Consider the following 143654-nt stretch of genomic DNA (forward strand, 5'->3'; position numbering starts at 1 on the left):
TCCAGTGAACTGGAAGGTGAGTTTTTGTCACCAGGCTTTTTTGGTTCACGTGCAAAAAAGGTGATTACCACATTGGCTGGGGCAGCTGACCCTAATTATCAATGGGAAACAATGGGACAGGGAGGGGTATGGAGCATATCCGAGTACTTCTAGGTCAAGTCGTAAAAGTTAATGGAAGACCATAGCAACCCAAATAAGCAACACTGCCAAAGGTCCAGCCTTCTCCAGACAGAAGGTTAAGTTTGCCCCACCAGGTAAAGAGAACTCTGACCAGCTGAGGTACTTAAGAAGGGCAAACAGGTCATGGGAAGAAATGACAAATACCAGCTATGGTCTTGTGATTAGACACAGAAAAACAACTATCATATCCACCTGTATTGTATTCCTTACTATGATAGATATATTGATCTATATTAACAAAATCTCCTTTTTTCTCCTATCTTCCTGTTATTTTTATATAGGGATATTTTTGACGGTTATATTTGTAGTTTGTTGCATGCATTATGAGATATCAAGCTGGGAAGCATGATGGAATTAGGAGAATGGACATCCTAGTTATCCTGATGTAGTTACTGATAAGAATTCAGGTTGTCCTTCTTTGAGGGAAAAAGGTAAGTTTTATTTGTGGGGATAGTTCCATTATGTTAGGTAGAATCAGGGTTGGTGGGGGTAGCTGTGGTGGGCAAGTTTAACAATGGAAAAAGTGTGTATATTGATGTTGAGCAGCCAAGAGGTGGACCACAGTGAAAGTGTGTCATTTTTCTTGGCTGCCTAGGGCCATAAACCCTCTTCCTTTCTTTGGGACCTCCATACCTTATATGTCTGCCTTTCCCCTATGTAGACCAGAGCTCACTTTCCCAGGATGCCTTGCACCAGGTATGTAACTTAATGTCTAACATTTACTGAGCACTTGTATTTGGCCAAACACTGCTAAGCATTTTTCCTACCATATCTCAATTCTCACAACTACTTTATGTGGCAGGTACTATCATTAGCTGTATATTGAAGACAGGGAAACTGAGACTCAGAGAGGTTAAGTAACTTGTCCAAGATCACACAGCTAAGAAATGATGGAGCTGAAATCAATGAGTAAACGGTGGACCTGGGACCATCTGACTGCAGTGACTGTATTTAACCATCTTCCTCCAAGTCACATCTGTGTTTGGTGGGAGGACACACAGGTAATAGCATTATGATCTCACCATGTTAAGGGCATTACTACTAGTCTTAGTGGAGATCCAGGGAGATTTCTGGGAAGAGATGTTGCCTGAGCTGAGTCAGGAGGTGTAAGGAACTGGGTAGACAAAGGGGGATGGTCAGGGCATTCCAGACTATGGGAACTGCATGTGTAAAGGCCAGAAGAATGAACTGGCGTGACTGGAGGTGCCATATTGCAGTGTGTGGTGGGGAGCAGGGGGAGGATGGCAAGGCCCAAATCACACAGAGAGCTCTAGCTAAGCTGAAGAGTCTGAACTTGATCCTGGAGGCTGCGGAGAGCCACGGAGGGATTTTCAGTGGATTCATGATTCAGATATCTCTGGCAGAGCAAAAAGATGGTTTGCAGGGTGTGTGGGCTGGGAGCAGGGAGCAATTGAAGACTTTTGCATAATCCAGGTGAGAAATGAGCAGGGTCACAGGAAGAAACAACAGGGATGGGAAGAGGAGATGGATAGAGGGAATGGAGATAAGAGACGGAGAAGGTAGAATCAGCAGGACTTGAATGTGGATTTTAAGAGGAAAGGAATTGCTCAGGGTTCGTTCTGCCTGGGTGATGTGGGACATGATGAGCCATTCACTGAGATAAGAAATGCAGGAGAAAGAATGAGGTTGTAAGTTTTAAGCTGAGAGGGAGTTTTAACCAGCCTCAGAGAGCCCAGGGCTGAAGATGCAGCTAATAACAACTACCAATTACTAAGCACATGCAGCCCACTAAGAGCCAACCTCACAGGGCCCAGGGAAGACTGAATGAGTTAGTAGATGGAAGGGACTTAGAATAGTGCCTCTGCCAAAGTAGGCACTCTGGAAGAATTTACTATTACTAGTGTTATTTTACAAAGAAACTGGGCAAAGAGACGTGAGGTAGCTTACCCAAGGTCACTTGGGCAGGAAGTGGCAGTCTGACTGCAGGGCAGTGCCCCTGACCTCCCACCACACTGTCTGTGGGTCACAGAGAGCCATGGGGTGGGTGAGCTCACACAGGGGGAGCATGAAAGGGAGAGAAGAGGGGGCCGAGAGTCGGGGCCCAGGGAGCACCGACAAGGTGTCCCCAAAGGCACCGGGCCGACTGTGTATTCTCGGGGCCCTTCTGGTGCCCACACTCCAAGGCACGCGGTGCTCATCCCTGGAGTACTTTTAAACAATACATCCCCAATATACTCCTGTGTCCCACCCAAAAACCTCTGCTTCAGTTGTTCTGGAAGAGTCAAGGTCCTGGGCTGACCTTGAGAGACTGGAGCTCACAGCGAACTCCTGCAGCACAAAATGCTGTTGAGTGTCTTCCGCTGAAAGGTGGGGATGAACACAGTACCTCCTAACGGGTTGTGGCAAAGTGGAGGACATGTACCTTTCAGCATAATGTCCTCCGTAAAACTTCATCATCATTATTATTATTATTGATTACTATTGTTATTGTTATTGGTGCTCTCCTGTTTAACTCTCCAGGGTTTAGCACACATACAGGACTTGACAAATACCTGTAATATGACCACAGGAACACCCTGGTTCTGGTTCTAGCCTCCCCTTGGGTGAGTCACTCAGGATTTTGAGGACTGCAGCGTGTTGTAAGTGCAGCGCACAGTCATGCCTGACTGCCCTCGCTGGGGGTGGCTGGTGACAGACTGGGGAAGGTCAGTTGCAGGCTGTCTTGAACTGGTGGGAAGCTCAGCTCCTTGAGAGACAAGTGGGGTGAGGCTGGCACAGTGGCTGGGAGGACGTGGGCCCGATGTGGGCTGCTGCTGGCTCAGCAGGTCCAGGAGGGACAGCTGAGGCTCATGGACTGCGGCCTCCCCCATTCCCATCCCAGCTCGCGTCTAATGGTTTGGCATTCAGTGGTGCTGCACCCTGGCTGTGTACTCGCCCCTGTGCATGAATGTATGCATCTGTGGGAGAGCACACTTGGCGAGGCGAGACTAGCTCCATGAGTAAGGAGGTGGCAAATACGGAATCTCCTTTGAGAAGCCTCCTCTCAGTGTTAGAGTTCATTGGAGTACTTGGAGCACTTGGGTTTGTTTGGGCATCTGTCCTGACACCTATAATGTACTAAGCACGTGCACATGTGTCTGTATGAGCTGATTAACAGTGTCGATGAGCCACACGCGGGAAAATGATGGGTCCAATGGTGATGGTGAGGCCAGCCTGCTGGTTATGTACAGTGGTGTACCCTGGGGGTAACAATGGTGGTGTGGAGGTTGGGGATGGTGGTCTCTTGGCTGCCCTTTTCATACATCATAGACAATTTTCCTGTAGGTCAGACCCTTCCTTGAGAAGGAATGGTGATGAAAAGGAAGTTGGGAGAAGGAGGGAGGGGAGGCGTCCTATCTCTCAGCACCCAGTGTTTGCCAGCAGCCCCTCCCTGACATCCAGTTTTTGCGATATCAATTGTCCCCTCCAGAGAGCAGTTCACTTTCACTGCGTGACTGGGGAGGTAACAGGTGGAGCAACTCCCTGCTCCCGCGTCTGTATCTGGGAGGAGTGAACACTCTACCTGGCCTTTCCTCTAGATCTTTGCTCAAACCGTTCCGGCCACCCAGAATACCACTCAGGTTGACATCTCACCAATCTGTAACTTCTTTATTATGCCTTCCTAGGTCTTGCATGATAGAATTAAATTCTCTGCTCTTGGTACTCCTATGTTGCAAAGACTGCTGTGCAGTAGGTCTGTGTGGCTCTGAAGGCAACAAATCCGGCTGGGCCAAAGTTACAGTGTGAATTGGGTCAGTGTCCTTTTCTGGCTTAGACCATAAGTTCTTGTGTGGCCTGGACACCAAGGCCTGGTACAGTGATATGTTAGCAACCAGCTCTCCTGGGGAAAGGCTCTGATTTGTAGCACTTGCCGATATCCACGGCATAAACATGCTGGCCATGGCCAACTTAAAACTACCAGCGTGTCGCCACTGACAGTGCAGTTGAGAAGGGATGTGTCCAATCAGCCCTGTGAGGTATGGTTCCAGCATGCAGCTGCTTCTTCCTGTCTATGCTGCATAAATGTTGACATCAACTTGTGCAGGGCACATAGTAGGCCCTCCTTATATGTTTTAATGAGTGAATGAATGAATAAATACAGAAATAAATGAACAGATGAAGAGCTAGATGAGTGGGTGGCATTAAATCAAGTGGCTAGAGAACTGGTGACTCACCACTGGTGGGCAGGAGCAGGTGGGCTGAAAGCAGAGGATTTTTCTGTGTTGGGCGGGGGCTCTGCTGGCCAGCCCCAGGCCATCCACGTATCCCAGTCTTCCACTCCGAGGGCCTTTCTGCCTACCCCTAGCTTTTCCAGGGCTGAGCCACTTTGCATTCTCTCATAAATAAACTGTGATGCTGCTGAATGGAGTTTTCTTGTTGCGGCTTTTGTTTCTTCAATCATGACAAAAGCTGCACTAATGAGTTATTGGTAAAACCAAGCCCTGCTCCAGGCCAGAGAGGCGGGCAAGCACAAAAGGGGAGGTGTGAGGCCCTGAAAGAGAGCTTGCAAGCTGGGTAGAGGGAATTTAAAAGTTCCTGTGTGTCCAGGGCTTCCTGGTTCACAAGGACTAGCTCAAGGAGTCATTCTCCACAAGCTGGTTGGACAGGTGTCATTAACATCCCACCGCTCGCAGGCGTTTGTGCTCCCACCTCAGGGCCTTTGGGCTCACTACTGCCTCTGCCTGGAGTACCCTTGCTGCCCTATGTCCACGGCCTCCCTCACTCCCTTCACCCACATTCTTGATTGAACTGAACGTCTCCTTCTCAGAGGCCTTCTCTGACTACCTTGTCTAAAGTGACGCTGCTCCTCATTCTCCACCCTCTTGTCCTACTTTAATTTTTTAAAGCACTTACCATAATCTGATGTCTTGGGTTCTGTTTCCCCAGAAGTAGAGCCAGGACAAGTCTTGGAGGGCAAGTAGTATTTGGGGACTCCAGGAAACACCCCTGGGAGAATGGGGAAGTGATATAGGGAAGGGAAGGCAGCCCATAGAGGGTGCATTATTTGTTTTGTTACCACGGTGGGAAACTAGAGCCCAGAGCTGCTGGGGAACTCTGGGAGCTAGTGTGCAACACGCCCTTCAGAAACATCTGCCTGAGGGGTGAGGGCCCCGTGGTGTTTATGCACCAGCTCTGTGAGTCCTTGGCCCAGGACTGCTCTAGGCAGCTAGGGTTCTTGGCCTACTCTGTGGACAAAGGAGGCTTTGGATATTGACAATTAGAAGTCAGCCTGAGGGCACTGAAGTCAGTATAAGGATATGGGTGGAGCATGCACAGCATCTACTAGACTCGATATGACATACAATTTTATCATCTGTCTTATCCACTAAAATGGAAGGGCAGGACTTTGCCATGTTCACCGCTATATCCTGTGTGCCTGTAACAGTTTCTGATAATCATGACACAGTGGTTGAATGAAAGGAAGCCCATTTGACAGATAAAAACGATGAAGCTCAGAGATGGGAAGGACTGTGCCCAAGGTTAGATTCAATCACAACAGACGTTTTTATGGAGCACCTGCTTTGGGTGCAGCCAATGAAGATGGTGGAAAAACCCTTGGAAAAATGCTGAAAAACAGTTAAAAATGAGGTTTCTGGAATTATGTGATAGCTCTTCCTGCTGCCTTGGTTCTAGAGAGGAGGAGGTGGGACTTCCATGACTCCATTCCATAACCCCCCACCCCACACACACATAAGTGTTCCCTGCCTTCAGTCTGACTTGGCAAGGAGAGGTCTGAGAAGCCATTAACTGAGGTTCAGGCATGAGCTGTGCAGCCAGGGTCTATGCTGAGATGTTATTTTGTGTTTTCCCATTTCACCTGGAATAATGACAGACATTTCTGCCTCCTCCATTCCAAGAAAGGGACAAAGGTCAGTGTCTAAGTCTGGGCTTTCCTGCCTCAGGGACCTTGGGTTTTGTTGTCAAAGCAGCAGGTTTGGGAGGTGGGGGTCCTTGAGGGGAGTGAAGAGAGTGTAGACTGGAGAAGGACTGAGGCAGAGTGATCCGACAGAAGGGAGAAGGATGACAGGGACCAGCCCTGGAAGGGACAGAGATTTGGGGCCTTTGTCTAGGGCCTTATGTCCCTCTGACCTGCAGTGCCAGATGTGGATATCTGTGGGGGCTGGACATCAGTGCTGAGGCCCTGTGGGTCTCCAGGGCCCACCTGTGGTCATTGAGAGGGCTGCTGTGACCTCTCAGAGCCTGTCCAGGGCAGCTGAGCCCGACTGAGGCCTGGCCCCAGGTTCAGGAGCCAAAGCTATGGGAGTCCATTCCCATGGCAACCACAAGGCCCGAGGCCTCTTTTCCTAGACCCCAGATCCTTCTATGACCCTGGAGATTCCCCCCAAACATAACTAAGGCTGATTTCTCAGCACTATGGAAATTGGAGACTTGGGATCAGAATTTATTTGACTTGAAAAAATAAAACAGTATGATATTTATTGCTGTGGATGTTACTGAGTAAATTCAAACCCACTCCAGTGCAGAGGGATCTGAGGGCCTCTGGATGAAGGGCACTGAGCTGAGAGGCACACACAGGACTCCAGTCTGCGAGCAGGCCTGCCCAGGCAAAGCCAACCCCCCGGGTCAAGCTCCTGACTACTTAGAGGGCTGAGGAGGCACATGGGAAACAATGGAGGAACTTAATTTAAAAACAAATGTATTCAAAAATCACATTTGTTTATTTCTGATTGTAAAAATAATGCATACTGCTTGGGGAAAATAGAAACTAAGGGAAAATAGAAACATATAGACAGAAATGCAAATCACCCATAACCCCATCACCCAGGATAGTCATTAAAATGTTATTATCTGTCCTTCTCATCTTTATTCTACATACAGCTTTTTACATAATGGGGACCATGCATAATTACTTATATAATTTATATTCTACCTATAGTGGACAACGGGTCCCTGAGCTCTGTATGGTAAACAAATGAAGAACACACACACACTCCCACACAAACACACTCCCACACAAACACACACTGCTCATGCGTTAATTTGCACAGACAGTGGAGAATGGAGCAGGGAAAGAACAATGAAAGGTAATAATTCCCTACCCTGCTACTACACACCTCATGACCCTGAAGTATTCTCCAACCTCTTTGTGGCTCAGTTTCTTAATCTGTAAAATGGGATTGATGAAACCTCATTTAACTGCCTCCTAGCATTTTTGGGTGGGTCAATTGTGAAAGTCCTTAATCAGCTGTAGTGGTATCACTAGGTCATGTGGTGCAGTAAAAAGAATTAGGAGCCCCAGTTTTTGGCATTCAATTTGCTGTGTGGCTTTGAGCCAAGTCCTTAGTGTCTCTGGTCCTAAGCTATCTACTTAGATAAATGAAGGACTGGACTATGATTCCTAATAATAAAACTAATCATTTCTAAAACACTTACTATGTGCCAGGCACCATTTTAAGCACTTCATATGCACCTTCTCATTTACTCTCTCTTACAGCCCTATGGCGCTGGCACTATCCTTATCACTTTTTTACTGATGAGGAAACTGAGACAATAAGTAACTTGCCTACAGTTGCTCAGCTAGTGAGCAGTAGAGCTGGGATTGAAATTAAGGACTTCTGAGCACTGCTGTCAATAAAACTCTTGTGATGATGGAAACGTTCTATATCTGCAATTGTCCACTGGCCATGTGTGACTGCTGAACACTTGAAACGTGGTGTGGTGTGTCTCAGAAACTGAATTTAAAAGTTTACTCTATTAAACTAACATAGCTACTATAGCTGCTGGGTAGGTGTCTGCCAGCACAGTTCTAGGATGTCAGCTTTTGGCCCCTGTTCTATTAAGACAAAGCGCCAGGCAGTGGTGAAGAGTATCTACTCTATAGACATGGAGCCAAGTTATATGAACACCAGCTTTGCCTTTTGCTAGCTGTGTGATCTTGGTGGAGGGACTGAACCTCTCTGTTCCTCAGTTCCCTCCTCTCTAAAAGGAGGATGACAAACCTCTTTATCTCCTTGGGAGTTTGCAGGGCAAGTGGCCTTTAGGCAGGGCATTTTATGCTTAGGATTGTACACAGCCTTCAGATAAGCCCTGGTTAGGGGAGATGGAAAGGGTGAGAGGAGGGGCTAGACGGTCCTCATGGGGCTGAGCGGGAGAGTTCCCCCTTCCACTTGGGTTCCCCCTTCCACTTCCCGGGCCAGATGTGGCTCTCAAGGCACCCGCAGTGGTGGACGTGGAGGATCCCTGAGCAGAGCCGGGAGTACCGGATAATGCGATGAGTTCATCAAAAAAGCAGCGACTTCCCTGGACTTCAGGTGTGTCGGAAATAAGGAGAGTGCCCAGCGGGCCCTGCAACTCCTCGCTCTCCCCAGAGCAAACTACGGGATGGGAGGTCGGAGCCGCAGGACCTGGAGGCCAAGGGGCCAGAGAGGAGCGGCGGCCGGAGGAGCTGGGGGTGGGCTGGGGCGAGAAGGAGCAGGGGAAATGAGGTTCAGGGTAGGATAGCAGCAGCTTGTCCAGGGATCGGGTCAGAGCTGGGGGGAGCTGCAGCAAGGCCACCACGTTGCACACTGAGAGGGAGGAGCGCTCCATTCCTGTTCTAACCTATGTGAATGGCGCCCCCTGGAGTTTATGCCACGCAGCCGTCCTGTCCTGTACGTGTTCGTGTGTGCGCGCGCGCGCGCATGGTGATAACACTACAGATTTCTGGTCCCCCTCCGCCTTTTACATGGATCAAAAAGAAGTGGTGGCTAAATAAAAATGAATTTGCTGGGGAGGGTAAACAGAAAAGGAGCAAGAAGAATCAAGGGCGCTGTCCCTGGGCCCAGCCCTGTCCTCGTCCCCTTTACCCCCTCCCTTACATCCCAGCCTGTCTGTTCAAGCTTGCGGTTATATGATCCTGCTTCTGAATTGCTGTCCTAAAGGAGAAAAAGACCAGTTCATCAGAACTTGATTCCTTCCACTGGGGATTCTGGGGCTCTGGAGGAAGATGCCAGAGGACAGAGCCACACTCAACCTGGCAGAGCCGCCCTACCTTCAGGAAATACACCTCTTCTCCTAGAAAGCATCCCAGAAGGAGGCATCAGCCCTGGTCACTCCCCCTGCCTCTTCCTTACACAGGCATTTCCCAGAACCTTCTGCCCCTCTCGCCTATTTCCTTCCCTAAGAATTTGCTTCCACTTAGCCTGTACATAACTTACACATTTCTTCTTATATATTCATTATTTGTATTTGTCCCCAATCTACAGATTGTCTGGATAATTTAGGGCCCCTTTACCCTGATAATCCAGGTCTTGCCCAGAGCCTCCTTTTGTCTGAGTTAGTGTAATCTGACTCAGTGCATGTTAATGAGCAGACATCAGTGGCTACACTGAATGGAAAGAGAGCACACCTTACAGATGCCATGCTGAGCCTGGGATGAGGTGGAGTGACCTTCACGAGACCAGACGGAGTAACAGACCAGGCCTTGGAAAGGAGCTGACCTCCGGGTGCTTCTGCTGTCCCCTTAGTCAGCTGTGTCTCCCTACCTAGGCTACTGTAGTGAGGTGGAAATGGGGCTTCTTCTTGGAGTGGGTCTGGTCCTTAGAGTGGGTTTCTTCTCCCTGTGGGTGCTGACCACTGCATGCCAGTTTCACAGCCTCACCTTCAAACAGTCCCTGTCCCCAGTAGCCCAGAAGGACATTTGCATTAAGACATTTGCAAAATAGTTAAATAAGACACCAGGCTTCTTCCCCTTGGGCGAGGTTAAAACTTGGAAGCCTGTAAGCAACCGGGCTTAAGGTGTGGGAAACAATCTTGCGGTTAGAGGCAAGAAGTCAGAGTAGCCAGCCAGATGCCTGCCTTGTTCCCCCATCTCCTTAGCCCTTACATACTAAGTGAGTATAATGAATGAAGTCTGTAATAGTGTTACAATGTATCTGTTCCTGGATCTATATCCCTGCTCCATTTTTATACCAAGATGTATATCCCTATAGCAGCAGTTTTCACCCTCAGACTGGTGCTCCCTGAGGGCAGGGCTATGTCCCCCTCAGATGGGGGCTCCCCGAGGGCAGGGCTGTGTCTCCAGCAGACTGCCCTGTGTGATGTAGGCACAGTGCCTACCTCAATAAATATTTGTTGAATTAATGAATAGTCAAGAGAACCTGACTTTTCCTGCCCATTCACCCCCTTCCCAGACCCACCTAGCAGGGGAGCAGAGCTGGGTAAATCAGTGTTCCTTGTACCTACCTGATCAGGGTGGGAAGACTATGTGTTTTCCAAGCTGGTGTTAAAACCCAATTACTTTGGATCCACTGAACCATCAGCTCAAAAAAGTTAAACAAAAAACCTCCCCATCCCAAATGTTCGTGTGGGCAAAGGGAGCTTGGGACAGGCTAGGTGACCTTCACTTGGGAGATGGTGGCCATCCAGATGTCAGGCTGCAGACATAGCTCAGAAGGCTTTGGAGTGTGGGCTGGGAGCAGTCTCAGAGCTGGTCTAGGCACAATTGCTCATTGTGGAATTGAGTTTCTGGAGTCCAGAGAGGGAAGATCGCACAGCAGGGCAAGGCACAACCCTGACACAGGCCCAGACAGCAGGGAGGGACTCATGTCTCTTTTGCATCTGCTCCCCTTTCATTCTAAGACTGGTATTTTCAGTAACTCACTATTAAGCCAGTTGATGAATGACTGTGTCTCAGTTTTCACATCTGTAAAATGGAGGGAGCCACATGTCTTAACTCACCTCACAGGGACATTTTAGGGACCAAGTAAGATAGTGGGTATGTAATTCCTTGGAAAGTTCAAATGTGAAGGCAGCCTTGGTGATGGTTGTAAAATAATTTACAAGAGAACCCAAATGAATTGGTCTTTCCAAAGTGATCGTGGTCCCCAGTCTCACTATCCAGCCCCATCAATTCACATTTGTCAGTTCATATGATAAGCATTTATTAAGTCTGGCACTGTGCCAGGAGCTAGGGACACAGTGGCACCACTCTGGAGTAAGCCCAGTAAATTAAAGTCAGATCCTGTCTTCCTTCCTCTGTTCAGAGTGCTGCCAGAGTGCCCAGCCTTCCACAGTGACCTGAAGACCCACATGACTTACCCTTTTACCGGCTCTGATTGCTGCTCACTCCTTCAGTTGCAGCCAAATCATGCTTACAACTGCAGGGCCTTTACATGTGCTGCCCCCTCTCCCTGTAAAGTGGTTTGCTCCCTGTCTAAGGTCTGACTCAAATGCAGTGAGATCTTCTCTGGACACCCTTTCTAACATTTCAGACCTCCCATTTCCTATTCCTCTGTCTAGTTTTAGTATGCTCCGTACTAATTAATACTATTTATTTTCCTTATTTATAGTGTATTGTCTGTTTCTACACTAGAATGTAACCTCCACAAGGGCAGGGGTTTTTGTCTGTTTTGTTCACATTGAATCTGCAGTGTTTAGACTAGTTCTCACACATAATAGGAGCCCACTAAATATTGATAGATGAACAATGGTGACAATACAGATGGGGTCCCTGCTCTCATGAAGCCTGCATTCCATTATCCAAAGGGCCTGCAGGGGTCATGGGGTGAGGAGGGAGTAGAGGGGACTACACTCCTGCAAAGACTCTGGGACCCTTCCTCTCCAAGGGTGTCGTTTCAGGATTGCATTATCATAGTCTTGAACAGCACGATTTATAACAGGAGTTAACTGCTTACTAATTAGCAGCTGGAACCATTAATTGGCTATTTGTTAGAGCCCGAATTAATAAACTGGTCTTTCAGCGGGGTCATAACTCTCCCCATTCTCACCCCTCCCAGCCAGCCTTGCCCACCAGCCTTGCCTGACCAGAAAGTGTCTTGCCCTGAGATTGAATTGATACCTTCCACCATATGATTTTCAGAGACAATTTCCCTTGCAAGGCAATGGCACCATCCCCGCAAAGACTCTTCTTCTCCCCCTCTTCCTTCTTCTCTCTCCCCCTCTCCCAGGCTCTGATTTGCCAGAGGCAGGAGGAGGTGGGGGAGCATTCTAGTAATGTGCTCTCACAACAGAAAGCTGAAGCTGCCCTGCTTAGCCCAGGTCTGAGGCTCCTGGTGCCCTGGCCTCTTAAAGACCCCCTCAGGCAGCAGCTAGTCCCTGAGACCTCCCTGAGCCCAAGGGACAAGTTTTCTCTGGGGCAAAAGAATGGGGTTTTTCTTAGAGAATCTTAGATGAAATCAAAGAGTTGGGTGCGGACCACGGAGCCTGCAGGCAGCCCAGCTTCAGTTGTAGCCAGCTTCAGGTCTAGGGGTCTAGCTCTCACCTACCCCCAGCAGCCCAATTGTGGGTCCAGGGCTCTGTGCATGAAGACAATAGGTAACATGTCTTGTAAAAACATTTACTAGGCGCCTAGGTCCTACGTCTCTTCAGTATAGAACAGTGGGAAAGAGCAAGATTGTCAAAGCCACTCAGCCAAAGCCCAGTTTGGCCATTTAGCAGCTATGTGAGCCACTAAATCTCTGTTATTTTATGAAAATAACAGTCCTATCTCACATAGTTGTTATGAGCATTAAATAGGTAATACCTAGGAAGGGCTTAGAACAGTGCCTGGCAGTGGCATCAATGATTATTATTATTATTATTATTAGTCACTTCTCTCAACCACTCTGTAAGTTGGGATTCTGCTCACTTTACAACTGGGGAAACTGAGGCCTAGTGAGGTTAGGATTGGAAGCAGGACTGACGGCTCCCGCGTCTAGTGCTCTTTTCCTTCCCCCTGGGTGCCTCCCACTACCAGAACACAGGGCTCTGTCAGAAGCAGCAGGCGGGGTACACTTGGGGGAGGAGATGATGGAATTTACAGGCACACACAAACAGGCTGTCAAGGTATTTACACTGCATACAATTAGCTGCAGAGTATTCACAAGCGGATTAGCTGCAGCAAATGTTCAATCCCAGCCTGGCTCAAATCTGGTCCTCTCAGCCCCTCCCCACCACGAGTCTTCTCCCTCCTCCAGGCCAGTGTATGTGTCTGGAGAGGGCAAGCTCGAGAGAATGTCAGCTGAGTCACTGGGGTCCCCTGCTCCTCCATAATGCACCCCAAAGCCAAAGAGGAGCAATTACTGCTATTTGTGTTTGGACTAGCTAATTGGAAAATAGGAAAGCACTGTCCCACGACATGGATAAATGCTCATTCAACTCAGAATGAGCAAAGCCAAGGAGAGGGAGAATCACTGTAATGATTCCCTGAGAGCTTCCTGGAGGAGGTGAGGATTTCTAGGAATTTTCAAATAATGGGAAGAAGATGATAGTTAAAAAAGCTTCTCATCATTACCCCTTCAATCGGTGCCACTTCCTTTAGACTGGGTGGGGAAGGTGGGTAGGAAGAGACCTGATAGATCTTTCTCTCTGTGGGGCAGAAATTGCGTTTTTCTCCTTGGGATAATGTTTATGGGGTGGGGAGTAGAAAGGATGGCTGCGTTGAGGGCATCCTAAGTCTGTGGTATCAGCCTATGATTGGCATCATTTACCCATTCATTTAACAAATCTACAGCTGGCATCTGCTGGGCACCCAGAGCCAAGATGGGTGTGATCCCTATTCAGCCTTGGACCCACAGGAAAGAAAGGAGAGAGAAAAGTCGGGAGGAGGGGGATGAAGGAGGAGCCATCAAATGGAGGTGGGCTGGAGAACTGAAATTCTGCAGATGTTCTCGGACTTCCCAGGACAAACAGAAAGGGAGCTACAGAGGTGTCAACTGATGGCACACCTCCCATGCCGCTGGCATTTCTCCTCACACTTCCCGCTGCTGTCCCCACAGTTGGGGGCACGTTCTCCTGTGTGTTGAGGGGGGAGGGGTCAGTCCCTGAAGGGTCAGGGCAGGAGGGACCTAGCACCAAACGGACCTAGGAAAGGGGTGGTTTTCATTGTTTTTTTAAAATTATGTTTTATATTACTTACTGAAAAATTAACTCTTTTTGGGTGTACAGTTCTTTGAGTTTTGACAAATGAATCCATAGAGTTGTGGAACCACCATGAGAGCCAACATAGTGAATAGTTCCGGGTGGGGAGAAGAGGGTTTATAATCTCGCCGCTTGTTACATGCCACGGCTGTCGCGCTCCCACGGGCCGCCCTGATGAAATCCCTGCTCACACGCCGAGATAAATAACGGTGACAGGTGGAGCAGGTGAGATTAGCAGGACCGGGTAGGGGGGCCATCGCAGGCGCGGCGGAGGCCGCCGGCCTCCCCTCCTAGCCTACGCCCCTCCCGGCTGGCATTTGGGAGGAGAGCTCTCCCATCCCGGGCTCCGAGAGGGCCGAGTGGCGGCAGAGGAGTTCCGGAGTGCTGGACCCTCGCAGGTGGAGCGGGCCCTGGGCTTGGCTGCAGGAAGAGTGCGCCCCTGAGGCGCTTGGGGGCGTCTGAGTTCCTGAGGGGAGGCGGGATGGGGAGAGGGGCGAGCGGGGGACACTGTGGAATGGCCTAAGGGAGCCCCGGCGGAGGGGTCCTGCGGACAAACCTGTTGGGAATCTGTGGGCCAAGGCAAGGGCAGAAGCTCTAAGCGCGCCCCCTCCGCCCTGGCTCAGCCCGCTGCTCTGGCGGTGGCCCCCAGGCCCAGGCTCCCCGGAAAGGGGCGGGGGCTCAGCCGCGGGCGGAGGGACTCCAAGGGCCGCGCACTCAGCGCTGCAGCCCCACAGCAGGCGGCCTGCTCACGCGCCTGCAGGCCCCTAAGAGCCATTCCCTCCAACCCCCGCTTCAGTCCCTGCCCCCGCCAAAAGTGCAAAACATTTACAAAGTGTGCAGTGCCCCGCAGGCTTGGGTCCCCGAGGCGAACGGCCGTGCTTTCCCCGCGAGCGTACTGGGATCTGTGCGCCCGGCTCGGCAGCCAGTCTGGGTGTGCAAGGGCGGGCGAAGAGCGAGTGTGCGAGCGCGCCTGCAGAGCCCGCGCCGAAACCCACGTCCCTCCGCCACTGTCCTCGGGATAGATGGATCCATTTCTGCTTTCTGACATTTTCCTGCCGGGGGGCGGGGAGCGGAGAGCGGGAGAGAAGAGGAGGGGCAGAGAGGGGGAGAGAGAGAGAAGAAAGCAGGCAGTCTGCTTACCCCAGCCTTGTTTTGTTTTCTCTAATTGGTCCTGGGGGAGGCGAGGAAATTGGACAGAGGCTGGGGCCGGGCAAACTGGGCTGCCTTTAATTGGCTCCTTTTTTTAACTGGAGAGGAATCAAACAGGAGAGCTAGTGACAAAGGGTGGGAGAGCAAGAGACCGAACGAGGAGACGCGAGGAGGAGGGAGGAGGGAAGGAGAGGCGAAGGAGGGAGGGACGCGGGGGGAACGCGGAATGAAAAGCTCCGAGGAGGGAAAAAGCAGCACAGTGAAGCCCAAGTTGCCGAGAAAGCGGAGCGCTCCCGCGGCCCGGAGTCCAGCGGCCGCCGCGCCCGGGAGCCCGGCCCGGCCCCGCCCGCTCAGGGCCCCCGCCGGCCAAGGCCGCCGGGCGGGGGCGGGGACGACCAACTTGGGGCGCGGCGCAGCCCGGCTCTCCGGAGAGTGTCGAGGTCGGGAACCGCACAGCCGCGGCCAGACGGCAGGAGCGAAGCGCGGCGAGCGGAGGCGGCGAGCGACCCCCGCGCTGCAGCCACGGCCTCGCCGAGAGCGCGAATATTTTTCAAACGACTCAAACTTTCCTCCTTGCCCTGCTTTCTGGGGTCTCTCCTGGCTGGAATTGCTCTCCTGATTCCCCTGGGGCTCCCGGTGCGATACCTCCCCTGGGTTCCCGCGTGGCTCGGCTAACTTCGCGGGCCCGGGGACCCGTGGCTCTAGCCCCTCGGTCGAGCCCAGCCCTCGTTGCCCCTCCTTTCGGGGGTGGGGTGGGGAGGATTGGGGCTCTTTTGCCTCTGGGAGGGCACCCAGCCCGGCCCCCTTGGGTAGCGCCATTGAGCTCGCGCGCTCGCCGCAGGACTGGAGACAGGATTAACCCGAGCGGAGTCCCCGGCTTCCTCGCCCCCGCTCCTCCGAGGGGCGTCCCCCGGGCGGGGAAACAAGTTTGTCAGTCGTCGGTGGCCTGTTGGATCGAAGCGCCGCCGCCGCAGAAAGGTGCCTGGCGTCCAGCACCCTGAGCGGACAGCCCTGGGGACCAGCGGCGTATCAGCGGCCGGGCTCCTCAGGCCGGGGCGCTGGCTGCTGCACTGGGCGCGCCAAGGCACCCGGGGCCGGGCCAGCGCCCCCTGCGTCCCCACGCGGACAGCGGCCCCGCTGGAGAAGAAACCCGGGTCGCCACTGCCACCGCCACCACCGCCTCCTCAGTCTCCCGGTCTCCGTCGCCGCCGCCGCCGCCTCCGTCGCCCCTCAGGGAAGAGGGAGACGCTGGGGGCATCGCGGGGCCCCTGTGGATGCGCCCCCCGCCGCCTCTCGGGTTGCGCCGCCTCGCGGGGATGAAGCACCGGCCGTGAAGATGGAGGTGACCTGCCTTCTACTTCTGGCGCTGATCCCCTTCCACTGCCGGGGACAAGGAGTCTACGGTAAGAGCCCGCGTCCCGCTCCACGCCGGCTTAACACCGCGCGGAAACTTTGCAAGAGAGGCGCAGAGCGCGCTCTATCTGGGTTTGGTGGGGACCCCGGCTCGGACTCTGGAGCGGATGCCCGGGTCCCCGCCCTTTTCACGGCGCGAGCAGATGGAGCTAGCTGCTTCGGAGCACGGAGACGGGTAGTAGGGTCTGGCGTGAAGCCGGGGATTCCAGGGGGAGGTACCCACTTGCCCAAACCCTGCCAGCGGCGGGGATGGATCGGAACCCTTCAGAGCACCCAGTCGGCTCGGGAGACCCCGACAGACCTGAAACCGTGGGCTGGGGCAGCGGCTTTGGGGTACCGAAACCTTGTCCTACCCTGGCTGGGCCTCAGGAGTGAAAGCGGAGCGATGCACGATCCGGAGTTGCGCACGGCTTGCCGGCGAGCTGGCTGCCAGCACCGCGACCGGGCGGCGGGCTCGCCTTCCCCGCTCTTGCTGCGGCTTCGCTTCTTTTACTTCCTTCTTGACAGCCAGGGCGGATGCCAGCATCCCCCGGATTGGGCGCTTAAGACCCCGGCCTCCCTTTTCGGACCTCTCCTGAATCAGTTCTTCCTGTCCCCGGTTCCCAGCTACAAGAACCCAGCCCCACCTTCCTTCTCTCTGCGCGCACACACAGACACATTCAGCCACCGTCCCCAGGAAACGCAAACACGGCACGCACTCCTCGGGCTACGTGGCCAAACTCTGCCTTCTGCCACGCAGCCTTGCTCCAGCGTTCCCACTCCTGGTTCTCCCGCGCCAGGGGTACTCTGGTTCCTTCTCCCTTCTCTCCCGTGTTTTTCCGGGGAAAGGTCCTGAGAGTGGACATCATCCGTTCAGGATCACCAGGGCTCGCCTCTCTCAGAGGCCCTCCCTCCGAGTTCTAGCAGTCTGCAATGCCCTGACTCCACAGCACAAGAAGTCAGTCTCGGGGCCCAGTGCCCTTACTTTACCGCCTCTGGCTGCAGTCCTGTGTCTGTGTAGGTCGCTTTTTAATGATCTGTGGCTGGGGTGGGTAGGGTTCCCTTAACCTCTTTATTTGGGGCAAAGGGCCTAATAATTCGTTTTTAGATCAGGGGAGAGTTTGACCAGCTCTGTTGGTTGGGTGACGACAGAGGCATTTCCAGCCCGGCTGCCAGCCTCAGGTACAGATTCTAAGTACTTCTGGAGGTCCCTGTGCCTCAAAAGAGGGAGGGGTGTCTGGCAGGTGACATGCTCCTGGCCCTACAGAGCTAGCTGGCTTGGGCTTAATTCCCTAGGGAGACTGGCCGGGGCATCTGGCCAAACTCTGCTGCTTAATTAGTTTGTGTGTCTCTTACTGCCTGGCCTTTACATAGGCTAGACAAGGAACGAAGGAGGGAGAATGCAGTAGGACTGAGAGGCTGGGGTGCCGGGAGGAGGCCACTGAGCAGGCCCCAGAGGCCTCCCCAGGTCAGGGAAGACGCCAGGAGTCTGCGGGTCCTTTTTCTTCCTCCTCCCCAAGGTTTCCTTACAGCTTTACTGCCTCCTTAGGAAGAGGCCTAAGGAGGGACTCACTGAGATTTTTATCTCCTTTTCACCACACCCCAGAGCTTTGGAGAGTGACAAAACCCTCCCTTTTTGCTGCCATCCTTCCCCGTGCCCCTCCTGCCGAGTGCCCTTGGGCAGATCTGGCAAGCCTATCTTCTGGCCATCCTTGTCCTCCATCCCTTCCAGCTTCTCCAGCCTTACCCAGGGCTGCATGGGATCCATCTTGAGGAAGCTCCTCTGAGCCTACTGTGGAACCCCCAGCAGTGAGGGCAGGGGTGGGGGAGAGGAACAGAGGTCTCTGAACATCTTGATTTCAGAGTCCTTTGGAGCTGAGATTTAGCCATTGGCTTATCTGCTCTCTTTTCTTTGTATTTTCTCTCCTCTCTCACGTGCCTGGGTTCCATCTACTCTTAGAGCAAATCAGGGGGGTTGGTGCCCTGGGACCAACTCTGGCCTCTTGGACATTCTCTCACCTTCCCTTTAGAGCATGGCTCCAGGTAAGCTGGGGCCTCAGGGTAACTGCAGGTAGAAAGACTGTATCAGAGTGGACAGAGAGAAGGGAAGACCTGGGAGGAGGGGGCCGGCAAGAGCTGTTGAGTTCCTTGTGATGCTAGAAGCTTCAGCCAGGTACACCAGAAGGGGGAACAATTGCAGACCTGGGTTGGGTTAAGGAGTAGTATGGAGAGCTACATCTTCTGCCCCTTAGTTTCCCTCTACACCCAAAGCAGATGAAGCAGCTTGAGAATGAGTAGACTGTAGAGGTGAGGTTGGTCACATTTGTCTGTCATTGCATCCTGGCACCCAACCTTGGCAAATTTTTGCCATGGGAATGGAGGACCATAGTTACGGGAGGTTGAAATTCTTCTTGAAATTTCAATTGCTTCTTGAAATTCTTTCTCTCCAGGAAGTCTGTCTAGGATGGTTTCCAGCAGGGGTAGGGGGAGAAAGGAGAAGCTGACAGCCAGAGCGCTGCCCTGGCAGTGAGAAGGGAGTTAGGTTTTACTCAAGGCACAAAAGAAAAGTGCCCCACGGGAGGTAAACCCAACCCCTCCCCCTGCACCCCATGCCTGTGTGGCTGAAGGAGGGGCAGATTAACATAGAAGCTGAACTGAGGAGATGATGGAAGAACAGGATGTGGAGGGCAAACCGGTCAGGATCGCGCTTGGGTTGTGGGTCTCTGCTGGGCTGGTAGGAGGCAAGTGCCCCGAGCCCTATATGCCCTGCTTCCCTCTGAGGGTCCTCTTGCCGGCCCTGAGGTTCACTGTCTGCAGTAGGGCTGGGGAGGTGCTCTCAGTCTGGTCAGGTGGCTTCCCTCTTCTTTGGGGCACAGATGCCACAGCAGCCGAGTACTGGACCAGATGGTCCACTTGGAGCCGGTCCCCTTTTCCCTCCTGGCCTCCCAGTCTTCTGGCCCAGTTTGTTGTGCTCTGGGGTGGATCCTGTGGTCTGCCTTCTGGCAGGCCAAGGGGTGGGCTGGCCCCAAAGGCTAGTTCTGAGGCAAAGGCCGTAGCCAGGCGACTGACGAGTGCCCTGCATGTGGATAGCATCAGAGAACACCCTCGCCCCCACCTTGGCTTCCTCTCCTCCTCCCGTGGCTTTTGGACTTCCAGCCAGGGCAGATCGGTGGGATGCCTCTTCTTTACAAAAACACAACTAACCCCTGGATTATTTAATATGCTGGAGTGGGAATTGACATTATCCTTAAGACAGGTTGTTTGCAACTTACTGGTGGAAGTCAAAATATTTCACCAAAGGTGTCATCAGAAACTACTATCCTATGCTAATTTTTGTGGGAACATGAAGACAGATGTTGAATAATTTGACAAGAGCAACATAGCTTACAGAATTATCACCAAGTCAGGTTTTTTTCCCTTCTCTGAGGGGTACAGAGAAGGAATTGCAGGAAGTGTGTCTCCCAGTGGCATCTTATGGGTGTTGACTTGGGTGTGGGCACTCTTGGGATTTTTCACTAGAGTTCCTACCCCATGCCTTGAAATTGGCTGTCCACCTCTGACTCTCCCCCTGGAGAAGGCATTGCATCTGAAAACTGGTCCTGTAGTACTAGCAGAAGGCTCTGGGTTTTCTAAATGTTCTCGAGATGGTCCATGCCTCTGTCCCTTCTTCCTTCTCAGTTACAGAAACTGCATGAGTGAGGAAGAGAAAGGGCCTGTGCCTGCAAATCCTGGTTGTTTTGTTTGCTTTGCCGGCATTGTCTTCTCCTTCTCCCCAACCCCCAAGTTCATGTTGGCCCCTGCACCAGCCTGAGAGCTCCCCAGGCCAGGTGTGAGGCTGAAGAGCCCCCTTAGGGTCTAGATCTGCATGCTAACCTAGCCTACACTGCAGGTGGGGCATCTGTGTTTGTGGCTAGATGGGGGCTCCGGGAGGGGCTAGAGAGGATTTTATTAGCTAGGAAAGCACCCTTGAGGGTGCAAGCTGGGGACATGCCAAAGGTCCACTTGTTATTGGCCAGGCCTGGCTGTGAGATGCTGGGGCCAGGGTGGCAAAGCCTCATTTAGAGCCTGGTATTAGCTCTGCTTTGCTGGAACATGGAGAGATGGGCGGGGGGGGGGTCGCAGGGGGGTGCTCCATAGGGAGCATGGAGGGAGCTAATCACAGCCGCCAAAGCTGGGCAAATGAATGATGCAGGAAATCAATACCTGAGGGCACGAGTGGAAATCTGGCTGTGGTAGCCGCCCTGGCTTCTTTCATAGCCCAGGAGGCATGGGCGGGTCTAGGAGGAATGAGACAGAGTCAGGAATGTGGGGGGGCCCTTCCCCACCACCCCTTCCTTCATCCTCCCCATGACCAACTACCCTGCTTACCCCCCCCCCCCCCCCCGCACCACCTTCAACCCCTTGTAGTGCAGCTTGGGGAGCTGGGCCAGGGGATACCCCACCCATCAAAGACAGGGGGCCTGGGATATGGGACCTTGGGACTCTCAGTCCTGGAAGAGCCCTGCCAGGTCCCTGCCACTGGACTCCTGAGCCTGACTAATTCCGGGTGCCTGGGCTGCCTGGGGGACTCTGCCCTCGGCTACTGGGCACTGCCACTCCAGATATGGCCAGCAGGGGGAGGGCTTGGCCACCACATTGCTCCTTGCCTAGCCTGGGCTCCCTAGGCCGCCTAACCTCCTGGTGGGATGAGTTACACCAATCTTCCGCCTGGAGCCCATGGGGCTCCTTAGGGCCTTCTGAAGCTCCAGGCCCTTTCCAGCTCCCATGTCCCCACCCTGTGTTCCAGGGCACTCGCCTGTGGCCGGAGCCATACTCCTCCTGCACCCTAGGCCATAGGAGAGCTCTGCGGTGGGGCTCCTGCCCTTGCACAGCTGCCCCTTTGTGAACTTAGGATGCAGCAGCTACCTCTCTATTGCCAGGAGACTGCCTTCTAGGCACGCACCTGCTGATGGCAGGTACCTGGTGCTAAGGGGCCCCTACTATATTTAAATGTTGATATGGGAAGTGAGATCAATGCTGAACAGGAAGGAGTGATTTTTGTAAAACAGTGACATCTCCCTTTCCCCAAGCCTATAAGTAACCCGTGCTCTTTGTAAAACAATCAGAGAATGCATAAAAATATAAAGAAAAAAGTAAAATTAATTCACTTGACATTCCTCCATGCATTTGGTGTTGGTTCTTTCAGGCAGTGAAAATGAATGAATCTTTTAGGCAGAACCATTGTTATAACAATCCCTTATAGGTGTCTAAGTGCCATGTGCCTCCCCAAGCATCTCCATGCCTCTACCTCCTCTGATTCCCCTGGCATTCTGAGAGGTCACCTTAGTGCGTTCTATTGTCCCCATTGAACGGAGGAGGAAACAGATTCCAGGAGTTTCAGTGACCTGCCCCAGGTCTTATCCCTTATAAGAAGTGGCTCTGAAATTCGGCCCCAGGGGATCTTCTGATTTGGGGGTAGGAAAGCAGTGTGGCGTCCCCCCTCACTCTTCATGAAATATTTACCAAGTACCCCCTTTGAGCAAGCCCTGTTCTGAGCACTGGCAGGGATACTGAGCCAAATGAGACAGAGGTTCTGCCCTAGAGGAGACGGGGAGGAGAGTCATACCCAAGATGGTGGTTTCTGGGTGGTCCTGATAAATGCCATGTGGTAAGGGCAGATAAAGGCTGTGGGAATTCAAAGGGGGAGGAAATCACTTGCAAGGCCTTGTGGAGGAGGGGGCATTGGGAGTGGCCTTGACAAAGAGAAGGATGGACTGAGAAGGGCATCCCAGGGGGAGAGCTCTCCGTGGCAGAGGCATGCTGGCCAAAGGACCTGGGTGGGCCAGGGCACCAGCTGTGCTGGAGCATAGGCTGAAAGGAAACCAGCGCAGGCAGAGTTGGAAAAGGAAAGGAATAATAATAAAAATCACGTGTTTACTGCCCAGGCTGAGACCACAAATTTGCACTGTCTTCTTTAATCATTACCACTGCTCCTTGAAAAAGTTGTTCATCAGCCCATTTTACTGATAAGTAAACTAAGAGCTCAAAAAGATGAAACCACTTGTCTAAGTGTCAAAGCCAGGCTTAAACCCAGATCTGCTGATTACAAAGCCTGTGCTTGGTGGGAGTAGGCTGGAACCCTGGGTTTGGGAGGAGCGGTCAGGAGGGTTTTGAGCAAGGAAATGAGTTGATGTGAGCCATCTTCCAGGCTGGGTAGTCATGTAGCTGTGTTTGAGGAGGCTCTGGTCTGCGGGGGGAGTTCTGGTCAGGAGGTCCTGCAGTTTCCCAGAAAGTCGTAGTGAAAACAAGATGCAGGGTGGCTGTGAGAACAGAAAGGAGGAGTGGCAGCCATCCGACACACATGCATGACATCTCTGTTTGGAGCACTTGAGCTGTTTGGTGAGAGAAACAAACTCTTGTTCCCTGGAGTTTACATTCAAATTGATGGGAGACAGGCAGAAAAGGAGTTAATGAATAAGCATGTAATGCAAGCTATGGTGATGAGTTCAATGAGAAGAAGTAAAGCAACTAAGGGCTTAGGATTGGTGGATTGTAGTTCAAGTTCATTAACAGTGGTTGGGGGCCTCCTTGAGTAGGTCTCTCTGGGGTACAGACCTGAAGATGCTGAGGGAAGAGGGAGGAAGCCGACGTATTTTAGGTAGGAAAATAACCAGTGCAAAGGCCCTGGGGCACGAGCATGCCTGACTTGTTTAGCAATAAGGCGTCCGGTATGGCTGGAGCAGAGTGAACGATGGAGAGGAGAGAAGGAGGTGGGATTAGGGAGTTAGTGGGGCCTGGTTTTTGCAGCCTTGAAGGCTATGTAAGGCCTTTGCTTTTATTCTGAGGGAGGTGGAGAGCCACAAAAGGGTTTGAACAGGAGGGATATGAACTAACACCTTTTTAATACAATCCCTCTGGCTACTATGTAAAGAGTAGACTATAGGGCATTGGGTATGGGGGAAGGGACCCAGATAGAGATTGTTGCAAAAAGCCAGAAATGATACTGTCTGATCATTAGATCCTAAAAGTGCTTTAGGAAGAGTGTAGGCAGGGGATAGGAGCTGAAAACAGCTTTGAGGTTTGGCTTTGGGAGACCTGGCACACACTGGTAAAGAGGTAGAGCAAAGGCCATGGGAAATCAGAGAGAAGTAGTTAAGAACTTGAGCTTCTGGGTAAGAAACCAGGTCTGAACCCCAGCTCAGCCCTGCACCAGCTGTGAGAGCTAGAGATGTTACATCTGCTTTCCAAGGCGTGGCTTCTTCACATTGTCAGGTGGAGTGATCACCCCTACCACATGGGTTTGTAGCAGGCAATGAGACGGTGCCTGGGAAGCCCTGAGCACCATGCTCAGCACTTAGCAAGGCCTCAATGAATAGTTTTACTTTAATGACAGTGCCAGCACAGTCTTGAGCCTCATGGGATTCTGGTGTGGGGGATGTCTGGGAGAGATGTTGACGAGGTAGGTGGACATGAGTATTGGCACTCAGGAGAGATCCGGTCTGGAAGAGGCAGGTTTACACATCTGAATTTATGTGGGCAGAGCGATGTGGGTTGAAATGAGGTAGAATAAAACTGCCAGGGAAGAGAGAGAAGACTGGGCTGAAGCCAGTGTCCTGGGAGTGGGAGAAGGACATGAGCAGTTGGCATTAGGGGGTAGGAGAACCGAGAGGGGACAGGGACAGGAAAGACAGGGCAAGGAATGTGGAGTCTGTGGGACGAAAGGCCATCTGAGGTGGGGGAGGAGATGCAGTAGGGGCCGTCTGGGGACTGGGAGGTTGGCTGGGAGGCAGCTGCTACACAGAATGGGCTCCTCAAGGTCCAGCAGGCATCCTCTGGGGGTGTGTGAAAAGGCAGATTTTTTTTCAATGGGTCTGGGACTGGGCTGATATTGCACATTTCTAATGAACTCCTGGGTGCTGTCATGTGCCTTGTCAGTGGGTTTCAGCCCCTGGCAAGTTCACTATGGATTCAATGTGACCAAAGAAATGACAGTAGAATGTTCTTGGGGTGAAAGGGTTATACCCAACTTTATTTCCACGGTGGCAGGTCAATCACTAAAATCTCATCCACTCAGAGCCAGTCTGCATGCAGCAAGCCCGTCTCCGCCTCTGGGCCTCTGTCCTCGGCTTTGCTCTCCTGTAGCCTTGCAGCCATGCCACCGGGCACCCAGAGCACTGAGCAGGGCTCTTTATACAGAGTTACTAACATATTGCCCACAGGTGTGCAGTGAGTTAGCCAACCAGGGCCAGGTAAGAATCCTGGCCACAGGAACCTTCATTTTTTTCCACTGATGCTGCTGGTCCAGGATGGCTTTTTGAACAGCAGGGGCCATACAGGAATGACGCTGAACTCAAACGGGCATCCTGTCTCTGAGGGACCTTGGCCCAATAGCCTCACCTCTCTGTGCCTCAGTTTCCCTATCTGGAAGGCTGGTTCAGGCACACCCACCTCTTGGGTTTACAGAGAAGCCCGACAGTGATAGCACTTTGTAAAGTCTCAGGCAAACTATGAGGACTCTGTCTCTGGAGAGCAGAAGGGGTGGCAGGCAGATGGTAGGAAGCCCTGGGTGTGGGTGGTGTGTGGAAGCAGGAGGTGCAGGCTGCGCTTTTGAGAAGTGTGGCAGTTCCCCATACCCATGCCTGGCCCGCCTGCCTGTGGCAAGCTGGGGCTGCAGGGGTGGGTGACCTCATGGGACTGGGCAGGCAGCGAGGGCGCTGCTTGTCTGACTTTGAAGATTACCCCCCAGGCTCTTGGTTCCTTTCCAGTCCTAGAAACTCAGCTGAGCTACTCTGATTATCTGGAGGGTTAGAAGCTGTGCAGAGAAGTGGTTCTCAACTCCGGGGGCAAGCCAGAACCACCTGGAGAGCTTTTCCCAACAACAGATGCCTGGCTCCCTGATCCAACAACAGGTCAGAAACTCTGCAGGTGGCATCGAGGCAGCTATGGTTGTAAGAGCTCTCCAGTTGATTCCTGGGCATGGCTGGTGTAGACGGTGCACCCGAATGAGTCAGGCCCAAACAGATGTCTTCTTTCCTTGAGCTTTCTGGGGGCATTTCTGGGTTTTCTAGGTCAACCAAGCTCATCTGGACCCTGGCATCTTAAAAAAAGAAAACACACACACACACTTATTTTTTAAATTATGAGCAGGGACTTTCTAGCTTAATAGTTCTAACTGGAAAGTCCAGGCCAGGAGTTTGGGAGACTGGCTCCTCTCCTTGCTTCTAACCAGGGAATTTTCAGTCCAGAACGTAGAGAAACTGAAAAAAAAAAAAAAAAAAGCCCCAAAATGTTGTTTTCATTGATTTTTCAATAGGTAAATTCTGTTACCTTTTTGAAATGTGGCCCTTTTATTTATTCTCTTTTTGGTTTAGAGAAAATGGAAATTTCAGAGCTGGACCACATCACAGTAGTTCAATGAAAACCAAGCAAATATTTAATGAGTGTCTGCTAAATGTCTGGTGGGGTGTAGGTGCTTGGGAAATAGAAGTTCCCATGGCCAGGATCCTCACCTGACCCTAAACTACTTGATGATGTAATTGGCCTACTGCTAGGCTACTGCTTCCACACCCTTTAGCAATGAGCTATTATGGACTGAGTCACTATATAAAGAGCTCCTCCCAGTGCTCCAGTGGAGGTGGATTGCCGATCTGTTATTGTGATTCTAGTGCTCAACCTACCTCCGAGAGAATAAAGCCAGGTATAAATAAACCCTTTTACCCCGTGTCTTGCCAATGGGTTTCAGCCCTGGGCAAGTGCACTGTGGATTCAATGTGACTAAAGGAATGACAGTAGAACATTCTTGGGGTGAAAGGGTTTATACCCAATTTTATTCCTATGGTGGCAGGCCAATCACTAAAATCCTGTTTACTCAGAGTGAGTCTGCATGCAGCAAGCTGGTCTCTGCCTCTGGGCCTCTGTCCTCGGCACTGCCACCACTCCAGCCTCTGCTCTGCTCTCCTGCAGCCTTGTAGTCGTGCCAACGAGTTCCCCAGAGCACTGGGCAGAGCTCTTTATATTGCCCACACGTGTGTAGTGAGCTAGCCATCCAGGGCCAGGTGAGAATCCTGGCCACAGGAACTTTCATTTTATCCACACTCCAAGAACACTCCATTGTCATTTCTTGGACTCACTGAGTCCGTAGTGGACTTTTCCAGGGCTGAAGCCCTCAGGCAAAACAGTGCTGTAGCTACAGACGGGAGGGGCACCTGCCCCCAAGGTGCTTGCAGTGGAGAAAAATGCTGTCTTTTCCACTGCCCTTATTTTCTAAATGGAGAAGCTGAGGCTCAGCTTGAGTGACTTGCCCAAGGTTCTATAGTTAGCAGGTAGTGGAATCAGAATTTGAACTCAAAGCTGCCCAATGTCAAATCTGGGCCTACTGCCCCAAGTATGAGGTCCCACTCTCTGGCCATGGTTTGCTCCCCAGCTGTTCTGTGGAGGCTGATGGGAGCAGCACGAGGAATCCCCAGTCCCACATGAGTTAGGAATCACGCTCTTTTGCTAGGAACCAAGACCTGACTTGCAGAGGCTCTGGCAAATTAAAGTTGACTTGCTCAAGTCTAGGGCAGGCTGGTGGCAGCTGCAGTCACAGATCCTGGGGCACTAAAGATCCAGGCACTTTTCATCTTGTTGCTCTGCTCTCCTTAGAGTGGTGCTTCTCAAACTTTGCTGCATGTTAGAATCACCTGGGGAGTGTTTAAAAATACTGATGCCTAGGTCATACCTCATACCAATTAAATCAGAATGTTTGGCTGTGAGAGACAAGCATCAGCATTTTTTTCTTAAAGATCTCCAGGTGATTCCAGTGGGCAGCAAAGTTTGGCAACTCCTGCCTTAGAGAATTGTGCCTCTCTGTCACCAAGGGGCCTTTGACATATTCCAGACAGCAAGAAGGGAGGAACGTTTAAAAGGGCAGGCTTACCAGCTGAGTCAGTTTCCTTTAAGATCTTTTCCAGAAGCCTCCTCCCAAAGACTTCTACTTACATCTCATTGGCCATTCCTAGCTGCAGGGGAGGCTGAGAAATACAGTCTTTTAGATGGGCATATTCTCACCTATGAATATAGAAAATATCAGGGTTTCATTAGAAAGAAGGGAGAATGGATATTGGGTAGATAACGAGCAGCCTTTACCACAAATCACCACCTCAGGGTCAGCTGGCATTTCTTGAAATGAGGGAAGACTCAGATGGATGTGAACACCCTCACCCCACCCTCGCCCCACCCAACCAGCCTAGCTTAGGTGCGAAGGGGGCTCTGGCTGCTCTGAGGAAGGCTAGAAAAAGGCTTAGAGAAGACTGAGACTCAGAACAGGGAAGAAACTTGCTTGGAGTCACCTAGACATTCATGTGAGGCTGACTTCCCATCTGCCAGCACTCTTGTTCCCACCTCTCCACTTCCATGAGGTTGTTGATGTCTGCTGGTTGGTACCCCTTTTCCACTAGCAAGCGGTTCCTTTCAGCCCCAGTCATTAGGGGAGCTCTGTGAACACTCCTGATTTTTAGAAATAGACCCTGAGGGGCTATGCCAGAGTACTAAGGGGTGATCTGGGTCATCTCTCTGCTTGCCAGGCGAGCCCACACTCACCTGAGCCCAGGTAGCTCCACTCTGTTTGCTCAGTGTCTCTGGACTTTCATTCTTGGGAAGTTCTTCTCCTTGTCTGACCTTATTTCAACTTTGCTAAAACATATTCTCTTACCAGACAGCTTGTAGCTGAGGCCTGTGAGCTGCACTTGAACATCTCCTTGGCCTTGAGACTTTCCCTGTGTGAGTCTTAAGAAACCCTTAATGAAGGCACGTTTTTCTATCTCTAAAAGGGACATCAGGATAGAGGTTGGGAACTGGGTTCTGGTGGCCTCATCTACCTGGTTTTGGTTCTGGTGTTCCAGTAAAATACAGGGGCATCTTGGAGAGGTCAGTTTATCTTCTAGCAAAATACCTAAGCCCCCAGGGCAAGCAGAAGGTGACAAGGCCTGGCTTTACTCTTCTTTCTGGAATAAGGGCACAGGGTAGACACAGAGAAGGCCATGAGATGGGATCCCAAGGTATGGCAAGGAGTGAGCTCAGCTGCCAGCCAGTTGCCTTAAGCAACCCAGAAGCAGATCTTTGAGATTCAGTGCAGAAAGAGACTGAGACCAGAGATGTCAAGTGGCTTGTCGAGGTCACATAGCAGTTAGGTGTCAAGGCTGAAATTAAAGGCCACGTCAAGGGACTCTGTAGCTGGATCTTTCTCATTCTCCTATATCACTTTGTAGGTCAGGAGAAGCCAGAACATGTCTGCATGGTATTTATAAGCTCATTTTATGCCCACATCTCTATATTCCCCCTGCCCCTCTGAACCCTATTTCTTATTTCCAGGCCTCCGTGCTCCTGGACTACAGGATCTGGCGCTCGTCTGGGTCTAGGACTCCTGGTTAGACGTTAGAGGTCCTTAATGGAAATGTCACGGGGGCCCTGGGAGGCCCCCCTTGTGGCTGTAAGAGGCAGCCAGCTTGGTGATGTGGACTGGAGGTTGCTGCCCACCTCCACCAGATCCGACATCTCTGTCATACTGCCCACATTCCTCTCTAGAGTTATTAAGAAGTTACCAGCAGAAGCATGGCTGCTGTTTCCAGAAAGTTGCTCTGGGAACACCCAGCAGTCCTCAGGCCTTTTCCCGGGCCCAGGTTGGTTGATCGGATGAGTTGGATCTTGAAGTGTCAGCATTCAGACAAGGAGGCTTCCAGGGAAGTAATGGTGGAGGCAGGGGAGCAGCATAGAGTATTTGGTGTTTGTATATGTGGTTGTTAAGCAATATGAGGGCCCTGAGTTGGGGCCATATGAGAGATTTAAAAGTGCACACAATGATGAGGGGAAGTGGTTTGGACTCATGGCCTTAGTTTGGGTTCCCCAGAAGCTGACCCTGAGATAAGGAGCCAAGAGCAGGGAGCTGATTTGGGAGGTGAGGCTGGGCAGCTCTGGTGGGGAAATGGGAATGTGGGACAGCGAAGCAAAGGGAACCAAGAAAAGGAGCATTAAGCCAGTCACCACCATGTCCCAGGGAACCCCCTGACACCATGCAAACCACACACTTCAGAGTCCCCACCCCCCACGGTGAGGAAGCTGGGGCATGTATACATCCACTCCCACCTGTTGTTGGTTGACAGCTGCTCCTGGGAGTCTTCATTTCCTGGTACTCGTGGCCCACTGCTTGCACAGGCAGTGTGAGCTCAAGCCGTGAAGATAGCCTCAGGCAGAGAGAAGCAGGTGCTGGTGGGTGTGCGTTGAAGTGGCTAGGGGAGGGGTCGTATGTGTGTGTAGTGGGGGGCTCACTGACTGCCTGTACTAGGTGCTGCCTAACCCATCAGTCTTGCTTTTTCAGATCCAACCTGTTTTGCTGAGCTCTTTGTTCTTAGGTCTTGTCTTCTAGGCTGCATGTATAAGCCCTGATTCCAGACTGAAAACTCTCCCCTGTGGCCACAGACCTATGAGCTGCTCATTTACTTCCTTGGGTTCGGTGATCAGGACCCCAGGATATCAATTTCCCTAAGGCCTTCCTGGTAGAACGTGGGCTCTCCCTGAAGGGCTGAGGGGCCCTCGCACCTGGGGAGGATGGGGGTGGGTGACGACTGAGGGCAGACTCAGTCCACAAGTCCTTTGGGCACCAGAGGCATGGCAGTAGCTCCCCACCTGCTGAATTCAAAACTAAGAAAGAAGTAAGGGCAAGCTCTGAGACCAGAAGATTTCCTTTTCTCTCTGCAGGCAGGATTCTGTGTGAGCAATAAGGTCAGTTGTGTTCTGTCCACTTCCCTCTCCAGGAACCAAACCTTCTCCCGTGGCCCATAACTGGGCTAGCCTGCCACCCCTGAATATCCTTGGGCCTATGGGTCCAGATCAGGGTGGCACCAGCATCCTGCTGTGAATTTCTGTCTCTTCACTACCAACTGGGACCTGAGTTAGTTAATCAAATATTTATTAAGCACCAGATAGATTGAGATGCTAAAGATCAGCAGAGAGTAAGACAAAGAGATGATATAGAATCACAGGCTTGTAGAGTCAGAGGCAGGAGGGATCTTAGGGCAAATCTAATCATTTGTCAGAAGGGAAACTGAGACCAAGAGGGCAAGAGAAACCCTCAGGCCACCCAGCAAACAGGGATCCCGGCTTAGAGTCATGGAAGGTCAGAGGTAATGGAGCTCAGAGTCACCTGGCCTTAACTGCTCAGTTTTTAGAGGCAGAAACCAGAGGCCAGAGGTGTAGGATCACACCAGCTAGTGGCATTGCTCTGCTTGCCAGTAAACACACCCTTCTCTCCTACATCTGTCTCCCAAGTCGGATATGAGCTCTGATTTACTGAGGGAGTGTGTGTGTGCACACATGCATGTGTAGTTTCGTCGAGGGCAGCAGGCAGGAAGTATGAGTGGCTTTCCCTTGATCAAGCCATGCCACCTCCTTCAAGTCACTCAGAGGCTGCAGTGAGCTCTCCCCTTCCCTTCTGCATCCCCCTCCTCCCCCATGTAGCCATGGCCCCTGGCATTGCCCACTGGCACAGTGGCCTCAGGCAGTGCTGAGAGGGTTTGATACTGAGGGATGCCCTGATAAGCCTGAAGCATCCGCCTCCCTGTCTGGCTCACTCCCTCACTTTCTCAGGAGATGAGGGAGAAGGGCTGGGAGGCTGTACAGGGCCAGGGTGGGCTGCATCCTCCTCCAAGAATTCTCCCCTGCCTTCTGGGGGAGCTGGGGCAGGTGTAGGGAGTGGCTCCTTCAGGCTCTACTGCAGAATTATTGAGCCAGGCTGAGAGGTGAAAGGTGATTGGGTGGGGAGCCTTGGCTGCCAGTGGAGATTGGCCTGTGTGTGTGTGAAGCTGAAATACATTCCCCCAGGTCCCTACCATGTACATGTGCACTGTACCTGTATTTTTTGTGCACAATAAATATACATGGGCATGCATGTGCTGAAGGTCTGTATATGTGTGACAACACATGTAAAATATGTATATATGTGCAGGAGGTCATGCATGTATGTGTGGATGGCCTGTCCTCTTAGGGGGTTTCTCCTAGTCCACCTTTATCCAAGTGCCCTGCCAGGCAGCCTCTGGTCACCTTTGCCTTGGTACCCAGGCATGGGGGCAGGAACGAGCATCTAGTACTCTGGACCATCAGCCCAGTTCTTGTGTCCAGCTTGGGTTATGCTGTCCCCCATCCCTTCTAGGAGACCTGAAGTGGGGGCAGGGGCAGGCCTAGGCTGGCCTGGAGCTCCTGGCTAATTTTCTCCAGCCTCCATCGATCCAGTAGCTTCTCCTGAGTCTATTAGCAGTCGGCGAGTGAAAATATCCCCCATCGCGAGCCCTGACCTGAGACAGGGAAGAATCCATAGCAATTTGTTCAAACAGAGGAAAGCGGTTCCCTCTGATTTGAATTCCAATTTATTCCAGGCAGGAAGGGGGTTAGGGTAGGGGGGCAAACCCTGGCATGGCCGAGCTGGGCCCAGGCCCACTCCCCTCAACTCCCCCCGACCCCATGCTGGCTGGGCTGGTAGCTGGCGTTCTCCATGGTTCCTGGGAGGCACTGAGGAGGGGAGGATGGACCCCAACAGGGGGCAGAAAGAGAGACCCCAGCAGCCTTTCCAGCAGGCCCTGCTTGGCTGGAGAGCTCAGTTGTGGATTTGGTTTTTACAAAATACAAAGCCGCCTGCTCAGAGCCTCTCTCCCAGGCACTGGGGCCTGTGCCAGGCGTGCGCTCACCCACTGTGTCCGTGCCAGGGAGGGGGCTGGGCTGGGTGCATGGGCACAGTGGCCCCAGCTGGGCCGAGCAGCAGGGGGCCTATTTTTCTCCTGAAGCCCTCCCCAGCCAGCCTCTCACAGACAGAGCTGCTCAGGCTCAGAGGGGAGCCAAAGACTTTGCAAAGCTCCTGTGTAGGGCAGAGAGCCCCTCGGCCCAGGGTCCCCCATGCACTTCCCTGGTGCACTGCTCAAGCTCCATGCCTCATCTGGGCAAACTGGGGCTCACTGGTGTCTTCCCAAGAGAGTCTCTTTGAGCACCTACAATAATGAAGGCTCTGGCTGACATTTATTAGGTATGCACTGTTTGCCAAGCCCTGGGCTAGTGCTGTCAAGTACCCAGTCCTCACAGGGTCCAAGTGTCCTGTGTGCCTCCATTTCCCCACACTTTCACATACTAGGGTCACTTCTCTCACCCATCTCTGCTCCGTCTCTCTCACTTCCTCCTGGAAATCACTTCTCCCTTCCACCTGAGGATGGCCCATCTCAGGACGGGTGCCTCTGCAGATCTCCTTTTTCAGAGGGACCGCACAACAGGCTAGCTTCCTTTCTTCCAGGTCACTTCCTTTGGACCCACCTCACTCTCCCTGCCAGGGTCCAGGCCTCTGCAGAGGTGGCACCATGTTAACCACAGAGGAGGATTCTGGGAAGGGTCAGCCAAGTGGTTCTGCCGCTCGCCCCTCCCTTCACTGTCTCCTTCTCTCTGTGTCAGTGCCCCCAGGGAGGGGAGTAACCAGAGAAGTTCTTCACACCAAGGTGTCAGCGACTAACAGCTCTGAGGTCAGCTGCCAAGCACATGACTTACCAGGTTCCATGACACCACCAAGATCTAATTTCAGAAGCAAGCAACTAAATATATCAAAGTGGATGAATAATCATCTGTCTCGCTCAGGTGGGAGTGTAGGGGAGCAGAGTGGCCTGAAGGATAGTAGCAGAGTCTTCTGAAGCAGATCCGGGTTCAAGTTCTGCCTCGGTACTCACTGGCTGTGTGATCTGGGGCAGGCTATGCCCTGTGCCTCGGTTTCCCCCTACACAAGACAGAGATAAGAATGCCCCTTCCTCAGGGGGCTGTGGTGAACAGGAAGTAGGGAGCTTGTGGAAAGCCATTCTTAGCCCAATGTCTGGCACGGGCAGTAAGTGCCTGTGGCTATTCAGAGGAGACCCTGCTAAGTGACTGATTCCAGTGCCCAGCCTGGCTCAGGGAGCTGATGAGTCACAGAGGCTGCTGCTAGGGGGATGGCTTGTGAGGCTGTGTGTACAGGCATGTGACATGATACTGGAGAAGGAGGAAGTAGACAGAGACCCTGGCCCAGGAGAAAGGGCAACAGAATTCCAGCCCTCCTCCCATTCTCCTCTTGGAGAAGTTTATAGCAAGAACATTCCCTTGGGCCTCTTTGCAGGTTAGGAGACAGGTGTTTTGCACCTTGCACTTTACAGCCACCCACACCACTGCCCATTCCAGACCTCACTTTCCTCCTAAAAGGCAGTCCCCCTCCACCCCGTCCTCAGCCCCTAGGAGCTTAATGGCAATGACTTTTCCATCCCTGACTGTGATTAAACTCTGGTCCAATTGACCTCCCCCATTCTCAAGTCCTTCACTTTTCTCCCCCAACCTACTGGGTTCCAAGTCATTTACAAGTTGTTCAGAGGCTCAGCATTGTAATCAGATCCTACAGTGCATGCCACTTATGTGGTTTCTAAAATTTTAGCCAAAGAAGGAGAGAAACTCTTCAGTGATGGAGGAAAAAAATAATGAGGATACTTAAACAGGGGGGCTGGTATTGCATTTCCTAATTTATAAATATACCTGATGCTAAAGAAAATGTGTTCCCAAACTTTATGCTTCCTGAATTGACTCTTGAAACAAAAGATTGTTCATCTTTCAGAGATTTAGCATGCTTTCCCTCCAATGAATTTTGCCTTTTGAAAGGGACACAGAAAGAGAATGAACAAGTGACTCTTTAATATTCTGGGTGTTGATGAGTGTTATGAAGAACATACAAAGCCAGGAAGGGGGTTGAGAGTGATGGAGGTGGGGCAGGCATGCTGTCTTGACTAAGGTGGTCAGGGAAGGAAGTGATGGAGGGAGCTCTGGAAATCTGGAGAAGAGCAATCCAGCAGAGGGAGCTGCAAGTGCAAAGGCCCTGAGGTTGGGAGTGGATTTGGTCTGTTTGAAGAGCCCTGAAGAGAGCAGAGTGGCTGCAACAGGGAGGAGGGCAGTAGACCATGAAGTGAGGATGCAAGCAAATGATAGAGGGCATGGCAGCCTGTTGAAAAAGCCTTGGCCTTGGCTTCAAGTAAGATGGGAACAATGTTAGTTTTGAACAGAGGAGGCACAGGATCTAGTGTTGTAAAGGGATCCCTCTGATACAGAATGTACCAGGCAAGGGATGAGGAAGGGTAGACCTGCTGTAATAATCCAGGCAGGACATAGTGGTGGTGGCTAAAACTAGGGTGGTATCGCAGGGATTGGATTCAGGATCGGTTTTGAAGGTCAAGCTGAGAGGGCTTTCTGGAAGATTCAGTGTGGGGTGTAGAAGGAGAGAAGTCAGGGAGAACTCCCAGGTTTCTGGCTGACACCTAGTCAGCAGGGGACAGTGTGTTTTTACTCATGGGGGTGGGGATGGGGAGGGGGGTGAGGAAAGGCTCTCAGGCCTTGGGGGTGTTGCATGGCAGTTAAGTGCTGTCCTCCTAAGATCAGTGGATATGGGGAGAGGCAAAAGCTAATCAGGCCCTACGTGTCTGCTCCCCGGTTTTTAGACCTCAAAACAAATCCTCCTCCTGCCTCCTGAGCAGGGGCAAAGGCCTGGCCTAGAAGAACCATGCAGAGGTAGCTTTAAGAGGTTTCAAGCAGATAGGCTGGGGCATGCATATTTCCACCCCACAGCAGATTGGGATGATGTCCAGGAAGCCACAGGGGCCTGGGGTAGGTGGTCAGAGTGCTACCTGGTGGTGGTAGGCTCTCTAGAAACACTGTCCTTCCCTCCCATGCCCTTCTGTCCTGGGGTCTAAGGCCTTACCTGCTCTCAAGCTGCTAGATTGATTTTGCTTTCAGAGTAGTTATTGTTATTATTATCCATTTAAACAACTTCATAGGAAAAAAGAGGAACCCAAGGACCATCAAACATTAAGCATTCATTCTAAATTCCCTGCCCATACCTGTCAATACATTTTTACATCGCAGTAAACAGCGGTCTGTTCTGCTTTGTCTGCTGACTTTATCTCCTAAACACGTCTCCTGGTATTGACTGAACCCTCAGACCTGTCACTTTAATGGCCACAGGGCACCCCTCGCATGGATGTACTGAAGTTTGGCCACCATTTCTCCTTTGCTGGGCCTTTGGGCAGGTGCCAATTTCCCCTTCTTCTAAATAGCTCTGCTGTGAATATCCTTATGTGAATGACTTTTTCATTTTAAATTATTTCCTTGGGGCCTATTCCCCAAAGTGAGATTGCCTAATAGGTCATAGGATAGCAACAGTTTTATGGTGCTCATTTCACACTGCCGGGTTGTGCCACAAAAAGTTTGAGCAAACCTTGCACAGAGCCCAGCCGCCGTGGATTTTTATCATCTTAATTTATTTTCACTGGTTTCACTGGTTTTATTTCACTGTATTATGGCTTGTTTCTTAACTTCTAATTTCCACTTCCTGAGGCCATATTAGGGTCTCTCAGTGCCTAATAAGACCTGATCTGTGCAGAACCTTACAGTTTGCACAGTGTTCTCTGATATGTCATCTCACTTAGTAAGACACTATGAGTCTTGTATTATTGGCCTCTGCCTGATATGGCGAAATGGGGTATAGTCAAGTGCTGTAATGCATGCTCCAGACAATTCTCCCTGATTAGGTTGGAAAGGACTCCTACCCACTTGCCACCATCCTGTTCGTTCTGAGGGCCCCAGGTCCCCAGTTGCCCATGTGAGGCCAAATCCAGTGTCTCAGCCCCAAGGTCTCCCCTCTGCTCCCACAGCCAGTCTGTGCCAGGCCCCAGCAGATGCCCTGTGCTTCCAGGTTGGGTCTCAGCTCCACAGGGCTTGGGTCACACAGGGCCCTGGACTTTTGGGCCAGGTGGGACCTTGGGGATTCTTTGCTTCAGCAGAGCCACTGCCACCTCCATTCCTGGGCCCAGGACTGGCCCAGGTTCTAAGTTATGGGTTTGGAGTCTAGGCCTGGCACTGTGTGTCTCTCATGCCCCCCAGGATGTGCCTGGTCACAGGCACACTGAGCCTCAGGCTCCTAGGGACAGAGTCACTCAGGGCTGTTGGACTCCACATTAGAAGCTGTGACTCTCAGACTAGGGGCAGCTTCTCGTGACAGACACACTCTGAGGTATATGAATTTGGTTTTATTCCACTCCCTTCTAACTGTACTTCTGGAGTATCTGCTAGGCAGCATGGACTGAATACCATTCTTATTATGGTTAACACTCACAATAGGGAGTGCTCTGCTGCCCATTTTACAGTCAGGAAACTGAGATTGTAGACTAGAGTGTTAAATCATTTACTGTAGGCCACATAGTGATTACTGAAAAGCCTGGAGGAGAACTCCTTGCCTGGGGCTGCGTCTGCTCCAGCCATGCTCCTGCTATGGGCTTGAGTCAATAGACCTGCTTTGGTGCCTGGGGGCTGGGTCACATTTAGAGTCCAGGCTGCTGCCTTGGCTCAGGGTCACTGGAGCTGTGGTGATGGTGTCCGCAGGACTAGTAGAGCTTGGTGGGCTGGGTGGATTGGACCCAGGCAGGAAAATTTTATATTAGTAACCCTGTGTCCACAGCCCCCACATCCCTGGGCCAAGCAGGCTCAGGTCCTGGGTTCCAGAGGCCATTCTCTGCCCCGTGGGTGGGAGCCTCTCTCCTCTGCCATCTTCTTGTATGTTCTCTTGGGGAGCTGGCTTCTTCCAGTGATTACCTCTTTCCACCCATCTCGATGTTCTGGCCTCTTGGGATTGCAGCTCTTGACATCCCCCCAAAGAAGACTTCATTCAATAATATATTTTCCTCTTGCAGGCCCTCTGAACAGATTTCCAAAGGGTCCCTGTCTATATTAGCAGATGGAAAGGGAATGAAATTTATTAAACAACTACTAGATGCTTGTCATTGTGCTATGTACCCAATATGCATTATCTCACTCATGTTCACAACCCTGGAGTTATTTCCACTAGCGCCTGAGATGTAGCATTATCCCTATTAACAGATAAAGAACCTGAGACTTCAAGAGGTTAAATAACTTACCTGAGATCATGCAGTCATTAGGTGAGAGATAAAGTCCTAACCCTCTGCGCCTAATTCCATACCATCTGGGCAATTCCTCAGACTAGCTTTACAGCCTCAGATCAAGAATGCCCAATTTAAGGCATGTGCCCTGCTGCTCTCTTCCCTGAATGTCCTCCCTGCACTGGTTAGAGCTGCTCTTGGGCCCTCATTGCTGACAGTGGTGATCCTGGTCTTCTGGAGACAACCAAGGATTAAAGTCTCTTTATAGGTCCCCCAGGAGATCTCAGAGTCTTCGTTTGGAGGGCTTTCCTGGTGGCCTATCCTGACATTCCAGGGTTCCATAGGTAGTGTGCAGATTAGACTTAACTGATTCACAGAAGGTGAAGATTCTATGAAAAGAACCTGGCACTCTCAAAACCTATGGGCCTTCTGAAGAGGCCAGGATGTGGGTGTAGTGGTGCCGAACATTCCCAGGGAGTGGGACACACAGATGGACTGGCCACCACGTTCAGCCGAGGAGGGTTGTCAAGAGTGTCAGGCTTGCCAGAAGCATCAGACTCTGCCAACAGTAGCAGGCTCTGCTAACAGCAGCAGGCCCTGCATCTGACTGTGAAAGCAGAGCTTGTTTTTCTGTTCAGTCTTGGTGATAGGGTGCTGCCTGTGCCCTGATCCTTTCTGCAATGGCTGCTGTCCATAGCCAGTGACAGCACCTTGTGCTTGGAGGTCAGAGACACTTACACTCTGGTTGGGGAGAGATTTTTGCGGCCAAAGGGGAGGTTGGTTGAATATGGGTTTGGTTTTTATGAGCCAAAAAGACCTTGTGGTGGAGAGCAGAGTCCGCTGTGGTCTGCAGTGGGGTGAAGGCAGAGGTTCTCCCCTGAGGAGGGCTGTGCCTTGTTTGGCTCTGCATCCTGGCACTGAGTGCAGACCATTTCCCCACAATAGGTGCTCAGGAAATGTTACAGAACAAATCAGTGACAAAGAAACAGATGATTGTGTGCACCCTCTGCAGCGCTGGGAGGCCAGGCAGCAAGAGGGAGGATGCAGTGGGAATCAGCTTGGACCGAGGTCTATGACATGAGAGAATGGCCAAAGGAGTGGTGCAGGATGGCTGGGCATGTTTTCAAATGGGTTCTCCCAATATGGAATTGGTACCTCTTCCAGACTCTGGAGTGCTCATAAGAAGTCACCTGGTCCACCTTCCGCTGGCTGGGAGTGAACAGAGGACTGGCTTTAGCCAGATCCTCAGACAGCTGGGGCTGCAGGGAGGGCAGGGCAAACCCCCACTGCGGAGAACCCAGAGGGCAGGGTTAATTTTCCCCGAGAGGTTCATGTTCAGTGGCCCATTGTCCACAGGAGAGGTGCATGACATCATCCCTGGCAGAAGGAGACCTAAGCAGAGCTGGACAGGTGCCTGCCCTAAGAGCATCCTCCTTGACCCCAGCCGCCATTCTCTGAACAGCTAATTAAAAGAGAAAAGCCTGTTAATATTTCAGCACTGTTAACTCCACTAAATTATTAAGTGTCCATTTGCATTACATGCATAAAAGGATCAATAAACATGTGCATACTGGGAGCTGGGAGGGCGAGGGAGGGATAGTTTCTGAGGATGCAGCATGGGACTGGCCCAGCCAGCAACGGAGAGGCTGTGTCCTGCACCCGGAGCCCTGTGTACTCAACCCTGTACCAGCCACTCAGGAGCTGGAAGTGCCCGGGGCTCAGCACAAGTCGGAAGCAGAGACTCCAAACCAGCAGGGTGTCCTTGGGCAACTTACTTAAGCTGCTGAGCCTCAACTTCCTTATCTGACAATCGGGAACAATAATAGGTGTGTTATGAGCAATAAATATGATAATAGATATAAAACACTCTATACAATACTGGCACAGAATAAGTTGTTATTGTTATGTTATGTTAACATATTATGGAGGGGAGACTGAGACATAGCTCCAGCTCCCAGCATTCCCTCCTTGCTTCCTTTCTGCCTCTCAAGAGGCCTTTCATAGGCATCATTCTTCCCTACCTCAGGGCCTGGGTGCCACAGCTCCCAGTACCCCCAGCAACAACCTCAGAGCCTCACACTCATAAGGGTTTCTTAAACAACTGTCTGGTGGAAGCCAGGACTGGAACATAGATCCTGATTCCATACTGCCTGGCCCACACCACCATTCAGTGATGCTTTGGGAGGCTGTTAGGGTGGTCGTACTTGCCCTGCCATCTAGGAACTGGGCAGACTGAGCCAACTCCAGGCAAGGAAGTCTGCAGCCCCCTTCTCCTCCCCTTGCTCTTACCCACTCCGCTCTGTCTGGCAGTGGCCCTGGCCTGCAGACACACACACACTTGCCCTGAGTCGGGAGCAGGAAGCACACCAACAGCCCCCACTTGGCTATGGCTAACCTTTTTAAATGTGGGGTGGGGAGGAAACCCGAAGAAAAGCTGGTGGGGCCTTTAAATTAAGGGCTCCCATTCACTTCACTGGCTACCTGCCTTATTTGACTCTACATCCTAGGCCACACCCTTGTGCACGGACAGCACTGCTCCTGCCTGGCTAGTAGCCCAAGGAAATTCTCTTGGTGGGGTGGGGGCCCTTGATGAATTCTCCTTCTAGGTTCCAGGGAGAATTCTCTTCAGAAGCCCAGTGGGCCAGCTGGAATTTGCCTTAACATGGTACTTGAGAACCTGTGGCTTCCTCACTGAGCCTGCTGGGTGCTGGTGGTCTCCACTCCCACCTATAATTTGGGGTGTATATTTTGGGGGGAAGAAAGGAAAGAGCTGATAGACCAGAAGCCTTCTGCCAGGGCCTCATTATTTCTGCCTCAGCTGTCCTCATGGGTGACATCACTCACACAGCTCAGCTGTCCTCAGCCAAGGGGCATGCCACTGAGCCCCACAGCCCTTAGTTTTGTGTTGTGCTTCTGATCAGCATTTCTCCACTCATTCTGCATAACACTTCTAGATCTCAAGATGTTAAGAGAGAGTCTGTAAAGAAAAGAGCTTCATGGTCAAATAGATTTGGAAAGCACTCGATCAAACCAAGTTACATGGTTGTGTCTACTGCAGGACTTTTCAGAGCCCTTAACATAATATTGTTGGGTTCTGAAACTCTGAGAAAGAGAGAGAAGATGCAGCATCCTTATTTGGCGGTAGACTATCCATGAACACTAGGCACACAGAGGGAAGATAGATTTTCTTTTCCGTGGGCTTTATTGATATAGCTCAAAAAGTGAAGTAGGAAAAGGCTCATAGGCCAGAGGCAGGGAAACATACGTGGTTCCAAAGTCCTGTCTTATTTTCTATCCACCAGTGTGGTGTCAAAGAGGTTATCAAGTCCAGTGGTGCCTCCAAAATTCCTAGGGAGCTAGTTACAAATATAGACTCTGAGGCCCAGCCCTGGAGAGTTAGAGCTGGTGTGTGTGTGTGGCGGCGGGGAGGGGGAGCACCTGGGCCTGGGAATCTGCATTGCAACGGGCTACCTTAGTGACACAAGGCAGGGTGGGGGAGTCCATGAAGGACTGGGACAGTGAGCTGAGACCCAAGCTCACAGGTGGAAGGTCTGGGTTAGATTGCCTTCTCCGGGCCTCAGTTTCCTTCTCTGCCAAAAGAAGCTATATTTAGCTTGCCCTTTCTGCCTCTCAGAACTGAAGTGGGGAGCTTAGAAATATACAGTGGACCTCAGGAGTATATCAACCCTCATCCTCTGTGGCAGATAAGGCAGCATCCTTTCAGGCAAAGGGGTTGCAGGTCCCCAAAGGAGTTGGCTCTTGAGAGGAGTGGGGGATCATTTATAGAATAATTCTAACATGTTTTGATTGCTTACTATGTACTGGGCATTATTTCAAACCCTTTATATGAGTTTACTTATTTATTCCTTATGACAGCCCCATGTTACAAATGAGAAAACTAAGGCTAAAGTCTGTTACTGGAAGCCAAGTGTGCTAGGATGGCAAGAGGGTGCTGGGAAGGGCTCCATCCCTCCTCCCTGTTTTCCAACTCCTCTGAAGCCCTGCATAGCCCTCAAATATGTGAATTTTTAACACATTCATAGAACATCCCTATGAGTTTAATGTCTGCTTTGAGTGTCTCTGTCCCTGGGATATAGGGAGGGCCACAGAGGGCAGGCCCCTGTCCTCATCCCTTGCTCCTGTTTAATCATCTCAGGGGTTTTCATTTACTGAGAGAGCACATACTGTGTGGCCAGATGCTTTACATATATTGTATTAAACGCTCACACCAGCCCTGGGAGAAGCATTATTATTCCCATTTTACAGATGAAGAGGCTGAGGCTCAGAGAGGTTAAGTAACTTGCCTGAAGTCATCCAGCTGGTGGGTAGCAGAGCCAAGAATTAGTCCCAGATTGTCCACTCTTTCCATCTCTCTAAAGCAGATCTCTCCTCTGCCCAGTGTTCCTTGTCACACCCCCTGCTTTAGAGTTGCCTTAGCACTTACCACACTCTGAAACCGTCTTGTTTATTTCTGTTTCCTTGTTTGCTATGCATCTCCCCAACAATGGTCTTTCCTTATTTGCTTTTCATGACAGTCTGTCCAGCACCCAGCATAGCAGCTGCCTTGAAGCGTTTGTTGTTTGACAGACTGCATGAAGGGATTATGTCATGGTGCCTCTCAGCACAAGCCCTGGCCTGGCTGCGTTTGCAATCAGAGCTGCTGCTGGCAGTGCCTTCCTGAAGGGTGTGGAGCTGGAGGCAGAGGTTAAGTGAGATGGAGCCCCTCTAGGGGCCTCGACTTGGTGGGGTCTCTGTTGGTTCAGGATCAGAAACACAGTTCTAACTATTCCAGGGGTGAGCAGAGCCAGGGAGGTGACTTATGTTAACATAGCTCAGTAGTGGACGGTGGGCAAATTGAAATGCCAAGGCCATGCATCTGCTCCAGAAGGGAAAATCTACATCTGGAAGAAGTCAGCCATGGGAAGCCGCTTATCCAGTAGAAGTCAGAGTAAAGGGAGCAACAACCTCTCACCCGGCAATGTCATCAAAGGAGGATGGGTGCTCTTTTAAAAAAAAAAAATTGAGGTGTCACTTAGCAAATGACGATGCATTTTTTCATATGCATCCACCCATATAGCCACCACTCAGATTAAGGTGTAGAACATTTCCATCCCTAGGTGGGATCCCACCTTCTCCTGGGAAACTTATCTTGTGCCCTTCCCAGTTGATAATCTTCTACACCTGCCCAAGGGCAACCACTGTTTAGCTCTCTGTTACTGTAAAATCAGTTTTTCCAGTTTTGAATTTCAAATATATGAAATCATACACTATTTACTCTTTTGTGTCTGAGTTCTTTCACTCAGATTGTGCCTGTGAGATTCAACAATGTCATTGTGTCTATCGGTATCTCTTTTTTTTAATTTCATAATATTCCATTGTATGAATATATCAGAATTTATCACAGTGGTTCTATCACTTTAGTGTTGGATAGTCTTAATAGTTAATGTTATCAAGAGGAGTTAGCTAGTCTTAATGGTGTCATCATCAATTAGCCCCACTCCCAGCCCCATCTCCAATGAGGAAATGCACCTGTCAGGTGGCCAGAGGCATGGGTCTGCTGGTGAGACCCCACCTTTCCTGGCCTGTGCTGGCCGAGCCCTGAGAAAATCCAGTTTTCTAGTTCCTTTTCAATATTCCTTATCAGTCACTAAAGCTTCTTTCATTACAATACTGTCTGGCGGCAGGCAAGCCACGGAGTCCAAGATTACAGCTTATCTTCCATTGGAGCCTGTCAAATCAATGGCTACCTTGTTGAGAGGCACCCTGGGCCTCTTGCAGACATCTGTGTGGCCTCCTGGTCTTATCAGCAACTGGCATGTGCATCATGCATTGGTGGGTTGTTTCCTGATGCGATTTTCTGGGGACTTTGGGCACAGATGGTTATCTCTTCCATGTTATGGTGATATTCATGCATTTTCATCACAAGGGAGACAGTTTCAGACCCATTACCCAGATTCTAGGGGGCATCTCATACAGGGGGGATATGCAGATGGCAAAATTCATAGAAAGTATGAGTTGAAAAAAAACTCAAGAGGCCATCTATTCCATTCCTCTGTTATAGGCAGGGAAACTGAGGCCCATGAGGTCTCATTTGCCCAAGGTCACAGAGCTTGTCTTTTGTCAACTAGACTAGGTTCATTCATCCATGGCAACCCAACAGGCAGGGTGATCACCTGGACACGCAGACTCTGGGCTGGTGGCAGCTGCCACTGTTCGCAGAACCTACTGCTGTTTGCAGAAACCCTCATGGTTAAGCATGGCCTGCATCACTCCTGGTTGCTGACCAACAGGCTTCTTGACCTGCAGCTGGTCTGCCTCTGTGGACTCACCTCTCTAATTAGTTTGTGGCAGTCCCATCAGTGTGGGTTGGAGAGACTCTGTTCAGGTGCTACTTGTGGTAACTTTAGACAAACTTAGAGCACTACTAAGTGCTTCTTATTTATCCTGTGTTATTGTCACACCCGCCCTTGTGAGTTCTCAGGCTTGGTAGTATTCTCTCCATTTTAGAGATGGGAAAGTGAAGGTCCAAAGATCACAAGTGGTTTACCCTGGGTAATATACTATATAGAACTCTTGCTCTGTCAACCCCATTCTTTGAAGCCTGGTTTGAAAGCTTTCATACAGTCTTCCCTAGAGCTTTCTGTGATTCTTCCTCTCACGACTGTGATGTCTCTGTCCCCTGACCTCCTAGGGCTTTCTGTACCTCTTATACAAAGCTTAGCAACTTCACATGGATTTTCTTGTAAATTCACTCATTCAGTATTCGCTGAGTACCTGCTATATTCAAGGCCTGTGCTGGGGATACCGAGATGAAGCTCGGTGTGGTAGGTGAAAGACAGGAATCCTGAATTCGATAAACATGAAGTTTGATGCTTTGTTTTTTTGCTGGGAGAGATGGGGGATACAGAAGGAGTGAGGGTGTAGGTAAATCATGGATGCTTCCTGGAGAAAGCTACACCCTTTGTGTACAGGTTTTTACCTCACCTCTGTGTGCCTCTTTGGGGCAAGGACTCTCTTTCACCCTCTTGTGTCCCCTCTGCCTGGGATTAGCTCTCCCACCTCTGCTCTCTCCACCCTCAGCAGTGAGCAGACAGGTGTGAACTTGGGGCCTCACCCTCCCTCCCAGAGCCCAAGCATTGGTGGACTGGGGGCTGCTTTGCCTTTAGGACAATGGGGCTGGACACTGAGGTAGAGGTTGTGAATTTTCCAGCTCAGCCATTTCCCCTTTGGGTCCCCCCAGCCATAGCTTAGCCCTGGTCCCCTAGTGCAAGCTGGAGCCCAGCCCTCAGCATCGTGAGAAAGGTCGGAGGACCCAGTCTTCTGAGAACCTCCAGGCCCCTGGTGAGGGCTTCTGTTCCCCAGAGAAGCTGGAACAGGCTCAGCAGCAGTGAGGGGAAGGCCGCAGGCTTTAGTGAGGGGCATGTGCAGTCATGGGTTGGGATGTCTGGGTTAGGCTCTCTAAGAGTAGAGCTTGGGACAGTTGAGGGAGGTGCAGCTCAGGCAAGAGATCTGCTGAACAAGTGCTCTTGGGAGAAACTGCAAGGGGAAGCAGTCAGCAAACACGTGATTCAGATGGCCTGACAGCCTGTTTGTGGCAGGCTCTGGAGCATGAATGGCACCACAGCCATCAGCCCTTGAGGCAAGGGGCTGGGTGTTTGCACTGCTCCGTCAGTCACTGGGGTGTGTGTATATGTACTGGGAAATGGGGTGACCTCCTAGACATTTATGGTCCAGGCAGCTCCCATTGGCTAAGAGCAATTCCTTGAGGAAGGTGAGCTTCATGCGCTAGCAGCTAACCCTCACAGCAGCTGGGCAATGGGTGCACCTGACAGCTGTGGGGAGCTGAGTGCAGCCCGAGCAGCCTCCACTACAGCATCTAAGACAGTGGTGCTCACTGAGCAATAACCAGTCTGTGCAGATTACAAAGCCCTCCATGCTCAGCAGCTCACTGAAGAGCACAGATCTCTTGCCAGGGGAGTGGGTCGTGGAGGAATTGCTGTTTTTTTGATCCCTGACCTGGCGCCCTGGGAGGATTCTTTCCTGAGTTCAAGGGGGTCAGGCCCCTGAGGAATGGCCTGGGGAGGTCTGGACTGGTCCCTCCCCCCATGACACACTCAGGAGAGAGTCTTAGACTCCCTCTGGCCTTGGTGCCTCTTGTCTAACCACCCACCTCTCCTGCCAGCCCCAGCCCAGGCGCAGATCGTACATGCAGGCCAGGCGTGTGTGGTCAAAGAGGACAACATCAGCGAGCGTGTCTACACCATCCGGGAGGGGGACACCCTTGTGCTGCAGTGCCTTGTCACGGGGCACCCTCGGCCCCAGGTGAGCCCCACACCAGTCTTGTGCTGGCCCCTCCTGCCCTGACCTCCTCAGTCCCCACCCCACTCCTGGATCAGAGCTGGAGAAGAGGCAGCAGGAGCTGGGGTCAAAAGGCCACACAGCAATGAAGCGGAAGACAGGAGACTGGGACTGGGGAACTCTCTGGAAGGTGAACTCTGTGGGGAAGGGCTGGAGGCTGTGGCTCATTCCCCTGAGAACGCTAATGGCTGAGGGAAAAAAGTCAATGTCAGTTGTTCAGTTCCACTCCATTCCACATATCCAATGAGCAGAGTCTCCCTCAGTTGCCCTTTCAACCGTTGTTTTGAGTTTGGGCCTTTGTGCCAACACCATGTTAGGTACTCCAGTGTTTTCTCTTTAGATCCTCACAACCATGCTGTGAGGAAGACGTTAAGGCCTCCACCTTACAGCTGAGGACAGTGAGGCTCAGGGAGGTTGTTGAACGCCCAAGGGCATTCAAATTCTGAATTTTAATCCAGAACCAGTGTTCTCTGCAGCTTAGCTCACTTCCTCCTAGTGTATCCACCTTTGAGTTGGGGGCTCCCAGAGTTACCAACAACATATAATACAAGCTGTACTGTAGGAGGCTTCAGGTAGGCAGCCCCACACTCTTCAGGTTAAAAAGACTCAAAGCCATTCAAAGCAATTAGGAAGCAATAGAAGATGAGACTCTGGAAAAGCCGGGTGAATTTTGCTTTAGATGAGTATATGGTTCAGGCAGGAGTACTGGCCAGTTATGACTGAGGGCTGCTGGGAAGAAGCAGCCGGAATTGGGCATGGGGTGGGGAGATGGGGGAATTTGCTAGTGAGCTGCTGTGACCTTCAAACACAGCAGAAACAGTCTCAACTGGATCCTAGAAAGGCCAGCAAAATACAAAATCCTTGTATAATTTGGGAATAGGGATGGTTTTAGCAGGTTTGGCCTTGAGGCAAGTGGGTGGACAAGGAAATCCCTAAAGACTCTTTCAATCTGAAACTGATCACTGTTGCTTCTTCTCAAAGTTTTGTTTAGAAGTGAAACAATGCTGCCAGTGTTCAGGATGGTGGTGCTTATTAGGGATGGTCCTCTGATGCTGAGGAGGCAGCTGGGCCCTCTCTCCCTAAGGCTGTACTGGCTATCTGTGCATGTCCCCTTGTACATCACATGTATGAGTTGTTGTGTCTGTGGCTGCATGTACATGCACCCATTTTTCTATCTCCATCTGTGGTTTCATTGTCCTTCCTGATAGCTAGGCTCAAATCTGTGGACTCTGTCCCATCTCATTCCCCACACCTAGCCAGCCTCTGAGGCCTTTCTTTTTATGTCTCTTGCATGGGTCTTCCTGTATTCCTCATTACCTCTCTAGGTCAGATCTTTAGTCCTATCCCCCTGGACCACTGCAGGAGACTCTAACTGGCCCCCCATTATGCAACATCTGCACCTCCAGTCCATTCCTGTACCCTGCTCCCAGAATCGTCATCCTCAAACCTGCTACATCATATCAGCTTTGATGGCTCCCCATTACCTACCAGTTCAGGCTCCTAGGGGTGGGAAATGAAGACCTCCTACAGTCTGGCCCCTGCCTGCCTTTCTTGTCTGATCTCCCACTGCCATCCAGTTGAACTTACCCAAGGACACCCTGTTCATTTCTGCTTTAGCCACTACTGCTCACCTCTCCTGAAATGCCATCTACTTGCTTTTTTGCTCATTTCTTTGCAACAAATACTGAGCACCTGCTATGTGCCAAGTACGGTGATGGGTCCTGAGGATGCTGTCATCATGGATCATCTAGTCTGATAGGGGAGCAGGGAAGTAGCATCTCCCGGTCCACTTTGTGGTCAGGATAGAGGACTGAGTGGGCATGGAATTCCCCACTCCAAACAAATGGCAAGAGAGAGGAAATCTTGGGGGCCAAAATGAAAAAGGAACCTAGACGAATGGCAGGGAGAGGCTGCAGAACCTGGTTGTTAGAGGGACCTGGAGTGCCTACTCACCTCAGGGATAGTGGCATTAAAACACACATGGTGGGGGGTGTTGAGGACACAGGTCCCCTATGGCTGGGAACTGGAACTGGACTCTACCTAAATCTGGGAGCTCGACAAGGGCGGCACCCCTGTGAGTGGGGACCAGAAGATCTCTGTTCCACAGCCCAGAGTCCCAGCAAGAAGCAGATTCTGCTTCAGGGTATGCATACAGAGTCACCAGGAGAGACCGTAACCCTAAACCTGTCCACTTTCATACATGAGAAACCTGAAGCTGAGAGATAAGTAACTACCAAAGAATGTTTCAAATTCTTAGTCTTCCAGGCAGTAAGTATATATACTTATTTAATCCTCCCATTGTTCTAGAGGGGAATAATAATATTCTCCATTTACAGATGACAAAAGGAAGTCAGGAGAGGCTGGGTAACTTGCCCGCAAATCCGTGCTCTTAACCACTGTACTGCACTGCCTTGTTTAAAGCCTCCTCCATCTGACCCAATTCCCCAGGCTCTTCACTAAGGCATCCTGCCCTGTCTGCGTGTTCCCACGAGTCTGTTTGGGTTAGTTTGGTAGGCCTATGAATGCGCCACAGGCGCTCAGGAGCAGTTTGGGGGGTGGCAGGGTAGGCATTGTCGTAGGACACTCGGCCAGAAGCTGCCACGCTCACTGCATGTCTGACTGCCTCACCCGGCCTGACTCAGGTTCGGTGGACCAAGACTGCAGGTAGCGCGTCTGAAAAGTTCCAGGAGACGTCGGTGTTCAACGAAACACTGCGCATTGAGCGAATCGCGCGCACGCAGGGTGGCCGCTACTATTGCAAGGCTGAGAACGGTGTGGGTGTGCCTGCCATCAAGTCCATCCGCGTGGATGTGCAGTGTGAGTCCCGGTGGCCCCAGGGGCTCAGGCTGGGAAGGAGTGGGGATGGGGTGGGTGGAGAAGTGACGCCTCCATGGAGGAAGACAATAGAGGCTTTCTATCTTCCGCACTGCTTTTCCTGCAGTGAGTACCACCTATACCACTCACACACTCCCATCTGTAGTTCCATAGGAACCTGCAAGCAAAGTAGTCAAAGAGGACAGGATGGGTTGGATTATACCCATTCCACAGATGAAGAAATTAAGGTACCAAGAGCCTGTGACTTGTTCACACACAAAGGTCTCTTGGCTCTAATCCAGTGCCCTTCCCATAGTATCTCCTCTCTGTTTTTGTCCAAGGGGCAGTGCTGAAACTTTGCTATCCCACCACCTGCAGAAGCAAGCCCCCATTAGTCCTTGATAGTGGTTGAAAGGGAAGGCCCCAGTCCCTACGTACCCCCCATGGATAGCCCCTTAACCTAAAGAGGCTATTTCCCTACTTGGCACCTGCCTCTGTGCCCATCCAAACTGACCTAGGTATCCAGAAGCTGTTGGGTCAGGCCCGGGGGTCTGTTTGGCACCATCTTAATGTCTATGGTGAACTAATCCATTCAATATCCTCACCCACCCCCCACTGAGACCCCCAAGTGGTGAGCAATGGAACCCCAGGCCCTCTCCTCTGTCCTCCAGCAGCCACCCAGGGGCCTGCTGAACTCTGGGGCTGAAGGTCATTTTTCAAGTTATTGGTGCTGGAAGGGGCTGGCAGGTATGGCCTGGGCTTCACCAGTGCCCACCTCCACCCGTGGTCTGGGTTATGACTTCCGTCCAAGGAGACTGGAAGGAGGACAGAATGATGGCATGTTAGAACATGTGGTGGGGCGTTAGAATGTGGAATGTTGGTGCCTTTGGTTCACATCCTGGCTGTACATTAGAGTGTCTAGAGGATGTTAAAATAAAAAATACTGATCCCTGAGTCCTTCTGATATAATTGATTGGGGGTGAGTCCCTGGCATTGGGATTTTTTTCTTAAATTTTTTTTTATTGAGAATTAACCTACATCCAATAGAGTGCACTAAGTCTTAAATGTACAGTTCAATAAATTCTTACATACGTATGTGCATGTATGTAAGCACCATCTAGTTCAAGAGGATTTCCAAGACCCCAGAAAGTTCCCTCGTGCCCCCTTCCTGTCAATAATCTCCTTAGACGTAGTCACTTTTCTGACTTCTGACACCATCAACAAGCTCTTCCTGTCCTCAGTTTTAAAAAGAAAATCTCTGTGTGATTCTGTTGAGCAAATGGGTGAGAATCACCAATGAAGTCCAGCTTACCAGTGAGGAAACAAGCCCACAAAGAGAAGGGACTTATACAGGTCACACTACAAATTAACAGCGAACCTGGGTTTCTTGATATCCAGTCTACAGCTGCTTCCTCCATCCCATGATGGGAGGGTGAAGATAGATAATCCCCATGCAGGTCTCTGGGGAGGGAGAGCAGGGAAGCCATCAAGTCCAGCCCTGTATCTGTAACGGTTTGGTCAAGCTTGCAGGGCTGGGAGAACATCTGGCTCTCGGGAAGCATCCCTAAGGGTGGCTTAGGTTTCCCTAGGGGTTTCCAGGAGCCCAAGCCCCCCACCTTGGGGTCACCCAGCCCTGACTCCGTTGGAGCTGTGCCCTTACAGACCTGGATGAACCAGTGCTGACGGTGCACCAGACGGTGAGCGATGTTCGAGGCAACTTCTACCAGGAGAAGACTGTGTTCCTGCGCTGTACCGTCAACTCCAACCCACCTGCCCGCTTCATCTGGAAGCGGGGCTCCGACACCCTGTCCCACAGCCAGGACAATGGGGTCGATATCTATGAGCCCCTCTACACCCAGGTCAGGACAGACAGCAGCTGGCCGGGTCCCCTCGTGGCTCACCTACACTCTTCCTTCTGCACCCAACAAGGGAGCGGGGCGTGGGGACCAAGGCCCTTCTGATCTGGAGTCCCCGGGACTGCTTGACTCCAGCAATTTGTTCTGACCCCAGAGGCATGCATTCTGGTTGGGTTTCAGACAACCTGGGGCAGTTGAAATTGGGATAGAAAGGTCAGGGAGCAGTGGTAAGGACAGGAGAGTCCCTAAGGCAATGTGTCCTCCAGGAACATTGCTAGTGAGGAAGGGCACCCTTTCGGAGCAGGCATGTCATCCCTACCTGCTGCTGACTGGCATAGCATTGGGAAGCCATGGGCAGGCATAGCAGGAGTTGGGGACAGAGAGGCGACTCTGCTTCCCAGAAGTCCCCTACGTCCCAGGAGATAGCGATGAAGCCATCTTGCCAGGGAGGGCTTTCAGATGTGGCTATTCTTAGTGGCAGTCAGAGCTCCGCATGTGGGCATGGCCTGAAGGCCAGCCTGGAGTGGGTAAACTGTGGTCTGCTTCTGGCCCGTGTGCACCAGGACAACCTCAGACCCAGAGAAGCCCAGGCAAGGAGGATGCAGTACCCACCCACGGTTCAGGCTCCCTGGGGATAAGTGGTGTGTAGTTTGAGGAGGATAGGGATTAAAATAGGGCTTTGCTTCAGCCCCTGGTTCTGGGTGAATATGTGTGGGACCCCTGGAGACCCAAGCAGGCCCTTCACTCCAGTGATCCCCTGCTGCCTAGGGGGAAACGAAGGTCCTGAAGCTGAAGAACCTGCGGCCCCAGGACTATGCCAGCTACACCTGCCAGGTGTCTGTGCGCAACGTGTGTGGCATCCCAGACAAGGCCATCACCTTCCGTCTCACCAACACCACAGGTACAAGCACTTCCCCACCCATACCCCTTGCCCACCTGGGCTGACCAGGGGACAGTGTCCCATCCCCACACAGGACTCCAGGCACATCAACACTAGTGTGTCCCCTAGGAGCTCCTGCTGCCTGCCCCCTGCCTTCTTCCACCTCTTCTCCCCCAGTCCGTCCCTGATCTCATGGTTTTTCTAGCCCCTCATCTCCTCATATCCAGCCCTGCCTCATGGTCCCCTAAGACCCTACCTCCTTGTCTTCTTAGCACCACCAGCCCTGAAGCTGTCTGTGAATGAAACTCTGGTGGTGAACCCTGGGGAGAATGTGACGGTGCAGTGTCTGCTGACAGGCGGTGATCCCCTGCCCCAGCTGCAGTGGTCCCATGGGCCAGGCCTGCTGCCACTGGGTGCTCTGGCTCAGGGCGGCACCCTCAGCATCCCTTCAGTGCAAGCCCGGGACTCTGGCTATTACAACTGCACAGCCACCAACAATGTGGGCAACCCTGCCAAGAAGACTGTCAACCTGCTGGTGCGATGTACGTGGGTCCAGAGGGGTGGGCAGGAACTCAAGAGGCCCACGGAGTCCTTGTCCTTCAGGAACTGTGAGATGAAAAAGGGGTTAAGGAGGCACGTTCCAGGCACTCTGATTTCCCTGCAATCAGTTGTCTGCAAGCAGATGGAGGGACTAAAATTTATATAAGGTTTTATTTACAGCTTACCATCTACATTTCTAATTTATAACCTCAACCGTCCAAGAAGCAGTTAGGGCTGGTGTTGACTACCTACATTTTTTTTTTTAATTGGGAGACTGAGGCTACAAAAAGCTAACTGGATGCAGTCTTCAAGAGAATTTCCTGGCTTTCTTCCTGTACAATGTTTCTACACGATTAACAGAATTAAAGTGAAAATAAGACACATTTCCATATACCTCATATGTAAATCTTTATTAGCAAAGCATTTCAGTGTATCTGAAGATAATTACTAAATGTAAAAATGATACAAAGTTTGGAACACAATTAAAGAAGTACACTTTCCTTACTAAACCTTAGCCTTGGTAGTTATCATTAGCTGCTTAATATGATCCTGATTTTGCTACTCCGCTTTAAGGAGAAAACTTTAAATTCTTCTGCTTGTGAAGCTTTAGTTTGTTTTTTTTGTGTTTTAAATTTAAAGATCCAAGCTTGTTTCCAGCTCTTTAGCACTTGAAATAAAGTACAGTTTCTGTCAAATTCAATTGAGTCTTCTGATGAAAGGGACTCTTTTTGGTCATCTCTTACTGAGCAGTCTCTCCCTCTCACTCTTCTCACAAAAAGAAGCTAGCTCTCTATGACTTTTTATTTAATCAGAGCAAGAAAGACAGTAGCCAGATTGTCACTATTTGATGACTACTTTTTCCTTTGATAGTACTTTTCCCATCAGAAAATTATATTTTTCGCTACCTGATTCCATTTGGCCTTTAAAAGCTGGGTTGATGAGATTGCAGTTTACTTCAAATCCTTACAGTCACCTCTAAGGGCAGCACACAGCCTGCCTTGCCCAGCCCAGTCATTCTTTATGGCTGTTGTACCAGGGTCCTGTCTAATTAGCACCCAGTATTAACTATTCTAACTCTTGGCTTATATCAAACAATATTCAGATTTCTAAAGAGGCCAGACCCTTTTCTTTTTAAACTCTGTATTTTTGCATAACTGCATGTAAAATGATTGTATTGGGCTTCTATTATGAAATCTCACAAAGTTGTTGCAAAGGCTTAATCAGCACAAAGGGGTAAAATGTGCAAATGAAAATTTCCCCTCAGTTCCCTTAAGTCCCACTCTTTAGATAGAAGCACTCCTACATTCTGGTGCATCCTTCCAAAATTTATATTTTGCATATTCAAGGTTTAAAACAAAAATAAAATAAAGCAGTGTAGTGGTTAAGAGCACAGGCTCTGAGTCTAAATTCAAGGTTAGATACCTTTTTGGGAAAGTTACTTAAATTGAGCCTCAATTCCTTCCTTTGTAAAAGGGGAACAAAGTGCCTCACTCAAAGATTGTGGGATGGGTTAAAGAATAAACCCACATAAAGTGCTTAGAACAGTGCCTCTCACATGGTATATGTTCAATCAACAGTGGCTATAATGATTACTAAATTTAGTTTTCTACAGTGAGCTTTTTTTAACTTTAAAAATGCATCTGAATGAGCAGAACAATTTCTAAGCAAAGTGATGGGTTCTCTTTGGTGGGGGCTTGGGGAGTGGCTTAGCCCCCAACCTCCAGGAGGGCCAGTTTGAGGGGAGTAGTTGGGTCTGCATGGGGGTGGGACATAGACCCCTGACTTTGGGCAGCCCCAGCCACCCTTTCCTCCCTGTCCACCTACAGCCATGAAGAATGCCACATTCCAGATCACCCCAGATGTGATCAAAGAGAGTGAGAATATACAGCTGGGCCAGGACCTGAAACTGTCATGCCATGTGGATGCAGTGCCCCAGGAGAAGGTGACCTACCAGTGGTTCAAGAATGGCAAGCCTGCACGCATGTCCAAGAGGCTGCTGGTGACCCGAAATGACCCTGAGTTGCCTGCCGTCACTAGCAGCCTAGAGCTCATTGACCTGCACTTCAGTGACTATGGCACCTACCTGTGCATGGCTTCCTTCCCAGGGGCACCAGTCCCCGACCTGAGCGTCGAGGTCAACATCTCCTCTGAGACAGGTGGGCAGCTGGAGGGGTACTGGGGAGGTGTGAGGGAACCGGAGAGATCCACAGAGGGGAGGTAGGGGCAGCAGCTTGGGAAAGGGAGGCTAGAGTGAGGAGAACACCATTTATTTGTTCATGTTACACACATTTATTAAGCACCTATTATATGCTGGGGCACTGTGCTAGGCACTGGGGTAGAGTGGTGGGCAAAATAGGTCTGCCTTCATTGAACTAAGTAGGAAGGCAAACATTTTTCAGATAGTCTCACAAATAAATATATCATTGCAAACTATGGTATCTGAGAGTCAGCAGTTTGCTCAGAGAGAATGTTTAATCTGAGGGAGAGGTAGGAATTTACTCAGCAAAGGAGAGCAAGGGAGGGTGGCAGAGAAAGGCAAGCCAAGGAACATCATGTGCAAAGGCACTGAGGCAGGAAAGTGTAGGGGCCATTTGAGGCACTGAAGGAAGGACAGTGGCCAGAATGGAGTGAGATGAGAGATGTGATGAGATAATAAATAGCAATAATGAAATAATAATGGCTAACATTTATTGAGTATTTACTGTGTGTTCTGATGGTTTTATATTTATCCCATTTGCCTTCATGATTTACCTATGGGGTGGATAGTTTATATTCAATTTTCAGAAATGAAGAAACAGGCTCAGAGTTGAAGAAATTTAACTAAGATAACAGTAGTAAGTTGTGGGGCTGGGATTTGAACCCAGGTAGTCTGACTTCAGAGGCTGCTGTCAGCCACCCCTGAAGGGTTTACATTTGAGGGGATTTGAAGGGGATGGTTTTGGAGCGGTCTCGAGAATCTCATCTCCAGTCCCCAGCACCTCACACTGAGTCGCTGACTGACTTTGGCTAGGCCTCTTTAACTCTCTGGGCCTCAGTCATTCAATGTGAGACACTGAATCAGACAGCCTTGGAGGCCCCTCCCACCCTGACGTCTGCTTAGGGATCTGCCTGGTAAAGCTGGAGGCATCAGGAAAGGCTTCTGGATGGGCACAGACCTGAGTTGGGCTTTGGGAGTGCACCAGGCTTCCATAGGGCACACAGAACATTCTGCAAGTCACAGTGTGCCCGGCCATGAGTGAGGAGCTAGGGACCTGGACACAAACACTACAGCTGTGTCCTGCCCAGGGAGGAGGAGTGGGGTAAGGCAGTAAATGGAGGTGCAAACCTTAGAAGTAGGACACAGGAGCCAAAGGCAGGTCTGTGATCATCCTGGGGACACGGGAGAAGGAGTGCCAGGATGCCTGGGGAGTCTCAGAGGTGCCATGCTCCATAAGAGCATTTGCTATGTGGGGGGACAAGCCCAGGAGAGAAGGGACAGGGAGGCTCCAAGGTGTACAAGACTTTGTGTCCAGGTAGTACTTCCCTTACAAGTAGATTGCACAACAGGGACACAGGATGGGAGGAGGGAAGATGAGACTGAGTCGGGGGCAGAGGCCAGAGCACAAAGGTCTTGTTTGTAGAGCCAAGGAATTTGAACTTTAACCTGAGGGCAGTGGGGCCGTCAGAACTGGCAGACGGCTGGGGTCACAGAAGTGTTGGGACCTGGATGTTTTAGAAACAGGAAAGTCAATGAGGCACAGGGCCATTTCCTCCATTTGGCTCATAAGCCTGATGCTTAGGACATGGAAGCTCCTTTAGGGCCTATGAAAATGGTTTAGACCTGGGGAAAGAAATTAATCGGTTCTAAAATACAAAAAGAAAACTGCTAAATTAAAGCCAATAAATGTATAAATGTTTACAGAGTATAAATTATGCTAACTAAATAAATGGACCTCAGTTTGCCTTGTAGAATTATTTACAATTTATATTTAGTGTAGGACATTTTAATTTGTTTGATGAGATCCATAGAAGTCTTTAAAAGATCGCCATTTTGGCGATGTGTTGGGTTGGATTAGGTTTGGCTGTGAATAACGGAAAAACCCTAAATAATAGTGGCTTAAACGAGCTAGCTATGTATCCCTTCTTCATTTAAAAGTGAGCATCTCAGGCTGGAATAGCAGCTCTGCTCCAAGTCCTCAGAGACCCAGACTCCATCTCGTCTTACTATTCTGTTATCCTTAGCAATGTGCCACCTCGTCCATGATGGCAGTACCGGCTGCAGCTATCAAATCTGCATTCCAGCCTGCCAACAGAGCAAGAGAAGAGGGGCCTCTTTCTCTAAAGTCCCTTGTTTTCCTTCACATCCCATTGGCCGGAATTTAGTCACGTGGCCACCGCTAGCCGTAAGGCAGGCTGGGACATCTAGTCTTTATTCTGGCCGTGTGCCCTGCTAAAAGCCAGATGTTCTATTACTTTGGAAGAAGGGTAAGGATGTTGGGGGATAGATTAACGATCTATGGCAACACTCGGAAAGAAAAGATGGAGGCTTTAACGAGAGCAGGGCCAGTGGGCAGCAGAGAGGAGATATTTAGTAGAACTCTTAAAAGGAGGAATCCCCCAAACTTAGCAAAGAGGAAAGAAGAATAGGCCAAGACACATCAGTTCTCTAAGTTGGGAGACCCTGAGGTAGAGACACAGGAGGCGGAGAGGATTTGGAGAGATGAGCTCTGCTTTGGTGATATCAGGGATCTGCGGGACGTCTGGGCTGGGGAAGGTATGCTTGCACCTAGGGGGAGGGAAGCAGAAAGCTGCAGAGCCCCAGTGGGGACCTCTAACTCCGCTCCTACCCGCCCCCCCAACTACCCCCGCAGTGCCGCCGGCCATCAGCGTGCCCAAGGGCAGAGCCGTGGTGACCGTGCGTGAGGGCTCTCCCGCTGAGCTGCAGTGCGAGGTGCGGGGCAAGCCGCGGCCACCGGTGCTCTGGTCCCGCGTGGACAAGGAGGCTGTGCTGCTGCCCTCGGGGCTGCCTTTGGAGGAGACCCCCGACGGGAAGCTGAGGCTGGAGCGCGTGAGCCGTGACATGAGTGGGACCTACCGCTGCCAAACAGCTCGCTATAATGGCTTCAACGTGCGCCCCCGCGAGGCCCAGGTGCAGCTGAACGTGCAGTGTGAGTCCCACTGCCCCACCCGGACTGCCTTCCGAGCTGTCCCTCCCAGTTGCCAGGCCTGCAGCCTTTATATCCTGTCACCCACCCTAGTCCAACCAGACCTTTCCACCTACTGCCCATACCCCTAAACCCTCCTTGATAACCCCGGCCTCTGAGGCATGGAGGCTCTGACCCTTGCCACACTTCCACTATCAAGTGTCCCCCTCATCTTCATTTCCAAGGACCTAGTGAGCCAAAAAACTGATTTTGACAGGTAGAAATGGGGGGGGAGGGTATTGAAGGAGGAAGGACCTTAAAGGGAAGCCACTGTGTCTGAACGTATACTGATGAGAGGTAACTCTCCGCATGCCAAACACCCGTCTAAGAATCTTTTAATCTGCTCATTTAAGCCTCCACTGCCCTATGAAATAGATTCTATCATTTCCCCGTTTTTACAAATAGAGAAACTGAGTCTTAAGAAAGATTAAGTAATTTGTGTAAAGGCTCACAGTAGTTACTGGCAAGGTTGGGATTTGAACCTAAGCTATCTAGCACCAGGGATCATGCTCCAGATGTAGACATTGTGCTGCTTTTGATTACATGGGGTAAGAGGGGACCATTTGAGGTCTAAATAGAGAGGCCCAGTCTGGGAAGCATGGCTGGAGGGAATGACTGGAGGTGATACAGGTATCTACTGGAACGGGAGGTATGAGCATGACTGTGGTATGAGTATGTTGCTGGTGTATATCCGCTTTGAGATCACCTCCAGGCTGGGGGGCACTGGAGTAGGGTTGAGTGCGTTGTCTCCCCTTGGGGCCACTCCTCAGACCCCAGTCGGCCTTGCTCACCACCACTCCCGCCTCCAGTCCCGCCGGAGGTGGAGCCCAGCTCCCAGGATGTGCGCCAGGCGCTGGGCCGGCCGGTGCTCCTGCGCTGCTCGCTGCTCAGAGGAAGCCCCCAGCGCATCGCCTCAGCCGTATGGCGCTTCAAAGGGCAGCTGCTGCCTCTGCCGCCCGCTGTCCCTGCCGCCGCAGAGGCCCCGGACCATTCCGAGCTGCGCCTCGACGCTGTCACCCGCGACAGCAGTGGCAACTATGAGTGCAGTGTCTCCAACGATGTGGGCGCTGCTGCCTGCCTCTTCCAGGTCTCGGGTGAGCGTCCAGTCGGTCCCGCCCCACCCAGCTGCACCCACCTAGGGCCAGGCCCCACTCCAACTCCAGCCTGCCTACCCCAGGTTTAGGCCCCTACCCTTCCAAGACCCGCCTGCCAGGCTTAGATCCAGCCCACGAGGCCGGATCCAGTCAAGACCTCTTTACTCACGCCCACTCCAGGACTAGGCCTCCCATTTCGAATCCCGTCCATACCTAAGCCCAGCCCTCTAACTTGGGCTCTGACAGCCCCGGCCCCTTCAAGCCCAGCCTTCACCTCTCACCCCTATAGTCCAAGGCTCCCCTTTTGGGCCCTTCCCTTTGAAGGCCGTCTACCCCTTGCCTAGGCCCCGCCTACAGGAGGTGTAAGCTCCACCTCTTCTAGCTTCACCAATCCCAGACGGTCGGGTAGCAGGCCCCTTCCAGCCCCGCCCACACCAGGGTTAGAACAGCCCAGTCAAGCCCTGCACCGGCGGGCCGTGGGTGGTGCGGGGCCTACCCGCACACTTTCCCTGAACTGTCATCCCAGAGAATCAGGCCCCTTTGTGCCCAGAAAACCCTCTCAGCCCCATCTCTTCATCACGTCATTTCCAGGTGGACTGTTTGGGGCTGCAGACAGGTGTGGGTGGGTCAGAAAGGGGTGGGGGGCGTGGTGAGAAAAGCCCACCAGGTTGCCGACGCCCTCCCTCTTCCAACAAGGGGAGAAGTGGCTCCCTGTCAGAGCTGGTGGCAGCGCCCTGGGGGAGGCCCCCGGTGTGCCTGTCCCCCAGTCCACCTCACCCCCTGCTCTCCCAACAGCCCCTGACTGTCTGGGGGCCCCTTCAGCTCTTGTTTGGCTCTCCACACGTAACAGCAGGGGGCAAGGACCGCAGGCCACGGGCCACCTCTCCAGCCCTCCCCCCTGCCAAGCCCTGCCAGTCAGAGGCCCCTGTGACATTTCCCACCCCCTCCCCCCTCCCCTGTTCTCCCACACTTTCCCTGTCTGCCCTCCTTTTTGCCTCTCTCTATCCCTCCCTCTCACTTCTCTTCTTTCTGCCTCAATGTCCTTGGGCCTTCTTTGTGTCTTTCCCCCAACACCCCGTCTTCTCTAATACCCCTCCTCTATGTCTTCCCAAATTCTCTTTTCTGTCTTTTCCTTGGCCTTTCCTCTCCGTTCTCACCTTTGGAATTCTCCATCTCCCTTCTCTTCATTTCCCACTTTCCCTCCTACCCCACCTTCATCCTCCTCGATGTCCTCTTCTCCCACCATCTCCCCTCCTCACAATACTCCCTTCTCCTATGTCCCCCACACCCTCTGTCATCCCTCCTCTTCTGTCTCCCTATCCCGGGCCTCCTCTTTCTGTGTCTCTCCCATCCCCCACCCTCCATGGCCCCGTGCCCCCCTCACCACCCTCTCAGCCAAAGCCTACAGCCCGGAGTTTTACTTCGACACCCCCAACCCCACCCGCAGCCACAAGCTGTCCAAGAACTACTCCTACGTGCTGCAGTGGACCCAGAGGGAACCCGATGCTGTCGACCCCGTGCTCAACTACAGACTCAGTGTCTGCCAGGTGGGCCAAGGGGGATGGGATGGGGTCTGGTGCAGGCTGAGCCTGGGAATGCTCATCAAGCCAGGGGAAGGGGTTGGAGGTGCGGCTTGGTCACACTGACCCTCTTATAGAAACCTTTCCGAGCCAGAGAAAAAGTGCTCGGGACACAGCAGCAATATCTGGGAGGCTCCTGGGCCTGTCCCCTCTGGATGTATGGTCTGGGCCCAGCCCTGAGAATTGCACTGGGTCCATAGGGTTCATAAGAGGAGGGTGGGGGGTTGGGGCAGAGCCAGCTCTGCTCACAAAATACAGAATCTACTCTTGGGTCAGGAACTTAAGGCAGTGTCATCCCCAGGGTCTCTAGAAAGCAAGGCCAGAGCCACTGTGCTGTTCTTATGCCCGATTCCATGCATCTCTGTCCAACCCAAGACACAGTTGGTGTGGAGGATAAGAGCGTGGCTCTGGGGCAGACTGCCTAGGCTTAGAATGTGGCTCTGTGTGAGCTTGAGCAAACTGCATCTGTTTGGCCTCAGTTTCTTTATCTGTAAAATGGGGGCAATTATAATACTCTACCTCATAGGATTGTTATTTTGAGAAGTGAATGAGTTAACAATGGCAAATCACTTTGGACAGTGCCCAGCACACATTTAATTATTGTTCAATAAATGCTGCTGTCACTTATTAGCAAGATAGGAGATGGCATGGAAAAGGTGATTGCCCTGCCTCACAGGTGAGGAAACTGAGGCCTGGCTTCCTAGTCCTTTGTTCTTTCTGCTGTCTGATACTGCCCCTCACTCCAAGTCACACCAGGGCCTGGGCTGGTGCTCTGGTGGAGGGCATGGCTGGCTGGGCATCTGGGAACTCCCTATATCTACAGTTGAATCAGCACAATGCCGTGGTGAAGGCCATCCCCGTGCGGCGTGTGGAGAAGGGACAACTGCTGGAGTACATCCTGACCGACCTCCGTGTGCCCCATAGCTACGAGGTCCGCCTCACCCCCTATACCACCTTCGGGGCTGGTGACATGGCCTCCCGCATCATCCACTACACAGAACGTAGGTGGTGGTTAGGGGGCAGTGAGGGTGGGCCCCTCTCATGTCCAGCGGACCCCTCCACCCTCTTCGCATGGGGCTCCCCACTGTCAGCGTCCTACTTCACCACTGCAGGCCAGGCCCCTCTTGGCCTCCAGTTCTGGCCCTGGGAACCCTGTCCCCTGGTGCCAAGCCTGTACACCCTTTGCATAGTCCCACACCTCAGTTCTGACTTAGTTTTTCTGCTTGCTTTCTTAGCCATCAGCTCTCCCAACCTGTCAGGTGAGACACCCTTACCCCTACTTCCCCTTTCCCTGCATGACACAAAATCTCCTAGTAGGAGAAAGGGACCCCAAGAGATACCCAGAGGGAAAATGGGGTGGAGGCCAGCAGTTGGAAGGAGAAGCAGAAAGAAACAAGGCTGGGCTTAGAAATATTTGCATCCAGATTTATTCCAGGATTAAAGGTGGGAGTGGGGGTTCAGGGATGGAGTTAGGGGACATCTTGAACTCAGGGACTTTTGTTCTCACTCAGCACCATTCATTGTCCCTGAAAAAAAATAGACCAGGCTGATCCCCATGGCCTGTTCCCTGGGGCAAGGGTCCTTAGTCTGGACCCATGGACACCCCTGCCTAAATGATCTCTGTATAGAATTCAGGGGGCCCATTAATCTGAGCCCTGGAAGGGCAGACAATTACTCTTGATGTTCCCTAACTTCTAGCAGAAGTTCAGCATCTCCAGTGATGAATGCGGGCAACAAGCCACAGTGTGATCACCACCTGTGACTTTATCATGAGTAGAAATCTGTTGTTTTCACGTCACCTTAAAGTTGTTGCAGCTATCTCTAAATATCATTTACATTCATTAGTATTTCAAAACCATGGCAATTATTAGACCTAACACTAGATCTTGTTATTTAATTAGATAATAAAGAAGCCCATTTATTATTATATCACAAATTTGTTTTTGAAATATTTTGACAGCTGTATCTCAATTGGTTTTCTTTGTAACTGTGTATTTCACTGCATGTGTCTAAAATCGTTATTCTGAGATGGGGTCCTTAAACTTCACTAGATGCCAAAGAGTGTGTCGCATAAAAACATTAAGAAGTTCTTCTCCAGAACAAATTTGTCAGGGATCCATGCCTAATTTCTCAAGTTCTGGAATTCTGGGCCCACTGCTTGGATGCTTGGGAACAGCCTCGGGGTGGCCAGGGAGGGTGAAGCTGAGCCAGGGGCCTGAGGAGGCTGACCGTCTTTGTCTCGCCTCTACTCCCCACCCCAATACAGACAACACCTGCCACTTTGAGGATGAGAAAATCTGTGGCTACACCCAGGACCTGACAGACAACTTTGATTGGACACGGCAGAATGCACTAACTCAGAACCCCAAGCGCTCCCCCAACACAGGTCCCCCCACTGACATCAGTGGCACTCCTGAGGGTAAGGACATGGCCTGCTGCTAGGAATGGAGGACTGCTTCAGGAAGAAGTTTAGCCCTCATGGAGCCCCAGTCTGAGGGGAAACACAGCCCTGCCCTCGGGGAGCCCCAGTCTAAGGGGAGACACTGCCCTGCCCTTGGGGAGCCCCAGTCTAAGGGGAGACACGGCCCTGCCCTCTGGGAGCCCCAGTCTGAGTCCCTGAGCTGTGCTGTGAGGCAGGGAGGACAGGGTGGATGGGATGAGACACCTGGGATGCAGGCAGGTGAGGCTCAGGCAGAGGAGGCGGGTGAATGGAGGCATGGTGGGGCATGGGGAGGCTGTTGGTGCACTCCCCTTCCCCCACAGGCTACTACATGTTCATTGAGACATCAAGGCCCCGGGAGCTGGGGGACAGAGCACGGTTGGTGAGTCCCTTGTACAATGCCAGCGCCAAGTTCTACTGTGTCTCCTTCTTCTACCACATGTATGGGAAGCACATCGGTGAGTCGGGGACCAGGCAGTCTGCCTGAATGTGTGCAGGGCTGGGAGGTGAGTGGGTGTCCACAGAATGACAGGTACTGGCCCACACAAGCCTGGGCTTCCCAGCTTGGCTGAATTGCACATCCTTGGGAGGGATATGGGCAGAATCTGGGCAAGGGATTAAGCCCAGAGCCAGCCTGGCTGAGGTTTTGAGATGATCAAGGCTTTCTGAGTCTGCAAAGGAAGTGGCTCCAGCAGGATGAGATGCAAGTCCTGAAGCAGATGGAGAAAACAGCTAAGGGGTTACATGTATTGAGTTCCTGCCAGGTGCCAGGTGACATCCCCCAGGGGCTCTGCATTTGTGGTCTCATTAGCCTCATGGATACCAAGTGAGGGAGGTGTTACCATGTAAAGCATAAAAGTTAAGTAGTTCCCTGAGATCACACAGCAACCCAAGTCTGTCTGACCACCCCGGCCCAAAGCCCTAAACACAGGACTGGAAGGGTGCTTCTTTGTGAGCAGTGAGAGGAAGTCCTGCTTCCTAAGTGTGGGTGTGAACCTACAGAATGCCCTGTGGGAAGATATGGCCCTGGTAGGAGTGTCCCATTGATTAGTCAGCTCATCAGTTCAGCCCTCACTTCCAGACAGGGTCCAAGACGTCTGGTAACAGTTTGACCCTGGAGGCCTGGTTGTGGAAGACTCTGCTGAAGAAATGACAGTTTTAAAAACTTTTATTCATTTCTTTGCTTACTTATGGGAAAGGTAATGTATTTTGCATTACACTTTCAAGAGGTACAAAAGGGCACATAAGCAGAGTCCCCCCTCCCATCCCAGTCCTTCTGCCACCTAGGGCCCCTCCCCAGAAGCAACTGATGTACTAGATTTGGGGGCAAATTTCCAGAAATACTTTATGCATGTAGAAGCCAATATATACCTTCTACACATTCCCCCCATTATACATATATCCCCCTCCATTCTACACATACTGTTCTGTGTCTTGCCTTTGTCTCTGAATTGTACATCTCAGTGACCATGCCTTATCAGGCCACAGAAAGCCTCGTTGTTTTCCTTGGCTACACAGTAGAAGTGACTTTGAAAAAAATAGACATAAAGGCTTATTATGGAGACATCTCCACTGCTGGAGTGATGGGGCAAGCTGAACTAATGAACTAGAATGGGGTGGGATGGAAGGCTCTGCGTCCACTGGGGCCCCCAGACCATCCATACAGACCAGTTTGCCCATGACTGGGTCTGGACTTCGTGAGAAGTTCCCTGGTGGGGTAGGTGGGGTAGGTGGGGTAGGTGACCAGGACTGCCCCGCCCTGTGCAGCTTGGGCATTTGGTTTCCCTAGCAACCAATTCAAACCAAGTCTGGTTTCCTCCCACTTTCCAGTTCTAACACTTAGTTTGCTCGTTTCTGCCTGGCTCAGAAGGCGCACTGGTGACCCGGCAGCCACAGGGAGCATGCTGGACCCAGTGTGGCTCTGGGAAACTGAGCCTTATGAGCTGGGATATCCAGGTAGCAGAGAAAGCCTCTGGGGAGCAGTAACTGCTCCCAAGCTGGCTCGGTGTTCCCCAGAAGGTGGAACAAACACAGTCAGTGAAAATTACCTGGAGGCAGATTGGATTCTACCTGAGGAAGACCCAGCAATGGTCAGATCTGCCCAGCAAAGGAATGGGCTACCCTGTCCCTGGCCAGGAGGACTGTCCTGCAGGGATGCTGTAAAGGAGAGACCCCTATTGTAAGTCTGGTTACTCTCTGCCCGTCCCCTTCCATTACTGTCCTCTCCGAGCTTCCATAGCTGATCTGCACCTGCCTGCCTGCTGCTCTGACCTCATTTTCTGCCTCTCTCCACCTGGCTCCCTCTCAGCTCCAGCACACTTGCTTTTCCTTAAATAGTTGAGGCAGCTTCCGCCTTAGAGGCCTTTGCTCCTGATATTCCCCTGGCCTGGAATGTTCTCCCCCGCCCCTCATTCAGGTCTCCTCTGAGAGGTTCCTGACAGCCTCATCTTAAATATCTCTCTATTCCTTTCCCTGCCTTAATTTCCTTTGTCTCGCTTACCACCAATAGAATGTAAATGCCAAGAAGGCAAGGTCTTGCTTACCCACTGATGTATCTCTAGTGCCTAGAACAGTGTCTGACACATAGTGGTGCTCAACTAGTTAAGTGAATGAATGAATAATAGGGAGGCCTGAGCTTGATGAACCCTAAGATAACTTCTAGCCCTGAGATTCTATGAAAGTCCTTGTTTAGTCCTGATGACTTTCATGAAAAGTTTCAGCATCCAGTTATTGTGAACTGATAGCAACCAGATGCAGACTTTCCCTGAAGGAGTCAAGTAAGGAGAAGATGTGAACCCAGTAACTGCCACACCACAGAGCAGATTGTGCTCTAGGCCTGGGAGCTGCTGTTTAAGGACTCAGAGTTCATAGGAGGCATATAGGACTCGCGGCTCAAATGTAGGACAGCTTCTTGGAGGAGGTGACATAGCAGCGATGCCTTGAAGCACAAGGATTGGCCAGGGGAGCTTGATAGGGGAAGACACCTCAAGCAGTGAGAACAGCTTGAGCAGAAGCCCAGAGGCTGGACAAATGGAGCATGTCCAGGCTCCAGTATGTAGTTCTGTTTGGCTTTGGAGGTAGTGAGGAAGAAAAGGAAGCATGTTGTGAGCAGGCCCACTCGTAAGGGATGTCGAAGGTCTGGGGGCCTGGGATGACCCCTGTGAAAGCTGTCAGGAAGCCCTGATCAGGGGAGATCTTGGAGCTGATGGGGTGCTCAGGGAGGGGGGCAGAAATTCAATCTTTGAGCGGTGAAAAGGAGGAGTTCCCCCATTAGAGTCCATGGGCAGGATGGTAGAGGAGGAAGAAAAGGTACAGGGATTGAGGCTAGACCCCAGGGGGATAGGAACAGGGGTAGGAGCTCCAGGAGGGGGAAGAGATAGCAGTCCCTTTGGGTCTGGTGGGGACGCCAAAAAGCGTTGGGGTGGGAACTTGCTCAAGCCAGTGTGGTACCTCCCGACCCACCAGGTGCTGGCTACAGTTCCTCATGGCCCTATCTGCTGGTGAGGGTCCCCCGCCCAGGCCTGGGGTAGCTGCTCGGGAAGGGGGTACTTCTTGCTCTGCTGGTCTCTCCTCTTCCCTCCCTTCCCACCCCACCTGGCAGCTCTGGGCACCAGCTGTCCTCAGACCTTGTGTCTCACAGACTCTCCTTGGTCCAAGCCAACTCCTTTCATCTCAGGCAGGTAACATTCGGTGGCTACCCCCCAACGAGTGGTCTGTCTATCTGGTGTCACAGATGGTATGGCATTCTCTCTGGGCAATGCCATAGAAATGCCAGCCACCAGGTGCCATCTAAATTGATTCCCCTGCCCTCTGAGCCAGGTCTTTCATGTCACTGGGGGCTCAAGATTGGCTGCAAGAGCCAAGGAAGGGGCATGCCATTGCCTAAGTGCTGTTAGCCCAGCCGTGATCCCCTCCCTTTCTTCCCGTGCCCCTCAGCACCTCCAGAATTCCAAGTCCCTGTGGCTGTGGGTAGAGGTTAGCCTATGGGCTCAGCACCCATAGGCTAACACCTCCAAAATTTCACTTTCACTTCTCTTTTTACCACTTCTATATAGCACAAATACTAATATCTTTCTTTAAATCAAATAACTCTTTTGTCCTAGCTTTATCCTAAGCATCAGTATTAGAGAAATCATGGATTTGAAGGACTAGCTTTATTCACCTCTTGAAACATACATATGAGTATTGAAAAATGTAAAGGCCATTTCTGTACCTCCAGAAATAATCCCACATATTATGTTGCACCAGGGGTATGCACGCATGCTTTGGGGATCTTGCTTTGTGCTCAGACAATGCCCCACTGCCCTGGGACAACTCCCCTGTCTAGAGGGGGAAAGGAGACAAGTGCTGTGTGTGTGTGTGTGTGTGTTCAGGGGTGGGAGCATTAGCTGATTAGGAAGGAAGGGAAGAAATGAGAAAAAATTTGCAAGTTGTCCCAAAAAAGGGAAGCCTTACTACTGTCCTCTCTCTTTCCAATGTTGAGGGCCCTGCCCCCACCAGGATAACAGGACACTGAACCAGTCTGGGATGGGGAGAAGGTCCCATCCAACAGGGTCAGGGCTGTGGGCTCAGGGAACGTGGAAGGGCAAGCGCTCTCATCCAGACCTCACTGCCCTCCTCGCTTCATACCCTCCACAGGCTCCCTCAACCTCCTGGTGCGGTCCCGGAACAAAGGGGCCCTGGACACTCATGCCTGGTCCCTCAGTGGCAATAAGGGCAATGTGTGGCAGCAGGCCCATGTGCCTATTAACCCCAGTGGGCCCTTCCAGGTGAGTCTGCCAGGCCCAGAGGCCCCTCACAGGCTGTCCCAGCCCGTGGGCTGTTGCTGTAGCCAGGAAGCACTTAGGAAGGCCCTGTGCTTCTTTCTGGGAAACCAGGCAGGATATGGGGGTGGGAGTACATCCAGGTGGATTGAGGGGAAGGTGCTGGGGATCCCTCTGGCAAAAGCTCCTAACCCCTGCTTCCTGCTCTCTGACCTCACTCCAGATTATTTTTGAGGGAGTTCGAGGCTCGGGCTATCTGGGGGATATCGCCATAGATGACGTCACACTGAAGAAGGGAGAGTGCCCCCGGAAGCAGATGGATCCCAACAAAGGTGCAAACTGGGAAGGGGGTGGGGGAGCCAGCTCTGCGGGGGCTGTGTGGGTGGGCACCTGCCTGTGTCAGGAGAGGGTGTTTGTGTCTGAATGGGGCTCACGGTGCCCGGCTGATGGGACATGTGTGTCAATGACTATGAACAGGTACTGGTGTGTTTGGGCCCCACCGTGGCTGAGGCTCTGGGGCACATGTAGGACAATGAGAGGGCCAGACCCTGCCCTCCTGTGAGTTATTTACACTCCCAGAGAGGGACTGGGTCTGCCTGCATCTGGGAATGTCACTGCCTCTGTGTGGGTCGGATGTGAACATGTGCTCCCCACCCAGGCCAGGTGTTTGCAATAATAGCAGCTCAAGTTTGCTGAGCAATTACTATGTACTAGAAAAGGTACAAAAAAACCTGTATATGCAGGATCCCATTTAATCCTCACAACAGTCCTCGGGGGTAGCCCTTCTAAGGAGGGTTTAACCTTCTGCTTCCTATGGTCTATTTCTTGCCACTTATCAGAAGTTAGGTGAGGGTAGGCCTGAGGAAGGCACTCTCAGTTTCCAGAATATTCTGGTAATATGCTTTTGACAGGTTATTAGAAAATGGATTGTTTTGAAACAAAGTATCATGCAGAGATACCAGAATATTCCAGCCCACTGAGGTTGAGTGAATTGCTCTGTGTCTTAGCCCCGGAGCCAGGATTTGGATCTGGGAGGCTGAGTTAACACCTGCACCACACCACCTCACATCTGCCTATGAGGGTGTCTGTGTGCACTGAGGGCAGTGTCCACTTTCAGACCCCACAGAGAGAGGGGGCAGGGTAACGGGCTTTCCCACAGACTAGCTGCCTGCCTGCTACCTGCTGGCCCTGCCGAGTTGACCAGAACCCTGGCCTGTCTCCCTTCTCTCTCCTGTCACAGTGGTGGTAATGCCGGGCAGTGGAGCCCCCTGCCAGAGCCACCCACAGCTCTGGGGACCCCTGGCCATCTTCCTCTTGGCATTGCAGAGACGATGAGAGCTGCGTGGCTCCCCCACCCCGCCCCCGGCACACCAAAGTGTCTGCATTGTACCAAAGACTGACCCCCGCCGGCCGGGGTGCCCAGGGGCAGGGCTGGCCTGCCAGGGAGGGGCCTGCGTTGGCTGCGAGGATGAGCAGAGAACAAGGACAGAGGCCCGGCGCTGCGGCCCTGGAGACAGTCGTTTGACACACACACACACACTCACACACGCTCACACACACGGAGATATATTAAAGCACAAGTTTCTATCTGACCTGCCAGCACCTTCTTTACTGCGGAGACAGGGGACTCACCTGAATGGCAGCTGCCACCCCAGGGACCTTGGCGCCATACAGGCCTTGTCCTGGCTGCACCGTGGTGTGTTTCTGACCTTCCCCCATTCCTAACTCAAGGCTGAGCTCTGGTGGGTGGCTTCTGCAGAAGTGCACCAGGTGGAGAGCAGACCCAGGAGCCCTGCCCTCCACTGGACTCTGGGACTCCCTGGGGTGGGGGAGGCTGGGGTCGAAGGGGCTGGGCAGGACTTTGTGAGTTCTGTGAATGTCCCTGTACAAGGGACAACTAGGGAGGGGAGGCACCTGCTGCCCACAACCCTGTTCCCAGGTGAGGGCTACAAGGTGGAGACCCCAGGTCACCCAGATCCCCTGACCAATTGCTGGGACATCACATTCTCCCCTCACTGTGCCCCTTTGAAGGGACCTGGCACAGGGTCTTGGGCCTGGACAGTCTGGAGCCTGAGACCTTCCCCTACCCCATCCCACGTCACTCCACAAGCTTCTGGGTTCTTGGGGGCAAAGTCCTCACTCTAGTGGGTTGGCCTAACCTCAGCCCCAAGCTGCATCTCTGACGAGCACGGAGTGGAGGCCAGGCCATTGTCTGGGGTAAGGCTTGACTTTGAAAGGGTAGAGGAGAAAGCCTGCTTTTGTGACTTCACACCCATATCAGACAAGGAATTTAGAAGTACAGCGGAGTCACTGTTTCTTGCATACTTGGCATGACCAGGTGCCCTGGATAGGCAGGTGTGTGCAGGGGGTGCCCCTGCACCGTTCTATTGCAAAGCACTGTCTAGTTGGTTGTTCCTTCCCTACCCAGGGCTACTGAAGGACAAAGGGTTTATAGAACTGGAGGCAGGGGATGGAGCAGTTGCTGGCCCCCGTGCTCCCCAGGAGCTGCACTTATACCCCAAACTGAATGGGCCCCCATCTTTGGGTTCTGGGTTGGTAGCCTGAGATGGGCATGATGGGACCCAGACTTCTCCTCTTCAACAGCACCCTAGATCCCCTCATCCAGCCATCCACGGGAGAGAGGAGGTCCAGCCCCTTCCAGGATGAGTCTTCATGCAAGTGTACATACGGCTGTGTGCCTGTGGGTGTGTGCCCAGGTATGCACGTGTGTGGACCCCTCTGTGTCTGTGTAGCACTGTGGGTGCCTCTCTGGGCAGGGGTGTGTGTGAATGTGAGTCTGCACGTGCAGTTACACATGTTGGTCTGAGGCCGGGTCTGTAGCCCTCCTCAGGGAGTGCCTGTAGTTGTGAGCATGCGTGGCTATTGTTGTGAGTGACATGAATGTAGGGTGCTGGCCAAATATACTGCTTCCTTAGTCCCAAGCTGCCTGCCACCACCTGAATTTTTACCTTTCCTCTTCTATGGATGGCAAAGAGCTTACAGATGACCCTACTGAAATGTTGGTGGGGGGTGTTAGAGGGCTTTCCCTGGAGCATTGGGTGGGGACAGCTGCAGAGGGGTGGCAGCCCCACAATGCCCGGAGATGGGCAGGGAACCAGAGCAAACGCTGCCGGGCTGCCCGCTCTGCCAGGCCTGTGTTCTCCTCATCACCAACAGCTGGTGGGCAGCTGGGCCAGGGCTGGAGCCAGGCCTCCTGATACCTCACCAGCCTGGCTGCCTTCCTGGCCCAGCCAAGGCCTCTGACCGAAATGAGTGGCTCCAGGTTCTCAGAACACAATTCCATTGTGTCTGCTGGGTATTGTTCCTTAACTGTCCCATCTGTGCAGGTTCTGTTGCCTCAACTAGACTGTGAGATCCTCTGAGCCTTCCAGCCTTGACCCCTCCACCACTGCCACCCCAGCCCCATCCTAACCTCATGCCCAGCACAGGCATGTGTGTTTCCTGGTGTGCAGGGGATGCGGGTGTCAGTGTGTGCTGATGCTAGCAGAGTAATGTGAACCCCGAGGGTGCGTCTGGTTTGTGCATGTGTGTGCATGTCAGGTCTGCAGGGAATGTGTCTTTGTGTGTCTCTGGGTGACTCATGGGTCAGTGTCTGTGTGACTGTTGTGCCTCTGAGTCAGCACCTCTGTGGCAATGTTGCCTGTGCTGTGTGTGTCTTTGTGTGCTAGTGAGTATCAGCATCTACGTGTTGGAAGGTGGCTCGTGAAGACCCCAGCCTGGTGGAGACCAGGCTGGCTGGATCTGATGCATCTCCCCAGTGGCTTCCTCACTCTCTGGGTGAGGGTGGCTGAGGCATTTTGTGGCCTTAAAACAGGGAGCCCAGGGTCAGCTCTCAGGGTGTTGGGGTCCTCCACCCCGTCTCCTCCCAGCTGGTGTCTGGGGGAAAAGGGACTCATGGGGCCAGGTGCTGTACAGGGAGGAGAGGGGGAGTCGGAGTCTCAGTTTGGCTGTCTTGTCCCAGTGACCACATAGCCACCTGGGGTGCTGAGCTAAGCCTGCAGCCCAGCCCTCCCCTGGGATGCTCCTCCCGCCTCTGCCTTCCTGGGCCTGGCCCTGACACTCCTTTCCCATTCATTCTCCTTTCACCCTACACTCACTGAAAGCCCCTGGCTCGGCTCTCAGTGCCAGCATGGGCCTCAGAAGCCTGAACCCCTCACGGTGTAAATGAGGAAGGTAAAGTCCAGAGAGGGGAAAGGACTGGCCCAAAGCCACACAGCCAGTTGGGGTGGAGGCAGACTTGGAAACCACCCTGCTGGCAGCTGTCCCTGGGGTCTCCTACTGGGCAACAACAAGGGGCTTAGTCAAGCTGCTTTGTCTCCAGGTGCTATACAGATGTTACAGATGTTTCTGGGCACCTGCGCCAGGAGAGGCACAATCTCCTAGTCCCATATTCTGGCCTCTCATCCCAGGCCACCACCCTGCCCACCCAAGATTAGGCTGGTGGCCACATGGAGGCTGCCTCTCTCTGCCCACTCTGGCCGTAGCTGCTGCCCAGGCTCCCGGACAGAGGGGATGCCTCCCCTTCCCTCCCTCTGTGTTCACTTGAGCTGGGGCTGGCAGTGCAGGGCAGCACATCCTCGTGTCCTCATCCTGCCAACTCCCCACTAAGGACCGGGAGGGCTGTGGGTGCGTGGGTGTGCCCATCTTGTTTTTTTCCTCTCCCTGGACAGCTCTAGGGGGCCGGAGGTATTTTCAGGGTCTGTCCCCAGTAATGCGGTGGGTAGACCTGCTCTAGAGAGCCTGGATAAGGCCACTGGTTAGGTTCTGGGTTCAGAGGAGCTCTCTATACTTTCAAAGACAGGGTAGCACCCCCTCTTTGTTGAGTCTGTGTTGGATGTGAGGGTGTGTATGAAGGTGTGTGTGAGGATTGAGGGTATGTGTGCTGGGGCAGAAGGACCATTCTTTGCTGGGGATCCCTTGACCCTCAGAGCTGGAAGGGACCTTAGAGCCCATCTAACCCAGTGCCCCCACTGTACACGTGAGAAAGCTGAGGTCCAGAGAGATGGCGCTTGCCCACCGCCACCCCCTCTCCCTCCTGTCACCTGCATTCACTTCCCAGGGCCCCACTAGGATCTCCCTCCCTCCTGGCACCTCTCTGCCCCCTGCCGGCTGCCCACATCATCACCATCTCAGCCCAACTCCAGTGGCCCCTGTGCCAGCCTTTTCCAAGCATCCTCCCTGCCCGAGGTGGTTGGCTCACCAAGGCCTTTATCCCCAACCCAGGAGAAAGGGCAGGGAAGCAGGGGGCGCTGCACCCACCCTGAGGACTCACAGATCTGGGAGGAAAGCCAACCCCCCATGTCCAGCCCACCCCTTTACCAAGGTATAAGCACAACAGGAGACCCTCATTAACGGGTGAAGGGCATTGGGGTTGTCTAAGTCACACGGCCCCATCCTCACCCTTTGCCTTGCTTTCTATCTCCACCCCAGCCTCTGACCCCACTTTGTTCCCCTTTAACCCCCCAACTCTCCTAAATGTAACCTCTAGTTGCAGACGCGGTTGTTTCAATCAATAAAGCTGCAATGTTCTAGAGCTCCGGGTCAGCTGTGTGTGTCATGGGGCAGGTGGGTGGAGCAGGCAGGCAGGCCGGGACAGGGTGCAGGTGAGAGGCTAGGGCTTCCTCTCAGGCCCTGGGGGACCCTGCTTCTTGTTGGCATCTTGTGTTCCTTCAACAAATACTAGTCAACTACTGCCTTCCTGGAAGCTCCTATCTAGCAGGGGAGATGGACACTAAGCTAATAATTTCACTGTTATGAATACAACTAGGGCTGTGAAGGAAGGTCCGAGCAGGTCTGTATTTGGGTTGGGGACTGGGGGAAGACTGCTCTAAAGAGAGACATTTAGGACAGACCTAAAGAGTGACTGATCTGGGACAGAGGGAGTCTTTCAAGCAGAGGGAACAGAATATGCAAAGGCCTAAAGGGTGAAAAACTTGGGAGGCTCAAGGAGCAGAGAGAAGGGCAAAGGAGGAGGAATTAGGTTGGGCAGGTACTGTACTGACTTTGTCCTTTCCCTTCTGGGCTCTGAAGCCCACCCTCCCCCTTACCTGTCTCTGCTTCCCTCACAAGCTCGGGGTTCCTGTCCTGGCCCCATAAACCCCACTCTGCCTCTACTTGGGGCTCCTTCCTTTATTTGCCACCAGTTAGCTGCCCACTTTCCCAAAACTCATTTTGTACCAATATTTTCCTTTATCCCAGACCTCTCAGAATCCTAGAATTTCAGAGCTGGAAGGTCCTTTAAGGTCACTTATTTCAACCATCTACTACTATGTTTTCCTTAGGAGAAATAGCTTGCAAGGTCATGGGGGCAGGCAGTTGTGAGGAAAATTCACCCCCATGGAACGCTCATGAAGTGACCACAAACCAAGGCTTAGGTGTCATGATATGAACTACAGAGAGAGATCAGGCAAATGATGGGAAACAAACCTTTCGTGTTACTCGGTCAACTCAGGTAGGGCAGATAGCTTCATTTCCATGTTCAGATGGTGACACTGAGGCTCAGAAAGGTGACAAGACTAGGAACTCCCTACCTCAGCTTTATCAGCTCATACTTCAGGTAACTTCTTGCTGCCACTCCTGGGATTTCTCTTCTAAGAGCTTGGAACCCTCTTTAGGTTGGCTCATTGGGTACGAGGAAGGTAGGCTCGCTCAAGTACAGGAGCATTATTGTAAAGATATATGTAATGAGGGAACAGACACTCTCAGAAATCCAAACACTAGGCATGTAACTAGGATGGGTTTCTTGGACAAGATGGTATTTTGAACTCAAGGTAGCTCTGGTTCATGGCTCCTCAGCGGTAAAGGTGGCCACAAATCCTTTGTTATCCTTCCTAAAGAGAGGAGTCTAACTCTCTTCCCCCTTTAAATCTGTGTTGGTCTGACTCACTTGTTAGGCCAACAGACTGTGACGTTCTGAGATGAAGATGCCGTGAAGCTTTGACTCAGGCCCGTTGGAATGTTCTCTCTGGGGTTCCTGAGCCACCATGTGAGATGCCCAACTCCCCCGAGACCACCATGCCAAAGAGGCCATGTGAGAGGCTCCAGGTGACCTCACAGCTGAGCTCAGCCTTCCGGCCATCCCCCCACCAGACGTGGGAGTGAAGCTGCCTTAGACTGTCCAGAGCAGCCCACCCACCAACTGATCACCCTTTTCAAAGCTCCATGGAATAGAAGCTTTGCCCAGCCACACTCTGTCCAGGTTCTTGACTCACAAAGTCCTGGATTATAATAAAATACTTACTGTTTTAAGTCCTGAAGTTGGGAGTAGTTTGTTACAGCAGCAATAGATACTCACCCTGGTGTGATTCAGCCACTTCCCAGCATCTGCTTCTCTTTGCCCATATGGTTGTCTCCTGACTCATGGTGTCTGCTCGTTTGCCGGCACTGTGGCCTGTCCAGTCCAATTCTCCCTCTCGACCTTCCAGGGATAGCCGCCAGCATTCACTGACTAGCCTCTCTAGACAGAGAGGGCAGACCGGACTGGCCCACCACTTTGTACCCAGTCACAGATACAGCATCAGGCAGCCTACTGACTGGCCACCCTCGGGTCAGAAATCACCCCTGATCCAATCCGCTCGGCAGGAGGAAGGGGTCATGTACATGAAACGTGGCTGCCAGGGGGCTGCTAGAAAGGCTGAGAGGGCTACCTCAGAGGGGCAGGGAGCTGGTAGGCAACGTAAATATACCCCCTTGGTTCTCCCCTCTTTCATCCCTCCTCAAGTGACCACCGTTCCCTGGGGGCACACTTGTGTGCTGTGTACCATGCAAGTGACCCCATCCGAGGGCCCAGTTTAAACCATACAAGTAGGTCAGGTTACTTACCAGAACAGAGTATCATGTTATTATGCATATAATAATGCACAATGACTTGGATATTTTTATTTTCATGTTTACAGATGAGGAAACTGAGGCTCAGAAAGGTGCTGTAGATACCCAAGCTCATAAGATTAGGAAGGGGAGGAACCTGGAGGTAAATGTAGACATCTGACTTGGGTACAGTGTTCATTCACATCAGCCAGCAACCCTCCTCGTCTTTCTAGCCTTTGGGATCATTCTGCTTTCCTCACCAGCTCATCCCTGGGGACTGGGAGGAGGGGGGCACCTTTCCTGTGCAGCCCTCCACTCCAGATGGAAATTGTCCCTGGTCCTGATTTTCTATTTCTAGCTGCCCGACCTTTTTGCATATGTCCTTTGTGGAAAGCTACTAAAACACTCTTTCAGAAAGAGGATGGATATAAATAAATCCAAGAAAAAAGTCGAAACTCTTCTCCTTGAAGTCATCCCAACCCAGGTGGAGGCATCCCTCCATACTGCTTCTCGGAACCCCCTGCTCCCAAATTCATCTTGCCTGGGCATGCAGCCCTGTCAGTGCCCAGCGTGTCTCCCTGCTCTGAGATGAACTTGGCAGGCCCCCAAGTGCAAATCCTACCACTGAATCCATCACCCTGTCTCTTCAGCAGTTTTGGTCTTTAAAAATGTTTTGAACTTCCTGTTTCTCTCAGGCCCCATGAAGCCCGCCAGAACTCAGCTGAGTGGACTCAGCACTTCACAAGGCCTCCTCCCATCTGCATGTGCCGCCCTCCTCTCAGTGCCCCCATCCCTCCCCAGAATCACCCACCATTTTGCTCTCTTCTGCAGGGCAGTGACAGTAGAGTAAGAGGCTGAGAGTGCCCAATGTGCCCACAGCAGAGTCTCTGCTGCCATTGAAAATATATTGTGAGAAAGGCAGATAAGAAAAGAGCATGCCTATTACTCTCATTTTTTAATATAAAAATCTGTGTTTATGTATGTGCGTGTTTTTTTTTACCTGGAAGAATATTCAATGGGTTATCTGTAGTTATCCCAGTGGTGAAATTTCATATGCTTCTGACTCACATCTTTAGACTTTTCTGTATTGCCTGAATATCTTTTACATGAACATGTATTATTTTTAATAACCAGGAAAAATCTATTTTCTCAAGAAAAGAAAAGCCAGAAGTCATCAAGGACTATAGATTTGAAATAAAGGTCACTTTCTGTTCTCAGCATTATTTTTACAACCATACATCACAGACATTGGGAAAGAGCTTTGAACTTAGGCCTTGAAATCTTTTCCTGCTGATTTATTCAAATAAAAATACTCAGACAATTGGGAGAAGAAGAATGGAGTTGCTTTGACCAGGGATGGAGGAGGGGGTGTCAAGACAAGTTGTGAATAAGAGAAATCCCAAGGAGAGTGACAGTATTTCCAGCAACAAATACTACCATCTAAGATATGCCTGACCCCCGCGCACGTGTAAGTGCGTGCCAGTGTAAAGGGTGCTTGTGCATATGTCAATGTCTGTGCATGCCCTCTGGGGGACACCCAGGGCATTGGCGACCTCTGAACAGCACCTGCAGTTCCCTCCCTCATTAATGTGGGGCCATTTAATGAGGCCTCACCCCAGCTAAGGTGAGTGCATGCAGCCTGGGGACGACTGGAGGCGGGGGCGCAGGGGAGGGGGGCACCAAAAACTACCGTGGGGCCCTTACCAGCCTCTTCCCGGACCAGTAGGCACAAAACTTGCCTTGGAAACTTTCAGACTCTGGATTAGAAGCATCCAAGCCTCTGCTGATCTCTGCTTCAAAAGACTAGGGTCAGAGAAGGGGCCCTGATTCCAGGACCTGCGTGAGGAAGAGGGAGGGGCTGAGGAGAAGTAGAGCGAGGTGGAGACTGTGCCCGGAGAGTGGACAGAGCACTGTGAGGAAGGCCGAGGACCTCTGGACCTCTGGACCTCTGGACCTCTGACCTCTGGACCTCTGGCTTGTGACTTCAAATAAGCCAGCTGCATCTGGGCCTCAGGTCTCCTGTAAACTGGGGGAAGAGGTTTGAACCTGAAGGTTCTTCCGCTCTGGGATCCAGTGAAATGAGGGGGTGGGGTGTTCCTAAGCAATGCAGAGAAAGAAGGTAAAGGAAACCCCGGCGACGGCCCTGTTCTGTTTGTGGGACTGAGCAGCTGTCTGTCTCCGCTCCCTCCCCAACACCGGGGGCCTCTGTTACCCAGGCCTAGGCGGAAGCTGGTAAGCCTGCTCCGGCTCCACACCCCCAATCCCAGGGCCCCACCCCCACCAAGAGGCGGGCAGGTGGCAGGCACGGCGAGACCGAGTCTTGGCCGGGTGCCGGGCTGGGCGTGGGCGCGGAGCAAGACAGCGGCGGCAGAGCGGACGGGCCATGGGACGGCGGGCTCCCGCTCCGCACCCGGCTCCGGGCTCCGTGCCCAGGGACGGGCTGCCTGCCGGGCGCCTGCAGCGCTGGCCTGGGACTTGAGCGGGACCGCGGGGGTCTGGCTGAGTCCTGAGGCAGCGGGGTCTCGGCAGGGCGGGTGGGTGTCAGGATCACTGGAGGCTGAGCCTAGGAGAGGAGGAAAGACGCACGGCTTCAGGGAGAATGGCTGCGGGCCAGGGGCGGGGAGCTGCAAGTGGACCTGGGGTGGTGGAGGCGTGAGGGGGGGGGCATCTGCCAGGACGGGCAGTAGAGTGCTGCCCTCTATGGCTCCCCACAGGCCAATGCGGCCCTTCTGCCTTTGGTGGGGGCAGCCCAGAAAATCCAGAAGGATCCCAGGAGGTCGTTGGCGAGCCTGGGTCACCCTCTCCTGGAGAAAGAGTTGAGGTGGTGGGAGGTGGGGTCTATACTGGGTCTCAGAGATGTTCCTTTACCCATTTCACCCTGGGTCCAGAGATGGGAACAAAGTGGGGTGCAAGGGAGTGAAAAGTCCCCATTTCCCCTAATATGGAAATTTGAGGCCTTTTTTTTGTCCAAAAGTTGAGCAGAGCAGTTGCTGGATGAGCAAATCTCCACTACCCCCAGTGCTGTTCCCCTGTGGGTCCTGGTGGGAGGGATGTGCAGCACCCTGCTGACTTCTGGCAGGTGGACTGGTGATGGTGAGGATGGAGGGCAGAGGGTCCAGGTCTCTTTCCTCAGCCCCAGCCCCCAGCCTGATGAGTGCGCCTGGATCCAAGGAAGTGGTGCCCTCCCTCTGCTGGCCTGCGGAGCACAGGGCCACACCTTTAGAGACCTCCATGAATTTCTCTTCCTGCCTCTCTCTCACCTCCTGTCACCATGGGATCAGCCTCCAGGGCTGGCAGAGGCGTCTGTTGGCTCTGGACCTGGGCCTCTCTTGGCTGGTGAGTCAGTCTGGAGGTATTGCCAAGGGGGTTCAACCTTGAAGGGAACCTCTGGCCACTCCCTCCAATGGCCAGTCAGCGTCCCCCCTTTAGTAACTCCCTGTCTGTGCTTGAACTGTGCCAGTGAGCAAGGGCACAGCACTTTGCAGGCGGGTCATCCCCCATGGCCAGCTGTTGTCCTCTACCAACCTTCTGTATCCTGTGAGATGGTGGGAGTAAGGCTTGCCGGAATGGGGCTGGGGGCTCTGCTCTACTCTCCCAACATTCCAGAATGGGCTGGGAATCCCACACTGTCTCCCTTGAGTCGCTACATGGAGGCTGTAGCTCTGCCTGGAGAAATGGAGTAATCCCCAGTGGGAGGGGCAGACTGGTCCCAGAGTCTGGGCTCTGGTTCAGGCTTTGCCCATGGACATTCTTTTGTTCCTGTGTCTGGACCTTGACCTTCTCACTTGCAAAATGGAAGGAGTTAGAGGTGAATGGTTTCCTTGGGGCCCTAAAGCTCCAATTTCCAATGTTCTGTGTTTTATTTGCTATTACAGTAAAGGATTTGGTATAGGAACCATCACTATTAGCCAAAATTGTCCTTTGTTTGTATCTCTGGGTTAGCAGAGGATGGATTCCTGTAATGCACATTTAATTCAAAGGTCACTGCCCACATCTGGAACCCAGTGTCCCCTCCTGTCCCCATAGGCCCTGCCCAGGTTCTCCAGCTTGACTGAGCCATTTCCTTTTCCAGGAATTGCATCCTTTTCAGGCCAGGGGTGGATTTCTCTTTCTCCCCTATTGCCTGCCTGTCATTCCCGACCAGCTTCCAGGTGCGGTCTCCATCCCAAATCCATCTAGTCTCTTCTGAGCCTACCTCCCTCACTACCTACCCAGTTCCAGGAACTCTGACCTCCTTGCCTCTGAACCCCAGGAGAATCTCCATCCCTTTTCTTCCATTGTCTGCTTCTCCATTCCTGTATCCTGACTCCGGGAGTTCTCCCAACTACCAGAGCAGGAGAGAACATAGTTCATTTTTTACCATATAGTGTTTGTTCATTCATTCATTCATTTACTCATTCACCCACTTAATCACTGTGGCAGACACTGTTGGTTCCTAATGCCACAGTCACTCTCTTCTTTTTTGCTCTCCTCCCACTGTGGAGCTTGAAGAACAGAGGCACTCATTTCTTAGCTTCACTTGCAGCTAGAGCTGTCCTGTGTGACCAGTTATGACCTATAAGGTATAAAAGGAAGTCAACTGGGGGCTTTGACTCCCTGTTTTTCCTCCCTGTTTAAAGAAGGAAACTCAGAGGAATAAGCCTATCTTGCCACTCTAGCTCTTGCCCTGCTTCCTGCCCACTGGCATGATTGTGTGAAGTCATGATGCCTGGAACAGTGGCTGCCATTTTGTGACCATAGTTACCAAGGATAAAAACCAACACTCTGAAGATGGTGTAGCAAAAAAGTGGAATGAGCCTGCGGTCCTTGATGACTGTTGAGCTGTTGAATCATCCCTGAACCTACCCTCTGCACACTTCACATTAAGCAACTAAATGTCATAAAAAGAGCTATTGCTTTATAAATAGTTATTATGGTTCTTTGCTGTCACCATAACAGCAACCATTAGACATTCACTCAATCGATCATTCACTTAGTCATGAATGCATTCATGCATATATTCACTTCCTTGTTGTATAGATTAGGACAGAGGTTTAGATGCTCTAACAGAGACCCCACATAATAGTGGCCAAATTCAAGAGAAATTTGATTCTCTCTCACACAACAGTCTGAGTGTAAGTAGTCAAGGGCAGGGATGGCAGCTGCAAGATGTCAGAGACCCAGGATCCTTCTAGCCTCACCTTGTTGCTTTATCACCTGAGATGTCCTCTTGTCCACATTCGCCAAAATGTCCCCACCACATTGATTTCAGCTGGAGGGGAAGGGAGAAGGCAAGAGAGGTCTGGTTCTCTCATTTTAAAGATATAATCTAGAAGTTAAATATGCCACACTTTTGTTCATATCTCATTGGCTAGAACTTAATTATACGGCCACTCCTAGCTACAGAGGAGGCCAGAAAATGCATGCTTTACTCTAAGTTGCTATGTGTCCAGCTATAAATTATAATTTTTTTTTGCTGTAAAAGAAACAAAAACTTTGAACTGATATAGGGTGCAATTGGGAGTCTTATTGATCATTTTCACTCATTCACCAAACATGTTTAAATACATACTATGTGGAAAGCCAAGGCCCCAAACTTCAGGCTGCTTGTAGGAGAATAAGTCTAGATATTCAAATCCAACAAACTTTTGTGAGCACCTGCTCTGCCCATGTGTTCATCCAAATTGGAAAGCAAAGGGCCCCGGGGGCATTACCTTCAGTGGGACATGAGCCCTCCCCACCCCATGTCCCCCTACCTCTACTGAGCCTGGGGGCGTTGGGAAGAAGGAAGAAGGGTGAGCGCATGTCCCTCAGGACAAATCTTTGCTTAGAAAAAGCTTAGGTTCTAATGAAAATCCCACCTGCTGAACTGTACACCCTCTTTTTGTTCTTGGGTGTGATGGGCATAGGTACCATCTCCTCGACCCCTTGTGATGCCTCTGACAAAAGGCTGTCAGTCTCCCACCCTCAGGGTACCAGGTGGCTCATTTGCTTTGGGAAGCAGAAGGTGTGCGTGAATGTTGTTCACCCCATACCTGACACACAGTGAGTGTGTGACAGGAGTTTGATAAATGGATGACTGAAGAACCAAGGAGTATATGGTAGGTTGCATTTTCCAAAATTGGCCTCAGCAATATTTCTGGTCCTATATTAGCTCTTCCAGAATCTGGCCACTCCTCATCAAAAGGTGGAACTATTTTCTCTCTTCCTGAAATTGAGCAGATTGGTGACTGCCTTCACCAATAGAATGTGATACATATCTGCCCAGGTCTCTATGTGTGTGTGTGTGTGTGGATGTTCACCCCGGGAAGCCACCTGCACACAGGGAGAAAGCACAGGCTGCATGTAGGGTCCTGGATGGCAGCCCCAGGTGGGGTCTCAGCCAATAGCTGATCAGTACCTAGACATATGAGTGAGTGACCTTCAGATCATTGTAGCCCCCGTCCTGGAGTAGAGATAATCTGTCCCCACTAAGTCCTGCCCAAATTGAAGTTTCATGAGCAAATGAAGTGTCATTGTTTTAAGCCACTAAGTGTTGGGAATGGTTTGTTATGCAGCGATATATAACCAGAACAACATGGTTGACCTTAAATGGCCACAAATTATTTGCAACTCCTCCCACACAGGGCCGGAGTCTATTTCCCCAGCCCTTGGATGTGGGCTGGCTTTGACCAGCAGAGCACAGCAGAAGTGAGGTTGTTCTACTGCCAAGCCCAGGCCTCAAAGACCTCGCAACTCCCATTCTCACTGGCTTGCTGCCCTGACACTGCCACGTGAAGGGCTCAAGCTAGCCTGCTGGATGCTGGAGACACAAGGTCCAGTGGACAGCCAGCACCATCCTCTGGAGAAGTGAGTTTGTCTTAAACCATCAGCCACATGAGGGATCCCAGGCAAAACTCTGGTCCAAATTATTGACCCCCAGGATTGGCAGTAAATAAATGGTTCTTGTTTTAAGCCACTGAGTTTGTTATACATCAATTGGTAACTGATAATACCAGCTTCCTATTTCTGAATCCACATATGAACCAGAGGGATTTTGATTGCCCCGTACTGGGCCAGGTGTGGGGGAGGATATAGGAGACAGGATTCTTGGCTCCAAGAGCTGATTGCCTAGTTGAATCACAGGGCAAGTCAAGTCTCACCCTGGAGTAGATTGCTAGCCGACAGCCCAAATCCATTCCCTTCATCATGGCGAGGGGATTGTGGCCCATGGCTGCTCAGTGGCACCTCGTTTCTCAATCTCCTTTGCCCCGAGGTGTGCCATGTGGCTAAGCTCTCTCTAATGGGGTGCACGAGGTGCTGGGGGCCACTCTGGGCCAGAATCTGTAGGTCAGTGCATCACCATTTGGAGGAGAACTACTCCCCACCCTGGAACTCAGACTACACTGAGGAAGCATAATCCCCTTGTTTACACTTTGGATTCTCTGTTACAGGAGTTGGTTTCACCCTATTAAGTTTAGCCAGCCTCTCCTGCAAGGCAGCCTACAGGAACCCGTATCTTGTCTCCAGACTGGAAGCCTGGGCTGGGGCTGGGGGTTGGGGACAGATGGGTGGTGGTCCCTTCCTGGTAGAATGTGAGCCCCACGAAAGTAAGGACATTTGTTCTTTTTGCTCACAGCTGTGTCTCCAATCCAGTGCTGGAAACAGTGCGACAGATAATAGATCTAACGAGCATTTGTTGATTGAATGAGTGAACCTATTTGTTGAATGCATGAAGGGAATGAGTTTGAATTGTCGGCTGGCAATCTACACCAGTGTGAGACTGGATCTTGCCTATGATTCAACTAGGGAAGAAACAGTATTTCCTTGTAATTCTGGGGGCTTCCGTAAGAACAGGGTGTATGTCTCCCTGCTCAGGCTGAGGGCAGGGCTATGTCTCCCCACTGAGACCGGGACCCCCTGAAAGCAGAGCTCCCTGTTCCCTGTGCGTTCGCAGGCCCAGAGTAATGTCTTTGGGCAGCTGAGACCAAGTACAGGGCAAGATCCTTGGATGTACCACCCCTCGCCCCCGTGTCCCCCCCCGCTGTGATGTGAGCAGGCACTGTGGCAGGGGCCGCAGATGGCAGCCAGTGAAGCCAAAGGGTGGTTAAGCACCCTTGGAATGAAGTTTAGCCTCATTACAGCTTGTTGGAGAGAAGAGCCAATTAGGGAGGCAATTTTCCTTGAGCAGTCTGAAGAATGGAGTGAAATGATAGCCAGTCAGACAGGAACCCAGCAGCCCCACCGCCTGGGCTGTCTCAGTGGAGGTCCCTGCCCGCTCTCTTGCCTCCTAGGAGCCCCCCAGCCAACCTAGCTGTGGCTGGTGACTAGAGAAGGGCAGTCAAGCCCCACCTGAGGCCTCAGGGTTCCAGAAGGTGTCACGTGCAGCCCCTCCCTCATGCAGCACTCCACCAGCTTGACGTGGGTATTAACACTCCCGGCTTCTAAGAGCCTCCTGCTCCTGGCACTGGGAAGTTCTTCCTGATCACTAATTGCCCTCTTTGGGGCTGCAGTTTCTTTCCATATCTTTTGCAGGGAAGGAAAACAGGAAACACTCTTGGGAGAGACTCAGAGACACCCTCACCTCCTCTTCTCCACCCAGGAAGTTCTGTACCTTCTGTCAACGGCAGATGGAGGAAAGGTGGCTTCCTGGGAGTTCTGCACTGGCCAAGATTTGATGGGGGCATGTGACCAAAACCTGCCTGAGTGACCGAAGTGAGGCGAAAAAGGGGGGAAGGCGGTGTGGGAAGGATTTGGAATATTTCTTACAATCAAAGGAAAAGAGAGACAAGCAGGTAGGTGAGCCTTGGGGACCTAGGACTCAAATGCTGCCCCAACTTTCTTTCATTTTCTCTTTGGTCTCTATTGACCAGTCCCTCTTCCTCCACAGGGAAGACACCCTGGGGCCCTCCCTCAAGTCCCATAGCGTCTCTGTCAGGAAGGAGCTGAACCTCTCTCCCAGCTCTAGTTGAAGAATCCCAGGGAAGAACTCTGATTGGCTTAGCTTTGAGCGTGGGCTCACTCCTCAACTGATTGTCAGTCTGTGGTCAAGAGAGGTCAGGGGGCATAATAAACACCCTCTACTAGGATCACAGAGCTGGGCAGGTGCGGTCAGTTCCCTAGAAGGGAGATACCAATCCCAGAAGGAGGACAAGGGCTGGGAAGACCATCTAAGACAGCTGTCTCCTTCCCTGTGTGCCCAGCATCCCATCAAATAGTTAATATCTATCTCGTCTCCTTTATTTCTTGAAACAAGCATGAGCTAAGGTTCTATTATTATCATCCATGATGTACAGACAAGGAAACTCAGGCTCAGAGAAATTAACTAACTTTCCCCAGCTCTTAGAGAGAGAAACAAGACTTGAACCCCCAATTTTTGCAACACAAGTGGGGGAGGGAAAGAGATACAATCCATATGACAAGCTAAAGCTTGGATATGTGAGATAGAACCCCTCATACCAGGGAGTCTGTGCCAAGTGTGTGAAGCAGAGATTATGCAGTGTGAAGGAAGCCAAATCCAGGGGGCAGAGTTGAGCAGGCTTCAGCAATCAGGGTAGGCTTCCTAGAGGAGGTGGCATTTTTTAGCATGGCAAGATGGTTTGGGCTGCTCCAGAGAGAGCTCAAAGGCAAAGACGCACGGGTGCTGGCAGTTGGAAGCTGGGCTGGTACGTTACACCTGGTAAGGGTGAAGAGACATGGGTGGGCTTGACAGCAACTTCTTCAGTCAAACGGCCAAGTCAGAGGGCTGTGCAGCCCAGGTCAGAAAGGTCAGCTGTAGATTACCTATGAGCAGGGCTGGCACTAGGCCACTGTAGACTTTTAAATAGAGCTGCTGACAGGAGGGAAACAGCATTTCTGAAAGGTCAGTCTCAAATACTTAATAAGCACAGCAACCCACAGCCTGGGCTAAGGGGGAGGACAAACTGGTGTTCGTTGGGGTCTCTGCCCACTGTGCACCCCATCCCAAGGCAGCATGGGGCTCAGACTTGGAAGCAAGCCTTCTGTCTAGCTGAGCCACCCTAGAGGAGCAGCAACTAGTGCAGCACCAGGCACACAGTAGGTGCTCAATAAAGAGGAGAGATTATTACTCAGCCTAACTGGTGACAGCACTGCCAGGACTCCTCTGTTGGCCTGGGATGTTTGATGGAGGCTGTGGGAGAGAACCCTCTCAACTCGCAAGCACCCACCGTGTGCCACGTGCTTTACCGTGCCCTGCACAGGGGGAGTCCTAAGAGCAGAGCTTTGATCTGTTTGTGTCACTGCTCCATCCCCACAGCCTAGACAGGGCCCTGAACACAGTGGGACTCATTACATATCCGATGAATCTGCAAGGAAGGCCTCACAATCCCCCTTTTGCAAAAGGGAAAACTGAGGCTCAGAATTAAGGGAATTTATCCAAGGTCACACAGCTAGAAAGCAAGGGAATCAGGTTCTGCTGATTTCCCAAGGCCATTTTCCCAACCAGCAACCCCAGCTGCCTCCCCCAGGGGTGGGCAGCAGCCAAGCAGAGAGGAGGGCCGTGTTGAGCCTACTCCATCAGATTCAGTGAGGAGAGGTCTGCTCCACTATCCCTCCACCCTCGTTGGGCCCTGCTCAGGGTTCCAGTTTTTCGGACCTGGGAGGGGGCCAGAGGACAGAGGGGACCTGCACAGGCCTTAGTGGCCTGGGCCCACGCCAAGTACCAGCAGCTACCTGAGGAGGCTGAGAGAGGCGGCCTCAGCAGCAGGGGCAGCCTGCTAATTAGGGCACAGCCTTTGTGAGTCACTATTCCGAGATGTCATTTTCTAGACTCGGGGTTGGGGGTGGGAGTGGAGAAGGCACACACAGAGTTGTTTTTAATTACATTTGGTTTGCTAATTTCTGATAGAAAATAAATATTTACCAGGAGCCATATTTCTTCATTTCACGCCAGCTGACTCCTGAGTTTATCGGGAGCCCAAATAGGCATCTCCTGCTCACCTCCCAGGCCCCACCAGGTCCCCTCCCCCTCACTGGAGCCACACACTGGAGCCCAGAAGCAGAGGTGGGAAGGGGGAGATGGGAGGAGATGGAGACACAGAGTGGGGCCAGGCGTGGCTTCTGTGGGCAGCAGCCCACTTTCAGGTATGGACAGAGGAGAAGAGGCCTGAGGGTGTGGAGAAGGCTCCCCTCCCCGCTCCCCGGTGTTTAAGTAGCACAGTGGCCAGTGCACAGGCTGGGGGTATGCAGGCTGGGGTATCCCCAGCTCTGTACCAACCAGCCATGAGCACGCCCTCCCCTGCCCTGGCCTGGGGGTAGGAGAATTCCCCTGGCAGGTAGGGAAATAGATGGCTCCCAGGAAGTAAGGACATCTGCCCTTCTCTCTGCTGAGGGTCAAGGTCTTGGAGTTTGCAGGGGACACAAAAAGAGGGGGAAGTCTCCCTGACGCTGGTGTGAGGAGAGGAAACCAGAGGCCTCTTAGTTGAGGGCTGGGGGGCCTCTGCAGAGTGGACAGTTGGAGCGGGGCAATTTCTCAGCCTCAGCACTATTAGCCTTTGGGGATGGATATCCTTTGCATGGAGGCTGTCCCGGGCATTGTGTCTGCAGTTCCACCCACTAGATGCCAGCAGCACTCCCCCGGGCCAGCTGTGACAACCAAACTGTCTCCAGACATTGTCGAATGTCCCTTGGAGTTTGTGTGTGGGCAAAATTGCCCCTGACTGAGAAGCACTGACTAGGATAACTTGGGGCGGAGCAGAGGAGCCTCGGGAAGATGGAGAGGAGCTTGTGGGGACTCTGGACTGAGAGCCCCCTGAGGGGTGGGGAAGAGATGAGGAGATTGGAGGCTGGAGAATGGAGATGCTCCTGACCCCAGCCTGGTTTCTAAATCCATGTTAAGCCATGATTTTTTTTCCAATTACATTTCAATTTAGCTCAATTACTTTTCCATTATTGTTCAAGCGACTCGGTTTTAATTGAAGCTGCTGGTTCTTATCTCTCTCATTTCCCCACACAGAAGAGGGGAGGGAGGAGGAGGGCTGGGGTTAGAGGAAGCCCAGCTTGGTAGAGTTCTCAGCGTAGTGGGCATCTTCAGCAGAAGCGCCAAGGCCTTAAGGGCTGGGGCACACCCAGGAGCTCTCTGAGACACCCCAGAGTGGCCAAAGGCACCTGGAGGTTGGGATGGTGGGCAGCTACAAAGAAGAAACGTTATGGCAATAATGCTTATCAAGTACTGGACTTTGTCATAGCTAAGACCAATAGAGTATGTACTGTTTTCATACTCATTTTACAGATGGGAAAACTAAGGCACAGAAAAGTTTAAATACCCTAAGCCATACACTTGATAAATAGCAGAACTGGGAGGCAATCCAACTCTCTAGCTCTTGAGTTTGGGTGCTTAACCCCAGACTGTACTCTCTCCCCCCACAATTGCACCCACTGGTACCCTCCCAGCGCCAGTACCATCTCCCTGACCCTCCCTTCCTCCCAAGCTCTGAGGCTCTGACAGTTCCCTCTAGCTCTGACTTGCTTTCTGTTTCTAATTCCTCTCCAGGCTTTAAAGCATGCCCTTCCCTGTCTCTTCCAGGAAGTCTTCCCTGATTACTTCAGCCCTGAGCTGTCCATCATGGTGGTGGGGAGGGAAGGGGAGGCAGTTGGAGAAGGCAATGATCTGGAGTTGGACAGATCTGAATTAAGTAAATTAAATCACTTACAAGCTGTGTGATTTGGGCCAACCCCTTAAGCTCAGTGAGCCTCCATTGCCTTGTCTGTAACCTGGGTGGTTGTCCTGAGGATTAAAGTAAAGGACATGTCATACATAAGGCACCAGCTTAAGCAGAATCAAGGGTTTGCTCAGCCAACCCTAATGTGAACCCTGAGACACAGGGCTAATGGGGATCAATCTCCCCACTTCACGGAGCAAACTGATGAGCCCCCGAGATGCCTTCTCATCCTTCAGTGGGTGGAGTAGAGACGGGGCCTGGGACCCCCCTCTTGACCCTGCAGGCTGCCACCAGCCCTGAGGCAGACGAGACAAGGGACAGGTATAAATGCCTGTGGGCTCTCAGAGCCTATAGGGTTGAGGGGCTGGGGCTCTTACTCTTCCCCCACCTTCCTTGTTCTACCTGAGAGCCCAGTGAGGTCACAGGCTGCCCCTGTGCCTCTGAGGATGGGTGAGTGACAGAGGTGAGAGTAGGGAAGCCCCCTGCCATGCAATTCTGGTATGCATGTGGTTTTCTCAATTAAGAGAGATGCCTTCCACTAGAAGGAATCACATGTTATACCCAAAGTGGCTTAAAATGGTTTTTCCAGCAAAATGTCTGGAATTGGGTACTTCAAAGGTTAGCCGATGACCCAGGCTCTTCACAAATCCCTCTGTTCTGCCACCTCAGTGTTCACAGCCTCGTGGTCATGAAATGGCTGCCGGAGCACTATATAATAGCATCCCAAGATACAGCATGTGGAGCGGTGAGGAGGAGAGAGAAGAAGGGAGTCCTCCTCCTACCCAATCTCCTTTCATCAGGGAGAAAAGTCTTTTCCCAGAAACTGCCCAGATCTCCCGTATGTCTCATTGACCAGAACTGAATCCTACAGTCACCCCTTGCTGCAACAGAGTTTGGGAAAGCCAGTCTCTGGCACCCCTCCTCAAAGGTCCCCCATCTCGGGCCTTGGTGGACCTGGACTTCTGTCCCTCTTGTCTCCAGTGTCCCCAGAACCAAAGACCAAGTTAGCAGTGTCTACAGATAACCTCAAGATAAGCAGCTTTGGTGCTTCCCTCTCTGGTTATAAGCTTTCACCCCTAATCAGCTTGGTTTTTTATCTTTTTATCTTTTTTGAAGCTTTTAAGTTAACCTCTTATATTTTGTCCAATGTCTTTCATTGTTTTTAGGAGGGTTGATCTGAAAGACATAGTATGGAATGGAATTTTAGTGTCTGACAAGAAAGAGTAGGTGTTCTACCTGGCTTCGGCTGCTGACTCATCCCCCGAGGCTGGGCACACTGCTGAGCCCCAGCAGAATCAGGGTTCTCTAAGAAGAGAGGAGGGGAGAGGCTGCAGTGCGGGCCATCAACAGCCAGTAACCCTGTAGTAATTATTGCCAAAACCACCAGGGCAGGGCGCAGGGGCCAACTGAGGAGGCTTGCCTATAAAATGTGCCTTTTTACCTGGACTTTGAGGTGCACATTATTGAAGTTTTCCTCCAACAAGCATTTTATTTTTTACTTTGAGACAGAGACAAACTCACAGAAGAATTGGAAGTGTGGTACAAAGAACTGTTTATTTTCTGAATCATTTGAGAATAAGTTGCAGACCTAATGTCCTATCACTTCCAAATACTTTAGCAAGTATTTCCTGTACACAAGGGAGTCTCCTGCATTACCACAATAACAACCATCAAAATCAGGAAATTAAAACTGATGCACTGCCACCATCTGATCCTCAGACCTTATCCAAGTTTTGACAACTATCCCTATAACGTCTTTTATAGCAAAAAGGTTCAGTCAGAAATTACACATTGCATTTAGTTCTCATGTCTCCATCATGTGATGCTTCCTTCACTCCAAAATAGTTCTTTGATCTTTCCCTGATTTTTGTAACTTCAACACATTTCAAGATTATAGGCTGGTTACTTGGTACAATGTCCTGTATTTCAATTTGTCTGTTTCCTCATGACTGGATTCAAGTTATGCATCTTTGCCAAGAATATCAAAGAAGCGATGCTGTGCTTTTCTTATTGCAACCTATCAGGTTTCAATATGTGCCATGTCTGGCAAAGTTCACTTCCAATGAACATTTTTTAACATATGTATTTAAGTCGTGGCCTTTAACTTCTCAGTGTCTCAAGGCTGCTATCCATACCTGTCCACATAAAACAAACTGAGACCAAGGCAACCCAGTGGTAAATTGCTCATTTGGGACAATTCCATAGTTTATTCATTCAGGGGAGAGAACAATCAAGGAGGGCTTCATGGAAGAGACTGAATATTCCCCCCTTCTTGATGGGGAATATTTGGCAGGGACTAAAGGGAAGCATTCCAAGACCAGAGGGATAGTAAATGCAAAGGCTCAGAGATGAGAAGAGTAAGACATGTATGACAGAGACAATGTTGTATCTTCAACAAAGCTATGTCATTTCTCCTGTGGGTATGCAGGAAGATTAAATTCCCTAGAATCCCTTGCAGTTCAGTTGGGCCATGCGACTAAGCTCTGGACAACAGAATTTGGATGAAAATAATGAGCATTGCTTCCAGGCTTCCCATAAATCTTCCCACATGCTCCTGCACACTCTCTCCTCCCCTTGCATGATAACCTGAGAGACTGCAGTTTGAAGATGTGGTGTTCCCAGATGGAGAGAGCCTGAGTCCCTGAATGACTGGAATGGAACTCCACCCTCCCCCACTGCCGACCACATCAGATTGTGACATGAGCAGGCAATTAACCTTGGTTGTAATAAGCCCCAGAAATTTGGGGATTATTTATTACAGCAGCTGGCACGCCCCAACTAAGATAATAGGTGATGAAAAAATCAGTCTGGAGAGTACAGTTGGGTAGAGACATGTGAGGCAAGATAAATCCAGCTTATACTGGGGCCTTGAATGTCTGGCTTATGAATTTGGAAGTATTTTTGTTAGGACAAAGGGAGCCACTTCAGGTTTATGAGTTGGAGAAACACAAGAAACAAAAAACTAGTGTTTAAAGGGGAGGTGGTTTCTAGGAGGATAGCTTACGGCACAATGAAAGAAGCTTTTGAGGTCATGTAGGTTAGAGGTGGTGTTAAATAGGATTAAGTTCAGACTGACAGAAAACCCCAGATAACTGTGGCTTACTCAAGGCAAACATTTACATCTCTCATGTAAATGAAGTCTGAGCATATCAGTCCAGGGTTGATGGCCAGCCCCTTCCACCCTGTTGCTCTGCCATCTTCGGTAGATGGCTTCTGTGCCATGGTCCAGATGGCTGCTTGAACACCTAGTCGACAGGAAGAAGGAAGGGGAAAGGAAGGGAGCGGCGTTGCCTGGAAAGATACTTCCCTGTAAGGTTGCATAAACGAGTTCTACTTACATATTCATCATGTACAGCTTCAAAGAAGGCTGGAAAATCTGGTCTTTATTATAGATGGCCCCAGGTGCCCAGCCGAAATTGGGAATATGAGAAGAATGGATTTGGGGGGATAATTAACAGTCTCAGTCATGGAGGTGATGCTGCCTAGGCCTCAGGCATGGTGCTGGGATCTGAGAGCAAAGAAAGATCCGAAAATGATGAAAACTGAAACCATTCTGGGTCCAAATCCTGGGTTCCCTGGTTTAATAACTATGTGATTTAGTCAAGTTTCTTAACCTCAGCTTTTTAATTAAAGAGGAATGACACCGCTTTCCTCAGGGATGGGGGGATTAAATGAGATATTAAAGGGTGGCACATAGAGGATGCCCAATAAACGGTAAATTAATTTAGCCCCCAAGAGTAAAGAAAGGAGGAATGAGAGAAGAGAGGCCAAGAGGAAGGGATTAGAACTTAATGTCATTCATTCATTCATGCGGCATCCACTCATCCTCCCTTCACTGACAAACAGGCACAATGCTGGACTCTGGAGATAGGCAGCAAACAAGACTCTGGCCCCTTTGAAGAAGTTTCCCAGCCACAGTGACAGACAAGCCCATGGGTGAGTAAATCACGGCAGGTGGAAAGCCCTGTCCCTGAGGCTCAGCCAGGTTAATAGCTCCCAGCTCTTTCTCCTACCCATAAAAGGGGTGGGCACTCTCCACTTTCCTGTCTTGGGTTCACCGCTCCTGCCACAAGGGCCCTGCCAGCCCTCAATCAGACAGATGAGAGTCATTAGCAAGGGGGAGTTCTCCCTTTCTGTCTCAGGGTGAGGGAAACCTTCCCTCTGAATACACAGAGGGAAGGGTCTGGGCCGTGAGGGAAAGGGAGGGGCCCTGCTGTTCGCGTCAGTGTATGGCTGCGGCAGCTGAGCCTTGGGTGGTGGTGGGTGAGTTTATAGGCAACTTGGTCCTTAGAAGCAGATTGACAAGATGGCTTGCACTGTGACGGGGTCCCTAATGGTGCGATTTTGGGCATCAGCAAAACGAGTTGGAGTTTTCCTCTCCCACTCTGGTTCTGGGGGGACAGAGTAAGCAGAACCCTTCTCCATCTCTCCCACTGCATGAAACTTTATAGCCTGAATTCATGGAGCAGGTATCAAAGGGCTCTGAAAAATAAATGGCGGCAGGTGGATTAGAAAGAATAGGAAGTATCGCCTCTCTGGTATTGCCCATCCTGGGCTTAAAGGCAGCCTGAAACTCAAAAGCACACATTGGGTGTGGACAGAAAGAGCTCCATGGGAAGCTTTCTCTTTCTGGACCAAGGAATGGGAAAGGGAACTCAGCAAACTGTTAAGAGTAAGGAAAATCCCCTGTTGTTTTTTATTTTTTCCCCCTTTCTCTGCCCCAAGAATGGTGGCAATGGAGACGGCTGCAGAGTAAGCAGGGCAGGTACTTGAGTCTCTGAGAGGAGGAAACTCTAATCTCTCACCGGAGCAGCTGTGATCCCAAGAGCACAGGGTGAATCTCCATTGTTTTTTTTTTCCTCTTTGTCTCCCACTACTTGGACTTGAACACAGAAGCAGTATTGGAAAGAATGCAGTGTAGTGGAGAAACTGAGACCCCAGATTTCTGGCTGCAGATCTGGGAAGGGAGGCTCCAGGGATCTGGAAAATGTCAGGTGGATCATGGAGAAGAGGGAGCTCAAGAGAGTAAAGCCATAAAGTTATGCATGAATTTCAGACCTCACCTCTGAACTCTGCATGCCTGAAACTGATTCTAAACAATTTATCTAGGCTTTAAGAACTGCGCTTACAGGGTAGACCAACACCCAAGTCCCAGACTGGCCACTGGGTGGCACACACATGGGACTGTCCCTCAAAGCACTTGCAAATACTTGGAAACGATACTGACATTGTAACCACAGCCCACAGAAGGCAGGTCAGAACTTGCAACCTAAACCTAACTTGGCTGATCACCTGATAACAAAAAAAATTCCAATACACTTCTTAGATTTTTAAACAAGACCCAAAATATCTAGGATAAAATTCAAACTTGTTTGGCATGTGAAGAATGAGGAAATTTTAACCCACAAGAGAAAAGAAAAGGCAACTCAACAGTTGCCAACCCCAAGATGACACAGATGTTGGATTACCGAACAGTCTTATTTGTTCATTTATTTATTGCAATAAAGTTGATATACAGTATTATGTTGATTCCAAATGTACAACATGGTTACAACATAATTGTATACTTCACTAGATGCTTGCCACAATAGATGTTACCCCATTATCATACCAAGGTATTACAATATTATTGCTTAAATTTTCTATGTTGCACTTCCATTCCTATGTCTAACTTATTTTACAATTTGCAGTTTGTATACAGAGCTATTATAAAACAGCTATTATAACCATGCCTCAGGCAGTTAGGGTGAACACTCTTGAAATAAATGGAAGGTTATTTGAGAAAGTCTCAGCAAAGAAATAGAAGATACAAAAGAACCAAATAAATTTTAGAACAGAAAAATGCAATAACTGAATTAAAAATCTACTGGCTGAGCTCAATAGCACAGTGAAGATGACAGAGGAAAGAGTGAATGTACATGAGTGATCAATAATTATTTAATTTGAACAACAGACATAAAAGATTTTTTTTAAACAGATGAACAGAAATTCAGGGATCTGATGGACAAGACTAAAAGTTAAACATTTGTGTTAACAAATTTTCAAAAATCAAATTCAAAGTGTGCTTTCTGACCATAGTGAGTTAAACTAGAAACCAATAACAGAAAGATAATTGGAGAATCTCCAAACATTGAAAATTAAACAACACACTTCTAAGTAATTCATAGATCAAGGAGGAAATCTTAAAGAGAAAATATTTTTAACTGAATGAAAATAAAAGTAAAATATATCAAAATATGTGGTATGTAGTTAAAGCAGTGCTCAGAGGAAAAGTAGTAATATTAAATGCTTACATTAAAAAATAAGAAAGGTCTCAAATCAACAATCTAAGCTTCTTCCCTGAGAAACTGGAAAAAAGAAGTGTGAAATAAACTCAAAGTGAGCAGGAGAAGTAAATAATAAAAAGCAGAGCAGAAATCCATTAAAGTGAAACCAGGAGAACAATAGAAAAGAACCAATTAAATTAAAATCGGGTCCTTTTAAAATATCAATAAAATTGATAAACCTATAGTTAGATTGACAAAGAAAAAAGAGAAAAGACACAAATTACCAGTGTCAGAAGTAAAAGAGAGAATGTCACCATCAACCCCACAGACATTAAAATAATAAGAGAATACTGCAAATATGTCTATGTCTAAAACGTAACAACTTGTGTCAAATTATGGCCCGTGAATCAAATCTGGCCCACCACCTGTTTTTGTAACTAAAGTTTTTTTGGACCATGGCTGTACTGGTTTGAATAGTCCCCTCACCAAAAATTCTTGTCCACCTAGAACCCAGACCTTATTTGAGAATAGGGTTTTTCAAGTGTAACTAAGTAAGAAGAGGAAATATTGGGTTAGGATGGGCCCTACATCAACTACGACTGGTGTCCTTATAAGAAGAGAAGTGGAAGATTTGAAGACAGAGATACAGAGAGACACAAGGATGAAGGTCATGTACTGAGGTAGAGATTATAGAGTTATGGTGCCAAGGAATGCCTGGGGCTGGAAGAGGCGTGGAAGTATTCTTCCTGAGCCTTCAGAGGAAGCACAGTCCTAATAACATCTTGATTTTGGACTTCTAGCCTTCTAACTGTGAGAGAACACATTTCTGTTGTTTGAAGCTACCCAGTTTGTGGTATTTTGTTGTGTCAGCCCCAGGAAACTAGTGCACCAGCCATACTCATTCACATATGTATTGCCTATAGCTGCTTTTACACTACAATGGCAGTTGATTAGTTGTGACAGAGACTGTATAGCTCAAAAAGCCTACAATATTTTCTATCTTTCCCTTTACAGAAAAGGTTTGATGACCTTTGATGTAAATGAAATAGACCAAGTCTTTAAAAGCCACAGACTACCAGAATACACCCAATAAAAATAAATAACCAGAATATTCTGTATCTATTAAAGAAATTGAATTCATAGCTTTAAAACTTCCAAAAAAGAAATCTGGTCTGGATCATTTCTTCAGTGAATTCGAACTAACATTTAAAGAAGAAATAATGCCAATTCTACAGAACCTTTCCAAAAAACATTAGAGAAGTGAAAACTTCCTAACTCATTTTATGAGGCTAGCCTTATCTAATGTCCGAACCAGACAAAGACAGAAGACAAAAACTGCTGACAAATACCTCTTATGAATATAAGAACAAAAATCTTAAATAAGATAGAAGAAAGTTGACTACAACAATATATATGATAAGAATAATACACCATGAATAGGTAATGTTTATCCCAGGAATGCCAGACTGGTTCAATAATTTAAAAACTGATCAATGTAACACATCACATTAACAGACCAAAAAAGAAAATCCACATGATCACAGCAAACTGAGATAACAAATATATGTTATTTTAAGTTGCTGAGCTTTGTGATTTCTTGATACTCAGCAATAGATAATTAATATTAACAACTCCTCTGTTCCTCCCATATTTCTTCCCCCACCCATCACATACCCCCCAGAGAAATATTTTGGTAACCAGTAGGTAACCACTGACCTGAACGTATTGCTTATCTTTCCCATGTGTGTCTTTACATTTTTACTCTGTATGCATATACCCCCAAATCATACACAGTATATTTTACATGTTTTTAAAATGTATGTAAGTGATATCACATTATATGCAATTCTTCTGCTAATAGGGCATTGTGATTCACACATGATATGTATGTAGGTCTTGTTCATTCATCCTTACGGCTGTGTAGTATTCCATTGTAGGATTATGCCACAATTTACATATCCATTCTTCTATTCATGACATTTAATTTGTTTCTAATTTTTTTGCTTTTCTGGTGTTGTTGGGGACCTTCTCGCACATGTCTTTGTGTGTAAATGTGTGGGGATTTCTCTAGGGAGGGGAAAAGCTTGATCTTCTCCCAGAGTCCATAAGGAGACAGTTACCATCCAAGATGGTGTGGTGGGTGGGGAGTTGAGGAGGAAGAGTCATCACATAACAATAAATGACAATGACCCTGAGTCCCCAAGCACTGTGTCTGTACCGGAACCAAGCACTTGAAGGACTTATAGAGTGTCTCCATTGGAAGGGGATGCTGTTTGTCAAAATTCCAGGGAATCTCTCTCTCAACTCCTATCTCACCCATGTAGCTTCTTTCTCACTCACTTCCCCTAACCAAGTCCTGCAATTTCTGTCAGGAGCTCAAGAGAGGCATTAGGGAGCAGGAGGGGAGTGGAGAGAAAACCCCTTTCCCAATCTCCACCATGAGTGAGGGGCGGGCATCTTCCAAGTAAACAGGCTGAGGAAAGGGTGCAAAAACGCTGGGAAAGAAAAGAAGCAGCAGGAACAGAGAGAAAAGAGGGCCCTCAGGTGGGGAAAATGCCCTCTTCTGCAGAGTTCAGCAGCACTCTACCTGGCCTAGCATTGCCCAAAGTGTATGTGAGCATCTCAGGCCCCACAACACACATACATTCACAGCACCCCCAGCCATATACACAAGCACACATACCATGCACACAGACACACATGTATATAAACACACGGACACCTGTGCGGAGATACACATACAACACATACATATACCCTGTGTGTGCAATGCACACACACTGCTCACACTCTTTCTCGGTCAAATAAGAGTGGGAAATGTTTTTCTCCCCTGATCCTCCCTTGTAGACTCCTGGTGCACATCAGAATAGCAATTTCTTTTGAGAAGCCCAGCATGGAGGAAACCCCCTTCCTTCTTTTTAGGGCCCCTCGCTTGTTTCATGTCATTTACTTCCTAATTATGTCTTTTGTGTTGTAATTTGTTTTACAACATAGAAATAGTTCACAATGTTTTAAATTAGGAAAATAATGCATACCCATTGCAAAAAAAGAGAAAAAAATGTTAGATAATACATTGCACAAAAACAGTAAAAAGCGCAGAGGGAAAACTACTGCTAGCATTTCAGAATTTATCCTCCCAGTACTTTTTCTCATAAATATGCACATGCATTTCTCTTTTACATAAATGTTTCATAGCTTGTTTTTATTCATTTGATAATATACATTAAAAACCCCTTAATGATTACATATCATGGGCTGTGGCAGATTGTGTTTTCCAAATATTGTATATTCCAAAGGGTGAGGCAACAGTATTCCCACCCCACAAGCTCTTCTAGAACCTGCCATTCCCTCATCAATAACTGGAGTCTGAGTCCCCTCTCTGTGAAACTGGGTGGACCTTCATAATGGCCTTGACCACCAGACACTGTGATTCATCATCAAAATTCCTCCTTGTCCTCTCGGAATGTTGGCTTTCAGAACCAGCCACCAGGCTGTGAGGAAGCCCATGTGGTCATGAAGAGGTTCACATGGAGAGGATCAGAGGCTCCAGGGCCTGAGACACAGCTGAGCTCCCATCTGCCAGCCAGGTGAGGGAGTCACTTTTAAGTGACTCATTTAGTCTGAATCGAGCTGTCCCAACTGGAGCCACATAGAGCACCCAGCTGCCTTGCTGAGCCCTGCACAAACTGCCGATATATGGGACAGATAAATGATTGCTGCTGTCTCCAGCCACTAAGCTCTAGCGAGGTTTATTTCACAGTGCAGGTAAGGGGAACATGGGCAGATCATACTTCATGTAAGCATCACATTGTTTATGCTAATTTAAGATTGTTTCTTTTCCTCTTGCACTGATATCTAGCTCTCTTCTTCAGTCAGCGCCATCTCCTGGATGGCTGCAGCCCCGTCTATGTGTCTGAGTTGTGTACACACAGTAGGAACTCAGTGTGTGCTTATTGTAGGAATCGGTGTGGGGGAATGGAAGGTCTTGTGGGGACCTGGGAGGGGACCTGCCTTCCCACCCCTCTGCTCTTGGAAATAGCCTTTTGTGTGCTCCTGCTAAGGCACCTCTCTGCGCATGCCAGTGGTTCCCATAGGTTTCTGGGAAGGGCAGGCAAACATAATGGATAGGGCCTCAGTGGGTGATGAAGAGCACGAATGCAGGTGCTCCAGTCCTCCCCAGGGGAGCAGAAACAAATCTCTGAGCCTACAGACTTCTCCTGGAGCCTGGTCTCCTGGGGTGAGCTAAGGGTGGCGGGGAGGGGGTACAGTGCAAGCTTCATGGTTTGAAGAGAGGCTGCAGTTGCTGGCAGTGATGCCTACAGGCCTGCTGTGGGGTGGGGATCATGGCCTCTCCCCCAGGAGGCCACAATCCCTCTATACACATACGTCTCAGCCTCCTGCTGCCACAGCAGGCTGGGGCACTCTGAGCTGGCCTGGGCCGTCCGTGGGCAACATCTCTGGCCATCTGGGTCACTGTCCATCTGGGTCTTCTTGAGGCCAGGTAGAGGGCCCTTTTCTCCCTTTTCTCCCCCAGAAGGGAGTTGGGTCAGAACTGGGTAGTGGGGAAGCAGGCCTCCAAGAAAGGAAGCTGGTGAGCATCTGGGAGCAAGGCAGCTGCAGGATCCCAGAAACACAGCCACTCCCTGGCAGACCACCTGCCTCTGGAATGCTGTGGGTTGGGAGATAAAGAGGCTCACAACATTGCACTTTCCCAGCTTAGGGCCCTTTCCCAAACAAAATGAGTTATTTAAGGCCAGGTGGAGAAGTCCAGGAGCTTTTTCCATTCTAATCTTTTCAGCCAACTTCCAGAAACTTGTACCAGCAGAGTCGGGAGGGACCTTGAGACTCTGGAATGCAGGGCTTTGCCTACCTGGATGTGTGCACAAGCCCCCTGGGATCTTGTTAAAATGCAGATTCTGATCCTGAGAGTCTGGGGGAAGGCCTGAGGTTCTGCATCTCCTACCGTCTCTGGGTGATGTCGATGCTGCTGGTTGGTGAGCTGCGATCTGAGGAACAAGGTTTGAATCCACAGCTCTAAGGTCTGGGGCCCAGGGAGGCAAACAAGTGGGCTCGAGGCCACCCAGAGATCAGACGATGGGCCCTGCTCCCACCCTGACTCTGCACAGCCCAGGGTGGGCACCACACTGCTGCCCGGCTGTCCACACCAAGGAGGAAATGCTGGGAGCCCCAGCGGGTGACCAAGCTGAGGATGCTGGCAAGTGCTTGCTGGTAGGGGTGAGGCAGCCTGGTGGTAGGAGGCTCACTGCGTTGGGAAGCCTTTTCCCATATCCAGAACAGGAAAGGCAGGGCTCTCTGCACACTGGGGCACCCAGTCTGATGCAGAGAAGGGTTGAAGTAGCCTAGAGGTGGCCTCTCAGCCCCTGCTGCCCCCTGTCCCATCCCAGTCTCAGCCCACCTGCTCTGGGCACACACACCCTGCCATGATTGAATCCCTCCACAGCCCTCTTGCTGACAGCAGCCATCTCCCACCACGCATTCACTCTTGGCCCAGCTGCCCCGCCATAGTTTACATGCTTAGATAGGAAAAAGATAAATGCAGCCCAGGCTCTGGGGCCGAGGGACAGTGCCAAGACAGTTTTCCGCTCCAGGTGCTGTCAGGGTATCCAGCCCCTGGAGATGGGACAGAGGGGAGAATGCTGGGGGACCCTCAGTCTGAGGGGAGGAGGCACAGCGCCTGCCCTCAGGAATGCCCCGTCTGAGGGGCGTGCACTAGCCCTGCCCTCAGGAAGTCACTGGTCAAAGCAGGGAGGCAGAGTCCCTGTTCCTGGGGAGTCAGCAGTCTGAGGGAGGAGGCATAGCGCCTACTGTCAGGCCAGTCCTAGGGTGAAGGGAGCTCCCAGTTTGGAAGCAGGCAGCAGGAAGGATTCTCACTCAGGATGAATGAAGGCACCAGGCCAGGCAGGGTCTGGTGCAGGGAGGGACTGCTTGCCTCAGAGTATCTATCCTGGTTGGTGTTTATCCTTTGCGGCTCAGGTGCCACCCAGCATGGAGGCAGTGGGAGGGCCGGGCCACCTTCCAAAGCTTCTTTACTCTGAGAAAGTGTTGTCCTTGAAAATGAACAGGACCTCGAAGGAACCCCTGCCCAGGTGCTCAGGAGAAACAGAGCCCCGCCCCACACCCCAGAGCAGAGCTGAGCTCAGCAGCCTGCTGCTTAAAGCATCTCCACCCCATGTCTCTGCCGCCGCCACCAGCACAGTGGCTAGAACTCTGCTGCCACCAGGAGGCCTGGGTTCAAGTCTTAGCTTTGCTTCTGTGTGAGCCCTGGCAGTCAGTGAACCTCTCTGAGTCTCATTTATCACATTGAGAAGGGAGCCCAACACCTGGGATTGTCGTGGCATTAAATACAATGCTATCCACGACAGCAGCTGGGGGTCTCTAAATCGTCACATAAGCACAAGGGCCTATTGCTATAGTTTAATTGTTATTAGGCACCTAACTGTGGTGGCAGTGTCCCAGCTCCCCCATGAGGGTGACATGATAGCCACCTGCCTTCTGGGGTTGCAGAGTCTAAGGCAGGAACACAGCCTTACATGGGTTCCTCTCCATAGCCAAGACCCATCTTCAGGAAGCTAGCAGGGACCCACTGGGTCCCATACCCCAAAATGCATACAGCCCTGCCAGGTGGATTGTAGGGCTTGTGGAAGCCTTGTCAACCTGCCTGCTCAGCCCCTTCCCCAGCCTGAGGAGCTGGCAGCCCAGAACACTGAGCATTAGCTAGTCACTGTTCCTCTGCCTAAAAAAAACCACAACTCTATTAAAATAACAGCATGATTTAGTTAATTATTCTCCACAGTAAACAGGTAACTATAGGAGTTGATTCAGCTCCCTGCTGCCTAATTGAGTTTCCTAAAATCCCACTTTGCACTTGTCGCTGCATTCATGCCCTCAAGAGCTTTCAATGGCTCCCAAGATTGCATAGGATTAGGCCCAAAATCCTAGGTCTGAGATTTTGGGACCTCCACCATTTGTACCCTTCTTACATCCCTACCTTGCTGACAGGGCTATTCACTCTGGACAAACTAGTCTTATTCCCTGTCCTTGTCTCTGCCTCCTTTGACTGATCTCCTTGAAGATGCTGGTCAAATCCAGCTTCCTCCATGAGTCCTTCTTTGATTGCTATATCCCTGAGTGTCTTGATGTCAACTTTCACCATTAGCATCGGAATAACAAGAAATGTATGAGAGACAGAGGGTTAAAATGCTGATTCACACAAAAGACCTTGAATAGCCAAAACAATCCTGAAAAGGAAGAATAAAGCAGGGGGAATTACATTCCCCAACTTCAAGCTCTACTACAAAGCCACAGTAATCAAGACAATTTGGTACTGGCACAAGAACAGACCCATAGACCAATGGAACAGACTAGAGAGCCCTGATATAGACCCAACCATATATGGTCAGTTAATATATGATAAAGGAGCCATGGACATACAATGGGGAAATGACAGCCTCTTCAACAGCTGGTGTTGGCAAAACTGGACAGCTACATGGAGGAGAATGAAACTGGATTATTGTCTAACCCCATATACAAAAGTAAACTTGAAATGGATTAAAGACTTGAATGTAAGTCATGAAACCATAAAACTCTTAGAAGACAACATAGGCAAACATCTCCTGAATATAAGCATGAGCAACTTCTTCCTGAACCCATCTCCTTGAGAAAGGGAAACAGAAGCAAAAATGAACTCATGGGACTATATTATACTAAAAAGCTTTTGTATAGCAAAGGACACCATCAACAAAACAAAAAGGCATCCTACAGTATGGGAGAATATATTTGTAAATGACATATCTGACAAGGGGTTAACATCCACAATATATTAAGAACTTACACACCTCAACACCCAAAAAAACAAATAACCCGATTAACAAATGGGCAGAGGATATGAAGGTATGGTTCTCCAAAGAAGAAATTCAGATGGCCAACAGAAACATGAAAAGATGCTCCACATCACTAATCATCAGGGAAATGCAAATTAAGACCACAATGAGATATCACCTCACACCAGTAAGGACGGCCAGCATCAAAAAGACTAAGAACAACAAATGTTGGTGAGGATGCCGAGAAAGGGGAACCCTCCTGCACTGCTGGTGGGAACGTAAGCTAGTTCAACCATTGTGGAAAGCAATATGGAGGTTCCTCAAAAAACTAAAAATAGAAATACCATTTGACCCCGGAATCCCACTTCTTGGAAAATACCCAAAGAACACAACTTCTCAGATTCAAAAAGACATATGCACCCCTATGTTCGTTGCAGCACTTTTTACAATAGCCAAGATATGGAAGCAACCTAAGTGTCCATCAGTAGATGAATGGATAAAGAAGATTTGGTACATATACACAATGGAATACTATTCAGCCGTAAGAAAGAAACAAATCCTACCATTTGCAGCAACATGGATGGAGCTGGAGGACATTATGCTCAGTGAAATAAGCCAGGCGGAGAAAGATAAATGCCAAATGATTTCCCTCATCTGTGGAGTATAACAATGAAGTAAAACTCAAGGAACAAAATGGCAGCAGACTCAGAGACTCCAAGAACGAGCTAGCGGTTACCAAAGGGGAGGGGTGTGAGAGGGCAGGTGGGGGGGGGAGAAGGGGACTGAGGGGTATTATGTTTAGTACACATGGTGTGGGGGATCACGGGTAGAGCAGTGTATCACAGAGAAGGGACATAGTAGATCTCTGGCAACTTGCTGCACTGATGGACAGTGACTGCATTGGGGTATGGGTGGGGACTTGATAATATGGGTAAATGTAGTAACCACATTGTTTTTTCATGTGAAACCTTCATAAGAGTGTATATCAATCATACCTTAATATAAATTTTTTTAAAAATGCTGATTCAGTGCGCGGAGCCAGGATGGTGGCATGAGTAGAGCAGTGGAAATCTCCTCCCAAAAACACATAGAGCTATGAAAATATAACAAAGAAAAATCTTCCTAAAATAGAGACCACAGGACACAGGACAACATCCAGACCACATCCACACCTGCAAGAACCCAGCGCCTTGCGAAGGGGGTAAGATACAAGCCCCGGCCCGGCGGGACCCGAGCGCCCCTCCCCCCGGCTCCCGGCGGGTGGAAAGAAACCAGAGTGGTTTTTTTTTGGCGAGTGCTTTTTGGAAGCCTTAAAGGGACGGGCCCCCGTTGCTAGCGAGGCAGGGTGGCGGGACCGGTGAGCAGGTGCCTGGGACCGGCGCCTGAGGACAAAGAATATCCCGCGTTTCTCCGTGCCGGACCGGCGGGCGGGTGCCTGAGACCGTCGCCTGAGGACGGAGGAAATCGCGCGTTTTTACCCTCTTTTTTTTCTCTTTATGGCGAGCGCTTTTTGGAAGCCTTAAAGGGACAGGGACCCCGGTGCTAGGGAGGCAGGGCGGCGGGACTGGTGAGCGGGTGCCTGGGACCGGCGCCTGAGGACAAAGAATATCCCACGTTTTTCCCTGCGGGACCGGGGGGCGGGTGCCTGAGACCGGCACTTGAGGACAGAGGAAATCGCGCGTTTTTCCCCCTTTTTTTTTTCTCTTTATTGCGAGTGCTTTTTGGAAGCCTAAAAGGGACAGGGACCCCGGTGCTAGGGAGGCAGGGCAGCGGGACTGGTGAGCGGGTGCCTGGGACCGGCGCCTGAGGACAAAGAATATCGCGCGTTTTTCCCTGTGGGACCATTGGGCGGGTGCTGAGACCGGCACCTGAGGACGGAGGAAATCGCATGTTTTTCCCCTTTTTTTCTCTCTTTTTGGCGAGTGCTTTTTGGAAGCCTTAAAGGGACAGGAACCCCGGTGCTAGGGAGGCAGGGCGGCGGGAATGGTGAGCGGGTGCCTGGGACCAGCGCCTGAGGACAAAGAATATCAAGCGTTCCTTCCCTGCGGGACCGGTGGGTGGGTGCATTTTGGTAGCCTTGAAAGGACAGGGACCCTGGTGCTAGGGAGACAGGGCAGCAGGACCAGTGAGCGAGTGCCTGGGACCGGCACCTGAGGACAAAAAAAAAAAAAAATCGCGTGTTTTTTCCTTTTTTTTTCTTTCTGTTCCCTCTCTCATTGTTGCTGTTGTTCTTTTGGTTTGGAGAGTGCTTTTTGGAAGTCTTAAAGGGGCAGGACAGGTCACTTAGACCAGAGGCAGGGAATCTGGGGATCTCTGGGCACTCTAACCCCCTGGGCAGCAGGGAGCACAGAGGCCCCTTACGGAGATAAATAGCCCCCGGGCCACTCCCCCTCTAACAGGGCTCCACCATTTTGGAGGAACAGCCCCAGCCAGGCCAAGCCCACAGCAACAGCAGAGATAAACCCCAAAGCAACTGGGCAGGAAGCAGAAGCCCTGTCTGCGCAAAGCTGCCCAGCACAAGCCACTAGAGGTCGCTATTCTCCCAGGAAAAGGCCACAAACCAACAAGAAGGGAAGCTCTTCCAGCGGTCACTTGTACCAGCTCTGCAAACTATCTCTATCACCATGAAAAGGCAAAACTACAGGCAGACAAAGATCACAGAGACAACACCTGAGAGGGAGACAGACCTAACTAGTCCAACTGAAAAAGAATTCAAAATAAAAATCATGAACATGCTGACAGAGATGCAGAGAAAAATGCAAGAGCAATGGGATGACATGCAGAGAAAAATGCAAGAGCAGTGGGATGAGATGCAGAGAAAAATGCAAGAGCAGTGGGATGAAGTCCGGAAGGAGATCACAGAGGTCAGGAAGGAGATCACAGAAGTGAAACAATCCCTGGAAGGATTTATAAGCAGAATGGATAAGATGCAAGAGGCCATTGAAGGAATAGAAGCCAGAGAACAGGAACGTATAGAAGCTGACATAGAGAGAGATAAAAGGATCTCCAGGAATGAAACAACACTAAGAGAAATATGTGACCAATACAAAAGGAATAATATTCGTATTATAGGGATACCAGAAGAAGAAGAAAGAGGAAAAGGGATAGAAAGTCTCTTTGAAGAAATAATTGCTGAAAACTTCCGAAAACTGGGGGAGGAAATAATCGAACAGACCATGGAATTACACAGAACTCCCAACAGAAAGGATCCAAGGAGGACAACACCAAGACACATAGTAATTAAAATGGCAAGGATCAAGGACAAGGAAAGCGTTTTAAAGGCAGCTAGAGAGAAAAAGGTCACCTATAAAGGAAAACCCATCAGGCTAACATCAGACTTCTCGACAGAAACCCTACAGGCCAGAAGAGAATGGCATGATATACTTAATGCAATGAAACAGAAGGGCCTTGAACCAAGGATACTGTATCCAGCTCGACTATCATTTAAATATGATGGTGGGACTAAACAATTCCCAGACAAGCAAAAGCTGAGGGAATTTGCTTCCCACAAACCACCTCTACAGGGCATCCTACAGGGACTGCTCTAGATGGGAGCACCCCTAAAAAGAGCACAGAACAAAACACACAACATATGAAGAATGGAGGAGGAGGAATAAGAAGGGAGAGAAGAAAAGAATCTCCAGACAGTGTATATAATAGCTCAATAAGCGAGCTAAGTTAGGCAGTAAGATACTAAAGAAGCTAACCTTGAACCTTTGGTAACCACAAATCTAAAGCCTGCAATGGCAATAAGTACATATCTCTCAATAGTCACCCTAAATGTAAATGGACTTAATGCACCAATCAAAAGACATAGAGTAATAGAATGGATAAAAAAGCAAGACCCATCTATATGCTGCTTACAAGAAACTCACCTTAAACCCAAAGATAAGCATAGACTAAAAGTCAAGGGATGGAAAAACATATTTCAGGCAAACAACAGTGAGAAGAAAGCAGGGGTTGCAGTACTAATATCAGACAAAATAGACTTCAAAACAAAGAAAGTAACAAGAGATAAAGAAGGATACTACATAATGATAAAGGGCTCAGTCCAACAAGAGGATATAACCATTCTAAATATATATGCACCCAATACAGGAGCACCAGCATATGTGAAGCAAATACTAACAGAACTAAAGAGGGAAATAGACTGCAATGCATTCACTGTAGGAGACTTCAACACACCACTCACCCCAAAGGATAGATCCACTGGGCAGAAAATAAGTAAAGACACACAGGCACTGAACAACACACTAGAACAGATGGACCTAATAGACATCTATAGAACTTTACATCCAAAAGCAACAGGATATACATTCTTCTCAAGTGCACATGGAACATTCTCCAGAATAGACCACATACTAGCTCACAAAAAGAGCCTCAGTAAATTCCAAAATATTGAAATTCTACCAACCAATTTTTCAGACAAAGGTATGAAAGTAGAAATAAATTCTACAAAGAAAACAAAAAGGCTCACAAACACATGGAGGCTTAACAACATGCTACTAAATAATCAATGGATCAATGAACAAATCAAAATAGAGATCAAGGAATATATAGAAACAAATGACAACAACAACACTAAGCCCCAACTTCTGTGGGATGCAGCGAAAGCAGTCTTAAGAGGAAAGTATATAGCAATCCAGGCACACTTGAAGAAGGAAGAACAATCCCAAATTAATAGTCTAACATCACAATTATTAAAACTGGAAAAAGAAGAACAAATGAGGCCTAAAGTCAGCAGAAGGAGGGACATAATAAAGATCAGAGAAGAAATAAACAAAATTGAGAAGAATAAAACAATAGCAAAAATCAACAAAACCAAGAGCTGGTTCTTTGAGAAAATAAACAAAATAGATAAGCCTCTAGCCAAACTTATTAAGAGAAAAAGAGAATCAACACAAATCAACAGAATCAGAAATGAGAATGGAAAAATCATGACAGACTCCACAGAAATACAAAGAATTATTAAAGACTACTATGAAAACCTATATGCCAACAAGCTGGAAAACCTAGAAGAAATGGACAACTTCCTAGAAAAATACAACCTCCCAAGACTGACCAACGAAGAAACACAAAAGTTAAACAAACCAATTACAAGCAAAGAAATTGAAACAGTAATCAAAAAACTACCCAAGAACAAAACCCCGGGGCCGGACGGATTTACCTCGGAATTTTATCAGACACACAGAGAAGACATAATACCCATTCTCCTTAAAGTGTTCCACAAAATAGAAGAAGAGGGAATACTCCCAAACTCATTCTATGAGGCCAACATCACCCTAATACCAAAACCAGGCAAAGACCCCACCAAAAAAGAAAATTACAGACCAATATCCCTGATGAATGTAGATGCAAAAATACTCAATAAAATATTAGCAAACAGAATTCAACAGTATATCAAAAGGATCATACACCATGACCAAGTGGGGTTCATCCCAGGGATGCAAGGATGGTACAACATTCGAAAATCCATCAACATCATCCACCACATCAACAAAAAGAAAGACAAAAACCACATGATCATCTCCATAGATGCTGAAAAAGCATTTGACAAAATTCAACATCCATTCATGATAAAAACTCTCAGCAAAATGGGAATAGAGGGCAAGTATCTCAACATAATAAAGGCCATATATGATAAACCCACAGCCAGCATTATACTGAACAGCGAGAAGCTGAAAGCATTTCCTCTGAGATCGGGAACCAGACAGGGATGCCCACTCTCCCCACTGTTATTTAACATAGTACTGGAGGTCCTAGCCACGGCAATCAGACAAAACAAAGAAATACAAGGAATCCAGATTGGTAAAGAAGAAGTTAAACTGTCACTATTTGCAGATGATATGATACTGTACATAAAAAACCCTATAGACTCCACTCCAAAACTACTAGAACTGATACTGGAATTCAGCAAAGTTGCAGGATACAAAATTAACACACAGAAATCTGTAGCTTTCCTATACACTAACAACGAATCAATAGAAAGAGAAATCAGGAAAACAATTCCATTCACCATTGCATCAAAAAGAATAAAATACCTAGGAATAAACCTAACCAAAGAAGTGAAAGACTTATACTCTGAAAACTACAAGTCACTCTTAAGAGAAATTAAAAGGGACACTAATAAATGGAAACTCATCCCATGCTCATGGCTAGGAAGAATTAATATCGTCAAAATGGCCATCCTGCCCAAAGCAATATACAGATTTGATGCAATCCCTCTCAAATTACCAGCAACATTCTTCAATGAATTGGAACAAATAATTCAAAAATTCATATGGAAACACCAAAGACCCCGAATAGCCAAAGCAATCCTGAAAAAGAAGAATAAAGTAGGGGGGATCTCACTCCCCAACTTCAAGCTCTACTACAAAGCCATAGTAATCAAGACAATTTGGTACTGGCACAAGAACAGAGCCACAGACCAGTGGAACAGATTAGAGACCCCAGAAATTAACCCAAACATATATGGTCAATTAATATTTGATAAAGGAGCCATGGACATACAATGGCAAAATGACAGTCTCTTCAACAGATGGTGCTGGCAAAACTGGACAGCTACATGTAGGAGAATGAAACTGGACCATTGTCTAACCCCATATACAAAGGTAAACTCAAAATGGATCAAAGACCTGAATGTAAGTCATGAAACCATTAAACTCTTGGAAAAAAACATAGGCAAAAACCTCTTAGACATAAACATGAGTGATCTCTTCTTGAACATATCTCCCCGGGCAAGGAAAACAACAGCAAAAATGAGCAAGTGGGACTACATTAAGCTGAAAAGCTGAAAAGCTGTACAGCGAAAGACACCATCAATAGAACAAAAAGGAACCCTACAGTATGGGAGAATATATTTGAAAATGACAGATCCGATAAAGGCTTGACGTCCAGAATATATAAAGAGCTCACACGCCTCAACAAACAAAAAACAAATAACCCAATTAAAAAATGGGCAGAGGAACTGAACAGACAGTTCTCCAAAAAAGAAATACAGATGGCCAAGAGACACATGAAAAGATGCTCCACATCGCTAATTATCAGAGAAATGCAAATTAAAACTACAATGAGGTATCACCTCACACCAGTAAGGATAGCTGCCATCCAAAAGACAAACAACAACAAATGTTGGCGAGGCTGTGGAGAAAGGGGAACCCTCCTACACTGCTGATGGGAATGTAAATTAGTTCAACCATTGTGGAAAGCAGTATGGAGGTGCATCAAAATGCTCAAAACAGACCTACCATTTGACCCAGGAATTCCACTCCTAGGAATTTACCCTAAGAACGCAGCAATCAAGTTTGAGAAAGACAGATGCACTCCTATGTTTATCGCAGCACTATTTACAATAGCCAAGAATTGGAAGCAACCTAAATGTCCATCGGTAGATGAATGGATAAAGAAGATGTGGTACATATACACAATGAAATACTACTCAGCCATAAGAAGTGGAAAAATCTAACCATTTGCAGCAACATGGATGGAGCTGGAGAGTATTATGCTTAGTGAAATAAGCCAAGCGGAGAAAGAGAAATACCAAATGATTTCACTCATCTGAGGAGTATAGGAACAAAGGAAAAACTGAAGGAACAAACAGCAGTGGAATTACAGAACCCAAAAATGGAGTAACAGGTACCAAAGGGAAAGAAACTGGGGAGGATGGGTGGGCAGGGAGGGATAAGGGGGGGGAAGAAGAAGGGGTGTATTAAGATTAGCATTCATGGGGGGGAGGGAGAAAGGGGAGGGTGGGCTGCACAACACAGAGGGGACAAGTAGTGACTCTACAACATTTTGCTAAGCTGATGGACAGTAACCGTAATGTGGTTGTTAGGGGGGACCTGATATAGGGGAGAGAATAGTAAACATAGTATTCTTCATGTAAGTGTAGATTAAAAATTAAAAAAAAAAAAAAGAGAAAGAAAGAAAGAAAAGGGGGATTACTCCTTAACAGGATAAAACTATTGGTAAATCAAAGATCAACGCATGCTTTAAATATCCTTAATGTTGATCACTTAAAGGGTGTCAGATAATCAGCTATGGAGGTACTCTTTTCTGATAACATTCCTTTCTCTTAATTAAAAAAAAAAAAAGCAGTTACTGTGTGCTGACCTCCAGTGAGTTCTGCACAGTGGTATAGAGGGCATGTCAAAGTGTGGGCAAAGGGTCTGTTTGTTTCTATGCAGAAGATCAAGGCCTAGCTTGGATACCCAGAAAATGAACTAAGATACGATATGAGGAGGAGCTTCCGGCATCAGCACTCTCTGGAGGACTTGTGCCGGGGGATGATCATCAATAAGCCTCCACAGGGATCCGGACGATGCTGCGGTTGTGGCTGCATCCAGCCCACCGTCTCCTGGACTTGCCATAGGAATGAGGAGAGAGATGTCTAGGCTGGCATGTGCATACAGTGAGACAACGAATTTGACCGGATCTGTACTGTTGGAACTCAACCAGGAGTTGGGAGGGGTGCAAGTTGTAGCACTCCAAAATCTCATGACTATAGACTATCTATGGTTAAAAGAACATATGGGATGTGAACAGATCCCAGAAATGGGCTGCTTTAATTTGTCTGATGGTTCAAGTACAGTTGGACAATATCCATCATATCATAGATAAATTTTCACAAATGCCTAGGGTGCCTAAATGGTTTTCTTGGCTTCACTGGAGATGGATGGCAATTATAGATTTGCTTTGTTTATGTCACCGTATTCCTATTATGTTAATATGTGTGTGCAAATTAGTTAGTAGTTTAAAACCTATACATACTTAAGGTACTCTACAAGAAGATATGTCAAAGAAATAATCAATCCTCCCATGTTTCCTTCATATGCTACATCTATAGCTTTTCTTCTTCCTTCCTAATTACAACCCTTAAATAGAATTCGTGCCTCATATCGAATTTGCCGAGTATCATAATTCCTCCAGGTGGTAAAGATACCTCGAGACAAGTGCTGGGCATAGAAGCCACAGGGCATAAATCTGCAAAGAAGTAAAAAGCTAACCTTTGCAAACAATATGGCTTCTCTCTCACTTACCAACTTTACATTTCCCTGTATGGCCCCGGAAGATGACTGGTTAGCCAGAGACGGGTAAGATTCCTCAAGGGAGGAACAACCTAAGACAGGCACAGTTGCAGGGGGGCCATCAGGTGAGAATTTGGGGACCAACAGAGGTGAGGCTCAGAACCTCACCCCCCCTGTTTTGAGAGAAATCTTCTGCATCCGTGGATGTCTTGCTGCACTTGTCTAGCCTGGATTAATACTTAGTCCATAGGCACACACCTGATCATCTGATCATCTACATTTGCCTTCTTACAGCACTAAACTATGTCTTCTACCTTTATCTTGCATCTACCTACCACTTTAGCATTTTATTAAAAATAAAAATAATAATAATAATAATAGGAGAAATGTGGGATCAACATATAAATCAAGTACAAAAATCAAACGAATATTCATATTTGACCTGATTGTTTATAGGTCATAATGCATGATCAAAACCGAAAGTTTCTGTGATGAATGCCCTTGTACTGTTCACCATGTAAGAATTTATTCACTATGTAAGAATTTGTTCACCATGTAAGAACTTGTTCGTTATGCTTCAGAAGATTGGAGACTGACGAGAATTAGGCTTGAGATGGATTAATGATTGTACATTGAGCGTTGACCCCCCTATACTGAATTTTATTGTTGTTAACAACCATTTGATCAATAAATATGAGAGATGCCCACTCAAAAAAAAAAAAAAGGCAGCATTAGGTACATTCCACAATGGATGTAAATTTATGCTCCCTGAGAATGCGTTCTTATTCTACATCTACTCCCGTGGGGATGTTAATATTCAACGATGAAGGTTTTGAGTTTTTCCAGGTCTTTATAAACAAATTATTGTATAAACTGCTCTATTGTTATGAATGAGAGTAAAGTAATTTTTAATTTTTTGGTTCAATTTTGTTTCTGTATTTGCTTTTTACATTTGTCTTTATACCCTTTGGAGCCATGTATGATTTTTTTACAAAAAATTAGATCATTGCTTTATATTCTTGTGTAAAGAGCATTTTATTTAAAAATATATTGGAAACTTCCCCATGTCAATTAAGATAGCTCTGCATCATAATTTTTGATGGTTACCTAATACTCCAAAAAAAAAAATGCTGATTCATGGGCCCCACCCCTGATCTTTTGGACCAGACCCCTTGTGGGACAGACATCTGGGACTCAGCTGATTTAACAACCCTCAACCCCACTCCATCATGCTCCACTGCCCCAGCCCTTGGTAACTAGCTGTCCTGCTCTGAAACCCTATAGTGTCTGGATATGGACCTCTCATCACATGCAGGAACATCACATGCAGGAATACGATGGACTAGACATTCCAAAGGGCCCTCTGTCTATAAGACAGTCAAATCCTTAATAAACCATATGTAATGACACAGAGCTTGGGGAAGTCAGGGGGCTCTTCAAGACTGCTTTGAGGGAGCATGCTGGCATCAGTTGCAGTGGCATAACTGCAGGGAAGGCAGAGAAACTGACCTGAAATTCCTGCTTTGGCACAGACTTGGGTGGCTAGTATACCCTGACTTCCAGTAAAAGGTATTACAAATCCTCTCTGGAGGAAAATATTCCAATTTAGTCCCCCAGGATTCCCACAGATTAGGATCATGCAAAGAAAAACAAAATCAAAACAAAACAGAAAACTCACCAAGTTCATCAGACACTCATGAAATGAGCCACCATGAGTGAGAGCCAGCAGAAACCATAAACAACAGATGTGAATTCCCAAGTTCAGATACTAGGATATGCACTAGTTACAAAATATTTATGCATAAAATATTTTTTTCAATTCAAAGTAGAACAGCAAAGACAATCGTGCAACAAAAGTCTGAAAAATGACAAGGCAGGTATTTTGTAAAGGACTGAATAGATCTCATAATAAAACAAACTCCTTGGGTGGGTCCAATAGGAGATTATACATAGCTGAAGAAAGAATTAGTGATGAGGGGGTAGAGCTAAAGTCAAGGAAATGAAATACAAAAGGGGGTCAAAATGTATGGAAAACTAATTGGAATCTCAGAAGAGAAAAAATGGAGAAGAGGAAATATTTGGAACTACAATGGCTGGAAATTTCCCATTTTGATAAAAAAATGTGGATTCATAGAGACAGGAAGCACAATGAAGAGTAGGACAAATAAAAAAGGTCTCATCTAGACCACCTGGCCAGGTGGGTTCAGGGCACAGGGGGTCCTAACTGGCTTCCTGAAGATGGCCCTTGTCTATTAAGAGAAACACACTGGGCAGAACATCAAACAGAAAACCCTGAAGGAGCCAGAGAGAAGTTTCATGTACACTTATGATGTCAATTTCCTGCAAATGAGCATGTCTAATCTCTCCAGCCAGTTGGAAGTCCCTTATTGTCAAAGCCCCTAGCATCTCTGAGCCCTTGGGGACATTATCAACCTCTGAGTCTCAGATTTTTCATCTGTAAAAGGTCAAGGGGTGTGTTGCAGTATGACAGGAAAGGTCCTGGCTTTGGAGGCAGGCAGGCTTGTGACAAACTCTGGCCCTGCTACTCACTGCCAGTGATCATTTTTGTTTTCCTGAGACCCATGCTCACACATAAGTCATTGTCTTAGGTGTTATTGTTGAAGTTAATAAGAATGAAGAGCCAGATAACAAACACCCATGTAAGGATTCTGATTTTTAAATGTTTTGCTTAAGTAGCCACTGTGTGCTCAGATGATTCCCACACATTTTTGGGGGAGCCTTTGAAACACCCCTGCAAAGTGGTTGGGGAGAGGACCTCAGGTCATGAGAAAGTCAACCCCTTGGCTGGTGGTGTACTTCCGTTGGTCTGCACAGGGCCCCCTCTACCTTAATTTTCTTTCCTCTCCCTCACCCAGGGCTGCCACTCTCATTCTCGCACTGACACCAGCCTACACTCTGATGCACTTGATATATGATATATGCACCTTGAATATGTATGTCTATCCTTGTTAAATATGTAGTGTTGGTTTGCCTGAGAATGTGTTTCTAATTTGCATAAATGATATTGTATTACAGACCTTAATTCTTTTTTTTTCCCATTCAACACTGTATTTTTAATATCTATCTTTATATCTGTCTGTACATTTAAAGTGCTGTTTTTCATTGCATCGTGGCATTCCATGGTATCCCTACTTCACAGGTGAGGCAACTGAGGCTCAGAGAGCCTAGATTACCTTGCCTGAGGTCAAGAGCCAGTATGAATCTTGGTCAGAACCTCCACAACAGCCTCTCGCCCTTCCCAGGTTCAGAGAGAGATGCTCACTGCCACTCCTCACTGGGTCCATTGACCTACCTGCACCCTGCAGGGGAAGGTCCCCAACTGGGCCTCCACTGACCCCCAAAATACCCCACTCACCCTGATGCCTGGGTTCTGAAAGGTGCCATCCTGATTTCTTCTAAACCTCTTCAGTGGATTTCTTTAACAGTATTCACCTGAACATAACTAATTAAGTTATATAATTTAACTTATTTAAATAGGTAATACAATTGCATGTTTCAATATTCAGAAAATACAAGAGGGTAAAGTGAAGTCTCATTTCTCTGCCAACCCCAGCCACCTTGTTCCCCAACCTGGAAATACCTGCTGTTACCAGTATTTATGAATCTCACCAGAGATATTTTATCCTTACACAAAAATATGTTCACATGATGTTTCCACTCCCCATTTTTATGCTAATATTTGCATGCTCCTTATACTGTTCTACACATTACTCTTGTCACTTCAGACTGTGTCTTTGGGATTGCTCCACATCAGCACTCCAGTAATTTCTGCTTTCTTTATGGGTGCATAGTATTCTGTTGTGTACGCCATTTATTCAACTAGGTCCCTATTGACGGACATTGTCCGATCTTTTGTGAAATAAATTGCAATGAACATCCCTGTGCATGTGTCATTTCCCATGTAGGCGATAGAGTAGATGCTGCAAGGGGCTGTGCAGCCTCCTTTAGGACTGGGGAGCATTCCTGCTGATGGCTCAGCACCGCAGGCCTCGTCAGGCACACCCTCTGCTGCCCCTCACCCATGGCTGTGCCCCTTCCTGGGGTATAAACATCCACAAACTGATCCCATGGGCCCCACTGCCTCAATCTGGGATACCCCTGGAGGGCCACCCCAGCCCAGAGCTCCTGTGGGGTCTGCACAGTGGTCCAACTCCCCACTCCGCCCACCCTGCCTCCCTCCCTCCCCTGCAGGTGTTGTTCCCAGAAACATTTCCCAGTTAACCTCCTGTGTGAAAATCTCCACCACAGAGACTGTTTCCAGGAAACCCAATCAAAGACAAAAATTCTGTTTGTAGGATAAATTCTTAGTTAGGGAATTGAAGGACCCATGCACTTATAATATGGGTAGATTTCAACGTATTTTCAAAAGACAAAATGAAAGAATATGTACACTGCTTGCATGCAATAACTGTCTTAAATTTTCCAGGGCCTCTATGCAGCGGGCAGGATAAACAATCAGATGCTTCGCAGCTGGGATGCTCTGGGAGGGGGCTGCCTGCTCAAGATGGCAGAGCCGGCACAAGAGGCAGGGTCATCCTGGTCTGTACCAGACGTGGGGATGCTGAGATGTACTCTTCATCTGGGGAAAGCACGGGCACTACGGGACAAACATGCCTAATAGATGGGGCAGCTGGGGATGTGGGACCGCCCAGCCTGAGCCAGCCCTTCCTCTTCCTGCCGGGCCTTCTCCCACCCCTTAAACTCTTCAGGCCAGTGTAAACTGTCAGACTCCCTGACGGAAAGTAATTCAGACTAGCCTGAGAGCCACATCTAATTTCTTCCAAGCTACTCAAATGTCTGCCTGATTCCTCAGTGGTATGAAAATAACTTTATGAACTAAAATCACCCCTAGAGCCGCTTGTAACAGCCCGACTACCTTGCGGACCCTGACAGCCTGGAATGGCCGTCTGTCTCCACTGCTCTTCCGCCTTTCACACAGCCTCCCCCTCCTGCCACCCTCACCAGGCACCACCTCCTTCAGGAAGCCTCCTCGCCTTCCTGAGGAGTGTCTCCCCTCCCTTGGACCTCCCTAACTCAGAGATGTGGGTTGAATTGTACCTCCCTCCAAATTCCTATGCTGAAGTCCTAACCCCAGGACCTCAGAATGTGACTTTATTTGGAAATAAGGCCATGGCAGATACAATTAAGTTAAGATGAGGTCATACCGGAGTGGGGCAGGCCCCTAGTCCTGTATGTCTAGTGCCCATGTGTAGAGAAAGACCATATACATAGGGAAGACAGGATGAAAATACCATCGACAAGGAAAGCCCCAGAAGGCCAGCAAACCCCAGAAGCTAGGACGGAGGCCTGGACCAGACTTTCCCTTACAGCCCTCAGATGGAGCCAGCCCTGTGGGCTTAGACTTCCAGCCTCTAGGACAGTAAGAGGAAATGCCTGTTGTTTAAGCCGCCTGGTGTGTGGTACTTGTTACCAAAGCCCCAGGACACTGAAGTACTCCCTGGGCACTCGGTGCGTGCAGGCCCATAGCAGAGGTCTGGCGTTCCTGGGGTGCTACAAACTGGGTGCTACATACCCATTTACACTTTGGGAAACTGAGGCTTAGAGCTGGGCCAATGGCAGAGCCAGGGCACTCAGGCCACCTGACTCCGGGGACTGTGTTTTTAAGCACTAGTCTTTCTGCCTCGAGGTAGTGATTCTTCGCAGTAGTACTGCAGGAAGACCCGCAGCATTACTCTACGTGATGGCTTCCCCAGCCCTGTGAGGGAGGAAGAAATCTTCCTGCAGCCTCAGGGGTTTGCCAGGCTCCTGGCTAGTAAGACACAGGCCCCAGATTTGATGTAGGGCCTTCTGTCTCCTATAAATAGACACCGCACTGCAGCTCCACACCAGTGTGTGAGTGTCTGTCCCCTGCCCAGCTGTGTACCCTGCCAGGGCTGGAGCTGGTCATCCTGGCCTGGGAGGGTGGGTGGCAGGGCCCAAGATGGTACTGAGCACACAGCAGGTGCTTCATAAATGCAGTGGAAAGAGCAAACCTACGCATGCCTCCAACAGAGCAGCCTCTTTGCGTCTCATAACAACATTTCATACGCAGCTCCAAGTATCGACAGAATTCTCATCTCAGCCTGCTAAGTGCCTGCCTAATTTTCCACTCGATTGACAGACTCCATTTTACTTAACTGGCCCCTATTGTGTAGCAATTGGATGGTTTCTCATCCCCTCCTAAACTAGGGGGAGGCGCCAGGGATGCCTGTGCTGTGGCAGTGGGGCCTTCTGAAGGAGCCGGCCTAGGAAGAGCATTTCTAACAGCAACAGCCAGCTGGAGAGAGGCTTGGGGAAAAGCCTGGGCCTTCCTCAGCTCTGGAGGTGTCCCTCTCAAGTCCTGTCCTCACTCCCTGCTCACCTTTGCTGACCCCTTCAAGGAAACAAAGGACAGAACTCCCATGTGGCCCACCTGGACTCCATCCATCCTGCTCTGACCCCCTGCTCTTATCTTCTCTGTGTCTTAGATCTTACAAGCTTCTCTGAAACAGAATCCTGGAATTCTTCCAGCTATCTTCTCTCAGCTGGTACCCAGCACTGATCTGAGTACTGGGGATTCGGCTGTGATCAAGAGACAGTGTCCTTGCTCATGGAGCTGACATTCAGAGCTGAGAGATGGATGATAGAGAGAGACAAGTGACATCAGGTAGAGATAAATGCTGTGGTACCTAGGGAAGAGGGCTGATCATTTAAATTCAGTGGTCCAGGAAGGCCTCCCTGAGGAGATGAGCGGAGACCTGAACAAAGAGGAGAGGACCATGTGGACATGTAGAAGAAGAACTTCCCAGGCCAAGAGTGCAGCAAGTGCAAAGGTCCTGAGGCAGGACAGGCTGGCATGTCCCAGAGGAGGCCAATATGGCTGCAGTGGGTGAGGCAACAGGGACCACATGGTGTAGGGTTTCCGGACTGTCCTCTCAGCTTTGGTTTTTACACTGGGAGAGATGAAAATTTTGCACTGAATGAGGGGCTTGAATTGGCTTGTTTTAGAAGATCCCTCCAGCTGTTGTGTGGGGCATATAAGGGAGGACAAGTACAATAATCCAGAGAGTGGTGGCCTGGACCAGAGCGGTGGCCATGGAGCATGTGTACCACACACACACTCTTTATCATTTTGGATCTATTTTGAAGTTAGGACTGCCAGGGTTACCAGATCTAGAAGCAACTTCAGAGATCATTTCCCAGCCCCATTTCATAGACTGCAAAACTGAGGCTCAGAGAGGGGAAGTGACCTATCTGAGCCTCACTCACAGCTAGGCGCTAAGGCCATTGTTCCGGCATCTGATCTAGCCACCCTGCTCCTAAGCTCTGCCTCTTGAATTTTCATGGTGTGTCTCCTCCCCCCTTTGTCTCTGTTCCCAGCCTCCATCTCTCTATCTCTGCACATGTCTCCACACTTGTTTCTCCTACTGTCAGGCCCATTTTGAAACATTAATTAGTGATGAATTAGCAACGTAAATCCCAGCAGTTGCCACGCCTGGTGCCCACGGGCTTTCTCTGAAGGGACCTGGTAATACTGATCTTAATACCTCTCCCCTCTTCTCCTAGGGCAATTACTTCTCACATCATTTGTCTGTGGAGGCTGTGGCCACCCCACCCTCCCAGCCCGGCTGAGGACAACAAGTTCATCTTTGTCAATTAATTATTGAACAGTTTATTTCGCACTGGGAAGTGATAAGAGAAGGGAAAGCCGCATGTTGTGAAATCATCACCGTAATTATACAGACTCTGCCGCACCACCCAGCATCACCAAGCCGCAGGTGCCGGGGTTGGGAGGGGTGGGGGAAGCAGGGAGGGAATAAAGGGCAGAGGCCCACTGGTGAGCAGGAGGCCTGGCTGTGAGGCCTAGGGACATCCCCTGGGTCTCTCTGGATTGTGATCAACAGACATACCCACGTTAAGCTCTCAGAGTTCAATTCCAAATGGGGAGGGGATGCAGAGAATTAAGCAGGGTTGAAACCACAGGTACAGGACCCTGCTTCTTCATCTGGGGTGATCAGAATATGGGGAAGCTGAGACCATCCTCACAGTCCTTCCCACCTGAGTTTAGGAGCCCCAAAGCATGCACAAAATGTGCTTGCATGGTAGAGGGTCTTTGATACTCTTGCAAAAAGCCCTCACAGCGGTCTGAACAGCCCAGGGCATCTGTCCCACCAACCCCACCCCATTACATCTCACCTCATCTCTGACTGCTCTCCCCATTGCTCACTCTACCCCAGCCACACCCGTTTCCTTGAGGACGCCAGACATCCTCCTGCCCCAGGGCCTTTGCATGTACTGTTCCTTTTGCTTGGCATGCTCTTTCCTCAGAAATCTGCATGACTCACTCTCACCTGCTACAGATTGTTTTAAAGTATCACCTTTCAGTAAGACCCTCCCTGAGTACCTTATTTTAAATTGCAACCCACCCCACACCTCTGATACGGAACATTCTCTCTCTCTCTTTCTGCTTTATTTTTTTTTTCCAAAGCATGTCATCACATTTGACATATGATGTGTTTTCCTTATTTGTTAATTCTCTCTCCAAATTATAAGCTCCACAAAGGCTGGGGTTTTTGTCTGTTTCTTCCTCTCTCCTCTTCCACCATGTCCCATCTGTGTCTGCAGCTCCCAGAACAGTGCCAGGCACAAAGTAAGAGTAGAGTTCATCACTGTTGAATGAATGACTATTTGTGTGGGATGGGACCTGGCTGTAGAAAGGACCAGCTGAGTTCCTTTCCAGGGAAGAGGCTGGCAAAGGCCAGGAATTTAGGAAGATTCTTGACAGAGATGGGGAACCCTGGCCCAGGAGGAAAACTGCTGGAAACGTCGTTTTAAAAGCAAATATTCCAGTTGATTTCATGTCTGCACATGCCTGTGCAGATGCTGTCCCTCCATTGGTTACATTTAGATTGGTCCCCACCCAATCCCCCAACTCTCCCCAGGGAGAGGACAGGAACATGAGTAAGCTGCGGACACTTTGATTAACTCCCCAGCAAGAGACCCCACACCTGTGTCTCCTTCTTTCCCCTGAGCCTGTAACGGGGGGACAGTGCGCTGGGGGCTGGGGGCTGGGCAGGAACATCTCCACAGTGTGAGGAGGGGGAGCTGGGGCTGCAAGGGGAGGGGACATGGGGGGGTCTTCAGGAACTGACAGCGGTAGATCATGGGACTGTGGGGGTACCAGCTCTTTTTCCAGTACTCTCTCCCTACAAGCTCCTCTTCTTTCTGCAGAGTTATGCTGCCCTCCCCCCAGAAACAAAGATGGTGATTTTTTTACAGCCAGTTTTCCCCAAATCTCTGGAGATGCCAGAGCTGCTGTTTCCATGGAAACCTTCCCCGCCAACCTCCGGAAGGAGGAGCTGGACAGCCGCTCCCACCCCCGCCACCCCCACCACCCCTGCTCCAGCCTGCAGGGGGGCCCCAAGTTGAAAATAATCCCCCCCCCAGATTTTCCTGGCAGGGGCTCCCCTTCTTCACTGAGGGGAAGGCAGCTGGTTTTATCTCTGGCATCTGGGCAGAGATGTGGGGACACTAAGATCCAGGCAAGAGAGAAATGGGGCTGCGGGAGGTGGGGGATGTAGGAGCTAGGGCAAGCTCTCCCTTCAGTCATCAACCCTCCTGAAAGGCCCCAAGGCAGGATCTCTCCTTCCCAAGAAATCCTGAAAGATCCCATTTCTCTCTGGCCCTGCACATCTGTGGAGAGTTTCCTTCCCCAGATCCTAGTCCCACCTAAATTCATCAGGGACCACAATGCAAACAGAAAACAGAATAGAACAAAAACCCCAATTCTGTCCAACTCAAGTAAGGAGAGAATTTATTGGGAGGACACATCATAGCTTCTTGAATTGATGAGAAGTCTGGAGAGGCAGGCTCAGAAAACTGCCAGAAGCAAGAAAGACTGGGGGTGAGGGGCAGCAGGCAGCCAGCATCACACCCAGACACAGCCCAGCCAGGGCAGGGAAAACACTGCTGCCTCTGGACCCTGGCCACCTACAGATACCAGCACACCTGGACACTGGCACGTTGCAAGCAATTTTAACTTCTCTTTGTCACTCCCTCCAGGTCAAGATCCTGGGCAAAGGGATAGTATGAGGGAGTTATTTTAGGTGGTAGAACTGTTCAGTATCCTGATGTTGGTGGTTACATGAATCCACACATGTATTAACATCATAGAACTGTATACCAAAAACAAATCAATTTTACTGTATGTTAATGTAAAAAATAAAATCTGGGTGGACATACCCTCAAACCAAGGTGGCCTGTGTGCCCACTGCCCAGCTGCTGGGGCCTGGGAGGGGGTCTGCCTGTACCCCTTAGACTTGGTTGGGGTTCTGCCTCCCAGCCAGACTCACACACTGGAAGATTCCATGAAGAGTAGGGAGTTTGGTGCTGGGCAGCCAGCAGATGGGCAGGTGTCCACTCAGGAGGAGCAGTTGGGTGCTTGGGAGCTTCTGAGGAAATGTGACCACAGCGAAAGGTCTCACTTCCGTCAGAGCAGCAGCTTCTGGAGGGGCAGAGAGAGCAGGGTTCTGAGTGGGGGCCCAGGAGACGTGGTCAGTGGTTCAAGTAAGCACACACACACACACTGCACATGAAAGCCATGGCAAGTACACATCCAGGCTCGCAAACATGTTTACAAAGCACCCAGATCACTAGTTTGGTCAGTAGGAGACTTGGGGCCTAACTTACTGCGTGACCTTGGCTGTGGTGAAAAGGAGGACACCCCCCACTCCAGCCAATAGGGGCACAGCCACTGTCCCAGGAGCCGGCACTCCCGCGCCGTCTGTGCCCAGGGGAGCCTGGGTGGGGGTGTTGCAACGCCTTCCCCAGGCTTGGGCCCAAGGTCAGTTGCGTCCCCTGACCCAGCCCTCGAGGTAGTAGAGGGGAGTGGAAGGGCTTTAAGGGCCTTTGGACAACCCAGCCTGAGCTTCACACATTCCAACTCTCAGTATCTCAGGGAATCAGGGACCAAAGGCCCCCCAACTCTGCCTCAGCAGTGCTCCCCTGGCCCAGCAGCCACACCTGTGTCTGGTCAGGGAGCACCTCTGATTTCCAATCAGGAGCTTCCCGAAGCCTTGTGGATGATGCCCTTCCAAGAAAAATCAAGTCCTGCCTTCTCGCGCTGGTGCAGGGAGCAGCAGGGACGGAGGGGCTCCCGAACCCCAACATCCTGAGTGAGCTTCCAAGCTCCTCATCCCCCTTGAGCTGCTCTCCCAGCCCATCCTGGGGTCCCATGGGGGTGGGGAGCCCACCTCCCCATAGCTCTGGAGGGATGTGTCTGGGGAGTTTAAGGAACAGTTAAGGAGTGGCTTCCTGGACAATCCCAGACCAGACCAGATGGCCCAGAATCCTGATAGAGCAGGCTGGGTGGGGGCGGAAAGACGCATACCCCCTCTCCCACCTTTACATGGCCCTGCGCCCTGCTCCCTCCCTGCTCCTACTGGAGCCCTACGGCCTGGCCTGGGGCCAGGACCCCAGGGAGGGGAGTGGCGAGAGAGGGGCGGGGGCACTCCAAGGGGCCTGTTGTATGTGATAGGAGGTGGGGGGGTACCATGGGGCAGAATAGGGCTTCCCCTAAGCATGTGCACCCCCAAAAAAGCAGGGCCTTTTCCACAGTTTTAAAGGTCACATGTTGATTTATCATGTTGTTACAGGAGAAAACCATGTGACAATAAGACCAGGAGACACAAAGCCTACTGTCAAAGGGGGTGCCTTTCTCTGGCCTGCTGCCCTGGCAACCACAGGACACAACCACCTAGCTCCCCCAGCTCCAGGAGGGGGCACGGATGGGCAGTCAGGAACCGCAGACACCAGGGGAATGGAGATGGATGGGAGTGCTAACTCCACGGGGACCGCACTCACTAAGGCCTTTGTGGTATCTCTGGCAACACAGATAAAAGGAACATCCGGGGTCCTCATATGCTCCCGACTTGTGAGAAGGCACAGAAGCAACTAGAGTCCTGTAAATGCAGTTGGGAAAGGTGAGCACAGCGGGTGGGAGTGTCCAGGGAGGACACCCACCTCAGCAAGAGTGGGGCAGAGGCAGGAGGGGAGGGAAGGGCACCTGGGAGGCAGAGAGGGGGCAGGCCTCCTGATTACACCTGTTCAGTAGGAAGCTGCTCGTGCTGGCTCAGCACCTCACACAGGCTCCCACCTGCCTCATATTTATTTACTCCTGACACAGAGTAAAGGTGATAGAAATGTTCTCCATCTACGCTGTCCAGTCTGGTAGCCACTAGCCACACGTGGCTCCTGAGAGCTGGAAATATGGCTAGTGTGACTGAGGAGCTGGGCTTTAGGTTCTATTTAATTGTAATGAACATAAATCTAAGTGGAGATAGTCAGCTGGGCCTCCTGGCTATGGACTGGGAAGCGCAGTGTGGAGACACTGGGATCCGCAGGTGACATTATATTCCAGCTGGGGAGACAGACATTAAAGAAATACCTGTGTAGTCTAGTGTCAGGTTGTGAAATCTATGGAAGAAAACTGAGTTACCAAGTGGTGTAGTAGACCGCTGTTCTAGAAAGGGTGGTCAGGGAAGGCTCCTCTAAGGAGGTGACCAGCACAAAGACCTGAGTAAAAGAAGGGAGAGAGCAATGGGGTCATGTAGGGAAGGGCATGCCAGGCAGAGGGGTATGCAGCTGCCCAGGCCTGGAGACAGGAATGCTCCTGTCCCGGAGCCCAGCATGGATAGACCCTGCTAGTGGGGGTGGCAGGGAATAGGAAAGGAGGTCTGAGCAGGTCTAGGACCCAGAGCAGGCCAGGCCTTGCAGGCCATAGAAATGAGCGTGGGTTCTGTGGTGTGGAGCACTTGCCACTGCTACAGCTGATTGGACCTGGGCCACTGGGGGAAACCAGCTCTCCACTTACACTCTGCCTGCACATGCCCTGTGTTTGTTGTGGATAAAGGAAACAGACATGCTGGCCATGTGCCAGGGCTCCTGGTTCCTCCTCCTCCTCCCTCCTCCCCGGCTCCTCCGACTCTTCTCATCCCTGCCCTGGCCTGTTCCACCTCCCCTGCTGCCCCTGCCCACCTTTTCAGCTGATGTCTGCCAGGTCTCTGTAGGCTCTGTCCTTCAGGCTAGCCCACCCTCCCCTTCCCCTGGTGTCCCAGCAGAGATGATAAAGGCCTTACCCAAGAGGTGGGGCAATTCAGCACCCTGGGAAGTGATGGGAGGCCCAGGCTGAGTGCAGGAGAAAGGCCACCCCAGCAGGTGGGGAAGGCTGTGGGCAGGGAGTCCTGGTCTAGAGACAGAGTCAGGGTTTTCCCAGGAAGCCTGGAACAAGGGAGGTAAAGCAGGTTGTGTCCCAAGGTAACTGGGATGGGCCAACCCTCCCTATCTCTCTCCTAGCTCTTTCTCAGTCTCAATGCCAAGGAGACGGGAGGGCTGGGGTAAAGAGGTGTGCAGAAGTTTCTGGGTCTGTGAAGAGAGAAATGGAGGGGCGGGGGTACTAGTCTCCTGTAGCAGCCATAACAAATTAGCACAACTTCAATGGCTTAACACACATTTATTCTTTACAATTCTGGAGGTTGAGAGAATGAGATGAGTCTTAAGGGACTAAAACCCAGGTGTCAGCAGGGCTGCTTCCTTCTGGAAGGCTCCAGGGAGGATCCATTCCTGCCTCCTGCAGCTGCTAGAGGCTGCCAGCACTCCTTGGCTTGTGGCCACATCACTCCAGCCCCTGCTTCCATCATCACATCTCTCTGACTCTCCTGCCTCTCTTTCATTTGTAGGGACTCTTATGAATATTATATTGGGTCCCTCTGGATAATCCAAGATAATGTCCCTCTCTCGTGATCCCTAAAATTTTATCATGTCTGCAAAGTCCCTTTGCCAGCTAAAGTCACATTCACAGGGATCAGGATGAGGTCAGCTTTGAGAGCTGTCATTCAGCCTGCCACAGGGCCCCACAGAGGTGTGTCCTGCAGCGGGCAAAAGACCCTGAGGCCCTGGTGTCTTTTCTGGCTGCTGCTGCTGCCCTCTACAGTTCATGCAGGATCACCCTACAGCATGGGCTCTGGAGCCACCTGGATTCATTCTGGGCTCTGCCTCTTCCTAGCAGTGATCCTGGGCAAGTCACCTAACCTCTCTGTGCCTCAGTGTCTTTTTCTGTAAAGTAGGGATGATAACAGTACCAGCCTCAAAGGAATTTTTTGTACAGATTCAATGTGTTCATCCATACCAGGTACAGAGAATCATGCCTGGCATGTTGATAAGTGCTGTGATCAGAATGTACAGTGCATGGCACATGGAGAGCATGTCAGCTTCCAGCATTAGGACTGTAATTGCTACTGTCATGCTTCTGATGAACCCAGCCCTGTGATAGGCACACAGGAGCTACTGTAGAAGAACAGAACACTGCTTTTCCCCAAGGAGTTTATAATCTAATAGGGAATACAAAGGCTTATAGAAACATAGAACTTCTTACTCTTTGAATGGACAGCTTCTAAAAATTTTTATGCTGCTAAAGTTTCTTTATGATGCATCTGCGATAGTCATTCTTGCAATTTGCCGAATCTTTCCAGTTCTCCGCCTTCTGGGCGCATGTTTGAATTGCACGTGGAGGCCTCTGTGGTAGGGCGGATCTGGTCAGTGAGTCATGGGCAGAAGTGGAACTATCACCTTGAGGCCTGTGCACGACCCCCAGGCCCTATCTCCCTCTGGCATAGCTTCTCTTTCAGCCTGACTCAAGTGACTGTGATGAGCAGCGCCTCCTGCTGACCCACCCATGATGAACACTACAAGCAAGTGAGAATTCAGTTTGGTTGTTTTAAGACCTTGCAGTTTAGGAATTAATTGTCATCTCAGCAAAACCTAGCATAACCAGCATGACTGGTTCAGCAACTAAACTGGTTTAAAAAGAAATCCAGTCAGCACCATCATACTATTAGTGATGATTCCCCACTCGATCATGAACTCTGCACCAACATACAGTTTACATGTCTGTAATCCATGAAGAACATCTACTCTTATGTTCTAGTTTTCCACTTAATATTTTCTCCCTATGTGTAAACATCAGTGATAGCAGTTTAGCTATCAATGAGAGAAAACCCAAGTTAACAATGACTTAAACACCCAAGATTACTTCAATCTCTCAAGTAAAAACTCTAAGCATAGGCAGTCCACAGCTGATATGGTGGTGCCATGATAATGAGAAATCCAGCCTCCTGTTTTCATGTTTCTCTGCCATTCTCAACAGATGACTTCCCCCACCTGGAATAAAATGGCTGCTGAAACTCAAACTATCACATCTGCATTCCAGCCTGAGGGAAGGAGGACTGCTCTGAGTGAGGTTTGGAGCATTGCGCCTCTCTATAATGACATGTCATAAATGATTGTTCTGTCTACATCCCATTGGCTAGAACTTGGTCACAAGGCCACATCTAGTTGCAAGGGATGTTGGGAAATTAAATATTTATTGTGGGCAGCTATGTACCCTGCTCATTTTTTATCGAAAGCATAAAGAGAGATGGCTCCAGGGAGGCAACTAGTAGCTGCTGCCACAGTATAGGATGGTATCCCTTCACATCCAAGTTCCATGGTTTAATGACCAATTTGGACCTTTTCTTATTTTTTTCACATTCCAGATAACCCTATCAGTGCAAATTTCTTTTCTCCATTTGTGTTATTTCCTTGAGATTTATTTCCAAATGTGCGATAACCTGTCAGATTGAAGGATGTGACTTGTTCTTTACAGCAGTCACTGCTGCTACATTTTGCTGGATGGAGCCCCCAACATCAGCCCAAACAGTAGGCCTTGGGGAATTGATGAACCAATGCTCCTGTTTCCTCCCAGTCCAACCCACATCGGCTTGTGCTAGTTTAGTTTTTTTGCTGATTGAATAGGTGTGTTGTTTAAGGATATTTTCATTTTCATGTCATTCATTAGCAGCCAGCTGAGGTTTGGGCTTGGGATGGTTTACAGTCTATATTTTGTCAAATAGCAACTGTTTTTCCCCAACTGCTAGACAAAGTTAGAAGCCCATTTTAGAGCTGAGAAAACTGAGGCCCCGAGGCTGAAGTCACATGCCAGTCATGGCAGAGGGGGGACTGGGCCCCAGTGCTCCTATGAAGGGGACCCATTTGAATAAGGAAGCGGGAATGTGACGGATGCTGAGGTGCAGTGGGACACCCTTGCGTGGGTACCAGGGCCTCCCTAGATGAGGTGTGGTCTGACTAGCCCCCCGTTTTGTACAAGCTGCTCCCTCTCTGGGCCTCAGTTTCCATAAGCAGAGTAGAAGGAATGGAGCCACTCCCCTCTATAAGGCGCCTCCCAGCTCTGGATGGAAAGCACACTAATGGATGCTGGGCAGTTTGGGGGGATGGGGGAAGGGGAAGCACCGGCTCCCCGTGGTAGGGGGATGGGGAGGTGGGAGAGACCTTGGGGGAGGGGCAGCCTGGAGTAAGGCTGTCTCCCATTCCTGCATGCACTGCGCTGTCACTGTGTTTTCTTGCATCTGGAGTCTGGGCTGACGGTAAATGTGCACAGGTCTATTTTGGAGACACAGGTGAGGACTGAGGGTAAGGACTCAGCTCTGCCCCTCATTCCCTCACCCCAGGGAGGTGGGGCGGTCTGGGGCCCCGAAGGGAGGTACAGACAGGCCTGTTGCTGGCAGATCTCGTGACCCAAGGCCCGGCCCCTGGCCCACTGTCCAGCTCCAGCTCGTGAGGGTCTCCTCACAGGAGGGGTGTCTCCTGGTGCTCCAGGTCACTGAGGCTGGGGGCCTTGGAAGGGTGGGCACTGGGAAGTCAGTGGGTGCCCACAAGACCCCAGCCTCTCCGGCCAACTTCTCCCCACCCAGATCCAGTTTACGAGACCCTCCTGTCTAACTGATTTCACTGGAATACACCAGCCTGAGAGGCGAGGGGCTGGTCTCCCCACGGTTGCACAGCTGAGGGGTTAAGTGGCCCTACACGGCATGAGGGAGTTAAGCCTGGTTTACTCTGCTTTCCAGCCCTGGGAGCACCCCCAAAGGGGGTCTGAGACTGTGTGAACACAAACTTCATGCAAACACTTTGGAGTGTCAGGCTGGGTGAGTGGTTCCTGGAGAAGAGCTAAGAAAGGCCAGGACCAAGAGAAGAACAGGCTACTAGCACACAAAGACATGCCGGCCTAAGGAGACGCTCTGTGAGTGTGTGTCTGGGTATTGTGAGAGCATGCATCTGGATGAGTGTGTACCGTGGGGGGATTGATGTTAGTGTGCGTGTATGTGTGAATATTGGAGTTTGAACATGGGAATCTGAGTGTGAGCCTGGGTTTGAATATCAGTGGGTGTGGGTGAGTGTGTTTTATTGAGCAGGGCCCTAAGGGTCGCCAGGAGGTAGAGGATGAGGCCTGAATTGAGAGAACCAGGGCTTATGCCTATGATGTTAGGTTAGGTGCAGGACAGGTGCCATGGAAAGGGTGCATGAGAGGAAGATGGACTTCAGCAGGGCTAATCCTGACCCAAAGGGTCTCAGACACCAGCTGGAATCTAAAGAGGGACAGTTCTGACCTGACCCCTGGAGGAGCAGGAGAGGACAGCCAGGCCCACAGCCAATTAGAAACCAAGGGTCACGGCTGCAAGGGATCCAGCAGGTGTCACTCCCTTCCCTTGGCTTCCCCTCCACGCCATGGATGTGTCTGAGCCTCTTTGCCACCTCCCCTCATATCCTGAACCTCTGCACTTGCCAGTGCTGGTCTCACAGGCGACCACCTATGCCTTTCCCTGCTGTGTCTGTACCTGTTCCCTTGGTGGGCCCAGCCGTCTCCTGCTATAAATGTCGTCTGTTTGTCAACGATGCTTAAATTTATTGCCACCACTCCGACCTCTTCTCTGAACTCCAGGGTCACATAGTGTCGGCCTACTCGATGTCTCTGTAGGATGTCTAATGGACCTTTCAAACTCAGCATGTCCAAAACTGAGCCCCTGGACTTTCCCCCCAAAACCTCTTGCACCTAGAGTACTTCCCTACTCAGTCAATGGCAAGAGCATCCTTACCATTGCTCATAGCAAAAACTGTGAGTCATCCTTGACTCCACTCTGTCTCTTACCCCTGCCAAAATCCATCAGCAAATCCTAGAGGCTCCACCTTCAACATCTATCCAGAATCCACCCACTTCTCACACCTCCGCTGCCGACCCCGCCCCTGGTCCAGCCCCATAGCCTCTGCCCAGGAGGACTCCACAAGCCTCCTCACTGCTCTCTCTGCTTCTGCCCTTGACATCCTATTGTCAACTCTTAACACAGCAGCTAGAGATGTTCTTTAAAAACATCAGTTAGGTCATGTCTTCCTCTGCATTGCACTCTGTGTAAAAGTGCAAGACCTCACAACAGGCTAGAAGCTCTGTACAGTCTGGCACCCCATCACCTCTCTGATCTCACATGCTTCTGCTCTCCCCCTCATTCACCCCACTCCAGCTGCCCTGGCCTCCCTAATGGTCCCTCAAACACAGGGGCACTCTCCTGCACAGGGCCTTTGCACTGGCTGTACCCCCTGCCTGGAAAGCTCTTCCCCCAGCTGTCTTCAGAACTTGCTCCCTCACATCTGTCAGATATTTGCCACAATGTCACCCTCTATGACCCTATTGAAAATTGTCACTCCTTCCCAGTTCAGAATTGTTTACCCTTCTTACACTGCTTTATTTTCTATAGAACTCATAAACCTTAAGGTATGATATAACACAATTATTGCCTTTGTCCTTATCAGCTTTTCTCCACTAGAATGTGAGCTCCTTGAAGGCAGGGATATTTGTTCACTGATGCCTTCCTAGCATCTGGGATGAACCTGGCACAAGGCAGGTACACAGGACATATTTGTCGAATGGATGAATGAACCTAGTCCAGCCCCTCATTTCACAGATGAGGAACAAAGGCCTAGAGAGAGGGGCAGGGTCCCTGAGTCACACAGAGGAAATCCACGGCAGGACGCAGGACCAGAGCAAACAATTCCAGATTCACAGCTCAGTGCTCCTTCTGCCCCTCCAGGCTGGGTAAAGCCAAACATGGCAGACACTGCTGAGGCCCTGCCGTGATCTCCTCTATCCCTTTAACTGGTCTGTGTTCATCTCCAGGTGGGTTTTGCAGCTAATGTCTGGCACTGTGACCTTTTCCAGCAGTCACCCTTGAGCTGTTGGAGCCACCTCGTCTGTAAGCATTGCTAGAAGAGTCTGGAGTTTGCATTCCTTCCCTTCCACACATAGCCAGGCAGCAAGTGACTGGTGAGAGAGCAAAAACACCAGCAAGCTTGCCTTAAAGCAGGACCAACACTAGGTATGATTCACACTTGAGTTCCCTGCAGGATCAGGCTGAGGTAGGACCTTGCCTGAAATCTCCCCAGGTTTGGCTTTTTCGTTTTTCCTACCTTGCTCCAGCCCCTCTCTTGCCAGATTCTCAAGTGAGCATTCCCATAATATCCCACCTGTGCATGAGTCCGCATAGCAGGGTCAGCTGCTGGAAGAACCCAGTTTAAGATACGGGTTTATGTGCTAATCTGGGAGAGACCTGTGAACCGATGACATGTAGGAAAAAGACCCCAAGCTTTAGAGACCCAGTTTCAAAGCTGACCTGACTCCTGACCTAGTGCGAGAACTAAGGAAAAATCCTGAGCTATCTGAGCCCTATTTCCTCAATGGGAGAAATGATGAGTTATCTCTTTCTATGGGGTTACTGTGAGGCTTAAATGAGATAAAAATGAGCTCCTTGTGTAGTGGCCAGCTTATAGTAGTTGCACAATAAACAGTCATTCCTTCTCAGTCTCCCATCTGTGGTCTGTTTGTGACCCCACTTGCCTCTCTGGATACAGTTTGGGCCCCAAGATTCTCCCCCAGCAGTTAAGCAGACACTGCAGAGTTTTGAGTGGGATGAACAGAAACTTCTGGGGGTACTGGAGACATAAGAAGGGGTGTCCTGAGGCCACTGGGACATCTCCTAAAAGGTAATAGGGTAAGGTCCAGGGTGAACAAGATTGTCTGAGATGAAGGGCAGACACACACACACACACACACACATACACATACACATTCCCACAGGTTCCCACGCTTTACCAGCAGCTGAGTGTAACCATCAGGCAAGGAAACATTGACAATCAGCTCCAGATTGTAAAATCTGGTCCTCAGCTGGGAAGGCAGCCTGCCTTTGGGTGACATGATGTCACCCCCAGTGGAGAGCGGTGAGACCAGGAGCCCCAGAAGCCATGGAGGAGCTAAGCTCAAGGAGGGCTGTGTGCTGGGGTCCTAGGAGGTTCCTCCACCAGTGTCCACCTCCCTCCCACGTGCTTGATTGCCCCAAGGCTGACCCCATGCTCTGCTCCTGCCACCCCGCTCTCTGTCCCCACTATCCCACTCCTGCCCCGTATCTGTGTCCAGGCTTTCTGATAAGCCCAGTCACTCCCTAGAAACAAGGGTCAAGTTCATCCTTATGTCTTTTGGGATCTTAGGTATTTTAGGGCTAAAATTTCATCACTCATCAAATCCAACCTTCCCCTGTATTTCCCGATAGCTTGTAAATGTGATAACAAAAGCACAAAGAGAAGAAAAGTGGCTTTCTCAGGGTCTCATTGCGAATTAATGGCAGAGCCAGAATGGAGTACCTAATGCCATTCTATTTTATTATACCCCCACAGGACCATCTCTTATAAGCTGGGCAGATAAGGGCAAAGCCAGAGACATGCCCATCCTGTCTGTGGCAAGGCCTCCAACACAGTCTATCACAAGGTCCCACCTGTTAAGAAGGGCAGGCGTGCAGGCCACATGCAGCCATACAGCATCCCACTCACAGCTCTTCCCAGTGCCTGGAGGAAACCTTAGGGAGAAGAAGAGAACCACATAAAGTGCCTGTTGCGTGTTGGGCACCATACATATGCCAAGTATCAAAACTGAGTTTTCAGTGGAGTCACTGATGTACATGGAAAGTAAAATTCCACAGTTGGGTCTTACATACAGAATTTGTGAAGGAAATTTCAAGAACCAGTTCAAAACTTTTAGCACCCTCAGCCAAGACAAAGACATATAAAGAGGACAGGGCGTAGAAAAGAGAGGATTTGGTGACAAAATTTCTTTGGAGAGAGGCCCTGCTAGGCTGCAGATCCTATCTCACACCTGCTAGGATGGCTATAATCAGAAAGACAGATAATAACAAGTGTTGGTGATGCTGTGGAGAAATTGGAGCCCTCATCCATTGCTGGTACAAATGAGAAATGGTGTAGCTGCTGTGAAAAACAGTCTGGAAGGTCCTCTAAGAGAGCCACCATTTGACCCAGGAATTCTGCTCCTAGGTACAGTCCTAAGAGAAATGAAAACTATGTCCACACAAAAGCTTGTATATAAATGTTCATAGCATCAATATTCATAATACTCATTATTATTTATCATAATAAAATGGAAACAACCCAAATGTCCATCACTAATGAACAGATAAAAAACAATAAATGGTATAGCCATACAATGGAATATTATTCGGTCACAAACAGGAACGGAGTACTGATCCATGCTACAACATGGACGGACCTTCACAACCTTATGCTAAGTGAAAGAAGGCAGCCACAAAAGTCACCATATTGTACGATCCCCTTTCCTGAAATGCCCAGTGGGCCAATCCCATTGGGACAGAATATAGATTAAAAGTTGCCTACAGCTGGGATGGGGTAGGGGAGGGGGAAAGGGAAGTGACTACTAACAAGGACAGAGCCTCTCTTTGGGGTGATGAAAATGTTCTAGAATTGATTGTGATGATGGTTGCATAACTCTTTGAATATACCAAAAAGCATTGAATTGTACACTTTAAAAGGGTGAATTTTGTGATGTGTGAATTATATCTCAATAAAGCTGTTATTTTTTAAAAAGTGATTTCAGAAGCATCGCTTAGCCAAAAGAACAGAAAAATCATGGGCCTGCTGGTGTTTTCATTTGTGTTAGGGGAAAATAACCCCCACTGAATACACTTGAAAGAGACTGTGGGATACATTTTTTTAAAAAGTTGCAGTGTTTTTCATCACTTAGATACATTCTATCTTGTTTAAGGTGCTTATCTAACCTGACCTGACTGAGAGCTGCCAGAATCCAGTTTTGAAAAGCCCTTGATAGGCTGAAATATAAAAAGATGAAAAAGATTGGGAAAAAAAGTAATCTGGTATTTAATATCTGCATAAATTCAGAAGAGAGTGGGAGTGTTAAGCTTAACAGAAATTTGTGTGAAAAAGACCTGGTTTTCATTGACCAAAAGTTCAGCAGTTGCTAACTGTTTGATGCTGATAGCCATAAAAGCTTGCTCCATCACAGGTTCCATTAAAATAAATAAAACCATGGGGTCAAAGCCCCAGTGTGTGAGAATCCAGCTTACCTGTTGTGTTCTATTCTGAGCATCATATAAGAGGTATGCTGGCAAACATTAACCAGTCCAGAAGAAAGTGGACAGGAATGTAAGAGTCCGGAAACCCTGTCAGATGAGAACAACAAAAATACCTGACTGTATTTATCTGGAACATATAAGAAATAGCTGGGAGCCATACAACTGTCACATAGAAGGTTGAGTAGACTTGGACTATGCCATTCTTCGTGGATGAGCAAGGCTCATTCATGTAAATTATAAAGAGGTAGGTTTGGGTTTAACATAAGGAATTAAACTGGTTATCAAAATGGACTGCCTCAAAAAGGAATTCTATTAGCTATAGTTTATTGAAAAATAACTAAAAGTTACTTATTTTGATTTGCTTATTTTGGATAGGTAATACATTTACATGGCTCAAAAAGCAGAGCAAAATATAAGACTTACAGAATAAAGAGGCAAGATGGCGACATGAGAAGAGCAGCAGAAATCTCCTCCCAAAACCACATATATCTATGAAAATATAACAAAGGCAACCATTCCTAAAATAGAGACCAGAGGACACAGGACAACATCCAGACCACATCCACACCTGAGAGAACCCAGCACCTCCTGAAGGGGGTAAGATACAAGCCCCGGCCCGACGGGACCTGAGTGCCCCTCCCCCCAGCTCCCCACAGGAGGAGAGGAGTCAGCAGGGAGGGAGCCCAGGACTGCTGAACACCCATCCCCAGGATTCCGGACCAGAGCGCAGACACAGTGCATGCGCATGGTCCTGGATACGAGGGAAACAGGGCAGCAGGACTGGTGAGCGGGTGCCTGAGGCTGACGCCAGAGAATAAAGAAACGGGAGTGGCCTTTTTTTTTTTTTTTTTTGGCAAATGCTTTTTTGAAGTCTTAAAGGGGCAGGGCAGGACACTTAGTCCAGAGGCAGGGAATCTAGGGATCTCTGGGCACTCTAACCCCCTGGGCAGCAGGGAGCACAGAGGCCCCTTACAGAGATAAATAGCCTCCTGGCAGCTCCCCCTCCAATGGGGCTCCACCATTTTGGAGCAGCAGCCGGAGCCAGGTTACACCCACAGCAACAGCAGAGATAAACTCCATAGCAGCTGGGCAGGAAGCAGAAGCCCTGTCTGCACACAGCTGCCCAGCACAAGCCACTAGAGGTCACTATTCTCCCAGGAGAGGAAGGCCACAAACCAACAAGAAGGAAAGGTCTTCCAGCTGTCACTCGTACCAGCTCTGCAAACTATCTCTATCATCATGAAAAGGCAAAACTAAAGGCAAAGATCACAGAGTCAACACCTGAGAAGGAGACAGACCTAACCAGTCTTCCTGAAAAAGAATTCAAAATAAAAATCATAAACATGCTGACAGAGATGCAGAGAAATATGCAAGAGCTAAGGGATGAAGTCCGGAGGGAGATCACAGATGCCAGGAAGGAGATTACAGAAGTGAAACAAACCCTGGAAGGATTTATAAGCAGAATGGATAAGATGCAAGAGGCCATTGAAGGAATAGAAACCAGAGAACAGGAATGTATAGAAGCTGACATAGAGAGAGATAAAAGGATCTCCAGGAATGAAACAATACTCAGAGAACTATGTGACCAATCCAAAAGGAACAATATCCATATTATAGGGGTACCAGAAGAAGAAGAGTGAGGAAAAGGGATATAAAGTGTCTTTGAAGAAATAATTGCTGAAAACTTCCCCAAACTGGGGGAGGAAATAATCGAACAGACCATGGAAATACACAGAACCCCCAACAGAAAGGATCCAAGGAAGACAACACCAAGACACATAATAATTAAAATGGCAAGGATCAAGGACAAGGAAAGAGTTTTAAAGGCAGCTAGAGAGAAAAAGGTCACCTATAGAGGAAAACCCATCAGGCTAACATCAGACTTCTCAACAGAAACCCTACAGGCCAGAAGAGAATGGCATGATATAGTTAATGCAATGAAACAGAAAGACCTTGAACCAAGGATACTGTATCCAGCACGACTATCATTTAAATATGATGGCGGGATTAAACAATTCCCAGACAAGCAAAAGCTGAGGGAATTTGCTTCCCACAAACCACCTCTACAGGGCATCTTACAGGGAATGCTCTAGAAGAGAGCACTCCTAAAAAAGAGCACAGAACAAAACACACAACATATGAAGAATGGAGGAGGAGGAATAAGAAGGGAGAGAAGAAAAGAATCTCTAGACAGTATATAGAACAGCTCAATAAGTGAGCTAAGTTAGGCAGTAAGATACTAAAGACGCTAACCCTGAACCTTTGGTAACCACGAATTTAAAGCCTGCAATGGCAATAAGTATATATCTCTCAATAGTCACCCTAAATGTAAATGGACTTAATGCACCAATCAAAAGACACAGAGTAATAGAATGGATAAAAAGGCAAGACCCATCTATATGCTGCTTACAAGAAACTCACCTTAAACCCAAAGACATGCACAGACTAAAAGTCAAGGAATGGAAAAACATATTTCAGGCAAACAACAGTGAGAAGAAAGCAGGGGTTGCAGTACTAATATCAGACACAATAGACTTCAAAACAAAGAAAGTAACAAGAGATAAAGAAGGACATTACATAATGATAAAGGGCTCAGTCCAACAAGAGGATATAACCATTCTAAATATATATGCACCCAACACAAGAGCACCAGCATATGTGAAACAAATACTAACAGAACTAAAGAGGGAAATAGACTGTGATGCATTCATTTTAGGAGACTTCAACACACCACTCACCCCAAAGGATAGATCCACCAGGCAGAAAATAAGTAATGACACAGAGGCACTGAACAACACACTAGAGCAGATGGACCTAATAGACATCTATAGAACTCTAAATCAAAAAGCAACAGGATATACATTCTTCTCAAGTGCACATGGAACATTCTCCAGAATAGACCACATACCAGTTCACAAAAAGAGCCTTAGTAAATTCCAAAATATTGAAATTCTACCAACCAACTTTTCAGACCACAAAGGTATAAAACAAGAAATAAATTCTACAAAGAAAAAAAAAGGCTCACAAACACATGGAGGCTTAACAACATGCTTCTAAATAATCAATGAATCAATGAACAAATCAAAATAGAGATCAAGGAATATATAGAAACAAATGACAACAACAACACTAAGCCCCAACTTCTGTGGGATGCAGCGAAAGCAGTCTTAAGAGGAAAGTATATAGCAATCCAGGCACACTTGAAGAAGGAAGAACAATCCCAAATGAATAGTCTAACATCACAATTATCGAAACTGGAATAAGAAGAACAAATGAGGCCTAAAGTCAGCAGAAGGAGGGACATAATAAAGATCACAGAAGAAATAAACAAAATTGAGAAGAATAAAACAATAGCAAAAATCAACAAAACCAAGAGCTGGTTCTTTGAGAAAATAAACAAAATAGATAAGCCTCTAGCCAAACTTATTAAGAGAAAAAGAGAATCAACACAAATCAACAGAATCAGAAATGAGAATGGAAAAATCATGACAGACTCCACAGAAATACAAAGAATTATTAAAGACTACTATGAAAACCTATATGCCAACAAGCTGGAAAACCTAGAAGAAATGGACAACTTCCTAGAAAAATACAACCTCCCAAGATTGACCAAGGAAGAAACACAAAAGTTAAACAAACCATTTACGAGCAAAGAAATTGAAACGGTAATCAAAAAACTACCCAAGAACAAAACCCCGGGGCCAGACGGATTTACCTCAGAATCTTATCAGACACACAGAGAAGACATAATACCCATTCTCCTTAAAGTGTTCCAAAAAATAGAAGAGGAGGGAATACTCCCAAACTCATTCTATGAAGCCAACATCACCCTAATACCAAAACCAGGCAAAGACCCCCCCAAAAAAGAAAATTACAGACCAATATCCCTGATGAACGTAGATGCAAAAATACTCAATAAAATATTAGCAAACAGAATTCAACAGTATATCAAAAGGATCATACACCATGACCAAGTGGGGTTCATCCCAGGGATGCAAGGATGGTACAACATTCGAAAATCCATCAACATCATCCACCACATCAACAAAAAGAAAGACAAAAACCACATGATCATCTCCATAGATGCTGAAAAAGCATTTGACAAAATTCAACATCCATTCATGATAAAAACTCTCAGCAAAATGGGAATAGAGGGCAAGTACCTCAACATAATAAAGGCCATATATGATAAACCCACAGCCAGCATTATACTGAACAGTGAGAAGCTGAAAGCATTTCCACTGAGATCGGGAACCAGACAGGGATGCCCACTCTCCCCACTGTTATTTAACATAGTACTGGAGGTCCTAGCCACGGCAATCAGACAAAACAAAGAAATACAAGGAATCCAGATTGGTAAAGAAGAAGTTAAACTGTCACTATTTGCAGATGATATGATACTGTACATAAAAAACCCTAAAGACTCCACTCCAAAACTACTAGAACTGATATCGGAATACAGCAAAGTTGCAGGATACAAAATCAACACACAGAAATCTGTAGCTTTCCTATACACTAACAACGAATCAATAGAAAGAGAAATCAGGAAAACAATTCCATTCACCATTGCATCAAAAAGAATAAAATACCTAGGAATAAACCTAACCAAGGAAGTGAAAGACTTATACTCTGAAAACTACAAGTCACTCTTAAGAGAAATTAAAGGGGACACTAATAAATGGAAACTCATCCCATGCTCATGGCTAGGAAGAATTAATATCGTCAAAATGGCCATCCTGCCGAAAGCAATATACAAATTTGATGCAATCCCTCTCAAATTACCAGCAACATTCTTCAATGAATTGGAACAAATAATTCAAAAATTCATATGGAAACACCAAAGACCCCGAATAGCCAAAGCAATCCTGAAAAAGAAGAATAAAGTAGGGGGGATCTCACTCCCCAACTTCAAGCTCTACTACAAAGCCATAGTAATCAAGACAATTTGGTACTGGCACAAGAACAGAGCCACAGACCAGTGGAACAGATTAGAGACCCCAGAAATTAACCCAAACATATATGGTCAATTAATATTTGATAAAGGAGCCATGGACATACAATGGCAAAATGACAGTCTCTTCAACAGATGGTACTGGCAAAACTGGACAGCTACATGTAGGAGAATGAAACTGGACCATTGTCTAACCCCATATACAAAGGTAAACTCAAAATGGATCAAAGACCTGAATGTAAGTCACGAAACCATTAAACTCTTGGAAAAAAACATAGGCAAAAACCTCTTAGACATAAACATGAGTGATCTCTTCTTGAACATATCTCCCCGGGCAAGGAAAACAACAGCAAAAATGAGCAAGTGGGACTACATTAAGCTGAAAAGCCTCTGTACAGCGAAAGACACCATCAATAGAACAAAAAGGAACCCTACAGTATGGGAGAATATATTTGAAAATGACAGATCTGATAAAGGCTTGACGTCCAGAATATATAAAGAGCTCACACGCCTCAACAAACAAAAAACAAATAACCCAATTAAAAAATGGGCAGAGGAACTGAACAGACAGTTCTCCAAAAAAGAAATACAGATGGCCAAGAGACACATGAAAAGATGCTCCACATCGCTAATTATCAGAGAAATGCAAATTAAAACTACAATGAGGTATCACCTCACACCAGTAAGGATAGCTGCCATCCAAAAGACAAACAACAACAAATGTTGGCGAGGCTGTGGAGAAAGGGGAACCCTCCTACACTGCTGGTGGGAATGTAAATTAGTTCAACCATTGTGGAAAGCAGTATGGAGGTGCATCAAAATGCTCAAAACAGACCTACCATTTGACCCAGGAATTCCACTCCTAGGAATTTACCCTAAGAACGCAGCAATCAAGTTTGAGAAAGACAGATGCACTCCTATGTTTATCGCAGCACTATTTACAATAGCCAAGAATTGGAAGCAACCTAAATGTCCATCTGTAGATGAATGGATAAAGAAGATGTGGTACATATACACAATGGAATACTACTCAGCCATAAGAAGTGGAAAAATCCAACCATTTGCAGCAACATGGATGGAGCTGGAGAGTATTATGCTCAGTGAAATAAGCCAAGCGGAGAAAGAGAAATACCAAATGATTTCACTCATCTGAGGAGTATAGGAACAAAGGAAAAACTGAAGGAACAAAACAGCAGCAGAATTACAGAACCCAAAAATGGACTAACAGGTACCAAAGGGAAAGGAACTGGGGAGGATGGGTGGGCAGGGAGGGATAAGGGGGGGGAAGAAGAAGGGGGGTATTAAGATTAGCATGCATGGGGGGGAGGGAGAAAGGGGAGGGTGGGCTGCACAACACAGAGAGGACAAGTAGTGACTCTACAACATTTTGCTAAGCTGATGGACAGTAACCGTAATGTGGTTGTTAGGGGGGACCTGATATAGGGGAGAGCATAGTAAACATAGTATTCTTCAGGTAAGTGTAGATTAAAAATTTAAAAAAAAAAAAAGAAAGAAAGAAAGAAAAGGGGGATTACTCCTTAACAGGATAAAACTATTGGTAAATCAAAGATCAACGCATGCTTTAAATATCCTTAATGTTGATCACTTAAAGGGTGTCAGATGATCAGCTATGGAGGTACTCTTTTCTGATAATATTCCTTTCTCTTAATTAAAAAAAAAAAAAAAAAGCAGTTACTGTGTGCTGACCTCCAATGAGTTCTGCACAGTGGTATAGAGGGCATGTCAAAGTGTGGGCAAAGGGTCTGTTTGTTTCTACGCAGAAGATCAAGGCCTAGCTTGGATACCCAGAAAATGAACTAAGATACGATATGAGGAGGAGCTTCCGGCGTCAGCACTCTCTGGAGGACTCGTGCCGGGGGATGATCATCAAAAAGCCTCCACAGGGATCCGGACGATGCTGCGGTTGTGGCTGCATCCAGCCCACCATCTCCTGGACTTGCCATAAGAAGGAGGAGGGAGATGTCTAGGCTGGCATGTGCATACAGTGAGACAACGAATTTGACTGGATCTGTACTGTTGGAACTCAACCAGGAGTTGGGAGGGGTGCAAGTTGTAGCACCCCAAAATCTCATGACTATAGACTATCTATGGTTAAAAGAACATATGGGATGTGAACAGATCCCAGAAATGGGCTGCTTTAATTTGTCTGATGGTTCAAGTACAGTTGGAAAATATCCATCATATCATAGATAAATTTTCACAAATGCCTAGGGTGCCTAAATGGTTTTCTTGGCTTCACTGGAGATGGCTGGTAATTATAGATTTGCTTTGTTTATGTCACCGTATTCCTATTATGTCAATATGTGTGTGCAAATTAGTTAGTAGTTTAAAACCTATACATACTTAAGGTACTATACAAGAAGATATGTCAAAGAAATAATCAATCCTCCCAAGTTTCCTTCATATGCTACATCTATAGCTTTTCTTCTTCCTTCCTAATTACAAACTTTAAATAGAATTCGTGCCTCATATCGAATTTACCGAGTATCATAATTCCTCCAGGTGGTAAAGATACCTCGAGACAAGTGCTGGGCATAGAAGCCACAGGGCATAAATCTGCAAAGAAGTAAAAAGCTAACCTTTGCAAACAATATGGCTTCTCTCTCACTTACCAACTTTACATTTCCCTGTATGGCCCCGGAAGATGACTGGTTAGCCAGAGACGGGTAAGATTCCTCAAGGGAGGAACAACCTAAGACAGGCACAGTCGCAGGGGGGCCATCAGGTGAGAATTTGGGGATCAACAGAGGTGAGGCTCAGAACCTCACCCCCCCTGCTTTGAGAGAAATCTTCTGCATCCGTGGATGTCTTGCTGCCCTTGTCTAGCCTGGATTAATACTTAGTCCATAGGCACACACCTGATCATCTGATCATCTACATTTGCCTTCTTACAGCACTAAACTATGTTTTCTACCTTTATCTTGCATCTACCTACCACTTCAGCATTTTATTAAAAATAAAAATAATAATAATAATAGGAGAAATGTGGGATCAACATATAAATCAAGTACAAAAATCAAATGAATATTCATATTTGACCTGATGGTTTATAGGTCATATTGCATGATCAAAACCGAAAGTTTCTGTGATGACTGCCCTTGTACTGTTCACCATGTAAGAATTTATTCACTCTGTAAGAATTCGTTCACCATGTAAGAACTTGTTCGTTATGCTTCAGAAGATTGGAGACTGACGAGAATTAGGCTTGAGATGGATTAATGATTGTACATTGAGCATTGACCCCCCTATACTGAATTTTATTGTTGTTAACAACCATTTGATCAATAAATATGAGAGATGCCCTCTCAAAAAAAAAAAAATAAAATAAAAAATAAATAAAAAATAAATAAAAAAATAAAAATAAAAATAAAAATAAAATAAATAAAAAAAATGGGAATAGAGGGCAAGTACCTCAACATAATAAAGGCCATATATGATAAACCCACAGCCAACATTATACTGAACAGTGAGAAGCTGAAAGCATTTCCTCTGAGATCGGGAAATAGACAGGGATGCCCACTCTCCCCACTGTTATTTAACATAGTACTGGAGGTCCTAGCCACGGCAATCAGACAAAACAAAGAAATACAAGGAATCCAGATTAGTAAAGAAGAAGTTAAACTGTCACTATTTGCAGATGATATGATATTGTACACAAAAAACCCTAAAGAGTCCACTCCAAAACTACTAGAACTGATATCAGAATACAGCAAAGTTGCAGGATACAAAATTAACACACAGAAATCTGTGGCTTTCCTATACACTAACAATGAACCAATAGAAAGAGAAATCAGGAAAATAATTCCATTCACAATTGCATCAAAAAGGATAAAATTCCTAGGAATAAACCTAACCGAAGAAGTGAAAGACCTATACCCTGAAAACTACAAGTCACTCTTAAGAGAAATTAAAGGGGACACTAACAAATAGAAATTCATCCCATGCTCATGGCTAGGAAGAATTAATATCATCAAAATGGCCATCCTGCCCAAAGCAATATACAGATTTGATGCAATCCCTCTCAAATTACCAGCAACATTCTTCAATGAACTGGAACAAATAATTCAAAAATTCATATGGAAACACCAAAGACCCCAAATAGCCAAAGCAATCCTGAGAAAGAAGAATAAAGTAGGGGGAATCTCACTCCCCAACTTCAAGCTCTACTACAAAGCCATAGTTATCAAGACAATTTGGTATTGGCACAAGAACAGAGCCACAGACCAGTGAAACAGATTAGAGACTCCAGACATGAACCCAAACATATATGGTCAATTAATATTTGATAAAGGAGCCATGGACATACAATGGCAAAATGACAGTCTCTTCAACAGATGGTGCTGGCAAAACTGGACAGCTACATGTAGGAGAATGAAACTGGACCATTGTCTAACCCCATATACAAAAGTAAATTCAAAATGGATCAAAGAACTGAATGTAATTCATGAAACCATAAAACTCTTGGAAAAAAACATAGGCAAAAACCTCTTAGACATAAACATGAGTGACCTCTTCTTGAACATATCTCCCCGGGCAAGGAAAACAACATCAAAAATGAACAAGTGGGACTATATTAAGCTGAAAAGCTTCTGTACAGCAAAAGATACCATCAATAGAATAAATAGGAACCCTACAGTATGGGAGAATATATTTGAAAATGACAGATCTGATAAAGGCTTGACATCCAAAATATATAAAGAGCTCACATGGCTCAACAAACAAAACACAAATAACCCAATTAAAAAATGGGCAGAGGAACTGAACAGACAGTTCTCTAAAAAAGAAATACAGATGGCCAACAGACACATGAAAAGATGCTCCACATCGCTAATTATCAGAGAAGTGCAAATTAAAACTACAATGAGGTATCACCTCACACCAGTAATGGTGGCTGCCATCCAAAAGACAAACAACAACAAATGTTGGCGAGGCTGTGGAGAAAGGGGAACCCTCCTACACTGCTGGTGGGAATGTAAATTAGTTCAACCATTGTGGAAAGCAGTATGGAGGTACATCAAAATGCTCAAAACAGACTTACCATTTGACCCAGGAATTCCACTCCTAGGAATGTACCCTAAGAACGCAGCAATCAAGTTTGAGAAAGACAGATGCACCCCTATGTTTATCACAGCACTATTTACAATAGCCAAGAATTGGAAGCAACCTAAATGTGCATCGATAGATGAATGGACAAAGAAGATATGGTACATATACACAATGGAATACTACTCAGCCATAAGAAAAGGGCAAATCCTATCATTTGCAGCAACATGGATGGAGCTGGAAGGTATTATGCCCAGTGAAATAAGCCAAGCGGAGAAAGAGAAATACCAAATGACTTCACTCATCTGTGGAGTATAAGAACAAAGGAAAAACTGAAGGAACAAAACAGCAGCAGAATCACAGAACTCAAGAATGGACTAACAGGTACCAAAGGGAAAGGGACTGGGGAGGATGGGTGGGTAGGGAGGGGTAAGGGTGGGGAAGCAGAAGGGGGTATTAAGATTAGCATGCATGGGGCGGGGGGAGAAAGGGGAGGGCTGTACAACACAGAGAAGACAAGTAGTGATTCTACAACATTTTGCTATGCTGATTGACAGTGACTACTGTAAAGGGGTTTATAGGGGGGACCTGGTATAGGGGAGAGCCTAGTAAACATAATATTCATCATGTAAGTGTAGATTAATAACAAAAAAAAAAAAGCAGTTCCTGGGTGGTG

General features: G+C 49.3%; 1 protein-coding gene and 1 long non-coding RNA gene across 2 annotated transcripts; both read left to right on the plus strand.

Annotated features, from left to right (window-relative positions):
* Positions 1–16459: 16459 nt before the first annotated feature.
* Positions 16460–68575, plus strand: MDGA1 (MAM domain containing glycosylphosphatidylinositol anchor 1). Its single transcript, XM_017657702.3, has 17 exons — positions 16460–16592; positions 45709–45848; positions 48527–48701; positions 50361–50557; positions 51323–51455; positions 51707–51976; positions 53801–54130; positions 56825–57121; positions 57967–58251; positions 59647–59798; positions 60655–60832; positions 61067–61090; positions 62098–62250; positions 62595–62729; positions 66910–67040; positions 67258–67366; positions 68275–68575. Exons 1-17 carry the CDS (start codon positions 16526–16528, stop codon positions 68367–68369), a joined length of 2871 nt encoding a protein of 956 aa, XP_017513191.3. The 5' UTR covers positions 16460–16525; the 3' UTR covers positions 68370–68575.
* Positions 68576–76319: 7744 nt separating this feature from the next.
* Positions 76320–81764, plus strand: LOC118970182 (uncharacterized). The gene is made up of 3 exons (XR_005057974.2): positions 76320–77093; positions 77995–78197; positions 81467–81764. It is a non-coding gene; the product is annotated as an uncharacterized lncRNA (long non-coding RNA).
* Positions 81765–143654: the final 61890 nt, after the last annotated feature.

The sequence above is a fragment of the Manis javanica genome, chromosome 16, assembly GCF_040802235.1.
Source record: "Manis javanica isolate MJ-LG chromosome 16, MJ_LKY, whole genome shotgun sequence".
Lineage (NCBI taxonomy): Eukaryota > Metazoa > Chordata > Mammalia > Pholidota > Manidae > Manis > Manis javanica.

Excerpts from the sequence above, each read along its gene's own strand:
- MDGA1 (XM_017657702.3), top strand. The coding sequence starts at position 16,526 with ATGGAGGTGACCTGCCTTCTACTTCTGGCGCTGATCCCCTTCCACTGC. Across the intron at positions 16,593-45,708 it reads CCGGGGACAAGGAGTCTACG|CCCCAGCCCAGGCGCAGATC; the intron begins GTAAGAGCCCGC and ends CTCTCCTGCCAG. Across the intron at positions 67,041-67,257 it reads ACCCCAGTGGGCCCTTCCAG|ATTATTTTTGAGGGAGTTCG; the intron begins GTGAGTCTGCCA and ends ACCTCACTCCAG.